The sequence below is a fragment of the Erythrolamprus reginae genome, chromosome 3 (assembly GCF_031021105.1).
Source record: "Erythrolamprus reginae isolate rEryReg1 chromosome 3, rEryReg1.hap1, whole genome shotgun sequence".
NCBI classification, from domain to species: domain Eukaryota; kingdom Metazoa; phylum Chordata; class Lepidosauria; order Squamata; family Dipsadidae; genus Erythrolamprus; species Erythrolamprus reginae.
Window position 1 is genome coordinate 132,047,617 of NC_091952.1, and position 144,179 is coordinate 132,191,795.

General features: G+C 39.9%; 1 protein-coding gene across 1 annotated transcript; it reads right to left on the minus strand.

The window, feature by feature from the left end:
* Positions 1–44,334: 44,334 nt before the first annotated feature.
* BRINP2 (BMP/retinoic acid inducible neural specific 2) lies at positions 44,335–120,466 on the minus strand. The gene is made up of 7 exons (XM_070749040.1): positions 120,153–120,466; positions 81,767–81,957; positions 71,154–71,353; positions 66,523–66,628; positions 61,119–61,355; positions 57,127–57,349; positions 44,335–46,434 (listed from the first exon to the last, which is right to left on the minus strand). The coding sequence occupies exons 1-7, from the start codon at positions 120,416–120,418 to the stop codon at positions 45,321–45,323; spliced, it is 2,337 nt and encodes a 778-aa protein (XP_070605141.1). The 5' UTR covers positions 120,419–120,466; the 3' UTR covers positions 44,335–45,320.
* Positions 120,467–144,179: the final 23,713 nt, after the last annotated feature.

Genomic DNA, 144,179 nt, shown 5'->3' on the forward strand with positions numbered 1-144,179 from the left:
TCGGTCATTCAGGTTTTAAACTCTCTTTTTGCAACCCATGGTTACCCGGATTTGGTAGTATCTGACAATGGGCCTCAATTCACGTCATCCCAATTTGAAGGGTTCTTAGCGGGGGCAGGTATTCGCCACGCCCTTATAGCCCCTTGGCACCCCGCGTCTAACGGGCAAGCGGAGCGCATGGTCCGAACCACTAAAGATGCGCTAAAGAAAATGTCCCGGGGCACTTGGCAGGAAAAACTTGTAGAATTCCTGTTCTCTCAGCATTCCACTCCAACTACCCCAACGAACAAGTCCCCGGCCGAGCTTCTCATGGGCCGGAAACTGCGAATTACATTAGATAGATTGAACCCGGTCTACTCTCATGGTCCCTCTTGGCCTGACCCTGGCCGCTCTTTTAGTTTAGATGCACCTGTGTTTGCCCGCTCTTATGATGGGGGCCCTCCTGGGTTGCGGCAAAGGTCGCTGGTATTAAAGGACCACGGTCTTATGTGGTAGGACTTAGTGACGGGCGTGTATGGCACCGCCATGTAGATCAACTTAGATGTCGTAGTTGCCTGGATCCTCCATGTAACCTGGATGTAAACACAAGCCCAAGTGGGCAGAGCAATGATCTCCCTCTTTCCCCTGGAGGAGTGACCCCCCTAACTAGGGTTGATCCTATGGAGAATAGTCATTCTAGCCCCAAGGACCGGAAAGAGACCCCCGACAAACTACGTCATTCAGAAGGGGAACCACCCCTGCGCCGATCCGAGCGTGAGCGACGTCCCCCCGCTTATTTACGAGATTACGAAGTTTCCAATGTAAGGGGGAAGGAGTGTAATGTATTTGCCTAGGAATATAGCCGCTGTCTTTCCATTGGTTGTTCTGGTTGGCGGGAGGAATACTGATTCCTTATTGGTTATGCAAGAATTGTGCCGGGTATAAATATCTTGTCAGTTGTCAAGTGCCTGTTCCTGTTATGTATTGCTTCCGACTAATAAAGACTGTCTTGTTATGCCCTCCGCTCTGGTCTCGACTTAATAATCGACATTGCAATCCCAGGAGACAGCTGAATTGAGGAGAAGCAGCTAGAGAAATTTGCAAAATACGAGCTGCAACGACTCTGGCATAAGCCAGTGAAAGTAGTCCCAGTTGTCCTTGGCACACTGGGTGCAGTGCCAAAGGATCTCAGTGGAATTTGAAAACCATCGGGATTGACAAAATCTCCACCTGTCAATTGCAAAAGGCCGCTTTACAGGGATCGGCACACATAATTCACTGCTACATCATGCAGTCCTAGGTGCCTGGGAAGCGCCCGACTGGTGATGAAATATGAAATCCAGCATAGTGATCTCGTTTGCTGTGTTGTATTGTTAATAATAATAATAATGTTGGAGGTCTTCTCCACTGCATCTGGAAGGAGAGTCCAACATGGGTAATGTACCAATCCTATTGGTAGAGACTGAGTTATAATTAGCATAATAATAGCTACCGCCCCCTTACTGCTCCCATGAGCCCCAGTTTTAAAAACTCAGTCCAAGAGTAGAGACATACTGAGTTTTCCTCTAAGGTTTAGAGTTAAAGTAAAAGAATAAAATGTGAAAATAAATGGTTTTTCTGTTTTTGACCTGTTTAATTCTGTTCTTTGTTTTTCAGATGGAAGATCAAAGAGGAACAGAGGAACGGGGTCTCTGCCCTCTGCGGGAAACACCCCCAACGAATCTCCTCAGGGGTTTTGTATTCCCTCCGAGGGAACACCCTGTAGAGGAGCAGCCAGCCAGCGGTCCCTGACCTCCGTGGCCAGACCGGGCTGTGAGCTGAAGGTGGGGGGGGGGTCCGACCCCCCCACTGGGAAGCTCAGAGGCGTGATCGATCGGGCTCCAGAAGACAGGAGAGCGGAGCCGCGCCTCTCAGCTGTTCGGCAGCCGCCGAACAAGCCGCTGCCACCACTGGCGGCGGCATGAAAGCCACTGGGCGAGCCGCTACCGCCGGGAAAGCTGATGGCTCCAGCGATGCAGGGGAAGCCGCGGGAGGACCGCTGGTCTCGGAGCGGCAAGGGGCTGCAACCCCCCCCCACGGGGAGAGAAAAAAGCCGCGAAACGGCATGGGGCCGCCATGTTGGGTTGCTGTGTCCACAACCCCCAAAGGCGCGAAACGGAAGCCCTTCCTACAGCTGATAGGCGCGAAGAGGTCACCAAGCCTCAGTGCGCAGGTGCAAGTGAGCCACAAAACGGCAGCCATTTTTCGCTGAGTAACGAGGCTCTCAGGGCTGGAATTTCGAGACTCCTCAAATTCTCAATCAAGTGTGAGTACTATGGAGGAGCAAGCGAGCAATGAGAGGGCAACCTCCCCTGCCTTGGCCAAGGACAAACCTAAGGGGAAGGCCAATGAGAAGTCCAAGACTTCACAATCCCCAGCCTCAGCCTCATCTCTGAAAGAGGCTGAAAAGCGCATTAAGGCCCTAGAAAAAAAGCTAGAGGTGGCCTTACAAGCCTCCCCATCAGCCATGCCACTGACCCAGAAGCTGCCCTCAACACCTGACCCAGTCACCCCACTCCACTTTGGGCTGCCTGGAACTATACATGAAGGGGACTGGTCACCTGACAGGCAATCCCCTGCAGGGCCTCTCATCATGCCTTCACCAGGTCCCTCATGGAACAGACCTGGGTCAGCTAGCTACCCTAGAAGGGGTTCCCAGGGTCCCTCAGCCACGTTCACGCCCACAGCGGCAGGACTGAGAGCGCAGGCAAGCACTTGGCAGGATATGCCACCTGACCTGCAAAACCTAATTGCAAATGTTTATTCGCAAGGCATGTCAGCTGGGGCCCATCAATATGGCCAGCAACCATCACAAGCAGCAACACAAGTTTGGTCAGCACCGCCCCCATCGGGTTTGGGGTCCCTATCAGAGGAACCAATCACTGGAGAGGATAGCGATAGGGAGTATGACCTCTCGGAGGATGAAACCACCCCTGAAATGCCTCAACCAGTGGGCCTGTTTAAGCCAACGCTGTTCAGGACTCTGTTGTTTAAGGCTAAACAGGTGATGAATCTGCCTGGAGCAACTAAGGCAGCAGAAGAAACAACTCAGGCTCCAGACGCCTTACTTCAGGAATCCCAGCCCGAATCAGAACATTTTCCAGCATACAACATATTTCTGCAGGGAGCCAAACGTCCCTGGCAATACCCAGCGGCTGCTCAAGGCCCGTCTAACCTGGAACGTAGGTTCGACGAGGAGGTGGAGAAAACTCTTGAGTTTCCACCCATAGACCAACCGGTCGTGACATTGGTCTCCAGCGCCCTGGTGCCTTCAGAAACAGGGGAAAGCCTGAAACCGGAGGACCGGAAGGCAGAGATACTTCTGAAAAAGGCACACCAGATGTCAAGCTGGGGATTCAGAGCGGCAGCTGCTGCATCCTTCATAAATAGAACTTCTCTCCGGTGGTTGCAAGAGATGCAGTCCTGTCTAGGGCCGGAGGATGGCAGACTACGTCAGGACTTGGCCAAGTTGCGGGCTGCGGTGGAATTTTCTGCAGATGCCACATTACATGCGGCAAAATTCTCCAGCAGAAGTATGGCTACCACTATTGCAGCACGCCGACTCCTGTGGCTCCGACACTGGCCTGCGGATCTGAAATCCAAATGGCGATTGGCATCTGCCCCGTTCCAAGGATCTATGCTGTTTGGGGATATATTGGACAAGGTCCTCATTGAGGACAAGGACAAGAGAAAGGTCCTCCCCAGAACTGGCAGACGCCAGGACCGCAGAGCGACGCCATTTACGAGGCGCCAGACTTCCCGCTGGGACAACTCCACAGGGGCAGGACAGAGCCACAGGCCATACTCGCAGGGTCAGTTCTCACACCAGACCTTCCGGAGCGACCGGGGGTCATTTCAGGACAGACCCAAGGGATACCAGACCTCAAGGCGGCCCTTTCGGGGGAACAACCAGAGAGGTTTCCGCCGCTCCAAGTGACTCTGCCAAACAGCTTCCAATCGGGGGGAAGCTTCAACACTTCAGCAATGCCTGGCACACCTCGTCTTCAGACCTATGGGTCCTAGCTACGGTGTCGGGAGGGCTTCGCCTGGAGTTTGTGGGACAACCCCCCAACCGGTTCATACACTGCCCGAGGACTCAGGAACCACAAAAGAAGCTACAGCTACAGCAAGAGATCTGGCATTTGCTGGAAATACAAGCCATAGAGCCGGTACCACCTCAGGAAGAGGGCAAGGGATTTTATTCCAGGATTTTCATTGTCCCCAAGTCCTCAGGGGGTTGCAGGTTGATCCTCAACCTGAAACAACTAAACATCTTTATAAAGTACCGGAGATTTCACATGCACTCTCTACAAACTATCTTGGCCTCAATCAGATCACAGGACCTGTTAACATCCATCGATCTGAAAGAGGCATACCTGCACGTTCCCATACACCAGTCGCACCGGAAATACCTCCGTTTCTGTTCAGAGGGAACCCACTACCAATACAGGGCCATGCCATTCGGCCTTTTGTCGGCTCCACGGACGTTTACCAAGCTCCTGGATGCTCTGACTGCCCACCTACGTTCTCAATCCATCAGGCTAATGGCGTACCTGGACGACATCATTATACTGTCCAGGTCGCCAACGCAGGCAGGGCACGACTTAAACCGAACTATACAGACATTAGAAGATCATGGCTTCACCATCAATGTGGAGAAGAGTCAACTGACTCCCAGAACCAGACTTTTGCACCTAGGAGCGATCATAGACACCTCATCAAGCTCAGTTTCTCTCTCCCCGGAGAGAATAACAAACATTCAATGTTTAGTAGCCAGCCTCAGTCAACACAGGCAAGTACCAATGTCCCTATTATCCAAGGTCTTGGGGACACTGGTCTCGGCTATAGGAATTGTGCCCTGGGCCAGGCACCACATCCGGGATCTACAGTAGCTTTTACTACCGGCACAAAGAGCCAAGGTGAGCCACTCACACCAACGGATCCGCATACCGCGAAACGTCAGAAAGTCCTTGAGATGGTGGACATCACCGGCAATACTCAAGGGCTCTCCCTTTCAGATTCAAGACAAAATGATTCTAACTACAGACGCCAGCCTCTATGGTTGGGGAGCTCACATCGGCCCCCACATGGTGCAGGGCACATGGTCTGCAGAGGAATTAACACCTATAAACATAAACTTCCTCGAAGAGTGGTCTTTCTAGCCCTTCAGACTTTCCACTCTATTGTCTGGGACAAACACATACTAGTGCTTACAGACAATGTGGCAACCAGAGCCCACTTGAACCACCAAGGGGGCACGAGGTCGCATCGCCTCATGGAGGAGATGGCAAATCTATTCGATTGGGCTGAGCTTCACCTAGCATCCTTATCCGCAGAGCACATTGCCGGGACCAACAACACCCAGACAGATTGGCTCAGCAGGACTACCTTAGACCCATCGGAGTGGAGGCTGGACCCAGTGCTGTTTCAGCAGATATCGCACAAGTTTGGGACTCCATCCGTAGACCTGTTTGCCATACACCGGAATGCGCAGACCTGAAGGTTCTATTCACGTTTTCTGGAACCGAGGACAGAGGGGGTCAACGCCTTGCTGTCAGCTTGGCCGACAGGACTGTTGTACGCATTTCCCCCAGTAAACTTGATACCAAGAGTCATAGAGAAAATTCTCCAAGAAAAGGCAGAGGTTCTGATGGTGGCACCACACTGGCCATGCCGGCCGTGGTTCGCCGACCTGATGGCTCTGTCAGTAACCCCACCATGGAGGATGCCAGACCACATCATTTTCCTCAGCCAGGGGAACCTGCAATACCCGGATCCCCAGTGGCTACAACTAACCGTCTGGCACTTGAAAGACACAGATTAAAGCATCAAGATCTGACAGAGAAGGTCATTAATACAATTCAGGCTGCTCGACGTCCCTCAACTTCCAGGATATACCAGGCCACGTGGGCTGCCTTTTGCACATTTTGTAGCAAGGAGGGAAAAGACCCCAGGGAGGCATCGGTGATTACGGTGCTGGAGTTCCTACAGGCAGGAATAGACCGGGGACTGGCTCCTAACACGTTAAGGAGACAGGTGGCAGCACTTTCCACCATGATCCAGATACCGGAGTCTCGTTCGCTAGCCCATCACTTGTGGGTAAGAGACTTTATACGTGGAGCCTCAAATTCACATACACCACCTGTACGGAGGTTCCCCTCATGGGATCTCTCGATAGTACTTAAGGCCTTGACAAAACCACCATTTGAGCCTTTGAGATCAATCCCACTTAGGCTCCTTTCCTTGAAAACAGCCTTCTTAGTAGCGGTCACTTCTGCACGCAGAGTGTCAGAGATCTCAGCCCTCTCTGTGAGACCAGATTTATGTATCTTTTACCCAGATAGAGTGGTACTCCGCTTAGACCCGACATTCATTCCCAAGGTGAACACCTTGTTCCACAGGAAACAGGAACTTATATTGCCTGACTTCTGCACGCATGGAGACCATCCTTCAGAGTTAAGATGGCATAAGGTCGATGTAAGACATGCTCTAAAGATTTATATCAGGAGGACTGAAACGTTCAGGAAGTCTGAGACATTGTTTATTTCATTCTCTCCACACAGAATGGGACTTGGACTATCTTCTAAATCGATAAGTTGTTGGCTAAAGGACTGCATCCTGGAAGCTTACAGAGCGGGAGGACTCGATCCCCCGGCGGGCTTAACAGCTCATTCAACCAGGAGTGTGGCCACATCGGCAGCCTGGACAACACAGGCCTCGATAGAAGATATTTGCAGAGCTGCCACTTGGGCGGCACCTATGACATTTATTAAGCACTACAAGTTGGACTCATTTGCGTCCGCTGAGGCAGCATTTGGTAGACGTGTGCTACAGAAAGTGTGTGCATCTCCAACGTCCCAATCAAGACCTTCTCCCTCCCATGGGCAGTAAATCTTTGGTATATCCCATGTTGGACTCTCCTTCCAGATGCAGTGGAGAAGACCCGTTGTACCTACCTGAACGGTCTTCTCGATGCACTGGAAGGAGAGTCCAAACCCACCCGACTAGTTGAAGTTCAGAGACGTCGGAGATGGGGAGTTGAAGTTACTTGTTATAATAAAAGTTGGTTATCCTCTTACATTGGTTTTTCGTTTTTAAAACTGGGGCTCATGGGAGCAGTAAGGGGGCGGTAGCTATTATTATGCTAATTATAACTCAGTCTCTACCAATAGGATTGGTACATTACCCATGTTGGACTCTCCTTCCAGTGCATCGAGAAGACCGTTCAGGTAGGTACAACGGGTCTTCCAGTCCAATGCCTGCTTAGGCAGGAAACCCTACACTACTTCAGACAAATGGTTATCCAACATCTTCTTTAAAACTTCCAGTGTTGGAGCATTCATAACTTCTGGAGGCAAGCTGTTCCACAGATTAATTGTTCTAACTGTCAGGAAATTTCTAAATTGCTTCTCTCCTTGTTTAGTTTCCACGAATTGCTTCTCGGGTGCTTTGGAGAATAGCCTGACTCTCTCTTTGTGGCAATCCCTGAGATATTGGAACACTGCTGTCATGTCTCCCCTAGTCCTTCTTTTCATTAAGCTAGACCTACCCAGTTCCTGCAACCGTTCTTCATATGTTTTAGCCCTCCAATCCCCTAATCATCTGTTGCTTATCTCTGCACTCTTTCTAGAGTCTCAACATTCTTTTTACATCATGGCGACCAAAACTGAATGCAGTATTCTAAGTGTGGTCTTACCAACACATTATAAGGTGGTGTTAACACTTTAATTTTAATCAGATTGCACTCAAAAGTGATAGAAAGCTCAGGATGGATGCTGTGCTGTGCGACTCAGATTGCCCCTGTAATAGCTCTATTTATCTGAATCCTTTTCTTCCAAAGCTAATGGCAACAACATGATATGTGATTTCCCACACTGGAGAAGTTAACAAAATACACTGTGATTTATCATACTGTACATAAATTTATTATGCAGTTATAAAAAGGGAGTTATTTCAATCCAGCACATAATGGATATCCCCATGGCTTGATGTCACTGCCACAGTTCTTGAAGTTGCCTTCCAACAGCAGCTGGAATCACAGGTGTACCCTTGCATGAATCTTGTGGAGAACACATTGTCCCTGCTGCAGGATTTAAAAGGAAATATTTTTCCCAGAGGAAAGAGAAATTCTGTTTAAAAATCTGAATGATCTTCAAAAAACATGTGTTAGTATTCTACACTGGGCTTATAACCAATGTTAGAATCCTAAATTGAAAAAAAAAACAGAATATATGTGACAGTGGTGGTTGTTCAGCCAATAACCAAGACTAATAAGTAGAATATAAATATTATTTAAATATATTCAATAGTAGTAAGTAAACAGTCCACTTCATACAAAAACAAGTCAAGCAATCATATACAAACCAGATATCAGAATATACAGTTCTATACATACAGCAGCTAGCCAATAATATTTCCCTTCAGAACACAGTTCTATATACATATATACTGTAATTCTACAACATTTCTCTTCTACATAACACACAGTTCTATATAAATGCACGACCGGCGGCTTAAAACCGCCGGTCGAAATTGCCCCTGGAGCCGGGGGACGCTGCGGGCGGCTCTTTAGAGTCCTGAACTTCTGGGCAGTGTTCCCTTTAATTTTTTTTGGGGGGGGGCAGAAAAGTATAGTGTCTGAGCGGCATTCCCTTCGGGACTGGGCGGCACATAAATAAATAAATAAATAAATAAACAAACAAACAAACAAACAAACAAACAAACAAACAAACAAACAAACAAAAAACCCACCCTGTTTTGCCTCAGAGAATTTCAAAATAAAATACTGTACTGTGTGTCTATAACAGTGAACTCATAATAGGGCAACTCTATCAATATTTTAATGCCACTTAAATAGTTGAGCTAGTTTCAAACTAGATTTTGATTTTCTTTCTCTCTTCCTTACTCCCATTCTTTTTCTTTCTCTTTTCCTTCCTCTCTTTCTTCTATCTGTTTCTCTCTCTTCCTCTCTTCCTCTCTCTCTCCTTCCCTCTCACTCTTTCCCTCTCGTCTTCTGGGCAGGTTTGGAAAACTCTGAGTTGATGATGATTTTCAAGTGAGCGATTGCTCACTGCTCAGCTTAGAGGGAACTATGCTTCCGGGTTCCTGAAAACCCGGAAGTTTGGCTTTTGGCAGCGCACCAGGTCGGCGCGCCGCCTGCTGGTCGCTGGGGGAGGTCCTGGATCACCCTATTTAAGGGCGATCCAAACAAGACCTCCCCCTTGTTTCTTTCATTTGGAAGCGAACACCCGCCCACCCTCCGCTATTAACAGTGTGTCCTGAGGAGGTCGCCTTGGGGCCGAATAGGAATTTTTTGCGGCCTCCCCTTTAGAGGCGGCCGTTTTTTCACCTATTCCACACTGACTGTTCAGACTGGATTGGTTAGGGGGTGCGGCGCACTTAGATGTTAGTATAGGCCTCCCTTTGGTCAGTGGGGTTTGGCAGGTTAGGGGCGGAAATGGGCAATTAGAAGCGACTGCGCATGCTCCTGTGGGCATCCTTTAAAGGGTGATGGACCACCTCTCTCCAGGAACTAGAGGTTGGAACAACTTCGGGGATTGGAGAGAGGATGTCCATGGGAATCAGCGGATCCAATTTCCCACGGGGATTGGAGGGTGAACTCCTCTCACACGGCGAAGGGGCGTGGCTTGGATCCAGGTGAAGGTGGCTACCTTCACCTGGTTCAGCAAGGAGTTTTTGCCCAATGTTGACAAGGAATTTTCTGGTAGGAATTTCCGCCCCGTTAGTTTTGGCCTCTGCAGGTCCTTAGTTATGTTGAATTTAAATATTTAAATTTACGTATTTAAAGTTACGTTATTTAAATTTATGTTAATTTAATAAAATGACCCTTATTTAATCCACAATATATCTCAGCGTCTTTACTCCGCTTCCGGGGCAATACCATAAGTATTATTTACATACATAATACATAGACCAACATTTAGCACACAGCACGTCTATAGTATTGTCACACAGACAAAAGTAGCAGAGAGTGAGATCAGGGAGTTAGCGTGTTAGCAAGAGCAATAGAGCAATAGCAAATATTAGCAACAATAGCAGAGAGAAACACAACTGACTCCCCTTTTATAGCCCTTAAAACAACATTATTTGGGGAAATGAACTCAATGAGTCTTCCTGTTCAGGAGGCTTTTTGATGCTGTGCTGCTACCAAAGCAAGGGCAGGTTTGGAGAGGCAGAAGATAGGGATGGAGCTAAGTTCAGTCGAGGTCTTTCACTGATGGGGGTGAAAGTGGTACCACCCAATCCTTGAGCAGCCATAAAACAATGCCAGCATCACATTTCCTGTCCTTACAGTACTGCCAATCTCTATTCTACCTCTGTTAAATTTCTTTTGTGACACAGCCAAATGCTACTATCCTATTTTGTGAATGATCCAACTTCTACCGGCAAGGTGGTTGCTTCTGGGGTTTTTTTTTCTGTCCCCTTTCAGCATATCACCAGCTAGCAGGGGAAATGTCCACCACTCTGGGCCCTTCAATCCAGGAATGTGTCCAATTTCGGGACTTGGCTATGGATGTGAATATGCGTCGTACCTGCCAATTGTACTTTATTCCATATAAATAATTTGGTTATCCATAACATGGCAAAAGCTAATTTCATTGTGAATTACAGTTTGTCGGCAGAAGCACTCAACCAGTTTCTGGGACTGCATAAAAACCTATCTGCTTTTTTTCCCTCACCTAGCTGAAATAATCACTACCATGCTGCCTTCAAGCCAACTACATCTGATGACAGCTACACTTAATTCAAAGGATGCCTCCCGTTCCTGGAATATCTCTATGGTTACATCTAGAATCTAATCTTTCTACATGCATCTATAAAACTGATAGCTGAAAACTCCTTCATACCTGCAACTCTCAATGTCAGAAAAAGGTGGGGTTTTTTAAAAGTAACTGTCACTGCAGTACTGTCCTAGAGTTGATTTGGAGGACTATGTTTCACCATTCACAATTTCCTGAGGACCGAAACAATGTTGTTTACCTGAGAAGCTAATCTCTTCTCTTCTTTTCCTGAGAAGCAAGGTTGTGAAATTCTCTGACTGAACTTCAGATTTTATTTATATTTATTTTAGATCAATATCTGGTATAGATATTATCCAATATCCAACTATGCAGTGTGGAAGGAAGGCCCCTCCATTCACTGTTTTTCATGGATGGCTGCTTCTGCTTCTACAAATTTACCAATAGAACCAGAAGAGATGGACCCTTCTCTTTCTTTTTAACCAAGTGGAACCACCTTCTGCCACTTTCTCTTCTAACCCAAGTAAGAGGAATTTAAAAATAGTAAAAAAAATATGTTTCCTTCCTTTCTTTTATCAATCTACTGATTAACACAACAAATGGGAAGGTGCCAAGTACCAAGAGTTTCCTATAAATGGAAACAATTTGCCCTCAAAGATACATCCATTAAAAAAATTGTAAGAAATAAAGAAATTAGAGAACCCACCAATTGGAGTCTATGGTAAATAAGGTCTGGTTAGAACTCCCAACTACTCACTGTGGCTGAAATGGAGCAAGATTTAAAAATCAGAAAAAGATTTCTACAGCAGCTTCATTTCCAGCCTGTCTATGACAGAAGTATGGGGTGCTCAGGGAGGGGTAGTACCTCTGGTGTAGGAATAGGTCATGTCCTTTTACGGCAGCTCATTTAGGGCAGCTTTTAGGGCAGCTCATTCACCTTTGGTCCCTACCTGTCACAAAGCTCTCACCTGTGGCTCTTAGTAGCTGTAGCATGCACAGCTGTAGCATGCAACTGCTTCGACAGGTTGATCAAACCAGGTTGAGAGTAGCCAATGACCTTTGGCGAGATAAGGACTTGTCTATCTCGAGCATGTGAGACAGATTCCTGTGTACTGAGCGGATGAAATCTACTAGAATAGGTCATGAAGGCAGTCTCTAAAAGCAGCGTGGAGCACAATAAGAAATGAAATACCTCCTAGTCAACCACTAGGAGAGGGAAACTGACTGCAAACCTCCACTGCCTTGTGGCTATATCCATCATTGGAAAAGGCTTCAGGAGTAAACCTTGAGGCAAAATCCGGAGCCCCAGAAACAGTTCGTGACTTGTACAGCCACATTCTGATGACTCCTGCAACGTAGCTGGAACCAATCATATTGGCCTTTGCCATTCCATTGGATTATTTCAGAGACATGGAGAGGGGGGGGATCTGCTGCTTGGGTAACAGTCTATCCTTCATACTAAACTACCCAGACTTTGTGTTCTGGGGAGTCCAGAGCATGATACCATGGTCTTTTGAGACCAAAGGGTGCCAATGCAAATGACAGAATTTGCTTAAGGCTGCAATGGAAAAAACTCTACACTACAGCTCTTATATCTGCTTCTTAAAAAATAAAATAAAGCAGGCAATTGCCTGCCATTGGTTTCCAGAAGTTAAGATCACAGAGTGCTCTGCAGGCAATGAAAAAGTGCTTTGAGGTCTACAAGCTGCCCATCTCTGCTCTAAAGAAGTCCCAACCAATCACCCGAATCTATCTACTGAATATGGGTAAAAGAACAGCACTAAAATTATATAATTATATCCTGTGGTGCAAAAATGTAAGATGATTAGCTGACAACCTCTTTTTTTTTACTGCTGCTTGAACTCTTCTTTTTCTTCTTCATTGTTTAAATTCAAAGTATACAGCTTCCAGCCTTCCCTACACTTTATTTGGGTGCTAAACTAAGAACAGCACCTGCCCATTTTATTGACAACAAACATTCCTTGAGTCAAGATGAATTGATTAAGCCAGGATATAAAGCCTGGTCTAGATCAAAGAACTGGCACCTAAACATATCCTTAATAAGGATTACCCCATGAGGTAAAGCTTTTATAAATCCCTTTGCCGTCTAAATGATAAGAACCCGTATTAACATAATTATGAAATAAAGACTTGAAGGGGTAAATTCAACCTCACTCACTTAGCAGAACATAAAGATTAGATTTCATCTTGCTCCTAGGGAGAAAGCAACTTTCACTGATTGGTATTCATTGAATGGTGATGATAAAAGCAGAGGACTTGGTGAGTATCCTCTGGCTAAAAACCTCATCTTTATATGAAGGTTTGTAGTTCATTGCTAGAACACATATTTGCCTGCTGGTCAAAGAGGGAAAAATCCTGCCTGAAACTCTGCAGAGCTGCTGCTGCTACTAAACAATGTCAGGAGCCCTAGGCTTGGGGAGGAACCACTGGAAAGACTCCTTACAAAGGATTCTCATTACAAGGTCATTGGGCAGATAATTATTTTTGCAAGTCAATAAGTAAGTGAATGCTTCTCTCAGCTAGCATATATGCTGTAAGCATTCTTCATTGAGGTACTAGGTTTGCATACTTAACATACTTTGGAGTACATATTTATGTGTAACTATGCCTAACTATCATTGTCTGCAATGAACCAGGATCTTAATACTGCTGTTCTGCTTGGGCCTCGGGGCAAATTGCTTTTTATAGGCCACGATCCTTGGTATTTATTGCTTTTCTACTCTTATCTATCATTCCACTATAGTTTTTATTCTTTTGCTCTTTTGATTCCCTTCCCCTCCAATAATTTTATTAAAAATTATATTCGGCAGATAAAATCTAATTCAAAAATATATATTAAAAAGTGTGGAATAAAAGAATCCAATTACATCAAAAGTAGTAGGAAAAGGAAAGTTCTCCATTAATCCCCAGAAAACATATTCAACATTAACAACTTATCATTGTCTCTTACAATACAACCAGATGCATCATTTCATACCTCACTCCATTTTCTATAAATTTATCTCTAAATCTTCAGCTCTCCATATTCGATCAGCAAAGAACCCAGTAAGAAATACCGTACCTAAAATCTAAGTATATATTCCCCCTTTCCATTTAGTCTAAATTCCCCTCATCTCTATTTTAACAAGTAAATATTGCAAATAAAATAAAATAAAACAAATAAATAAACCATAATTGATACACCCTTATTTAAATATCAAAAACAATGACATAAATATTACAATCTAATCTATTACACCATTAGCATTTTAAAATAAAAACTATCCAATACAGGTAGTTATTAAACTTCACCAAAGATAGCAGCACATTATTTAACTATATCAAATAAACCAATTTTATATTTTTTCCTTCTTCCTTCTAGTCATCCTTAATTCCCATAAATAAAATTCTAACTCCAGTTTTCTTCTACTCTTTGCCTCTTTTCTTGAAGTTTTTTCAAGTCCATTTGTAATTTCTATTAAATTCCAAAAAATATTTTATATTTCAGTTTAAAAAGGCGGTTGCTGTCTCTGTTTTGCTACATTACTTGTATGTCCTTTTTAAAAAAATGTTGAATGATCATTAAGTTCAGTGGAGGGTTCTATATTAGATTGCCACCGATTTGCACACACTCATGCAGGGAATGCTTCTGTAAATACATGTATACACCTTTTCACATGCACAGTGGATCACTTAATCAGGAACCTTGCTTCTTGTTCTGAATGTGAGTGGGGTATACATAAAAGGAATGTTTGATTATGAGGCCTACCAGCTGCTTGTAGTTTAAAATGCTGTAATTCAATAAAGATTGCTTAACATGATTTCTAATATTTAAAATGCTGCTTGTAGTCTACATGGGAGGGGGGGGATCCAAGGAGGTTTTATCACCTGAGGGGCAGCAGAAGAAAGAACAGATTTATGTCAGCCACAGGTTAAAGTGCACCATCAAGATCAAGAAAATTCTTAATGCATTAAAGTGTGGATCTCTAAGTACGTTTCCCAACATAACATTTAACTAAGAAAAGAACATGAAATTGCTGGTCCTTTTTGGTTTTATTTTGTTTTGTTAATAAAGCAAGAATAATTGGCAACTTGGCTTCAAATTAATAGCATGTTTTTGCTTCCTTGTGAACAAAGTCATAGATATGAGAGCTCCAGGTATTTCTTTTCACAGCATGGGAGGCTGTTTATTTTCCAAGCCACTCCCTAGATCCTCCTTTCTCTATATTAAAATAAGGCAGAGACTTGGACAAATTTAATGTTTTTTAATTAGAGGAGACAGGCCAAAAAATGACAAGTCCAACCTACTATTAGCAAAGTAATAGCAGAACCTACTATTTTTCCAGCCAAAATGTCTTTCATTTTGAAGAGAGCTGTTTCCAAACATATGGTAGGATTGTATTTGTAGGATGCAGAACATACACAGTTCATTTTGACTGCCTATGCTCAAAATACATTTTTGAAATGTTGTCATTCTTTGAGGATTCTGCAGATGAAATTAGGGCCGTTTATCAAATCCACAACAGAGCAAATTAATTTGAGAAGGAAAGCGTATCACGCTAGCCTTTGCATTGATTCTGTGACTTGTTTTGGATTGTTGTCTACTGTTGTGACATCCACATCTCAAAATACATAGTGGAAAGCTAGAAAATGTGCAAAGAGGTCATCCAACTAACTTTGGCATGTCTTCCTCATAAGGAATAAATAAAATAACAAATAAAATATTTATTTAACTTTTCAGGGGTTTTAAGATCACCTGGAAGAGTTATCTGATGTATGCATGGAAAGAATTTTTTTCTTTCCTTATGCCAGGATTTGAGATACTAAGTGCAAACATAATTGGGGCAGAGGAAGCATATTTTTTTCCATGCAATGCATAAGACATTTGTAGAATGTGCTGCTTCTGGGGGAAATGATGGCCATTAACTTGAATTACCTTAAAAGTGGATTAATAGATAAATTAGTAGGGAAAGATAGATCTATAAAAGACTAGCAGCTCTAGCAGCAGTATGGATCTTAATGTAATTAGTATGTTAGCAGGAGAGGGGGCTACTAGTTAAATTTGTTCCAGCTTCCAGCCTTCAGCATTTATCTAGGAAATTGTCCATGGATCCATTGGGCTATGGCTACAGATTTTAACTGTGAGGACTTAATTGTGCATATGACAGTGTATAGGTGTATATATTTGAGACTTCAAGGGGATGAGGCTCTCCTCTCAGAGATATGCCCACCTGAATTTCCATTCTACCAATAGTAATATCTCCAAGAAAGGGGGACCAGGATAACAAGTTTTCATCCAGGAGGACTCTCCAGTTGAATCTGAGTTACATGTAGCAATTGGGGTGTATTTGTTGCTATTGTACCTCCCTGTAATTACATCCATGCCTTAGTTGCTAGACCTCATTGCTGACTTGGTGGTAGAGTCCCCAAAATGTATTGTCAGATCAGGAATTCCTGTTCATATTGATGACCTGATCCAAGAAATTGAGAATTCCTCATGTGGAAACCATACAGATCTGGATTTTTATTTTATTTAGGGGTATTTGCAATGAGACTTGAGCATGGAAGAGATTACTATCAGTCTATTGCCACTGAATTCTCTAAACGATTTATGCCTTTTTAATGTCACTCCTTCCTTACAGAAATAGGACCTATTATATTGGTCTTCAGGGTTCCAGAGGAAGCTTGCTTTCTTCCACTCCGAGGATTCAATGGGCAGTTTAGTTGAAACCCTGATTTATGATCTTATTGCATTTGCAGACAACCATCTAGTGATCTGGGAAGGAATGACTTAAAGAATCATCTACAAAGCAGAATAAAGAATGTTCAAGGCATCTGGAAAATAAGTTGTTTAGATTTGCTGGGTATTGACTCTGATTGGGCAGATCCTAGTGTGGGAATGGAATCAAGGTCTTGTGTGATTAACTGGCATATGGTTATATAATATAACCATAACTTTTGAGGGAATGGGCAGTATGTTTTGGTCTGTTAGCCTAGCTACCTATTAGATAACTATTTCTTTTAGTTGGTGAAAGGAAGTGATAGTTACAATAGTTGACCCATGCTGCCTGTTGGCAAGGGAATGGAAGGGAGATTTCTGATGTTCACCTATTTCGCACAAGGAAATTCAAGTGGTCAGGAAATCAGATGTTGTTCCCACCCCACTAAAATCTTTCAAACCTGTGATCATTTTGTTTGTCTGTTTATGAAATATGTCTGGCGCAATGACACAGGATCCCCATTTATATTGTGCTCTGACTGATTTCCAGAAACCTGGGAAGAGTTGAATGGGAAAGCCTGGGAACTTGCAAGGAGAAAGCCACTGAGAAAGTCAGTGGGGATCATGTAACTAAGATTGACCATGAGAGCACAGCGACAGATCTGGACTTGAATTTTTTTTCCTGGGAACCTTGCAGAGAAACAGTCAATGGGGAACCTTGCAGAAAAGGTCACATGTTGCTCAGGTATATTTTTCCAACCAATGCACTCTCCTCAAGTCTCCTTGATTTTGTCACCTGATCAGCCTTGACCCAACAGGTCTCAGGTTGTTTTGTCTCACATAACACCCACCCACCCCATCTTGGCCTTGCTTTGAAAATATCCCAGTGGAAATATCCCATGTGCTAAACATTTGAGTTTTAAAAATTAATTTTTATGATTATTTTTGCACTAGTCTATTTACATTTTGTAGTTGCAGTTTCCTACATTTTATTTCCAAATGAATCTGTCCATCAACATTTTATAAGACAAAGTTCATAAAAATATGGGCAGTTAGTAAAGGATAAGAAGTCCCTTACTAGATTCCAAAATTGGTCTCACAGAAGTAAGACAATTCCTATTTGTGCTCAGGAGAGTATTTTTGCTTTGGTTTCCATTTGATGTTTCAGACCCAGCTTACTTCTAAATAAGCTTGTATGATATTATCATGTGCCTTCTTTAATGTATGCATTTTATACGTTGTCAGCAAGCATATATATTAAACATAAACCATTACAACTACTTTTTTGCAGCACAAATTGATTTTACTATTAAGAACAATGTATAATTCATAAGAGAAACTAATACTTGGATTCATTTCAGAAAAATCTCAAAACCATAGAACAGGAAAAATTATATGATTGAATGTTTTTCTATTTATTTATTTAAACTCTTTCCAAAGTTATACAGCTTAAATGCAAATTTGGGACTTAAATCTTTTTGCCAAAAACCTTTAAAATAGGCTGTTAAATTTTGAAAGTACAATTAAGCACTTTGAATATAATGGATGAGATTTTCCATCAGACATTCCTCCAGAATACCAGGCAAGGCTCTTACATTCAAAGTAGTCCAGGTTTGGCATTTATGTTATCTAATTTTGACATCATCCACAGTAATTTACATCAGTTGTGTAATCATGCCATTAGCATCCATTTATGTTATTGAAACCAATGATGTGCTTACTTAAGGAACATTTGGAATAACAGAATCCCTCTCCCCTTAATAAGTCTGTTATACATGGACTCTCTGTCTTGATTATAGGGTAATGGATCACTCATATAATAACAGTTTCCAGCTAGTCAAATTTTTTTGCTCATAAAATCAGTTGCTAAGCTTGTGACCACTACTATTAGTTTTTAAGGTAATCTTGGCATCTTCTCCTTCAATGGAGAAATAACTATCAGCCAATTATATTCTGCTGTGAGTAGTCCATCACCAGCTCAGTTAGCCACAGATTCTGAGGAAGATGAACCGGGTCAGTCTTGGTACCCTAGGCCAGTGCTCTTGACAGCTGAGTCAGAGAATGAGAGTGAGGGAGAATTGGAACCTGAGAAACCTGGGGAACCACCAGAGACTGTAGAAACCCCAAATATGGCAATGTCTGACTCATAGGAGGAGGGGGATATTGGGGACCAGGAGCTCCCATTAGATGCCAGAATCAGAAGGTCACGAAGCAGACAGGAATATCTTTAAGGAAATGTTCTAGAAGGTGAGTGCATGGAAGAAAGTCTTGACAGTGAATATCTATAGGAAACAGTTGACCACACCAAGACAATATATAAGTGAGGATTTATGGGTAAAGAGGCATGGAGATTCATCATTTTTAATGGTGGAAATCCTAGATCCGGGGTTCCAGAAATGCTTAGCTGGCAAACTGCTGTTATCCCTTTAAGTTCATCATGCAGAAATGCAGATGCATGAGGAAAACATGAAGATTTGTGAGTATGTGAGATGCTCCGAGTCCTCGGAGAGGGGCAGCATACAAATCTAATAAATTATTATTATTATTATTATTATTATTATTATTATTATTATTATTATGTGTTTAAAAGACATTAGAACACTGAAGAATGTCTAAACTGGATTTGGCTCCCTGCCGCAGCCACTTCTTATTTATTAGACAATTTGACTGGGAACGCTGCCAACATGGACTAAAAGCCTGACCTTGTTTTGTACAAATCATTTTTAAATATAGATGTGTTTTGGTTTGAATTTTCTATGAGTGGGTGCTTCTTTGTTCCAATCCGAATAAGCCCAAGCAGAACAAATTCCATCTTAATTTATTATCAAAAGGCCATCTAGATTTTATTTTATTTATTTATTCAATTTCTATGTATTTATTTATTCAATTCACCTATGTCAATTAACTTGATATGGTGGCCACCTTATCCTCAGTTTAGTTACTATATGTTATAGGTTTTCTGTATGTTGATCATGTTAGTACTATGTACAAACAATTGGGTTGGCAATATATAAACAAGCTAACAATGAATGTTTGTATATATTGAAGTACTATAGCTTTAAGAGGTAGTAGTTGCAAATTGCCATAAGAGGGAGCCAGAAAGCATGATTTTCTCTCTCTCTGCTCTCTCTGTTCTTTCTGCTGATTCACTGTGATTGATGTACTAAGCTCTGATAGTTTGATGTATTTGTAACCTGTAATGTATGTCTAATATGTAAGACAAAGACAGGCTTATAATATTATTATTGTATTGAGAGATATTGACTGATTTGATTTGAATGTGTAAGATTGGACAGTTTAACTTGACTGTGCTGAAAGTAAACACTGTTTTAATGTATCTGTTTTGCATGATTGAATAATTACTCATAACTTCTGGATATCTTCAGGAATCCCACATTTTCCTCTGTGCATGTCCTTGATAACTCAAGGGTCATTCTGCACACTCCTTAACAGATCACACACAAAAAGAAATGAAATCCAGAGGTGGGTTCCTGCCAATTTGGACTTCTATAGAACTGGTAGTAGGAATCCCCTGCCCTGTCACTGAATCGGCAGCAATAGGCAGCTGGATATGCCCCTGAATCAGCTCTCTTGGCAGCTGCATAGGCACCACCATCTTGTCTTTTCCTCTGCGCATGTACCAGAAATGTTTTTTTCCTTCTGAGCATGTGCAGAAGCTTGGATTTCAGCACTGTGCATGCACACCTGCACTGCACGACTGTACAGTGTGCAATGTGCACATGGCCATGCGGTGCAGGAGGAAGCGAACCAGCAGCGAGACAAGTTAGAACTTAGAACCCACCCCTGATGAAATCTGATGGCTACTTTCGACTATTCCATCTGCTGTTAAGAAGAAGAAAGTAAAGAATGAGAACAAAGTTACAGATTTGATTACAATTCCTGTTTCTCAATTGCTCCAAAACCATGTTCCTATCACAGTTAGAAAAAAAGAGGCTTAGGTAGAGAGGTTGAGTGACACATTATTTTAGTCAGAATCAAATCCAATAGATAAACACTTTCATGGGGAAAACAGGCAGATTATCTCTCCCTTCCAAGTTGCTGAGGATTGTGGCTATGACTCTGTTTAAAGGGTCTTAAAATAAGCCAATTGTGGAGATGTACATTGGCAGTGGAAGATACAGACACTTGCAGCATATCATAATCTGGAAGCCTCTGCTTTGTTTATCTATAACTTATTCCCTACCAATACTTAAACAATGAATGCGGATTTATACTGGCTCACTGAAATGCCCCATCTTCTTCCATAACAGAACATTTTGTGTCTGGAATATCATTGTCTCTGCACGAGGTTAGCACAGAATATCATTCATGGAACTTTTTGAAAGTTTTTAGAGCAGATTAAAACTCCCTTCCCCCTTTGGGAAAAGATTTCTGGCAAACAAAACAAAACATATGTTATCAATTTGCAGTCCATTTTTTTGTCCCAGTGTTACATAGAAGGTAGTTAAATTTGGTTCAATTACTATGTACATTTGGCAATCATTGCTCAAGGTACCAGAAGGCAATGTTTTCCCCTCTGGTTTTATTTAGATTATAATGAATAATATGATTTTGTTATTTTATGAGTTTGTCTGTATTGTTATTTATTAGTTAGTGACCATAAATAAACACACAGAATTAATCATTTTTAAAGCTCCCATGTGAAACTTCTTTTTAACTCAAGTTTTCTGTCTAGCCATCTTAACCAAACATCATTATCTTGGATTCCAATAATTTAGCTGCTTTGTCTTAGACTTATTGAATATAAATTGAAGATAACAGTCACTTATCTTTCCCTTGTTGTTTAATATCTAAATGAAACCACTGGATGAGATCATCTGTCGGCATGGAGTGAGTTTCCATGATGATACTCAGCTGTACGTTTCCACCCTATGACAATTCAGTGAGGCAGTTGAAGTGATGTGCTGATGCCTGGAGGCTGTGAGGGTCTGGAGAGGTGTCAACAGGCTCAAGCTCAACCCTGACATGACTGAATGGCTGTGGGTTTTGCCTCCCAAGGACAATTCCATCTGTCCATCCATCACTCGGGGAGGGGGGAGATCTTGACCCCCTGAGAGAAAATCTGCAACTTGGGAGTACTCCTAGATCTACAGCTGAGGCTAGAGCAACATCTCTTGGCTGTGGCTAGGGGGACTTAGGCACAGGTTTGCCTGGTACACCAATTTCAGCCCTATTTGGATAGGAAATTCTTCACAGTCACTCATGCCCTCACCACCTTGAGGTTCGATTACTGCAATGAACTCTACTTGGGTCTACCTTGAAGAATGTTCAGAGACTGCAACATGTCCAGTACGCAGCCATGCGAGCCCTGATGGGTGTTCCTAGATACACCCATATCAGTCCAATACTGTTAGCTGCACTGGCTTTCAATTGGTCTCCAAATGCAATTCAAAGTGTTGGTTATTTCCTCTAAAGCCCTACATGGCTTAGGACCAGATTATTTATGGGACGTCTTCTGCCTCATATGTCCCAGTGACTGATTAGGTCGCACAGAGTCGGCCTCCTCCAAGTCCCATTGGCCAAACAATGCTAGCTGCAGGTCAATGGGGGAGAGCCTTCTCTGTTGTGGCCCTGGTCCCCTGGAATCAACTCTCCCCAGAGATTCGTACTGCCCCCACTCACCTCGCCTTTCAAATAGTGCTAAAAACATACCTATGTCGGCAGGCCTGGGGTCATTAAGCGATTGTCTTCCACCCCGGCCACTAATACATATGAGTGATGATTGTGTTGGTTTTATTGGATTAACTTTTTTTTACTGTTGCTATTTATGTATTGGGGTATTTTAAAATGTTTTTATTATGTTTTATTGTTATAAGCCACCCTGAGTCTGCTAGGAGAAGGGCAGCCTATAAATTTAATAAACAAACAAACAAACAAACAAATAAATAAAGTTTATATGATATAGTAAAAACCTTTGTGCAGGGGATAAAAAAAATAGTACTGTAAATGCTCTTGTTGCCCAAGGGTTCCTAGTCAGTACATAATGTGTTCTAAAACCATTCTTTAGAGAAATAAATTAGGAAGGAAGGGACTTGTTAATTTTCTTCCATTCCAATTACTAATCATTTCTTATAAATATAGATGTTTAGTATCCCAGGAATCCTCATGTTTTTCTTCTTTTTGTTAAACAAAATTGGCTAATTCTTCTAAAGGCTTAAAGATTTTTTTTTTGTTTTGAAAATGCCATCTGCTTAAAATGTGAAAATTGAATGTGAAATGTTCAAATCAATTGAATTCTTCTACTTGTGGTGTGTATTTCAAGTTTATACAGATTAGCTGCTGCTTTTCTTAACAGACAATCCTTGCTGCCTTGCACGTCACACAATTATTCTGAACTAACAAGGGTTAGCACTGTCCATTCAGCATCAGTGGAGGAGCTCTTTTATTTTTTTATTAACAGAGCCAGGGTGTTATTTTCTTGCTAGAGTGTGAATTAGTTTCAAATATGTCTTTTAGTAAAGAAGTGTGAAACTGAAATGGTAAATCCCAATAGTCTCCACACCCAGCATGGGTACCCCCATTAGTATGATATAAATAGAATTGAAAGCAAAATTGTTTATATATACTATATCTTACACCTTTTGAAAAAAAGTATTCTATGTATGAATATTGGTGTCAAGATTGAACTGCTTTGCCTCTTTCAAACCTTAACGCTTTTCAACTTGTCATTGAACAGGGGGGAGGGAAAATTAAAATAGAATTCTGAGAATGTGTGGACAGATTATGAGAGTCTGGCAACCATCAAGGTCATCACTGCATGTGCTTGAGAAAGAGATGGACTGTTCCCATAACAAAAGGATTTCTCATAATTGGAAAATGTGATCACCCAGGAGTGGGGAGAAAGGGAAACTATTGTTTAACTAAGCAAGCCTTTGCATGGGAAAACCAGAGCTGGTTTTGATTCTTCAATACCAAAATGGTCTACCCAATAAAGTTTTACTTTTGGGAATTCAAAACTCCCAAGAGTATTTCCTTATTTTGGGTTCACTTAGCTGGATAATTGACAATTGGATGTTCATCTCAGCATTTTATACACAATACTTTTTCAGTAATATCTGAGAAGTGATCTGCATTGAGAATGATTGTTTTTCATTCATTCATATTTGTAATTCTGTAGTTTTAGCTCAATAGCACTTACATCCACATAAAGTTCTGTCTTTGCTATTTTTTAACTACTTTTTTCATTGTTTACAGAGGTATCAGATCTAAGCTGCAAAAGTCCAGATAGTCACTAAATGGGGGGGGGGGGGGGGTTCCCTAGAAAATTATGTCTTTTTCTATCTAGTAGTCATCTGGTGTTTGTCATCCAGACCCAAATGAGATATGAATTAAGAATCTAAATTTATGAATTACTATTTAAACAAAACAAAGTTGTTTTATATTTTGATGACTAAATAGAAATTATTCTAATAAGGTTGAATAATACGAGGGTGGCCCAGAAAGTAACGCACCCGATTTTTTTCTTCAACAATTATTTATTGAACACAATGAAACTTATGCACAAGAAGGAAGGATGTTTCTTCTACACTCCCTATTTTTCCACATAATCTCCGTCCCGGAGATTACGTGGCCTTCCTCCAGCGAGACACAAGGGCGTATATGCCCTATCGATACCACTCCTTGTAGGCCTGCTTGTCTTGTAGCCACAACACCAGCATATTGCTCGGCCTCCTGTTCTATTGCGGCCATGAGCAAGCAGAAGAGTGGGTGGGCAGCTACATGGGCTCCTGCTGTATATGGCTATTGATGCTGCTATTGTAAGGCAGTTGTTAGGATGTGGATGGCCTGGTTATGATGCAAGCCAGAGTGGAGCATGACATGGTGGGATTAATTTTTTTTACTATCTGTTCTGTGGGCACGGTTTAGTCGAGTGGGTGGGTGTGGTTGCGTAGTCATGTGAGTGGTGGGCATGGCTAGATCAATATGACTCCCACCCAGTCACATGACCCCCCTCCAGCCACATCTATCCAGGTTTTGTGGCTCATGGTGTTTTTTGTGGGAAATGGGTCATGTGACTGGGTATGGCCAACTTCATTGGTCTCACCCCTAGGAAATTTTTTCCTTAGTCCAACTGACAATAAAATAGCACTGTTTCAATATTTAGAGCAGAATAGAATAACAGAGTTGGAAAGGACCTTGGAGTTCTTTTAGTCCATACCCCTGCTTAGAAAGGAATCCCTAAGCCACTTCAGACAAATTATTATCCAATCTCGTCTTAAATCAGTTCCACTGATTAATTGTTCTGTCAGAAATTTGAGGGGCTCCTGCAAAAATGAGGGTGTTAATATATTTTTCAAAGCAAAAAAGGCACAAAAAGAAACAATGGATAGATAATAACCAGAGAGAAGAAACCCAGGACTCAGGAGAAATTTCCTAAGGGTGAGGCCAATCAACCAATGGAATATCTTGCCTTCAGAAGTTGTGGGTGCTCCATCAGTAGAGGCTTTCAGAAAAAGTGAGGGAAATACACCCCAAAAGGACAGTGCCAGGAATCACTAAAATAATGCAAAAAACGTAAATCAGCCATTCCCACTTTTTAAAAAGTCAACCCCAAAGCAAACACAACAACTGAGTGGGGAACTAAGAGTAGCTGCTCGGGATAATTGAAAGCTTGGGCAGGCTGCCAAAAGCCATTAATCCTATTATTCTATGTTCTCTATGTTCTAAATTGAGTGCTTCACAGCAGAAGCAATACAGCTGAGTGGACCACACATGCATTAAATATGCAGCCTGTATGATTAAGATGCATTATTGCCCACTCCTGTATCTCCCCCAGGGAGAAACAAGAAGTAGCCAACACTACAGCAGCTATAAAAGGTCTTGGAAAACTCCAGGGAGTCTCAGCTGATCACAGAGATGTTTCTTAATACTCTTTATAATGAAAATGGTTGTAACTGTGTTCTTTTACCTGAAGGGAAGAAGTTAATCCCATCCCTATATGGGTGATTAATGGGTTTCTCTGCCCCAAACATTTCAGTTTATGTTGTTTATTGACTTGATTCTGCATGTATGGCTACATTCTAGATGAAACTATTAAGTGGAGCTATTAACTGAAGAGAGAGAAAGAGAAAAAGGCCTCCCTTTCAGTTTATTTTTAACCAGTTCTCCGAACTGCATGAGCAACTTACTAACAGTTCGGGAAAACCGGTTGAGTCCCACATGATGTGGGGCAATTCCACACCACCCACTTTGCCTTGTGGCTGTGGCACCATGAGCAATCAGATGGAATGGTGGGCAGCAAGCTGTGCAGGCTCTTAAATATGGCTATATTTATTTATTATATTTTATTTTATTAGATTTTTAAATTAGATATTAAGCTCACATGAAGAAACCCCCAAAATGCTAGAGTTTATTTTCAGGATAGGGCTTATCAGGGGTAATAGGCGTAGCTATTACCATCAGGGCCACCAATAGGCCAGTATTACTGCTACTGGTGTCAGGGGCCCGGCCAAACTGAAAAATGGGGGGGGGGTTTGGCCTGCCACCGTGTGCTGGCCCCCTGGTGCCTGCAGCAGTCATTGTGCCACCGTTCCCTGTAGGCTGCGCACGCTTGCGCCAGCGCACCCCAAAATGCCCCCCGCGCACCCTTTTCCAAGGGCGCGCACAGAGCCACGGCCACCCCCCCTCTAGCCCCGTTGCCCACCCGCCCGATCCACCTCTTTTTCTCCTCCGCTTCCCACCTTGGAGTGCGGCTCCTCCCACAGTGGGAATGCCCGCCCCGCCGCTCTTGCAGTCCCTTCACTGACAGCGCTTTTGTCCTGGGCTCTCAGCGAGGGGGCTGCAGGAGAGGCGGGGCAGGCGTTCTCACAGTGGGGGCCGGTGAAGGTGATTTTCAATGTCGCGCTCTCCCCATCCCCCTGCCAGCCCGCCAGAACATTCAAAGTAAGAAAAACCTTCGCCGGCCTCCGGAGAATGAGAGAGAGTGAGAGAGACAGAGCAAGATAGAGAGAAAGTGAGAAAGAGAGAGAGAGGGGGGGAGAAAGAGATAGCAAGAGAGAGAGAGAACAAGAGAGAGAAAGAGTGAGAGAAAGAAAACAAGAGAGAAAGAGTGTGAGAGAGAAAGCAAGAGAGAGAGAAAGAAAAGAAGAGAGGGAAAGTGAGAAAGAGAGAGAGAGCAAGAGGGGGAGAGATAGAGAAAGAGAGAGAAAGAAAGAAAGAGAGAGATGAGAGAGGAAGGAAGAGTGTGTGAGAGAGGAAGAAAGCAAGATAGAGAAAGAGAAAGAAAGAAAGAGATGAGAGAGGAAGGAAGAGAGTGAGAGAGAAGAAGAAAGCAAGATAGAGAAAGAGAGAGAAAGAAAGAAAGAAAGAAAAAAAGAAAGAAAGAGAGAGAGAGATGAGAGAGGAAGGAAGAGAGGGAGAGAGAGGAAGAAAGAGAGAGAGAAAAGAGTGGAAGGAAGAGAGAGAGAGAAATTATAGAAAAAAGGGGAGAAAAAAGAGAAATGATAAAATGATTGGGGCAGAGAATGACAGGAAAGAGAGAGAAACAGAGAGAGAAGTGATTCTTGATTTAAAGCATATGGTAAAAGCACTTAAATAATAACAGGGGAAAAAACCAGCCCTCACCTGTTTGTATTAATAGTTTTGCTGGTTGTTTTAGTTTTTTTAAATTATTAATTTCTTTTAATAAAAAAGAAGGGATTTATTTATTTATTTATTTATGCCGCCCAGTCCCAAGTTTTTCCTTATTTCCAGATTGCATTTCTTCTTGGTGAGGTTCCGCCCATTGCTTCTTGTACTACCTTCAGGTGGCATGGAGAATAAATAGATGCCATCTGCTCTGTGGCAGCCCTTTAAGGATTGGGAAACTACTATTATATTCCCCCTCATTTTTCTATTTGTTGAGCTAAACATACTCGTTCTCTTAGCCCTTGGTCATAGGATTTAGCCTCTAGGCCAGGGGTGTCAAACTCAATTTCATTGAGGGCCACATCAGGGCTGTGTTTGACCTCAGAGGGCCATGGGAGGGCTTGCCCAGGGTGTGTGGCCATGGTGGCATGGCACGGGATTTGGGGGGGAGGAGTTTTAAAATGGCGGGGGGGCAAACACTTAGGCTGTATGGGGCCCTAAAATTCCTGATGGCGGCCCTGATTACCATATAAATTTGATTGTAGAATTTAGATTTCAAATTTCAACTGGCAGAATTTTAAAACCAACCTTACTTGACAAAGTTTGGCATCTTTTTCACCAGCCCAAGCTATGAGAAATTATGTCTGTCCTTTGATCAGAATGGGAGCTGCAAACTGATCTAGCAGCCAATTCTATTCATTCTACCCTCACCAATCTCTTATTGCCAGGCTATTCTTTCTGGACAAATCTCATGAATGGCACTCCCTGAATGGTATCCAAAATTGACGTCCCTTAGTTACATGCCACTGCAAAACTTGTTTTTTTTTTAGCAGCAATGCTAAAGGCTCTGACATTATCAAGAGATGTAGCCTATCAGCTTTTAGCAGATGCTAATACTGTGACTGGCTTAACTTCTTCAGCATGTTAACTCATAAGACACAAGAGCTGGGTTAAATGGATGAATAATAATTTCCCCTGGTCAAATCTCACAGGCAATGTTCCACAGCTCAAAAGCAGATTAAAAAGGGTCTCCTGGATTGACTGGCTCAGATAATGCATGGGGAAGAAAAATTTTATGGGTCAATAAACAATTTCAGAGTTCAAACTGATTTTCTCTGCACACATTTACAGTGTTGCCTTAACTAGAAGAGGCTGTCATTGGATTCTTTGGCATCAGGGGTTCTCCATCTCAAACAGTTCCATTTTCCCTAGTGCCAAATAGAGGACTGAGATTTTTTAAAAATAAAACTTGTTGATATTTTTTCTTAGCTCGGATTAGGGTATTCTCATAGCAAAATTATTGTTATTGTTACTGTTACTGTTACTGTTAATGTTAATGTTAATGTTTAGATTTAGAGCAGCTCACAACAACAATAAATGTAATAGAGTACAAATCCAATATAAACTATATTAAAAACTAGCAATTCTAAAACAATCACACCAATCTCATGTTAAGTCAGAAAAGGTGAGGGGAGAAGTTAATCCCGCCATGCCTGGTGGTATAGATTGGTCTTCAACATCTTACGGAAGGCAAGGAGGGTGGGGGCAATTCGAATCTTAGGGGGGAGTTGATTCCAGAGGCCAGGGCCACCACAGAGAAAGCTCTTCCCCTAGGTCCCACCTGACGACATTGTTTAGTCGATGGGGCCTGGAGAAAGCTGACTCTGTGGGACCTAATTGGCCAGGATTTGTGCGGCAGAAGGCAGTCCCATAGGTATTCTGGTCAGATGCCATGTAGGGCTTTATAGGTCATTACCAACATTTTGAATTGTTACCGGAAACTGATCAACAGCCAATGCAAGCTGTGGAGTGTTGGTGAGACATGGGTGTACCTAGGGAGGCCCATGATAGCTCGTGCGGCCGCATTCTGCATGATCTGAAGTTTACAAACACTTTTCGAAGGTAGTCCCATGTAGAGAGCGTTGCAGTAGTTGAACCTTGAGGTGATGAGGGCATGTGTGATTGTGAGCAAAGACTCCCTGTCCAAATAGGGCTACAACTGGGGCATCAGGCGAACCTGGGAAAACGCCCTCCCTGCCACAGCCAAAAGGTGATATTCTAATGTCAGCTGTGGATCGAGGAGGACGCCCAAGTTGCAGACCTTCTCCAAGGGGGTCAATAATTCCCCTCTCCAGGGTAATGGACGGACAGATGGGATTGTCCTTGGGAGGCAAAACCCACAGCCTCTCTGTCTTGTCAGGGTTGAGTTTGAGTCTGTTGACACCCATCCAGACCCTAACAGCCTCCAGGCACCGGCACATCACTTCCACTGCTTAGCCGACTGGACATGTTGCTATAGGACTGCTCATTGTTTTTTTTAACCCTGCTGTTCTGCTCAAAAACACACACTAAAGTTCTGTTCCCGGTTCTATTTGACCTGGACTGCAAATTGTTCATTTTAGGTACTTATGTTTGGTCTTTTTGAAAGCTTTTTTCACTTGGAAACAAGTTTGAACATTTCTGTACACAATGGAATGAAAATTGAAATGAAAAAATTAATGCTTATTGGTTTATTTTGCTGATAAAATTCACCCACCCCCCCTTTTTGTGAATTTGTTTTCAATTTATAGATAGTTTTGCCTGCAAAATGCATTCTATTTTACTAAAGTTGGTGTGGGATTGATAGCTTGTATATTTCTGAACATAATGATATAAAAATTGAACTGAAAAAATTGGTGCTTATTGGTTTATTTTGCTCATAAAAGGGCTCCCATGCTTATACTCAAATAGGCTTATACATACTCGAATAGGCTTATACTCAAGTATAAGACCATATGATCTTATATTCGAAAATAAACTGATAAGCATCAATTTTTTCAGTTCATTTATATTTTTCTTATGATCAGGAATGTTCAATTTTGTATATCAAACCTTTTGAGGGAAAATCCCTTGGAGATTTGTAGCCTAAAAAAAATATAAACTGACACAAAATGCTCAAAAATTGGGGGGGGGGTCTTTTTGATCAAAATAAGCCAATAAGCATCAATTTGTTCAGTTCGATTTTCATATCATTTTGTTCAGAAATGGTCAAACTAGTTTCCCAGTGAAAAGAGTTTTCAAAAAGACCAAATTTAAGTACCTAAAAGAATTTTTTTGTGTCGGGTCAAATAGACCCGGGAACAGTACAAGTGTAGGTAAAATTTTGCCCAGAAAAAAGTTAGCTCCCCACTCCCCAAAAACTATTTTTATGATGATCAGCAATGTTAAATGTAGTAAATCAATGCCTAAGATATCAAAAATATTTCTGATTTGAAGCCTAAAAAAAAAATTAAAGTGAAAATGATTGCATGCATCTTATTTATTTTTTTTGGGGGGGGGGGAAGGCCTTATTTCTGATTTTAAAAAAACCCTAATAATCATCATTTTTTTCAGTTCATTTATACTTTTCTTATGTTCAGAAATGTTCAAACCACCAATCTCATACCAACTTTAGTAAAATTGAACACATTTTGCAGGCTAAACTATCTATAAATTGAAAAAATGTTCACAAAAAGGGGGGCTGCCTTTTATGATCAAAATAAACCAATAAGCCTTATTTCTTTCAGTTCAATTTTCATATCATTGTGTGCATAAATGTTCAGACTACTTTCCAAGTGAAAAAAACTTTCAAATTGACCAAACATAAGCACGGCAAATGAAGAACAGAACTTTAGGCTTATTTTTTTTTCAGCAAGAAAGAAGCCCCCCACCCCCTCAAAAAATTCTCATAGAAAGAACCCCTGAAATGATGCAGTCATGAAATTTCAAGTTTCAGATATGCAGGAATTTTTTTTTACAGGGTCTCAAACTTTGATTTTGGGTCTCACAGACCAGAACAGAACACCAGTTAAACCCAGTCTCCTGTAATATGGGTTTTGGAAGTTACTTTGATTTCCTATCCAATTGTAGGCCTAGAACTGACCTCCCCAACTCCTATTTCTTTGCCTTTCCCCTCAGTATAGCACCCAAACCTTTGCTGAGATAAATTACTGCCCTGAGGGAATTTTACTTGGAAATTTCCATGACATAAAGGTGGAAATGATGGGGAAAGTTTTCCTTGTGACATTTCTGTACGCTGCCTTTTCACAGTTAGGTAGTTCCTTTCTTTCTTTTTCTCCAAAATCAGAAATGCAAATAGCTAGGTTGATTGACCAGTGAAGGCAGCAAATGTTGGGTAGCCCCAAGGCTTGTTTCATCGGCAGATACAGTGGAAGCAGCCTGGCAGTATAAAGTGATAAATTCATGAATACAATTTAAGTGTATATCAGTTGTTCCTCATTTCCACATATCTGCAGAAAAACAGTAAAAGTTCTTAATCTAATAAAGTGTGTGTGTGGGGGGGGGGGATAGAATGGAGTAACTAACAGCCCCCCCCCCCCCCGTATTTATTTTGTTCACAATGGGTTCTGAAGGAGGCTAGGGGAGACTTTTTTTGTAAAGACTTATACACAAACTGTTTCTAGAATGGAGTGTGCATTCTACCTGAGCATCTTATAGTGTAATGACAAGTAAAGTTCGATTCACTTAATAATGTTAACTTAGTAATTTCATGCTGTCAAAACGACTGTTGAGGCAAACTGAATTAATTTTTCAAATCTGCATTTCTCTAAGTATAGTAGTACAATTCTGTGGAAAGAAAGTATTGGAAATATGCATATATCAGGCAGAAGAGTGACATCTATATTAGTAAAAATGGATTAAAATGCATTGTGTTGAGAAAAATTGCTTGCCAAAGTCCATATATTAGGCAAATATTAATAAAATGATGTATTGAAGAAAATATATTGGAACAGTGGTCTTCAAATGTGGCAGTACTGCTTATTCTCTAAAATGAGATGAATTTTTGTGTGTGTCCCTTCCTCCTATGAATAACAGTAATGATTTCATTGGTGTTTGAGGTAAGCAAGAAATAAATATCCTGTTTTTAATGATTAAATGTTAATCTTCATGTCACAGGATTTCTCAAATATTATAGTTCCATTTGCATGCACAATCCTGTTCAGGGTCTTGTTTGCTTTTGTTATGATTCTCCCCTTTGTAGATGTTTGAGATCTTCTACAGAACTCCAAGCTAAAGTTTAGGGATTTTATTATTACAAGATACATTAATATTTTCATTCTGCCTTCTTAAAAACACTAAAAGATTCCAATTCCAATCCTTAATACCTTATAAAAGTAATATGTCATCTGTTGTGTTGGCTTCCAAGTTCACATCAAGACTCTGGAATTTTGAAAAACTTAAATCAGCCTCCCAAATTTTATTTCCTCTGAACATAATGAGCCTGTAATTTCCAGGCAGGAATCCTGCTTAAATTGAAATTGCATAGGTTTATCCTCCCACGTTTAAAATAATAATAAACCTCACAATTTGGCTGTTTCTTATTATCTCAATAAGAGCTTTAGGGTAAATTGAGTGTGTTCAAGCTTTAACACAATCAGTCACCCATTGGTATCCCTGCAGTAGACCTGTGGGTGATATCCATGGTGGCACAGTGGTTAGAATGCAGTACTGCAGGCTACTTCTGCCCACTGCCAGTAGTTTGATCCTGACCGGCTCCTGATTGACTCAGCCTTCCATCCTTCCGAGGTCAGTAAATGAAGATTTGGATTGTTGAGGGCAATATGCTGACTCTGTAAACTGCTTAGAGAGGGCTGAAAAGCACTATGAAGCAGTATATAAGTCTAAGTGCTATTGCTATCATGATGTCACGACCATTTTCCTACAATTGAGGATATATGCAGAAAAGATAGCATTTTTATTTATTTATTTATTTATTAGACTTGTATGCCTGCCCTCTCCGTAGACTCGGGGCAGCTCACAGCAACAATAAAACAATGTACAACAAATCTAATAATTTAAAAAACACTAAAACCCCCATTACTAAAAGCAAACCATACCATGCATAAACTGTATAGGGCCCGGGGAGATGTCTCAATCCCCCCATGCCTGATGGCAGAGATGGGTTCTAAGGAGTTTGCGAAAGGCAAGGAGGGTGGGGGAGGTACGTATCTCCTGTAATTCTTACAGTATTATGAAATTGCTTTAAGCACAAATTAATCAGATTTTCTAAATGTTTGTTGGAGGTTTAATTACCTGCTTTGATAGACAATGGCTCTAGGAAGGGTTGGGTTCTAACTTACCTCACCACCAGTTCACTTCCTCCCTTGCCACATGGCTGTGTGTGCATTGCGTGCTGCATGGCCTCATCATGCAGGGCTGCATGTATGAGCAGTGCTGAAAACTCAGCTTCTGAGCATGCACAGAAGCCAAAAACAATATGGCCATGTCCACAGACTGGCACCAACCTAACCAGCTCCATGACATCATCACTGGTTTACTAACAGTTCTAAAGAACCAGTTAGCGGTAGGAACCCACCTCTAACTCTAGGAAAATTGATCAAGTTCCTCTCTGTTCCCTATTTCTTGCTGTTCTGGTTTCAGGCTAAGGCAACTAATAGTTGAAATAAAGGATTGCTAAATGCATATATTTGTAAAACACAACAACAACTTTATTCTCTTTCCTCTTCTTCCCCTCAGTCATCATTGCATGCAGCGCCTTCTTTTCTCATCTCTAGTTTTAGCATTAAAGTAAAGTAACTTGAAAGTCATATAAAAACATTCCACAAGTCATTCTAAAATTTATGAGATAATCAGTGTTAATCCAGAGTCATAAAAGCAGGCAATAAATTCACACAATGTATAGCTTACCCTTGGAGCTGGTTAGGGAAGCCCCCATTTTGAAATGGCAAGATTGATGACTCAGCTTTCTCTTCCGCTCACACCCGGACATGAGGAAATTAATTAACCAGTTCCTCCCCTTCTAATATTTTTCCCTAACACTTGTTCTCTTCTCCTCTGCAAGCATCTGAAGTAAGGGTTAACTCACCTGACATCTTCTCTAGAAGTGGTATGCATCTGCACATCACCTGCCTCCTCCCTTTCTGTGTGTAAATCAGGCCCTTCTACCAATTCATAATCGCTTTCCACTTCAGAATCTGAAAAATCTGCAGCCTGAATGGGAGTATACACAACACTTACTAGAGAAAAAGATCAGAGTTAATACACCTATTCTTTAGTCTGATAACCTCACTCATAATGAGGACATTTGAGGTATTCTTATTGAATGACTAATATCCAGGTGTTTTGGAGGCAGCGGCAAATAGTTATTTTAGTTTTAGCTTATAGAAATCATATCTTAACTTTATAGTTTATTTCATGTATATATGTATGTATGTATGTATGTATGTACGTACGTACGTACGTACGTACGTACGTACTTACTTACTTACTTACTTACTTACTTACTTACTTATCAACTTTATAGGCCGCCCTTCTCCTAGCAGACTCAGGGTGGCTTACAGCAATAAAAAATTAAATAAATAAATAAAAATTAAAAACAAGTAAAAATTTAAACCCAATATTATAAATTAAAATACCCCAATCATACGGCCATCACTCGTTCATCCTACTGGCCAGAGCAGAGAACTATCCCTTAACGGCCCCAGGCCTGCCAGGATAAGTGTGTTTTCAATGCTTTTCGAAAGGCAGGGAGTGTGGGGGAGGTACGTATCTCCAAGGGGGGAGATTTGATTCCAGAGGACTGTTTCAGTATGTACTCTTTATAATTAGTTATGCAGGTATTAATGGTATATGGTATTTTTAAATAGTTTGACTTTGTCTTGCACTGTAAACTAATGAATCAAGGTTTATTTTGCAATAACTCCAAGATTCTATGGCTGTTTGTGCTTCTGGTTATAATTATCCTGTTTCTGTATACAGACCAGCCCTTCTGCTCTTCCATAGAATAAGGATAATTAAAGACATATCTGTCGTGATTTAACTACTTTTCAATATAAAGAGCCATTAAGCCTTCACTTTTTATAGTTCATCTGTTATGATGTCTTGTACAACTCAACCTTTTCCTGACATAGTGGGACAGTTATAGGAAATGCTTAATCTGCCACTTTTATATATTCTGGGTTCAGAACACAGCCAATAAAATGCAAAGAAGAGGGATCTTTCTCCCTTATTCTCTGGCAAATTGCTTGTGTGCCAGTACCAGGAAGCTGTTTTCACCCTCCCCAGGCCTAGAATTATGGGTATGGGCACTTGCGCATGCACGATAGTGCATACCCATGCTCTTTCGGCACCCGAGAAAAAAAAGGTTCGCCATCACTGATATAAGGGATTTAACAGTGCATGAGCATTGTACACATACTAGTCACATACTAGTGGCAATTGAGTAAGCCATTTTACATGCATGTATGTATGTATGTATGTATGTATGTATGTATGTATGTATGTATGTATGCATCTAGGTATCTAGGTATCTAGGTATCTAGGTATCTATGTGTTTGTTTGTTTGTTTGTTTGTTTGTTTGTTTGTTTTTTGACAAAATGTGTACAAGATTACAGGTATGGTTTAAACATAAACAAAAGCATTCCGGATTATCCAACGTTGCAGCTGCTATAGGCATTTCCATGCCCCCCTGACATTCCCCCAAACATGGCAGCTGCGATGGGAAAGCAAACCTGGAGGAGGGAAGCAGGCAAGCAAGCGAGCCACATACAGTAGAGTCTGGATTATCTGACATTTTCAGCTATCCGACTATCAGCCCGCCCATTTATGTCGGATAACAGAGACTCTACTGTATAGGTAAATTTGGACAATAGGGCTGTAGGACAGGGAGGGTAGGCACAATAGTGCACTTATGCATGCCACTCACAGACTTCTTTAGGAATGGGGTGAGGTCGACTGTAGACAGTCTAAGGTTAAAGTTTTTGCAATTTGGGGAAGAAACCATAGAGTCAAGTAGTGCATTCCAGGCACTGATCACTCTGTTGCTGAAGTCGTATTTTATGCAGTCGAGTTTGGAGCAGTTTACATTGAGTTTGAATGTATTGTGTGTGCGTATGTTGTTGTGGTTGAGGCTGAAGTATTCATTGACTGGTAGGACACTGTGGTAGATGATTTTATGAACTACATTTAGATCAGATCGAAGGCGATGTAGCTCTAAGTTATCTAAGCCTAAAATTTCAGGTCTGGTGGAATAAGGTATTCTGTTGTGAGCAGAGGAGTGGAGGACTCTTTTTGTGAAATATTTCTGGACTCTCTCAATTGTAATAATGTCCAATATGAAGTGCGGGTTCCACAGATTTCCAAGGAAATCAGAAATAAGGAATGGTCTAGTTCCATCTTGCAGAATTAAAGTTCTGCAGAGCTCAGATTAAAGCTGTTTTTTATATGCAGGAAACCATAGTCCCAGTGGTGCCCCCACTCTGCTCTCCACCTGCACTTCATTGATCTTTAGAGAAGTACAGGTCTTTAAAGATGCAGCGAACAGGAGCAGGATGCAGTGTCATTTTATCATTTCTCATGTTCGTACTAGTAGCAGCCAGGATGATTTGTTTTAGGAAGCATCCAGAAACCCTGAATGCAGCAGAAAAAGGAACAAAAGCTGTTTTCTTGCTTTGAGATTCTCAATGTTTTGAGGTTGGATGAAATTAGAACTCTTGCAGGTCACCCTTATGATTTCAGTGGGATAGAGGGTGAAATTGGTGATGGTGTTATTCATCTACTATAATAATAGTGATAGCATTCCTCTCTTAAAAATATTGACAAGCTGTGAATGCAGTGATGCTGAAACAAGACAAAACAAACGAATATTGTGTGCCATGAAAAATTCACCTGCCAAAAAGACTACACGTCCAGTCTTATCTACAATACTTGTAAATATATAGCCAATGTCTTCTGAAGCATTTGAGAGAGAGAGGGATATCTTCATGAGATTTCTCATGAATGTGAACTAAATTTCAGTTAATGTTGAACTCCTTGCCTCTCTATTAAATGAGAGAGTGGGAGAGGGAGACAGAGAGAAAGAGAGTGATTTTGTTAAGAGAGAGATTTTGTTAGGATGCTCAGTTGGCACAATTTATACTGATGTAGTGCTCTTTAAGCAAAACAAAAAAAATGGCTCCATTATAAAATGTTAGCATTTGCTAGTATTTTGAAATTTATTTTATATAAAATAATATAGGCATTGCTGAGCTTCATAAACTGGTTTAATTTTGTAACTTTATTGGAGGAAGGAAGGAGAAAGTCAATATAAAAAGAATTAATAGAACTGAGTGGTAGGTCATGTTTGATAACAAAACTTTCATTTCTTGAGAAAAGTTACTCTAAACTCTCTAGTGCATAAAATGAAAAGCAATTTCCTTTGATAGAAAAGTCCAGCAGGGAAATTGCAACAGTGAGTAGCCAAAGTTTATGATTAAACATTTGGATCTCCAAAATGTTGTTAAATTTTCTGCTCTTGTTGAATAGTGATGAATGCTGGGAATTATAATTTCAAGAACTTCTAGAAATAAGAGAACTAAACTTTATTCTGAAGAAAACAGGTTTGCCATTTTTTCCAGTATAGCACTAAGCCCATGTTCAAAATCAGATAGAATAGTAGCTGACCAGTGGAAGTAGGTTGAGTATTATGAAATGGCAGAGGGATAGCCCTGCTCCCATATCTGCCAGCTGTTTTTAGGTTGTTTGCTATTCAACTTCATCAGTCCCATGCTGGTTGGAGGGTTTCTTCATTTGGTGAAATTCAGAAAGTGGGGAGATAAGAACCTTTAATGAGGATTTGTCCTCTAACTGAGTCTATGGAGAGGGGCGGCATACAAATCTAATAAATTATTATTAATAATTATAAAAGAAAGAGCAAAAATGTGCTGGGTTACTTTTCTGTTGGCTCATAAATGCTAGGCCTGTCAGCAGTAATGTGAGAAAGTACTCCTTGAATACTGTATTTTTGGGAGTATAAGACGCACTGGAGTATAAGAAGCACCTTAGTTTTTGGGGAGGAAAATAGGAAAAAGAATCTGGACAGCTTCAACACAGTATTTTATCTCCTGGTTATGGCTTTTAAAAAATCCCTTATTTTGCAAGCGCTTGCAAGCCAGTAAGAACTGGGAAAATCATTAGCACCTGGTTAGGGCTAGAAAGAAACATTCAGAGTAAATAGAACAATGAAAAAAACCCTGCAAAGACTTAGGGTTTGAAAAACATTTTTTGCAGAGAGTAACAATGAAAGAATCTGTAAGCCAAGAGCTGGGAAAATCGTTAGCACCTAGTTATGGCTGGGAAAAAATTCTTCGAAAAAAGCGACATTCAGAGTATACGACACACCTGAATTTTCAGCCTCTTTTAGGGAGGAAAAAGGTGCATCTTATACTCTGAAAAATAGGTATGTATACAGGTGAAAACTGAGTCAGGAAAGTGTGACATGAGCCATGTATCCATTGGCTTCAATTTCTTTTCCATAGAGAAAATTATCATGATGTAGAATGAAAATGAAACAAGCAGTCTTTCCTCTCCACCTGGCTCCTTTTGATACTTTTGGGGGTGAATGAGTATAAACAATCTTCTTTTGACCTTTTACAGATATGTTAGGATACAATCCCTATTTCCCCACAAGCTTAAATTGTGTAGTTACAAGGTTCAAAACATTAAGTTGGGGTTGACCATGGAATTTTTCAATAATTGACCTGTGTAATAGCCAATGTATTATTCTAGTTGGAACTCAAACATATTTTTTCCTTAGTGAAAGCATTACATCTTAAGATGGAAATTTGAGGAACAAATTAATTCACTGTTTTTTTTCCAAAAATAATATTTGGTATTTCCTAATTCAGATCTTGATTTTGTTTCGAAACCAACACCAAAGCAATAAAGGCTCAATATTATTCTCTTCTACCAAAAAGAAGAATGTGTGTTATTGCAATCATACATGAAACTGTCAATTCAAGATCCAGCTTTGCTCAATGAAATGGCTGGTACAATATTTAGATGCTATAATCTAAGATAAAATATAAGCACTTAAAATTAAGCATTTTTTTTACTATCAAAGTACTATAGTTGTGATGGAGAACCTATGGCACTTGTGCCACATATGACATGTAGAGCCATATCTGCTGGCATGCCAGCCATTGCCCTAGCTCAGCTCCAGTGTGCATGTGTGCACTGGCCAGCTGATTTTTGGCTCACACGGAGGCTCTGGAAGGCATTTACGGCCTCCAGAGGGCCTCCAAGGTGTGGGGAGGCCATTTTTGCTCTTCCCAGGTTGCATGGAAGCCTCTGGAGCTTGGGAATAGTGAAAAATGGGCTTACTGAGCCCACTGGAAGTCAGGAAATGGGGGAACAGGGGGGTCATGTATGGGGAAGGGGCAGCAGGGGGGTCACATACACGGGGGGCATGCAGCATAGGGGGCATTGAATTATGTAATTTTCTATAGTACAGTGATGGCGAGACTTTTTTTCCTCGTGGCTACCCAAGGGAAAAAAGGTTCGCCCGCACTGTACTATAGAAAATTACAGTGAAACATTAAAAATCAAGAAATAACTATGGAACACAAAATAGTCTCACTGGGAGAAAAATGAGTTGTAGTAATTTCTATCAGGTACAGAGGATGACAATTATAAGTGAATTTTTAATTCCAGTGGAAGGGGGGCATTTGTATGCCGCCCCGAGTCTACGGAGAGGGGCGACATATAAATCTAATAAATAATAATAATAATTCATACTGAACCTATTCAAAATTGAATTCATGGGAAATCAAATCTAATTAATGTCATCTCTTGTAGAAACTTGATCTTCATCATCTGCAATTTTTACTTCACTTTGTAGATAGTACTTTATAGCCTCTATATTATATTATTCACAACGCTCATAATTTCCATTTCATCATTTCTATAGCACATCTAAGAACAACAGAGTACTTGTATCTGCTCTTGAATTTCTGCTTCAGGTCAATTTTTCTGTCTCTCAAAAACTTGTTTGTTGCTATTTGTATTCACAGGATTTGGCAAAAACAGAATGGTCATAACCCCTGGCAGGTTGTGGTACAGCTGCTTTTCCACCACATAACAAATGACTGCAACTTGATAAAAGCTCTTGCTACTGAAATTTCCTGAAGGGAGTTTTGCATTCAATGAAAGAGAAAGACTGTTGCATTCAGAACAACTCATTTGCAGTTGAAGGACAACTTCACAAGGCAAATCCTCTTGGCCTTTCTAAAAAGAAGATCTAAAGGCTTCTTTTCCTGATTTTGAATGAAATATTTTGGACTTTTGAATCCATTACCTTACAGTTAAACCACATCTGCTTTTCTGATGGCTTATCATAGATACAGTATGTTACAGTATATTAATTTAATGTTTGATCTACAGAAGAATGAGACAACTCGCCTTAGCCAACTCACCATGGTCAACTCACTGTGGGACAACTTGCCATAGGACAACTTGCTGTGGGACAATAATTCAGTTTAATTATTTAAAATAGTTTTTAAAATATTGTAATTTTTGTCATTCACATTTCAGGTTGTCCCTCCTTTGGCATCCATTAAAGATTCTATTCCAGGATTTTTCAATATTAGTGTAACTCTTGTCCTGTGGCAAGTTGTTCCATGTCAAGTTGGCCATGGTAAATTGTTTCATGGCAAGTTGGCCTTGGCGAGTTGGCTATTGAGACTTGGCTGTGGTGAGTTATTGCAGATTTTATCTACAGGTAGTCTTTGACTTATGACCACAGTTGGGACCAGAATTTCATTTGCTAAAGAATGCAGTTGTTAAGTGAGTTGTACCCAATATTATGACCTTTTTGCCATAGTGGTTAAACAAAACACTGAAGTGAATCACATGATTGTTAAGCAAATTTGACTTGTCTCATTGACTTTGCTTGTTGGAAGCCAGTTGGAAAACTTGCAAATGGCATTCATATGTTCCTGCAATGCTGTAAATATATATTGGTTGTCAAGCATATGAATTTTGACCATGTAACTATTGGGATGCTGCAACTCTCATAACTGTGAGGACCAGTTGTAAAACCCTTTTTCCCGGTGTCATCATAACTTCAAGTAGTATTAAATGAATGATTGTAAGTTAGGACTATCTGTATTATCAAGCTGCTTATTAACTCTGATTAAAATAAATGTGGCAATAAATATTAAAAGAAATCAAATCCTGTTTCAGTGGAGCAGAAACCACAGACAGTTACCCATAAACAACCTTAAGATTTAATATGAGACAGAAGGGACATCTCAAAATACAGATTTACATAGATTATTAAGTCTTTGTTTCTAAAACATAGCTGTGCTTGTGAGACCATCCAAAACATATTTTTGTCTATTTTCAGATTGTCCTTGTAGGCAGATAGATCCATAACATATTTTCCTCTATTATCAGATTGTCCTTGCAGGCAGATGCAGACCTGACCTGAAAGCTTTTAGAAGGGTTCTTTTGACCCATTCTGCCCAATGTATATGAGGTTTGATATGGCTGGTCTCCTGACAATTTCTCCTCGTCCTTTGCCCAGAGATGGATGGTAGGGCACACAATCTAAATCTCTGCCTGAACCTTTCAAGTAAAGACCAGTTGCTGGCTAATTGAACCTTGCACAGTTCTGAGGTCATGACTACTGCTACCTAATTCACACAGGAAAAAACCCTTTCTATTATTTATTTATTTATTTATTTATTTATTTATTTATTGGATTTCTATGTTGTCATTGGGATCCAATCAGGTTACTCAGCTGACATGGTATCTATTTCAGCATGTTTCCTGGAAACAATGATTTCAGAACCCAGAGGTACTTGAGAACTTATGCTATCTGGCAGGAAAGACTTGAGGATAATCCCTGGCTTCCTGCTTAGAAGGAGACTTTGTGCTTTCAAGATGAAACAGGTGGTAGAAAGCCAGATTGCTTTGAGATAGGAATGCAAGAATCCCATAGATTGTCACTTCAGTATCTCTAATCTAAAAGATCAGAAGACCAATTAAGCTATTAGTATCTCTAATCTAAAAGATCAGAAGAGCAAGGAAGCTATTAAAAGAAACTGTCCAATCATTTATATGAGTTTTCCAAAGAAAGGCAAAGTAGCTGCCAACTGAGTTTTAATTATGAAGACTTTATGTACTGAAGAAAATGTATTGGCTGTGTTATTCTCCTAGATTCCTTATGATTCCACTGGATTGTTAACTAAAGCATATTCTATTAACATCATACCTGGGACTTTCCCCCCAAGTGCAGCTGAGCAGTGTTGTGTATTCAATTTCATGGCAGGGAGGTGAGTTCTCTTGGGTTGCAGCTGGAACAAGCAGTAAGTATGTATTACAAGAATATAACCCGAGTGTGCAGCTACCTGGCAGAGTCAGACTAACGGTTGTTCTTGGCATGCAAACCTGGTAGCAGATGTAAAACAGAGGGGGGAATTGCTGGGATTTACAGCAAAATTATAGGTACCCTTTTCAATAAAATGTCTAGAAACTCTTAACATCCTTCAAGAGGGCAGCTTAACTGCTAATTTCAGCATCTCTCAAAAATCTCAAATTTCAGATCAAAGAAGAGGGTTGGTTTCAAATCTGCCTAATGCTGCATAGTGCGATCTTTAGGCAGACTAGGATAAGGAAGAGCAGCTCATCACATAAAGTTACTGTATATTCCAAATATCACAACATTAGGACACGTTCTGTTCTAAGACAGACAGTCTCCTGGCGCTGCTGGGAAAATTACAGGTGAGGCATGCAAGCAGTTAGCCAGCTCTTTTCTTGCTTACCTCTTCTAGCCAACATTCAGACAATGCTATTGATGCTTCCAGACAGACAGCTCTTAGTGCTACCAATCAAAAGACTTCCTGCAGCTATTTTGTTTTCCCCTCCTTGTTGCTTTTAATTAGAAAAAAAGATGCGAGAAAACTCAATGGAAAAATGTCCATGTGTGTGTTACAAAAGGGACAATACAGTATTACGGATTCCTTTGTCATATTTTATGAATGAAGCAGGGCAATTGATAAGAAAAGCTTTATCTACAAGTATCCAGGCTCTGGACTTTAAAGTTCCACCATCGATACTTCTGTGATTGCAAAGGATCAGCTATCCCAAAGATCCTAGGAAGTGTGGAGGGGTGAAGGGAGGGAAACAAGAATGAGATGGTATTGCGGCAGCAGCAATCAGATTTTTCTGTTTTCATTTGGCACATTATTCTCTTGAGAAAATGTATCAGGGATTAAAGGAAGGGCATTAAGCATGAGGGGGTCAATATGGCTATCCTGTGTAATGAATCCAGTATTGGGGAACATACTGAGGTCAAGTGAACTTTACCGTTGATTAGAAGCCAGTTAGCTAAACTGTCCATAGGAAGCCAGATTATTGCAACTGGCAAGGAAATAGAGTGAAAATAAAGGAGAAATAGCACCCCCTTTGTGAATGATAAGAAGATAACGAAAGGAGCCTTTCACAGCAGTTTCAGTGCCCAACCCTGGATAATTAAATCCTATAATTAATGACCCTGATATGACCCGTACCTTTAGGATGAGTGATACCATTAAAATAAGGCAGGTGGCTCAGACAATAACACCCTTGATTTGGTACAAGGTTGTTGGATGGCTATGGAAAAGTCAGCTGCCCTATTGACTAGTGCCACAGAAATTGAAGAAAGAGAGGGACAGGGATTTACACAAGAAAAAGGTATTTATCCGAGTTCCTTCTTGGCATCTTTCATTCTGTTCACAAAATTATTTTTCAATTTCCTGACCTCAGTAGGGACATGTTCATACTCTCCAACAGCAGTAATTTATTGCAGCAATAACTTCACTTCTATCGTGTCTGCTTTGCAGGTTCAGGAGAAATTAAGTACACAAATGGGGAGTTTAATCACTGAAGTTATTGCTGAAGTGAATTTAGCTGTTACTCTGGATTCAAAGGTCTTATTCCTTGCATTTACAAATGGAGAACACATTCACACATTGCACAAATTGCAGACTATTGAAGAAATAATGTCAAGTATTTTGATTGTTTACTGCTTTCCTTTTTTCTTTGAGAGAGAGAGAGGGGGGGGAGAGAGGGCGGAGGGAGGGAGGGAGAGAGGGGAGAGAGAGAGGGGAGAGAGAGAGAGAGAGAGAGAGAATGTCTCTCCTTGCCCATTATAAAATATGATAAAACATACATTTGGCTAAGATGTGTGCAGTAGTATACACAAGGAAATGGAACGTTGTATTCCAATTTGTTTTTAAATTACAAAAATCAAATGCTTTTTTAAAAAAAAACCAAACATTTTAAACAAATACATAGGTAAATTTCTAAATATATATATTTCCAAATATATACTGTTTTTAACAATTTAGAAATATGTATTTGGAAACAATATATTGTTATATATTTGGACACAATATACTGTTTGCCTAACCAAACAAGTTCCAAATATATATTTAACAACAATTCCATATATATATTTGGAAACAAAATATATTATTAATATATTTGGACACAATATATTGTTTGCCAAACCAAACAGATTCCAAACATACTGTATATTTAAGAACAATTGCCTCTGCGTCACTTTTCCTGGATGGAAATATTGTAATTTCCTATGAAATTAATCACATATTAGAAAACCAGGTGATTAAGAAGGACAGAAGAGTGTGATGTGTAAGGAGAGAGAAAAAAGATAATTTAGGCATACTTTTCATATTCCAAATGATATTAGCCAGTTAAATGCTTACACCCTAAAATAATGGCTCCAGGAATCAAATGAAAAAGTGAAGCAGAGACATGGTTAGTCAGTTGAATCTGGATTCCTAAACTTCTATCTTTGAAAGGCATTTTCCCAAATGACAGAGATGGAGCTACCTTCCAGGAAAGATGTGCTTCGGGATGGTGGTTTTAGAAGGGAATGTAGAGAATATCAAGCCCATGCCATTGTTAGAAACACCCATAAAAATAATACAAAAGTAAACAGTGTCAAGGAAAGCAAAGACTAAAGAGGGTTTTTCAAACTAGGCTTTCTTGAAACACCTGCAAGAATCATGTCTAACTCTTCTCCGCCATCTTTTTAAGGGCTTACTAGCCAAAACTGCCAGACACAGAGCAAAAAAGCTTGATTGCCGATCCTGTCATGCTGCTTTCAGTCACTTTATTTTCCTCAGTCTCCAGGTTCCTTCATAGTTCCTTGATGTATTCGGCAGGAAAGGGAAAATGACAATGTGTTCAGTGTTTGAGTGGTACATTTGCAGCGGCACTGCCTTGTGGCCTCTTCTTAGGTAAACTATTCCAAATGTGCCATTACGTATTCCCAAAGTTCACAGAGCCTGCAATCATCTGAGGCAGGTTGTTGGCTGTCTCGTGGAATTTAAGGGCTGGCATGAAAGTAAGGCCTTTGATTGTTGCAGTTTCTTTTCCAGGGTTACCGGAGTAGCCCTACCCACTCCTAAGGCTAGCTGCAGAGTTTTCCAGTCTCATACTCCACTGGGTTTGGCAGCTTGGCATTGAAGGCCTGCAGGGTGGACTGGATCCGACTCACTTCATTGTTGGCCAGTTTGAGCCTATGCCGAAGCAAGCAGGAGAAAAGATCAATGCGGCTTTTCCCGGGGGGAGAGAGACGGTTCACTCGATCCCTGATCTCAATCAGTTGCAATATAGCAGAGTCCTGCGAGCCTTGTGTATAAGGGTAATCTAGCTGAAGGACAAGGTCCCGAATTGCATCAGACTCAAATGGGAGGCTGTAGCCAAAGACCTGTAAGCTATTGATTCTCATATACCCTAAGTTCTTAGAAGGATCTGTTTCCAAAGGCTCATAGAAGATAGTTTCATTAGAGCTGTCGTTAAGAGACTTAATGCGGCTCCGCAAATAGACATGGACTGTTTCAAAAAAGGTCTTCCACTTGCTGCCTAAAGTGAGAGTCCAGTTTTGGCATTGGCCAGAGGCATCTACATTAGTCCTTTCCCAGTCAGGGAAGCCAGTCTCATTGGTAGGCATAAACCAGCTCTCGGAATGGCTACCCCCAAAGGGGTTGACGTAGATGGCCATGACTGGTTCCAAGGTGCTATTCTTGGTGAGGCAGATCTGGAGGGAGAGGGCCAGCATGAGGTGGACCAAATTTGGTTTATACTTGTTGCTTTTCAGTGTCACCAGCATCCTCTTCCTCCAGGAAGGGTCAAACCAAGTCCCAAGGCGCATATCGTTGCTAATGAAGATTGATTGTACTTCAATGCGGCTGTCCCGCTTTTGCAGAAGATATTTGAGCTCCAAGTCCTGTAGGTCTGTTTCTAGCCCTAGGTAATGCTCAAGAGACTCTGCAACCTCTGGGCGGCACAACCCTAAAGTGAGGATATAGCCAGGATTGCAGGATCCACACTGAGTGATGTTATCTTCCGCACAGGCAGCACATTCTGGCCCTTCTCCCGTAGCACAAGGGATGGTGACCTGACAAGAAGGGTGGTCATTGGGGCAGATGCAGCTGCGGCTTTCTTCAACAAATGTCCCTAGCACAGAGGCCTCACCGCAGTAAAGGAGGGACTGAACGTGGCTCCACCAGTAGGTCAAAGGCCTAGAGGAATAAGGTAAACAGAGAAATGTCAGCTCTGGAATTATACTTCAGAAGCGCACCACTTGATCTAGCCAGATTTTATGCTTCACCAACTCACTCCCCAAAGAAAAAGGAAATGCTTATTTTTCTCCCTAAAGGAAAATCTTATATCGCAATATCCTTCATGGAATTGTAATTATTCATTCAAGTTGAAATAAAAATAAATGAGCAATATCTGAAATCTGTCTAAATGCACACTGTTTTTATGCTTATAACATTCTAATTGTTTTACATTGTTATTTTATGATGCCCAGAGTCATTTTGATGGCGTATAGATTTAGATACCGTATATATTTAATAAAGAAATGGGGAAATTCTAGACCAGAAGTTTCAGTCCATAAGCTAAACAGAAATATTTTCCTTTACATTACAAGGGATGAATCCAACTAACTTGAGGTGGGAATTCAAAGCCAGAGGAAGACTTCAGACAATTTGGGATGCAGTTAAGATTAAGACCGCTCCCCAAGAGAGGAGACTAAGATTCCCAGCAAATGTCTTCCTCATGTTCTAGCAACTAAGACTATATGGGAGAAAGTGAAGGGGAGTATTGCATGGTCACTTTTATGCAAATACCAAAGGGTCCATTTTCACTTCCTCAGTTGCCTAAAATATACCTGTCATATTCAACTGTCATATTCTGGGAGGGGGATGTATTTTCCCTGCCCATTCAGACAATAGGTGAGCATGTGTCAGGGTTCCAAATAGCATCCAAAACTAAATCAGAGTCCGAGGCAAAGCATTCTTCAAAGTTCCAATTTATTAACAGAGCCACATTGGCACATCTGGGAGAAATCCATATCTGAAATCCCAGGGGTTTCTCCACCCAATTGAAAGTTCAAACCCTTGTCTTCACCCACCCACCCCCCAGGTCCATCATATTGACCAATCTTCATCTGCAAACTTGGCAGAAACTCCCATCTCCTTCCTTGTAGGTGTAGGAGGGCAAAGACAAAGGATGACCATGACAGTCTAGAAGGAATTTGTTATGGATACATGCAGACAGCCCTCATGCAACTACTCCTCCCAAATTGCCACAGTAAAGAATACATTTTAAAATAGCATCAAGTGTGGCAGACCAAAGACCCCAAGTAAAATGGTTTCGGCCTGACAACATGTACATCAGACTGTACAGCACTTCTACCTCCCCCAGTCACAGGAATCCTCCTCATTCTGTTTCCTGAAAGTCCTTCTCTCTAAGGCAAAACATATCTGGGTTGCAAACATTTAGATGACCAATAAATGGTTATATTTTTTTTAAATGTTTCATTGCCATCTAATGATCATGTCAACCTAGATATAAATAGTATTCTCTCTCTCTCTCTCTCTCTCTCTCTCCTCTCTTTTCTCATCTCATTCCTTTGCAAGAAAGAGGAAGAGGATCATCTAGCAACAATAAATGGGGAAATCACCAAGGCCTCTGAGGTCACAACAACCAGTCTGTTGTTGCTAAGGTGACAAGAGCTTTTGGACCAGCAGTGACAGCAGCAGGTATTTGTTCTGATTCTGCATCATTTTTCTGCTATGGCTCCAGATTTGGGCTCCCATATCTGACATGCAAAAAACTGGAGGATCACTAGAGGTGGGAGCACAGGGACTCAGAAAACTCTAATTGCTGCCATCTAGTAGCAGATCAGTTTTGCGGCCCAGATATGATAGCTCTATCCAACATGACCACATTTGTTGTAGGTGTGGGATAAGGAATGGAGTGCCTTATAGACTCCTTGTGCTTGCCTTTACTATATTTACTCCACCACAATCAACTAAAGCTCTATTTTTCATTTTACATATTTGGCTGTTTGCTATATTTCTCAATTTGCAATTTTCATTTTCTTAAGGTTACTAATATACTGATTAGCATGCACTTTAGGTTTCAATTTTTTTAAAAATCATACAATCACATCGTTGCATCAAGAGTCATTTATGAGCTATGATTTAATTAAAAAGACAATGTGAACGGTGTAGCAGACTGTGAATCAATTGCAACATTTCAGTTCTCTAAGTTAAACCAAGAAATGAACAAAAGACAAGACAGAAAACATTTTTGTGACTCCTCACAAAAATCACAGATGCATACCCCTAAGCATCTAAAGATTAGGCATGAAAAATAGAGTAGGAATTTTTTTTAGCCATTTTTGGAATGAAGATTTTTTTAAACAGAGTTTTCCACCTCCCAAGTACAAAAGAAGCATTCTCCAAGATCTCTCCATCTCTCTGAAACGCTTTTCTACCCCCATGGAGAAATGGAGGACAAATAAAGACTCAGTGAGCTACTCCAAATATTGATGATCTTTCAATATCTATTAAAAAGTGGCAAAGAAGGATGGAAATACCACTGCCACAAATTTTAGTGGGAGCAAAATGGTATAGCTTCCAAGCAGATTCATCATTGTGGTGATAAACAGCCAGCCAAACAGGGTGTTAGCAGTCATCATATTCCATGTGCACACATAGATATATCCTTCCCGTCTGTAACAGAAGCACTTTTAAGAAAGATGCACTCAAAACTAGAATACAGTGTGTGTGTGTGTGTGTGTGTGTGTGTGTGTGTGTGTGTGTATCGGTCTTTGCAACAGCTGCATGCAAAAAAAGAAGAAGCATTTATTAAATATAATTGTATTTTAAAAAGTATATTAGAAGAGCTGATGACAAAATTCAATATGTATATTAAGAAAAATTGCAAACAACAACATGGGTTTTCCAGCTTTAAAGATAATTTCAGTAAATAATGTATTTGCATGATATATAAGAGCCTGCAATACAGTCGGGAGACCCAGTTAGTGAATAAGTCATCTAGACTAGAACCAGGAGACTGTGAGTTCTAGTCCAACTTGGATTCAAAGCCAGCTGGGTGACCTTGAGCCAGTCCTCTCTCTAGTAGTCATAGAAAAGAAGCAATGGCAAATCGCTTCTGAAATCTTGCCAAGAAAACTGCAGGGATTTGCCTAGGCAGTTGCCAGAAGTGAAAAACTGATTCAAAATCATAGATATATAATAAAAAAATAAGTGTGTGTGTGTTAGTCCAGATCACTAGTCAGACTGATGAAGGATGTGCATGAGTATGTCATTATTGCAGCAGGAGATAGAAGAACTGTGCCCTCAGCCTTGATTGTCTTAGTACTTTCTACATCAATCATTACCAGGGAATATTCTTCCTGACTCTTAACCCTCTTACCCCCACCTCTATTTAATGAAAGCTGAAGAGCCAGTCAACAATTATATGTCAAATAAATTGGTAGAGATGACGGGTTCCCATACTTTTTTAAAAAAAAATAATAAAGCATTAAAAATAACAGTCATGTAAAATTAGTTGGGAATTCTTATGGTAGGATTAGCTGGAAGACAACATCCCGCCAACTTGTCGTGACCTTGGTTCCAAAACTATTCTGATCTCTACAGATTTGTTAGAGAAAGTAGCTTCAGTATGGAACAGATCTGCTAATCTGGCTATGTAAATTAAAATACAAACATACAACCACATTTTTGGAAATCATTGAATAAAAGTGAGTAAAAATAAATCATGCATTTATTTGCACATCTACTTACTGTAAATGGTTAATCACATTTAGGCTCCAATTATTTAATTCCTCTCCTGTTATTCATCCTATTTGTATCCTAATGCAAACAAGCGGCAGGTCGGTTTTAGCCAGCCTGGCCCCAAATATTTTAGTTTCTAAGGTTGGGAATTGTTCAAAATACGTACATTCCTGGGCTCCTTTTGCCCCTGTGCTTGGGCCAAAGCCCAGGGAATTCTCAATTATCCTTCATCCTATTTGCTTTTTCTAATAGGATGTGGAAGTGTTCTGCAACTACAGTAGAAGAGAATGAACTATCATGTATAAGACGCACTGGAGTATAAAATGCACCTTACTTTTGGGGGAGGAAAATAGGGAGAAAAATCTACCTACCAGGTATTCATTTGGCTAGCGTCCTTAGTCTGTTCAGCTTGAGCACATTGTTTTATCACCTGGATAGGGCTGAAAAAAAATCTTCAAAGGGAGTAAGAATGAAAAAATTCTGCAAGCCGGAAAGATCATTAGCACCTTGTTTAGGGAAGAAAAAGGTGTATAACTTTTTCAGGTTATAACTCTAAAATGCCTTGCTGGAACATTTTAAGTAACTTTTAAATGACTAAAGAACAATCATAAATCTTTTTTTTCAGATGAAGCATTGGAATTTTATCTATTTGAATAATAAAAATTATGCTTTCCGTGGCTTCTTGGGTGCAAAAATTTGAAAGCCTTCTGAAAGTCTACAGTATGGGCAATTTATGCTTTCAAGTAGTCCTCAATTTATGACCACAATTTAGTCCAAAATATCTTTTGCTAAGCAAGACAGTTCTTAAGTGAGGTTTGCCCCATTTTATGACCTTTTATGACATAGTTGTTAAATGAACCACTGCAGTTGTTAAATTAGTAGCATGGCTATTAAGTGGCTTCCCCATTGACTTTGTTTGCCAAAACATTGCAAAAGCTGGTCACATGACGCTGGAACACTGCAACTGTCATAAAAACATGCCAGTTGCCAAGCATCCAAATTTTGATCATGTGACTACAGGGATGCTGCAATAGTCGTAAGTTGGAAATAGTGTCATAAGTCACTTTTTTCCAGTATGTTGTAACTTTCAACGGTCACTAAACGAATTGCTGTAAGTCAAGGAGATGAATACAAGCCTATCCTGAGTCTTTTACTGAATCTCTGTAATTATGGGGTGTTTTGTTTAACTTTACTTGGAGATGTTGCATTCTTTCCTGAGCAACTTTAAAAGTTTGGGCAGAGGAAAAGCATTTGGAAAGATAAAAACTCCAGAACATTGGTACTTTGGTGGTTGTATTAATTCAGAAAGGTTCATTGCCCAAAGCAACAATACCATTTGGTATTTGTAGTGTCTAAAGTCCAAGTATACTTATACAGTACCGACTATAAGGGTTTTTCTACATTTTCATCACTATAACTCATAGATGGTCGCCCTTGTGAGTATCTAAAGTTGTAGTTCCACTAACATGTATTTCCCACCCATTGTCTTCTATGTGTAAAACATGGCACACAAATTTATACTTTAATTTTTATGTCACTTTGATGATAACATTAATATTGGTTCTATAGTGAATGTTTATACTTTGGATTTGGTTTCTAAATGGAATTCTTAATATTTGCCTTTCCATAATTTGCATAATTGTTACTCAAAGTTTCTGTGATTTCAATCTTTTGAGGTTCCACATTAAACAGCTATGGCTCATTTCTCATAGTACTATGGCACTCTGCTTCTGCTTTGGCATTTTTCATTTTTTGAAGGACTGGCTTTATGCTTTTTTTGCTAAGCAAAAAAAAAGGCAACTAAAGGAAGTCAGGAAAACCCCAGGTCCAGGAAAACAGCCAGCTCTTAAAAGCTTTCTAAAAGGCCAGGAGGGTTGGAGCCAATCTGGGATGGTGGTCTAAAAGGCAATGTTGCCTGAAACTTGGTTAAAATACGTCCATTTTCTCCAAGTTTCTGTATAGCTGCAATGAAACTTCCATTTCAACAATCTTCCTTAAAAAGGGAAGGTTGGAAACAGAATTAAAATTATCCAAAATAGTTGGGTTCGATGATGGCTTCTTGAGAAAACAATAGACTACTATTTAAGCATTAGTGGACCAATCCATCTGTCACAGACCTATGCCTAGACCAAACCATAAGTCCCTCTTTGAGGGACATGGGTGGTTCTGAAATGTGAAAAATAGATCAGATCAGATCAGAGTAGAGTAGAGTAGAATAATGGCTGAGATCCCTACCCACCTCCTTGGGTCTTCCTCTGGGAACCTGATGTTCACAAAGTCATTGCAAACCTGAAGAGTTTACTTTCTTGACATCAATATTGATATCTTCATCTTCCCAGTTAAGTGTTCTGAAACTTTTTCCAGGAGCTAATGGCTAATTGACTAATGGCTGATAACACTATCTGGAGAGATAGTGTTGTTATCTTGCCAAAAAACTTCATAGTGCAATGTTGGACACCTCAGCATACATGGATGGTGAATGAGCAATAAAAGAGGGTGATGACATTGATCAAGCATCCTTTATTTATTGATTCAATCTTGAAAATGCTTTCAATTTATCTCCCAAATCACTTTCATCAATATTGAACATGTCATGTCTCAATATTGTTAATAATGTCCCTTGCATTGTTTATGTGTGTTTTTTTCAGATACCAAGAGGAATTTTAGAGTGTCATTTATCATCTCAAATATGTTGTTATACACTTTGAGCCACAGGAAATGTTTTTCAGCTGACTGCATCATACAATCTAGTAAGTAGTTAAGTCTTTCTACTTGTGTTTAGGGATTTTAATTTTAATTATTAGGGATTTTAATTGAATTATCCCATGTCTCATGACTTTTTTTTCTTCTTCTGGTGATTGTTGTATACTTAAGCGAATGGGAACTTCTATGCAGTCATCATCTGACTGGTAAATTTATTGGTATGACTATATTTTTACCAGTTGCCCCATCTTTTCCTTTCTTTCAGAGTTAGAATATTAGAATCTGTTACTCACATTTATTTCAATTGTTATGCCATAAAGAAATACAAAGTTAGATGTTTCTTCTGATTCCCACTGTTTCCCCACAAATATTTATTATTAAAGATTATTCTCCTTAATTGAAACTCTGGCATCATCTGTCTTCCTAACCTGCTGTTTGATAAGTTTCATCAACTCAATTTTCCTATTATATGGCATTCTGTGCTTTTAGTGTTACAGAGGAAGTTCCAAAATATTATTTCAAAATCTCCTATAGAGAAGTTTATGCATAAAACACATAGATGTGTTCTATTATTTTTTTAAATTCAGCTTGATAAAAGCTGATGCAGCATCACTGACAAGCAAATTCAGTGAAAGAAAATTACAAAGGATTTTTTTTTAAAAATGAAGAGTTTAATGCTGCTCCTGCTTTCTTATATTGGTATCTTAACCATATTCCTGATTTCTTATGCCAGCTAGTGTAATTCCTTTCTTCCAGCTTTTTAAGAAGTGCATTTGCCATATTAGTGGTTTCTGTAGTACCAGAAGTATCAATAGATTCTAAAAAATGTTCTATAACAGCCCTATAGCAGGGATATGTTCATGAGCTTCTGTTGTTGTTACAAAATAAATGATTCAATTCTCATGTACCATATGACTGATGTCAAATCTACAATTCAGAATCATAATAATATATTGTCAATTTTATATTTGCCAAAATCTTCTCTTTGACTTTTGCTGCCATAACTTTATGGCTTTATTTCATTTTTTAAAATGTGTACAGCTGTGTAGAATTTGTGAGATGATAACTTCTTCTTATATACATTTGGAATATAGCATAAATCCAGCTGTGAATTTTGAATTTTAAGAAAATGTCCACTATTTGGAGCATACCACTGAACTGAAAAGTCACACAGTGCTAGCTTTGAGAAAGCAAGCATTTACACAACTGTAACGAAACTTTACAATTGTGTAAATGCTTGCTCTCTCAAAGCTAGCACTGTGAATGAATGAATCTTTAAGGGACCTGGTAAGTCAGTGACTAAGATGCTGAGCTTGTCGGTAAGAAGATCGGCAGTTCAGTGGTTCAAATCCTTAGTGCCACATAATGGAGTGAGCTCCTGTTATTTGCCCCAGTTTCTTCCAATCTAGCAGTTTGAAAGCACGTAAAAATGCAAGAAAAGGGACCACTTTCTTGGGAAGGTAACAGCACTCCCTGTGCCTTCAGCGTTTAGTCATGCTGGCCACAGGACCAAAGAGACATCTTCGGACAGCGCTGGCTCTTCAGCTTAGAAATAGAGATGAGCACCACCCCTAGAGCCGGAAACAACTAGCACGCATGCAGAAGAACCTTTACCTTAATGAATATTTTCAGAGCATTTTTCAGAGTATGAAGTACTAATACCAATCTATAAAGCCTTGGTAAAAGTATAAAGCACCTAGAATACTGCATCCAGTTTTGATGACCACACTATAAAAAAGATGTTGAGACTCTAGAGAGAGTGCAGAGAAGAGCAACCAAGGTGATTAGGGGACTCGAGGCTAAAACATATGATGAACAGTTCCAGGAACTAGTCTAGTGAAGAGAAGGACCAGGGGAGACATGATAGCAGTTTTTTCAGTTTTTGAGAGGCTGCCACAGAGAGGAGGGGGTCAAACTATTTTCCAAAGCACCTGAAGGTCAGACAAGGAAACTGAACAAGGAGAGATTCAACCTGGAAATAAAGATAAATTTTCTGACAGTGAGAACAATCAACCAATGGAACAGCTTGCCTTCAGAAGTTATGGGAGCTTCATCACTTGGGTGGGGGGTGGACTAAGTGACCTTCAACATCCCTTCCATCTTTGTTAATCTGTTAATTTTGTCTTTGAACAGACTGATGAAATTTTCTCTTGATGCTGATAACCGATGGCGATCTTTAATCTTAATGTCTACTTAAATTGTTTCCACCTATGGAAAACTCTTTGGTGATTTAATGACCTTTCATGGCACATCAAATTTGTAATCCATATTTTTCCAATCCTTTGTGGCTGTTGCATTTATAACAAATGCCACAGCATCTACGCTTTGCCAATGCAAGGAATTTCATATTAAGACAAACTTAAACATCTTATTTTTATTGTTTTGGAGGAGCATGAAATTTTTCATTTGTTCTAACCTAGTGCTTCTCAATTATTTTCCGTTATGCCTCCCCTAGGAAGAAGTAAACATTTAGTGCCCCCCCACTCTCCACTGACACACATTTCACGGCCCATCCCACCTGACCTGCCCCCCAAATTGTACCCCACCACGAGATGCGCATCCTACCAGACACTTGTACTGGTACCTCCATTGCATCCCTTGGTGTTGTGTCCAGGGCAGCCCATTCTAAAAGAAAAAGTATTGCGCGTTCAAGAAATTTGACTGAATTCGCAAGACATTTTCTTTTAGAATGAGCTGCTCTGGAGACAATGCCGAGGAACACGATGGCGTCACCAGTACAAGTGTCACGTAGGATGCACATCATACTCCCTGCAGAACAAAAAGCACATTCCCTGGGGTTATGCACCCCCTGGCATTGTTCCATGCCCCCCGGGGGGGATGCGCCTTGGTATTTGAGAAGCACTGTTCTAACCCATGAAATACATGGTGAGTGCTCAGATGAGCCTACAGTCCTGGCTAATCTACTGTAGATTTAAAAATAATAATTTAACAGTAGCTGTTTCTTGTGTCCTCACCAACTTTTCTTCAGAAACATGCTTAGTTATATCCGTTTGAAAGCACTTGTTAGGTCAACTGCACTTGGACTAACTAGAAAGGTCATGATCATTGCTGCCTCTGTATTTCAAGAATTCTGCAGAGTTAAAGGGCTTCCTTTGCTTTTTGCCTCTTTTTGAACACTATCTCAGATGTCCCCCCCCCTTTCATTCATGGTTGTTGTTCTGTGCCAACTATGATGCCTCTCAATACTAAAAAAAAAAATAAGCAGGGTGATATCAGGGCTAAAATAATGTTAGTGTCTTAAAGACAAGTGCCTTCTACCAGTAATTCCTACTGTATCCCTGAACAATTGACTATCCATTATAGACCCTCGGTGGTGCAGTGGTTAGAGTGCAGTACTGCTAGCTACCTCTGCTGATCACCGGCTGCCAGCAGTTTGGGTGATTGAATCTCAGCAGGCTCATGGTTGACTCAGCCTTTCATCCTTCCAAGGTCAGTAAAATGAGGACCCAGATTGTTGGGGGCAATAAACTTCTTAGGGCTGTAAAGAGGTATATAAATGCTATAATGCTATTATCTCAAGATTCAAAGAAGCAACTTTGTGAGAAGCTTTTATTCATCAGTCTATGATCCTGGGAAAATTGGAGAAATATATGAGAGGGGCTTCCTCCTTCCTCTCTCCCTAGGTTTATCCTTTTTGTTATTTGTTCTCACTTTTTCTTGTTATAAGAACAAGTTCTTGTTATAAGAAGTTACTTTTTTTAGCATCATACTTTCTTATACCTCTTTGCATCTAGAGCAGAATACATTTGTTCCAGCAACAATTTTCTACAATTTAAGGACCAGCCTCCTCCACCTCAGTTTGCCTTCTAGTAAAACACTCCAATGCTATGTCTTACCATGTATGTGATATAAAAAGCCGGGAGAAAGATAGAGGTTTTTTTAAAAATTTCATACTTTAATTGGTTTTTCCTATCATAATATACAGATCACTGGCTTCCCTAGAGCAAATAAAAACAGTTGTCTATGTGCTGGTGTAATGTATAAGGAAATATTTACTTTTTATCTTGGGCAGTTTCATAAATACCTGCACAGATATGTAGGTAATACACTTGATATTCTATTGCTAGAGACTGAAGGTAGGAAATTGTTGACTATAATTCTATTGCTTTTCATTCTGAGATAATTGACTAATATTCTAAAGCATATTTGAAATTCCATGGTTGATTGCAGCAATCATGCAGAAATTATATCCAGAAATATTTCCAAACCTAAGTCCACCTAAATTTCAAAACATTTCATGAATGGGTTTAGTATAGCATACCTCCAAATGAATCATTCACTAATTTTCACTTACAACTATCTTTTCCCTGAATTTTCTCCCTGACTAGAATTGTGTAGGTCTGGAGGATTAAATTTACAATGCAATTATCACATTTGTTCCATAATTTAACTAACCTCTCTTTTAGGAGTTTGAAGCGAGGTTGCCTGGGACAGCGTTTAGCCAGATTGAAGAGGCGTCGGACAATCCGATGGCTTTTCTTAGATAGCATCTTCAAAGTCATGCCCAATTTTTGATAGCGGTGCTGAATATCAACATCCACTGCCCAATATTGAGAGATGGCAGTTATGTTCAAGAAGCGATCCACTGGCAGCTTCTTCACAAGAGACTGTAGTTCCTCTGGGGAAACAAAACAAAATGTCAGCTACAAGAAAACACCACAAAGTTGCTATTGTTTGTTTCAATAATTAAAGGGCCATGGAATTAATTGAGCCTTGGACCATGCTACTTATTATTTATTTATATTTTGCCTTTATTTTGGTTACAAAAAAACTCAAGCTGATAAACTTATCCAATGCAACTTCCACCTCCTATTTTAAGTACTATGAGGTAAGTTGGGTTGTATGGTGCTTGGGTCTTGAACCTGGATTGCCAACTTTCCAGACAACAAGCCCATGTCTTAATTACTGAGCCGCCATCATCATCATCATGTATTAGATTTGTATGCCGCTCTTCTCCAAAGACTTGGGGCGGCTCACATTTCATGGCTAAGGTGGGCCTAGCATTCATGGGCTCCTACTTTCTAGGCTTGTACCTTAGACACTGAACAAACTGGCTCTCTACTTGAGGTTGATAATAATGCAAAGTAAGACTAGTGGCTCCTCAGTTTAAAAAAGAAATAAAGACTTTGAACTGACCATAACAATGAGCCTTGGAAAACACAACAAACAATATTCAGATCCTCTGATAATTCCACACTAAGATGAAATGTATTGAATTCTATTGAAATGATAGTACATAGCCTTCTTCTTAAATGATGTCCAATAACTTTGTGTAATTTATCTGGACTATTCTAACTTTCAAACAAACTGGGGAATGACTAATTAATTTACATTTGTGTCTAACAGGATTTAGCTATTGTGTTTCTCTCTAATGGGTACATAACACTTATAAGAGAGGTAGGGGACCAAATAATAGAGAACAACATTGAAAAAATATTTATTCTGAACCCACTGAGCTAATAGTATCTTCCTTCCTTCATATTTTTGGGACAGAAGTGCTGAAATTTCCTGGAGAGCTCGCACGATTCCAATCAGCAGAAATTCCTTCAGACCATCCTATTTTATAGGTATCAAATTGTTAGAATTCTGATAGTGTTTCACTGAAATCTATTCTCCAAATGAAGTGTACATCCTACAAATAATGTTCCAAGTCTATCCTTTCAATTTTGTAATTTGAGAATGAGGCTATAAATTAAAATGGGTAGCCACCTGCTACCTGTCCATACAATAAGCTCATGCTCATTGTATGGACCTTTGTCAGGATCCGTTGTATGTAAAATTCTTACAACGACCAGCTGCAATTCACACATTTTGGGAGGGGTGTGTGTATTAATATGTGTGGGTATACTTGGAACCTGTCTCCATCTTAAAGTCACTCGAGTAACACAACTCAAGAAAAAGCATTAATAAGGATGAAAATACAAGGGTTGCCCAGAAAGTAATGCACCACATTTTTTTTCTCAGCCTACAGTAATGGTACAAATGCGAAACTTTAGATATACATTATTTGAATTGTCAATGACAATTTGAGTTGAGTGCATGTGTAAATTTTGTGTTTCTTCAGACAGATAGCATAGCTGCAGCAATGTTTTGAAATGGCGTCTGTAAGTGATGTATGTTCTAAATGACTGTGTACAAGTCCCATTCCTTGCCATCTTACTCAACTACAGGTTGTTTCAGCTCTGGTTAGTAGCTTAGAAATCTTGAAGTCAATGATAGGAGAAGGATTCCAGACCCTAATCTCAAGCCTCCATTGCTCACTTGTTAAATAAGTGCTGGCTTATCACAGATTTATTGAAGCGGACATGCTATATTCGATTTAGAGAGGGAAGATTTCAATATATATATTTTTAAAACCTCCACCTTGACATTCTTGGGAAATTCATACAGTACTGGGAAATAAATTATAGGAAAAGCAATTTTAGCTGGATAAAGGTTATTGAAGCTGAATCCAATACTTGTCTTGTTTTAAGAGCTATGATGTTCGTATACATTGTATAAACCCAGTAAGTATCCTGTATGTGATGTAATTGTATTGACCACCTTTCTTGTTATATAAACTCATATTTTAAACTGAATAAAAATATCTTTATTCTCTGCTGGATATAAGCTAAACAACATTCAACTGAGCAGAACACATACATATCCTTCCTTCTATCTTTCTCTTTATCCTCCACTTATCTTCAGTTATACTTCAGAGCACAGTCTTCAGACTGTCACTCTGCAAAAAAAGTGCCATGCACATTAGTGGAACTATATAAACATGTATATAAAGAATCCCTTTGTGAGGGATATGGGCTGTTAAACAGTTTGATAAATAAACATGATTATTTATGAGTAAATTAAAAAGATTTTTAACTGAAATATAAAATTCAAAATTTTCAGTTTAACAACTATTATGTACACATTATTTTTCTAAATGTTTAAGACACTAATGAAATCTTCTGGAAACCTTCATCTATTTCAACTGCTATTTATGTATAAATTTAAACTGTATTACTTCATTTTAAAAAAATCTCCAATCAATAGCTGCTTTGAGTACTGCATCCCAAGGGTGGGAATGTAAGACACAAATTTAAATTATAAATTTACAAATGTACCAGAGAATGTCAAATGATTTGCTGAAAGTTTGATAATAATCATATCTTTAAAATAGGTTTGAGTAAGATGGAAAATTATCTAATGCATGGATGATTGTAGATAATTCTTATGCAGAGAATATCAATTGCTCATCCTTGAGAAAGCATTCTAAAAACTCAATCCATTGAATAATATTCTTCTAAGTGTATATAAATGTTAACTCACATAGTTGGTTATCTTCTGTTTTAATTCAGCAAATGAGATTGCTTGAATATTGTAAATTTGAAAGTGAATCATATTTTTATTCATGTTCCAAACACAGAGTATCTAAAAATATCTAGGCTTACCCATATATGTCAAAACTCAATTTCATTTTTCCCTCAGTCATGTGGAACGGGATTCAGATTTCAATTTGTGAATGAATGAAAGTAATCACACCCTCAACTTGATGCTTTATGGGTAATTCTTAATGCTCTTACAAACCTGATTCTGCTGCTGGTCCCATCAACTATAAAAACTCTCACAATCCCTTTCCTCCTAAGTTTATTATTACTGATTATATGACCGTGCTCTCCATCTATGTAGATAATAATAATAATAATAATAATAATAATAATAATAATAATAATAATAACAACAACAACACCAAAAATAATTTATTAGATTTGTATGCCGGAGCTTAGGCTGTTATAAACTCTTGCAATTGGAGATATATTTCTAGAGTATCTAGCAGAGAAATTGGTAATCAAATGTCCTTCAAAAATATTGCATTTTAATTAATTAATTTAATTATTTAATTCATAGGCAAGAATGTAGTCACATTACATTACAGCCATGTAATCTCAGTGATTACACAGCAGACTTATATGGCTATTCCTTCCAGAGACAATCAGTAACAAAAATTAGTCGTTCTCACACACAAAAAATCACACTGATATCTGCTTCAAAGAAGTATTAGAACTGGTGATGCAACTTATTTCTTCAAATAACAATGAGGGCATTGATTAATCACAGTCACAATAGGCTTCTAATTTGTGTAAGATCAGTTTTATCAATGACAGAACACCTTAAGTACCAAAGAAGATGTCGAAAAGCTTAACCATGAGATGGCCTACCCAACCAATATTTTCTCATTTCAAACTAAATATGCTGGAAACAAACACTTTTCTGAAACAGGAAAAAGCTATGGTTGTTGCTGAATATGTTGCTGAATATATTGCTGGCATAATTAATGGCAGAGTACAAAAAATGTGATATCTATCATTTCCTAAAGTCGATGTTTGAAAATACATTTCCCCCCATCTCACCTGATTCCCGAAACTGTTGGTTGTGACTCTCCCAGATTTCCTGGATCTGGAGAAGGCTGTCTTCCATGCTCTGGATGTCAGTCTCGGGACAATTGCATTGTGGGTAATTAAACCCACATTGGCACCAGCAGTCATTATCTCGGCACAGTAGCTCTCCCTCTGAATTGCAGGTGATGTAACTTAAGGCAGCAACAACAAAGCGTTCTCGCAGGTACTCAGGTAATACTGCCTGAAGACCTATCAAATGATTACAGAGTAGTCACAACTTTAGTACAGTGATATCCATATGGTGAATAAATGAGTATTTTGGAAATCAGACTGCTGCCCTCATAGTTCTTTTCAGGAGAGTAAACATTTAAATATTGCCAATTCATTTTTCAAAATTTTAAATGTAAAAAGAGAAAAAAAAATGAGGAAAAAAAGATAAGTTTAGCTAATTGTTGACAAAGTTGTATTTCAAAGATAACACTGATATATGCAGAGGGTCATTTTTAGATAAAAACATACTTCACATCAATTTTGTTTTGGATGGCTAACTGGTTACTTAGAGATGTTCAATTCTTAAAATTATATACTGATCTTCTGGAAATTAATAGGTAGCCTGTAGATATGAATACAGTATATCTTTATGATAGCAAAAAAATGATACAATGTTGGAAAACTACCCTTTCTCAATTAAGTATGCAGCAGGATGAAGATGTTAGCTTTCTCTCTACAGCTAAACAATCATTTACTGCTATGAATTCCAATTAGGATTTATTTAGAAATCTAAACTGCATATATTGGTTGATACTTTTATGTTTAACTTTTCATTTGTTTCTCATTAAGTAAAATGTCTTCAGTGTTAATAACTTTATTGTATGAGACATAGTATATGCACACATTTTATTTGACACATTGAAAATATCTGTTTTACGTTTTTCCTATTTTTTCTTCTTTTTGTTTCTCTTTTTGAACATAAAATAATAAACAAACAAAGCAATGAAATTGCGCCCTGAGTCCCATGGGATTGGGCGACATAGAAAATAAATAAATAAATATTGTGGTAGGCTCTGAAAATCTATCTTCTTGCTGATTAAAACATTTCTAGAGGAAAACACATTCTTCCAATATTGATCCTCAAACTTAGAATGCATTACCATGAATAGATATGCAGTACAACCAAAGCTATAATCACATATTGATGAAAAACTGGATAGCTAGAGATAGATTGATAAGAAAAGCTTAAAACACAACTTTTAGCTCACCACAGCTGAAACACAAATATGTTCAGCATAATAAATGACTCTGTAGCAGGGATCTTGATGCAGAATTGGTCTGAAAATCCATTGATTGGTCTGAATTGGTCTGATGATCCATTGATTGCTGAATGTGAATACCAAATGTATTGAATGTACTGAATGCGCTGAATGTAGTGTTTTGATAATTTCTGAATTATTTGCACCAGAGAAGAAAGTTTCCAATGATTATGATTATCACACTAGAGCTACAGGATTCAGCTCCCTACTACAAGGTCCCAGTGAAGCATGCTATAGTTATACCAGATGCAATATTCTTAAGGATGGTGGAATTTATTTTTGAAACCAGTTTCTTCATAAGCAGACCATAGAGTAAATCTTGCCCGCATAGGAAAAGCCTAAAGTTAGATCATTCCTTTGCAAATTAGCTCAGGAGACATTTTTGGCTTTTACTATTCTTTTGAGTTGATTTCAGAAAACAATGCTAGTGAATCAAGTGAAAATTGGACTGATAGAACAGGACTGAAACTGAAAATAGGATTGGTGGAATAGGCCAGTTAGATTCTCTACAGTAATACATTTATTTTGACTTGGTTATTTCCATCAATTGTGGAAAAAGAGAAAATAGTATTTGCTGCCTGCAAATTGAGGAAAAAACTGAAACATCTCATAGCACTGGAAGGTAAAACATGTTTCAGTATAATTCCTTGTTCATTTAGCTGTGATTGGGTTCATCAGGTTGGCTTTCTTATTGACTTAATCTTTTCTTCAGTGAAGAAAATTGCTTGGGAATTACCAGAACAATTTTTTCTCATAATCTGAATATACTGTCTTTCTGGTCATATCTATCCTCCTCCATTTAAAAACAAGACAAATTCATATCCAATAATAATATTGGATAAATTCATATCCAATAATATGTGATGGCAATTGAACACAACATTCTAAATTATATTGGCAATATTGAGAATATCACTTAAGTGATGCTCACATTTTCAAAGCACATTGTCTTCATTTGCACATCATGTATTTGCCATCAACAAAAGTATAGCCATATCAAGATATTTTAAGCAGACGCTGTAAATAACACCTCTCTAATCAATTCACACTCTACTGTATCAAATGGGTAATATTAGAATTCAATATTTGCTAATTTGTGAACATCTCTGCAAGGGAGTATACACAATTCCCAGGACTCTGCATCTGTGCATTTCAATTTTAGTAATTCTAATTTATAATCTGTAATATATATATAAAAGCCAAAAGTTGTAATTGGGCAATATGTTGTTTGTTTGTTTGTTTGTTTGTTTGTTTGTTTGTTTGTTTGTTTGTTTGTTTATTTATTTATTTATTTATTTATTTATTTATTTATTTATTTATTTATTTATTTATTTATTTATTTATTTATTTATTTATTTATTTATTTATTTATTTATTTATTTATTTATTTATTTATTTATTTATTTATTTATTTATTTATTGCCTTTGTGTCAGCGTTGGCCTCTGGCAACTGCTTAGAAAAGTTAATTAGGACCAGCCAAAACACCATTACCCAATTTCTTCAACTGACTTTTTGTCTCATTATTTATAATTAGGTTCTATTTTTGCTAATATAAGGGCAATTAAATTTATTTTATTTGTGTTCTATATTAATACAGGCCCGTGCTTTTTGTTCAGAGCACAGCCTTTAGATTTTCTAAGGAATGGGGTGAGATGGGGAAGCCATTGCTAAAATTTACTATTGATCTGTGATGTAGTCTTTAAGCATTTTGAGCCTAAACTGCAATTTATGCCCATAATTTCTAATCTAGGGGAACAGGAGGATCTACTTATTCTTTATCTCATAATCTAAAGAAAATTCTAAGAACCTAAAATTTTAAATTATTTCCTCTGATGGATTAACGTAGTTATTCTTATGTATGTATATTTGTTTGTGAATGTATTACATGCTAATGAAATATTATACAGTGTATGTATATATGTGTATATATGTATATCCATATATGTGTGTATATGCATGCACATACAAACACACTGTTTTGAGATAGCTCTCCAAACACAACAAACCCTCTGAAGTTAACTCAAAGATTCCCTTATTAGGAGCGCAGAAACCTAGCAAAAAATTGATCTCTCAATGCAGGTTAACAAGTCCATCCATCTGGAAGATGAATAGTTGTCTGCCACATGCCATGTCCCCCACCTTTTATCCCCAGAGCTAAGGTGGGGCTTCACTAGCAGTGATGGCTCTTCCTTCTCAAGGACCGGCCCATAGATTTCTTGCTGCTCTCCTTTTCTCTGCCTTTTGCGTATCTGCATGTCAGGCCCTGGACCCAACTGTTCCTCCTCTTCCTCAACAACCACATCTAGAACTGGGCGCTGTTGACTCACAATCTGAAGTCTGATGGATGGCCCAGAATCCACCTCTGTCTCTCTCTCTCTCTCTGCCAGCTCCATTCCCTCTCCCCCCTCTGAGTTCTCAGATTACTTTGATGTTATCCCTGACTGACACACCTCGTCTTCCTCCCCTGATTCAGCTGCTGAATTCTGGGAGTTGAAGTCAAATATCTTCAAGTTGCCAAGGTTGGGAAACACTGGACAAGATAGTCAAGTCTCCTAGCTAATTTATATGAACAGCATCTTCACACTCTAAGTGAGATCAGTGAAGCTCCAAAATCTTCATTTCCCTTGAGAAAAGAACGGGTTTGTCCCTGGTGGCCATTCATAGTGCCTTAAAAACTTTGCTTTGTACTTGAGCCTGGGTGCCAAGACATGGATTAGAGCCTGATGTCTGGATGAAAGATTAGATCCTACCTGACTGCTGGGTGGGGGTGGGAGTGTTGGTCTTGGTTTGTTTGTTTCTTTTATATCATGTTTGGTATTATGACTTGTTTTATTGTAAGCCACATAGAGTCACATAAAAGTGAGAAGGGTGGCTACATAAATCAAATAAATAAATAAATAAATAAATAATGGGATGATAGAATGCACCAGGGAGGTTTCTGTGGGGAAATTAACTTGGGACAGTAAACTTTATAATCATAGAAGCCATAATTTAAATTGCATTGAGGGAAAAGATGCTGGTATGGCAGAGGTGGGTTCCTCCCAGTTCGAACCAGTTTGTCTGAACCAGTAGCAACCTGCTGATGATGGCACAATAATGTCACAAAACCGGTTCCGTCAGTGCTGGTCTGTGGATGCCATTGTCAGCGAACCAGCTAGCACCTGAGAAATAAATCCCAAACCACTGCTGTGTAAACACAGAAAAGTTCCATTTATTATCAGAACCATGTCTGGATTCTTGCCGTGAAATACCAACAGTGGAATTCACTTCCGTAATTATTTAGGTTAAAGTTCATTTCCACAACCCCACACCCACAAGTGAATCCCATGTACCAATCCGGGGAAGGGAATGCTGGCTTCTTCCTTGTTCAGTCGATCTAGGGTCCTGCACAAAGAATGTGCCATGGTGCCAATCTCTCTCTCTCACTCCTCCCATATCCCTATCACTGTTACTGTGTCAGGTGGCCTGACAGCCATCATCTTTTATTTATTTTGGGGGAGGGGATTTGTTTTTGAATTTTTTTAAAAAAATGTGGTGTTTTTTTCCTTCTGAAAAAAGCCAAATTTCCGGCACTACACATGCATCATCATCTTGTTTTGGGATTTTTTTTTGGCACTGCACATGCATGTGTGCACAAAGTGAGCATACCTATGCGGTGCACCCAGGGGTGGGCTACTGCCCGGATGAGGGGAGATAAACGCAGTGGGGTAGCAAAAATGGAGCTCCACCCCAGAACACCCTATTTGCACTGAAAGATGTTGAAAGAAAATGCAGGGCATCCTGCATAAGCCACAGTGTGGTAGTAAAAATTTTGGTAGCCTTTCACTGAGTGCACCCATTCAATGCGGGAGGAAGCGAACTGGCAGCGAGGTAAGTTACAACCCACCCCTGTGGTAAGGTACTGCATATTCCATTTTTAAGCACATTGCCACATAATTTCCTAAAAAAAAGCAAAGTTGTTTCAGACAGAAGAACAATACTTTGCATTAAATGCATTTTAGTATTCTTTATAGCAGTATATTACAATGACAAACAAACATCACAAACTGAGCGTCCAGTGACTAATGCGGATAAATAGAGCAGGTGAAAAGGAAAATACCCTTACCAAGTAGCTGAACTTTGTTTTCTGGGCTTTGCACAAGAACTGAACTCACAGAGTCAAGGTTATCATAATTACTGCAACCGAGTGGGCCCGTCCTGGTTTCAGTAACCTAAAGATGGGAAGCATATAGCTTTAATGAAAGTAAGCAAAACCTAAGTAAAACAAATAGGAGGTAATCCATGTGGTGTTTTACATTTCCAACATTTGCTGTTTAGATTATTGCAATTTTTTATTGCAAAAGTCTTGCCGGGGTATAGTGCCGGCAAGACTTTTGCATAATTTGCCATAATATCTATACCTTATAAAGATTTTCTTTATAAGGTATAGATATTGTCAGTTTGAAATTTAATTTCCAAAGTTGCTCCCAATCTTCTAGTTGTATTCTGTAACCAAAGTTGGTCATCCATGCTATTATGTTTTCTTTCCCAGATTCTTCTACATTCTCAAAGTTTAATAAATACAGTAATTATACATTCTGGTAATAATTTTTTTTCTGGACCTATTTTGTCTATTGTATTTATTTTTTTACATATTCCATATTCTATTAAATCCCTCTTATATTTGCTTCATATTTGGTGGTACAGTAACCAGTCTAATCCTTTTCCTTCCTTTTCCAATTCTCTACTCTTCAATGAGCCTTTTGCATCCAGAAGTTCTTTGTATGTTATTATTCAAGCTTTATCAATTACGTTGGGATATACTTGAGCTTCTATGGTCGATAACCATATTGGTATTTTTGTATAATGTTTATTCTTCATCTTTCTTGTCAGGAGGTACTTTTGATTGATGAAAAAGCTGGCAACGGGAGGCAGAAAAATGGTGCAGACTTGGTTAAACCATTTGGTTAAATCACATTTCGGTGATTTAACCAAATGCTGCATATACCTGAAGGGCACTAGTCAAAGGCTGAAGGGCACCACCAAAGGGTGCTTATTAAAAGATTATGGGTAATGAAGTATAGCACACCACAGAATTGGTGCTGTCATGACATTGTCTCCTCTCTTCCACTTACACCATCCTGCCAAGATGGTTCCCTCAGGTATACACGTACACCCTCTGCTTCAGAAGAGTCAATTCAGATCCTATTTCTGAATTCCATCTTCTTCCCCTGGACTATGCTATGTGCAAAATCAACAACTCCCCTACTAACATATGTTGTCTACAAAAGTTTAAATGGGCTTGTATAAGTGTAGTCCTAACTGGTACCTAGCTGGATCAAGTTGTAACTGGATCTTGAGAGTCTCTTGTCTTATTTCAGTATGCATCCTCCCATTCATTATTGAAAATTGGTAATTGCAAAAAAGTTAGAGAAACATTCCTTTCTCAATGAAGCCATTCCTTTCTGAAGAGCAAGATCTTCCTTCCTTCCTATTTTCACTGCCATCATGGAACAACATTGCCATTTCTTCAAATGTCATTCTTCTTTTCTATCTTTGAATACATCAGTCTATCAACATCACTTGTAAAATTCCACATCCCATTGCAATAAGTTATATATATTAAGTACATGAATATAAAATTGACCAGATAACATAATTTATTCCTAGTAGAAACTATGAATTATGAAGTAGTATAGGAATCACACTGGATATATTAAAGGCAATATATAAAGTGCACTACAATTAAAATATCAATAGCAGCAAGGGAGGAAGTCTATGGATTTATCCTAAGCAATGCTCAAAGAAGGGTAGGAGCTGGATTTTTTTTCCCAAGATGTCAGAATTGCTCCAAAACTATTTTTGTCGGGAACCTAGGAATGTATTTGAGAGTGAAGGAGAGATCATCATCATCATCATTATTTAAAAAGGGGTTTGCAAGAAAAAAGATTTACTATTCTAGATTGCTTTGGTCAGATTCAGATCTTACCCTAGCCCCAGGGGTGGGCTGCTGCCCGGATTGGGGGGGGGATGCAGTGGGGTAGCAAAAATGGAACTCCACCCCAGAGTACCCAATTTGCACTGAAAGATGTTAAAAGAAAATGAAAGGCAACCTGCATAAGCCACGCCCACAGTGCGGTAGTAAAAAAATTGGTAGCCCTTTACTGCCTAGACCTAAACAAACACAACTAATATGAAATTTCCACATATTTCAGGAATTACTCCTGTTTTGACTTTAAGAGGCTAGTATCCCGAGGTACCTCCAGAAGAGTCTCAAAATTAAAGCAAAATCTGTAAGATATATTTTTAAAAAATATAAAATTGTCACAAAATCACCATATTGTGAGACATTTGTGCAAGGACATCCCAAAACTGACTGATTAATTTCAATTTTAAAAATGAAGAGATAATTGAAAAAATAGTCATTCATTGGTGTAGAACAGGGGTGTCAAACTCAAGGGGCCGGATCTGGTCTGCAAGGGCTACCCTGGACACAGCAAGGGATTGGCCCGCTGTGCTTCTGCTGGTGAAAATGGAGCTCAGGAGGGCTGTATGCACAACCTTCATGAGTTCTGTTTTCAGTGGCAGAGGATTGCAGGAGGATGCCATTGCAGCCAGAAACAGAGCTCTCCCTATCTATTGATTCAAAAGAATATTGTGACTGATAGCATCAAAAACTAGTAAAAGTCCTGGTCATCTGATATGATTGCCTTTCATCAATCCCAACCATCCATGATAGAAAGTAAAACACCTGATTCAAAATAGTTTCGATAATAAGATATGATAATAAGATATATATGGAGCTAGAAATCACTCTAAATTAGAGTAAGTGTGAAAATGAATGAAATAGACATTTCTTTTGTAGCTGATATGCTGTAGAATCATGTTGAAATATAATTAAACATAATAACATTTGAAGTTTTTCTACTTTTACTTTTTATATTTATTATAGTTCTCTGACTGGTTTTTATGGTGTTAATGTGGCCTATTTTGTTTTTATTTCTTATTTATTTTGCCCATAAATTTGGGTACCATCTCAAAGTGATTCTGGGAAGCTTACAACATATAAACCATCATGTCTGCTTTATACAGGAAGACAGTATGAAAATAAAGGTATATTAATAAAGTCAGCCATAAAAATAGAACAGAATATAGTACTTATACTCTAATTGGTTGAAATAATTTTAAACCTTTAAAAGTGTCTTCAAATGTTTATTGAGGTTACTCTCTATTAAAGCTATAAGTGGCATAATTTCAATATATTTCAGTGTCTTTCGACAAAACAAATTGATATATTTTATACCCAGAAAAATGTCAGTATAAAATAAAGATAGCATCATGCTTTGGAAGCCATTAAAGGCACACAGGAGAAAGACAGATTCTATCTTTGGCAAGATTGAATCTGTTTTTTCCTTCCTAACAAGAAAGTTGCACAAGAATATAAGCCCTTTCTGCCCAACCTAGAATTCTTTTAGTGAAGCTTGTGCAGAAATACCTTCCAGGAGAATATTCCCCATGTTAGCACTTCCAGAACAGGAAGAGAACATTTTCACAAATATATCTATCAACTCCACAACTTAAAAGTGGCAGTAAAAATGAGAAACCCTATCACAACCACTTCATGCATATGAAATTAAATATAAAATTACTTTGAAACAGCAAGGCTGGAAAATTGGTTGTATAAGCAAGAGTGAAATACATCAAGTTTGTGACAGTGCAAGAGGCAGCACTGCTTCTAAAAAAAGAAAATAAATGTATAGTAATTGGCTTGTTGAGAGAGAAGATCCCTCACCTGTACTTCCTTCTCCAAAATTCAGCATAATTAACAAAACCAATTTCCCATAAATAGCATACAGTCAACAGTTAAGGCCTGACTTGTTTGATATTCCTCCCAATTCTTTGGGAGGGTGGAAGAATAGAAATAGTTTATAATTGTGGAAATCTCAGGGATGGGAGCTCTGATTAAGCAACCTGAAAATTATAGTCCAGGCACACAGAGAAGTTGATTGGGGGAGTGGGGTAAATTGAGATGTGTTCTGTCAAATGCAGAAGAAAAAGTAAAGTACTCTGGGAGAAATTGCAGGGTTCCATTCAAAAATAAAACTGTCTCCTTCCTAGCACATTGGGTTGAAAAGGAGATTAGGTGGCAAGGCTGAAAAAATGGGGAACGGATGGACCAGGAGTCTAACTCAGCTTAAGTAGCTTTTTATATATAGTGATTGCTATAAGCTTATCCAATGAATGGAATTAGTCCGCTGTACCAAATCCAAATCCATTTCTTTGTCTGTGGTTCACACAGAGAGCAACTTACAGTACATCCCTGGGGCAGCACCTTCACCTCTCTCCCCCTTATTTTGCAGTAAAGCTGCAACAGGAAAGTGGCATTTTAGGTCTCTGTGTATTCGTGTTTTGACATTACAGTACTCTGTTTTGGAATTCTTGAGTATCCATTTGAGTTTAAATTCTTTTTATTTGTCATGGTCACACCAACTTTTCTAACATGCCTGAAGGCACTCAGTACCAGGAAAAACAAAACAAAAGGCTAAGTGTGGCCAAGTGTAAAAGGTTACTCACCTTTTTAACAGCTTCATCTGGGGTAAAGCTAGAGTTGCTTTTCTACAGTTCTAATGCTTTTTTTAACCATTATTCCCAATTTTGAAACTGCAAGGTCTCAGTTGTTGTTCAGAAAAATGTATTTGCACAGTTCTTTCTCAAAGGCACGCTAAATAAACCTTACTTATGTGCTTCTAGATTTACCTTGATTGCAGCAGTTGCTATCTGGATATGGTGGAGACGTCTCAGGGTGCTCTCCCGATCAATGAAGTATGAGGCTGCCAACTGATGCAGTGTTTCCAAGGAAACGGTGGTGTTACTTCCACCACTCCCTGAGAGGCTACTAACTTCTGCCTTCCGACTGAGCTTCCGTTTGTCCACGAAAATGGTCAAGGATTCTTCCCCTGTGAAGACATGAGGCTTTATGTTGAATTGGTTCAACCCCAGGAGTCAGAAGTATTGAGGAATGGATAAATTTAGCCACAAAAAAGAATAATGCAAAAAAGAAAAAAAATACAACTTAGAACATTTTGACTCACAACAGTTCATTTAGTGACCTTCAAGATACTTATGACATCATTTTAAAAAGTGACTTATGACCATTTTTCACCCTTAGGGCTGTTAAAGGCATCCCCATGGTCATGTGATGAAAATTCAGAAAGTTGACAACTGACTATTATTTATGACAGTTGAAATGTCACAGGATTATGTGATCACCTTTTGCAACCTTTTGACAATCAAAATCAATGGATAAATCTGATTGTCAAGGCTGCCAGTCAGAATTCAGAAGGTCGACACTGATTCATTATTATTATTATTATTATTATTATTATTATTATTATTATTATTATTATTATTATTATTATATTTGTATGCCACCCCTCTCCACGGACTCGGAGCGGCTCACAACTACCATGTTACTAACTGAACGACAATAATTCACTTAACAACGGTGACAAAATGGATTATAAAATGGGACAAAACTCACTTAACAAAAGTGTCACTTACCATCTTAAATTTTGAGCTCAATTGTGGTCATGTAGCTTGTAGAATAGCTTTTGCCAAGATTAATTATTTACTACCATCACCATCATCTCCATCAGTCATAAGTCACCATTTATTAAGATTCATAGCACAGCTTCCTGTAGGCATACTTCACACCCCATACTTAACAGCACATTATTTGTAAAATAATCTGACCAAAGAATAAACAGAGATCAAAGAACACACTGTGACCAAGAAGTTGCTATTGGGAGGGACTGGAAGTTGTTTGGAGAAGATTGGTCTACCTATGATTATTGCCTCTAGGATCAAATCGATAATTCAATAAAAAATATCTTGGAATCTCCTGGCCATGATGTTGATTCTTGAGATTCAGCTTCCAAGTGTTACTAGATGTTGATATCTTTCTCTTTAATTATTTAATTTATCCCTTATCTAATGGCCCAGTCCCTATCATTAGATTAATCTGAACTTGCTATGTTTATTTCACATTAATTAATTAATTCATTTATCATTCGTTATCTGATTATTACATAATGTTATGATTAAGGATATCTTTGAAAACAGTCAATTGTGTTGGAACCTGGCACTTATTTCAATGAGGGGAAATGAAAGAGCTGAAGAGCCTTGAGTTCCCTTATGGAGGAAGAGGCTGAAGGATGAGATCCTTCCTAAAACTTTGAAGTATTTACAGTATGTACTAGTTAACCAGTGTATGCTTTATCCTAGTAATATTCCTAGCTATTGCCAAGCAACAATGAAGATACCATAAGATCAGCTCATTTGTCATTGTACCTGATATTATAAACTCAAGGACCCAAAATGTTATAGTCTATCTTCTAGGAGATTAAAAGAAATGCAAATTGGAACAACTTGTTTAGCATCATTGCCTTAATTGCCCATTCACTTTCAGATTAGGTTTACCAGATTGGACTAGAAAAACCCAGATAATTTCTAGAGAACTAATTGTTTTGAGTATTCTTCTTGCCATCTAACAATTGCCAAGATTTTTGTAGTCCAAATCTGATAGGCACACTTCAAATGCAATTTGATTTAAAGCTTTCCAAACCTGGAAATACATATTTTAATGAATATGTTGTCCTGAACAAGTCAAAGATCTAATAAAAGTAAAGGTTTTCCCTATTCAGTTGTGTCCGACTCTAGAGAGTGGTGCTCACCTCCATTTCTTAACTGAGGGAGCCAGTGTTGTCTGAAGATGTTTCATGTGGCCAGCATAACATCATGCCGCAGTGTAGAGCATGTGGCGAAACACAGAACGCTGTTATTCTGTCAATGAAGTGGAAGCTATTTACTGTATGTACTTGCATTTGCAGGATTACAAACTGCTAGTTGGGCAGGAGCAGGGGCAAAAATGGGAGCTCACCACATTGCACAGGGCTTGGATTTCAAACCCAGGCTGTCAGCTTTCAAGTTCACAAGCTCAGTTTCTTAACCCAGGGGTGGTAAGCTCCCATTTTGCTCGTGCCTACGAGTCGTCACAGAGCCAGTCATGAAGGGAGCACAAAACTCCACTGACCCACCCGGACACCGCCATTTGGGTTCTTTTACCCTCTGCACATGCACAAAATGCTTTGCTAATGCAAAGAAGGTAAAATAATCCAAATGGTGGTATCTGGGAGGGTGGGCAAAGTCTCACACTCCCTTCGAGATTGGATCTTCGACAACTCACAGGCATGAGTGAACTAGGGGCGTTTCATCCCTGCACTGAGCCATTGAACCTCCAAAAGATCTAACAGTCTATTCTACATTTGCAACAAATCTTAAGAATTGGGAGCCAACTCTGATTGTCCCCATCATATAGGATTTCTTCTCTGAGGAAGTAAAACATAAGAAAGGGATCTCTATATTGTCTTTTCACATATATTTTAAATTGGGAAATTAACATTTTTCTGTTTGTTTAAATAACAGATTTTAATTTATACAGGGTTGGTTAAGTTAGATTCAGTTTTTAATTATATTTCAAACAAGAAAGATATAAATGTAAGATTACTTTATATTGAACCTGGTGTCTACTCTCAGCAATACAGGTTACCTTGATCTGAAATTTTCCTATCAGACAATAGCATCTAATGGGCCTTTGAATATCAACAGCATTTGTGTGGGTGGAAAATTCTGACTCTTCTGCAATTATCACACTCAATCACATTGCAGTTTCTTTCTTTGACCCAAATCCTTGGAGTTACAAATAAAAATGGATCAACTTTTAATCCACAGGAAGCCTCTTTGAGGGACAGAATACCTGGTGTGGCTTTTAGCATTACCAAAATGCCTCTATTAGAATGTCTATTGCAATCATTTTTGATTGAGAAGTAAACTAAAGTGTAACTAAAGTTACACCTAGGCAGGAAAAACTAAAGATACAAGTAGAGATTAGGCTCAAAAACAGTAACTGTGAGAGGGACCTTGGAGTCCTAGCAGATGGTCACTTAAACATGAACCTTAAATATGAACAGCTTGCCTTCAGAACTTGTGAATGCTTCACCACTTGAAGTTTTTAAGAAGAGACTGGATAGATGATATAGGGGAGTGATAGTGAACCTTTTTTGTTTTGTGTGCCAAAAGTGTGTAGGTGTGCTAACATGTGTGCCCCTGCCCACACCACTTCCCTCCCCCCTGCATGCACACACACCAGGCTACCCCCTTCTCATGCACAAAGCCCTTTCCGAAGACTGGTAGGTAAAAAATATCACCCAACAACGCACTTCCAGTTTGCTATTGTGCTGTTTTTTACCCTTCGGAGGGTTCAGGGAAACTTCCTAAATAGTGTTGGGCGAACCAAACCTGCAAGGTTCGGGCTCGTGCCAAACTTCATAGTGCTCGGCATGTCGAACCCGAACTTTTTAAAAAGTTCGAGTAAAGTTCGGGTTCAGGTTCAGGATCAGGATTGAACACTGCGAAACGCCGCCACCCAGGAGGAGAGTGGGGAATCCCATCGTGGGATTTCCCACCTCCTTTTTCTTGCAGCGCTGCAAGCAAAAGGAGGTGGGAAATCCCACAAAGGGATTCTGGGGGCGGGGCTTTGATGCCACGAAGAGTACTTCCTGGCTGGCCAAAATTTCCACCTCCTTTTGCTTGCAGCACCACTGCGGCATCCTTTTCTGTAAAAATAAAAGGAAGCAAAAGGAGGTTGGGAATTCCCCACTTCCTTGTTTATTTTTACACAAAATGACGCCACAGCAGCTTGCCGCAAGCAAAAGTTCGGGTTCGGGTTCGGCGAACTCACCTGAACTTCACGGCAAAGTTTGGGTGAGTTCGCCAAACCCGAACTTCGTTAGGTTTGCTCAACACTATTCCTAAAGCCTCCGGAGAGCAAAAAAGGGCAAAGGGGAGAATCTGAACAGGCAGAAGCTGCTGGGCAAAGAGCAACCAGAATTTAGGGAATCCTCTCCCACAAGAGCCGAAGAGCAGGAGTTCAGGGAAAGGATGCATCTGCTTTTGACTGCATGAAAGGAAAGCAGCAAAAGTCTTTCTTTCTTTTCCCCAAACTCTGGCTCTTCAACTTCCAAACCCAGCCAGGGCAACAGAAATATACATTCTGCTGTTCCTCCTGATACAGCAAAAACAAACAAACAAACAAAAAACCCAGTAACTAATTATCAGCAATCTGCAGATTACTAAAACAACATTTGGCTGTTACAGCCAACTCAGTAATATCCAAGCAGATTAATGAAAATAAATAGTTTAGAAATTGATCAAAATTATTGAGTATCATTTACCTCCATTGAACGATTTACAGTAATGAAAGTTTGTGAACCCATGAGAACCAATTGTAATTCTGCAATACTATGATCAAAGCATTAAGAAATACAGTTGCTTAAACCAGTGTTTTTCAACCAGTGTGCCACGGCACACTAGTGTGCCGTGAGACATGGTCAAGTGTGCCGCGAAGCTCAGAGAGAGAAAGAAAGGAAGAGAGAGAAAGAAAAAAAGCAAGAGAGAGAAAGAGAACAAGAGAAAGAGAAAGAGAACAAGAGAGAGAGAAAGAGAACAAGAGAAAGAAAGCAAGAGAGAGAGAGAGAGAGAGAAAGAAAGCATTACAGAGAGAGAAAGAGGGAGGGAAGGAGAGAGAGAGAAAGACATAGAGGGAGGTAGGGAGGGAGAGAGAAAGAGAGCAAAAAAGGGAGGAAGGAAGGAAGAGAAAGAAAGAGATGGAGAGAGAAAGAAGAAAGGGAGAGAAAGAGGGAGGTAGGGAGAGAGAAATAGAGCAATAGAGAGGAAGAGAGAGAGAGAGAATTTTTTTGTCCAAACTTTTTTTAGCCCCCACCTTCCCCCCACTCAATGTGCCCCAGGGTTTCGTAAATGTAAAAAATGTGCCGCGGCTCAAAAAAGGTTGAAAATCACTGGCTTAAACAAATGGTATCCCCAAACAATTCACTACATAATATCTTCAGTGTTGTGTCCAGCTGCCCTGGACACAAGACCGAGGAATCCGATGGATCTACAAGTGTCAGATAAAATGCCCATCTCACAGCCCGCCCAGCCCCTGCTCCACTTGTCCCACCCAACCTGCATCCCAAACCCCAAATTGCGTCCCACCGCAAGATGTGCATCCTACCTGACACTTGTAGCTCCATTGCATTCCTCAGTGTTGTGTCAGGGACAGCCCATTCTAAAAGGAAAACCACTCGCAAGTTCGAGAAGTTTGATTGAACTCATGAGACATTTTCTTTTATAATGGCCTTCTTTGGACACAATGCCAAGGAATATGACAGAGCTACAAGTGTTAAGTAGGACGCCTATCTTGCCACCCACCCAGCCCCACCCTGCTCCATTCCACTTGACTCCATCTGACCTGTCACCCCCAAACTGTGTCTCACTGCAAGATGGGCACCTTACTGGAGTTTAACAGCTCTGTGTGTCTGTCAGCTGGTCCCTTTAGGGGGAAAAAAGCTTGCACACTCTTCTCATTGTGAGAAGTTGTTAATTGCTCACCCTTGCAAGAAGAATAGCTGTATTTTGCAAGCTTTTTCCCCTAAAGACACCAGCCGACAGACACACAGAGCTGTTAAACTCTAGTAAGATGCCCATCTCATGGCCTCCCAGCCCTCGCCAGGAAAAGAGTGATGGGAAAAGAGTGGCAGGAAAAGAGGTGAGTCCTAGGCATCATAGGCATCTTCACACATTCAGAGCTTCTTGGGCTTCTGAGGGTGTGTGTGAGTGGAGGGAATGGAGATAGCTCCTGGCACCCTTTCCCTTCCTACCTCAGCAGCCCAAGAAGTCTAGAACATGCAAAGATGCCTGGAAAGTTTGCTGCACATTTGTAGCTTCTCAGGCTGCTGGAGGGGAAGGGGGGAATAGATAGCAGGAGCCATCTTCCTTCCCCCTCCTCAACAGCCCGAAACATGCAAAGATGCCTGTGATTATTGCTGCATGTTTGGGGCTGCTGAGGGGAGAAGAATGCCACCGGAGCTTCAGAGAAGCTTCTTTGAGGTATCCAGAGGGTGAAACGACCTTTCCCAAGGCTGAAAATCAGCTAGCCAGCATGTGCATGCGTACTGGAGCTGACATAGAGCAACGCCTTGTGTGCCCTCCCATAAGGCTCTAAGTGCCACCTGTGGTGTGTATGCCATAGGTTCACCATCACAGATATCGGGTCTTCTGTTTGAACAGGGGTTGGACTAGAAGACTTCCAAGGTCCCTTCCAACTGTATTCTGATTCTAAGATCTCTTGTTTCTGTGAAATGTCTAGAGTCAATAGTAGAGTCAATAATAATAGAGATAATTACTTCATAGAGCGTGGCACACAAAAACACAGCTGCCCCTGTGCTTGGAATCTTTAGCACATCACAGCATTAAAAAGGGTGGTTAATGTGAGTAAAAGAGGAAGAATGATGTTAATCTGGCAGTGGAAAAGGCATTATTTAAACCAAATAATCACTCACATAGTGAAATATCACTAATTGTCTTTAGTCTCTTGGCAAGCTTGTTCTGTTGCTAATACTAGATGTGACTTATGGATTTTTAAAAATCCATACTGCTGCTTTAAGTCCTTCTTTGAACTATGGCTTTAATCAATAACAAATCCTCCACACCAATGAATCCTAGTATAATAAATCCTTAGAGAAAGGTGTGAACTGCTTCGCCTGCTGCTTTCTACAGCAGTTCCCTTGACCACCATGCTTTACACAGCCTGGAGCTAGAATTAATTCTTTTTCTTTTGAGGAAGTGGTCATGTATCTTCGCACTCTCCTCAAAGCTATTTTTGGATAGAAAACTTCATCTTGTCAAAAATTACAACTCTCTTTTTAGCTTTGAGGGTGGATGGGAAGCGGGAGAAAAATTTATGGAAATCCTCCCAGAGGCCAGAAAAATTATTGAGAGGAGTGAATGTTATATGGATAAAGCATTGGATCATCCATCCATCCATCCATCCACTCACTCACTCACTCACTCACTCACTCACTCACTCACTCACTCACTCACTCACTCAAGTGCCTTCCATTTAGTATTGAGAAATACCTGCAGTTTTTGTGACAAGATTTCAGAAGTGGTTTGCCATTCCCAGAGAGCCCTGACTGTGCAGTAGTTGGAATGCAGTATTGAAGGAAAATTCTGCCCACTGTCTGGAGTTGGATCCTGATGGGGTTCAAAGTTGACTTAGTCTCCAATTTCTCTGAGGTCAGTAAAATGAGGACCAAGATTGTTGTAGGGCAATATGTTGACATAGCAAACCACTAAGAGAATATGTGCTATTGCCTGCCTAGTATGGCTGAGAATGAGTGACTGACTCAATTATTTATTTATTGGATTTCTATGTCGCCCCTTTCTGAAGACTTGGGGTGGCTTACAACATATAAAAAACAGTAAGTTACAATGAAAATCAATCCAATTAATTTAAAAATTGCATGACTAAAATTCTTAGCTATATTAAAATCAATTGCACCCATTCGTACAGCAACCATACAATCATTCGTTGACCAGGAGCTAAAATCTAATTGGCCCAAGCCTGGCGACATAAATGAGTCTTAAGACTGTTACAAAAGGTGAGGAGGGGGGACAGTACAAATCTCCGGGGGGAGCTGGTTCCAGAGGGCCAGAGCCCCCACAGAGAAGGCTCTTCCCCTAGGTCCCACCAAGCGACATTGTCTAGTTGACAGGACCTGGAGAAGGCCGACAATTACAGTCTATACAAGGTGGCTCAATGTTTTAAACTCCTTGTCCCCCAACCAAACAGTTTTAATACATTAAAAAATAAAGTTTTCATTTATATTGGGCAACATTACTTATTTGTCATGCACATTCCAATTCGACCCATGAAGTGGTCATTCCGAGGGGCGAAGAACAAATGGGGGGAATCCTTTGGATCAATTGCAAGTGCTATTTTAAATTCTAGAACTCTAACTTGCCTGAAAACCAAACAATTAAATGTCCTTCTCCTCAGATTATTGGGGGTGAGAATGTAGAAAAGTAGTATGGGTAACAGAAGAAAGAATTTCTGAAGTACCGCTTATGCAAACAACAGCTTTGGAACATGTTTATTCATAATTGTAAGGCTGACTATGGAATTATCATTCTTAAAATGGAAAGAGGGACCTGTCAGTTGAAGTGGGAGGAGCATTGTTCAGGCCAGAGCAATAGTGGCTTGCTAGCAGTATGCTAGAGCAGTGTTTCCAAACCTTGGCTACTTGAAGATATTTGGACTTCAACTCCCAGAATTCCCCAGCCAGCATTCGCTGGCTGGGGAATTCTGGGAGTTGCAGTCCAAATACCTTCAAGTGGCCAAGGTTGGGAAACACTGTGCTAGAGGACAGTGCACCTGTAGAGCACACCATTCTCTACCAGCGCACCGTCCTCTACCATACTGCTAGCAACCCACTCCCGCTCTGGGCTCAAGAATGCTCCTCCCACTTCAGCTGACAGGTCCCTCTTTCTAGCTTAAGAATGACAATTCCATAGACAGCCTTGGTTGTCTTTTGTGTGTGTGCGTGCACACAGCTTTGATTGTCTTTTGTGTGTGTGCGTCCCAGTGTGCATGTACAGAAGCAAAATCCTGTGAGCAGACAGACATGCATGAGATATTTTGGTGATTTTTTTTGCTTCTGCGCATGCACATAAGCAAAAAAAACCCTCCACCAAAATCTCGCGCGCGTGCGTCCCCTCGCAAGATTTCAGCATGCTTTTGCTTCCTGTGCATGCACAGAAGCAAAATCATGCTGGGATGCACATGCGCACATGCAAGAAAACCGAAGCTACACACCCAATGCATTACCGGTAGTGGCGGCAATGGCAATCCGCCCTGGCACAGAGCATTGTGGTGCCAGTTGGAAGCTGCCTGAAAAGAGTGTTGTAATGTTGCGTATCCTTATGCCTCTAATTCCAAAGGGATGACAATAATAGAAATTGGAGTTGCCTTAGACTGTTCTAATGTTTCATATTCCTCCTGCCTCTAACTGACTCTAAAGAGATGACAGTGATGGAAATCTTTGCCAACATGGATGTGAGGCTGCAGATTTGTGGCTCACAGAGGGAGGTTGTAAGAAAATGTTATGAAGACACAGAGCCGTGACATATCTTTCCTGGAGACAAGTGCCGTTCCCTCATGGGTAAAGCAGTTGTGTGATCATGACAGATATTGTCAGGATGTGACACTGCAATAGGTAGAGGAGAAGCACTATTTCTATGGGCAATTGCTATGAACTACGGTTTCTATACGATCCTCATATATTCTGGCCATTTAAACAACCGAAATTTCTGATTGTGCCCTGGGTCTCTTCATATCTGTGCTTTAACATGGCATAACAATTATTAAAACTGGATTGAGCTGTGTGGTTGCAACCCTGTGCATAATTACTTGAGAATAAACCCCACCTAAGGCAGTGACTGCTTCCAAACGCATAGTACGAAGATCCACATGTTATGCACCAATGCTGCCAAATAATTCCATGCAACTTACTGTTGAGTCTTTTTGTCTCACCTGAGCTTATTTAAAAAGAAGTAAATGATATTCATCTTAATAAATAATTTGAACTGCCAGAGCTGTTACAGTTAGGCTTTGCCTACTGTAAATGCTTCAGGAGATATATTTCATATAATATTATTATTATTATTATTATTATTATTATTATTATTATTATTATTATTATTATTAAATAGATTTGTATGCCGCCCCTCTCCAAAGACTCGGGGCAGTTCTCAGCAACAGAACAATACAAATCCAATAGTTTAAAAAACAATTTAAAACCCTTAATATAAAAAACAATCATACATATCAAACAAATCATACGTAAAGCGGGAATGGCCCAGGGGAATCAATTTCCCCATGCCTGACGTCAGAGGTGGGTTTTAAGGAGTTTGTAAAAGGCAAGGATGGTGGGGGCAATCCTAATCTCTGGGAGGGAGTTGGTTCCAGAGGGTCGGGGCCGCAACAGAGAAGGCTCTTCTCCTGGGTCCTGCCAGACGACATTGTTTCGTCGACGGGACCCGGAGAAGGCCAACTCTGTGTGACCTAACCAGTCACTGGGATTCATGCGGCAGAAGGCGGTCCTGTAGATATTCTGGTCCGATGCCATGAAGGGCTTAATAGGTCATAACCAACACTGTGACCAGAAACTGATCGGCAACCAATGCAGACTGCGGAGTGTTGATGTGACATGGGCATTCCTAGGGAAGCCCATGATTGCTCTCGCAGCTGCATTCTGCATGATCTGAAGTTTCTGAACACTCTTCAGAGGTAGCCCCATGTAGAGAGCATTACAGTAGTCAAACCTCAAGGTGATTTTGCACCTCTCTTTGCTGATACAGTTCAAATCTATTGTTTATGAGTTTAATGTATGAACGGAAAGCTAAATATTTACCTCCAAGAGTTGCTGAGAGTAGAAAATGGGTCCCGTATTTTTTAATCAGGTTCTCTGTGATCTGTTGAAGGCTGGGTCGACGCCCCAGAAGACGAATGTTGCGGGTGAATTCTGGAGCCAGAGGCAAAGGCAAACTGAAGAAATCTTTTCTTTCCAATGCCAAGTTATTGACTTTCCAACGAGCAAATTCTCTGGAAGAAAATAGCAAGACAAGAATGTAAGGAAAGATAGCAATAAACAAAGCAGATTACACTCAAGAAGCTCTAGAACAGTGTTTCTCAACCTTGGCAGTTTGAAGATGTGTGGACTTCAACTCCCAGAATTCAGCAGCTGAATCAGGGGAGGAAGAGGAGGTGTGTCAGTCAGGGATAACATCAAAGTAATCTGAGAACTCAGAGTGGGGAGAGGGAATGGAGCTGGCAGAGAGAGAGAGACAGAGGTGAAGCCTGGGCCATCCATCAGACCTCAGATTGTGAGTCAATAGCGCCCAGTTCTGGATGTGGTTGTTGAGGAAGAGGAGTTCAGGAATTGAGGAATTCTGGGAGTTGAAGTCCACACATCTTCAAACTGATAAGGTTGAGAAACAATGCTCTAGAATTTATGTAAATCCAAAACAAAGAGCAAATTCCTAGTCTTCAGGAATAAAAGGTGGTGGTGTAAAAAAATAATTTCCTCAATCCTGGAGGGAATTTAGATTTTTTTAAAAAACACAACTGTTTTTAAGTAGACCTTAACTGCTATATGACATCGAAGGAAGATAAAACTGGAAACATATTTAATCTATTGAATATTTTTCTAATGGAAATGTTCAGCAGATTGACTTCACTGCTGAACTGAGTGCTTGATTTCTATTTTCCTCGTACAGGAAGAATGAATCCAATGTAGTAAAACTTTATTACCGTCAAAGACCAGAATAAGAAGAATGGTGTACTGTACAGGAAATTTTAAAAAGCATAACAGATACAACAGAATAAAGATTGCACACAAAAAGTTAAAAAGTATAAAAACAAAACTCTAAAAATAATATAAAAGGAGTAGTTGGAACATTAAATGGATATAGATGAGCATGTCAAACGAAACCTATTATAAATACAGAGCATCCTAGGTGCTCATTAAAACTGGTTGGCAGCACAGATCATCCATCATCGGATGGATTTTAAGTGTTAATGTACAGAATATGGCAACACTGAATGTTGTAGAATGGTTGGTAAATGAGAGCAGCAGGGAGGTGCAAAATTGTCCTGCGCTCCCTGGGTATTTATACAGTAATGGTGAGATGAGGCTAATACAAATATGTCTGTAATGCAGAAACTGGAAAGCTACATGTTCTATTGTTTCTATGTGTCCAGAGCCATAGAGGCATTATCTTTCCAGGTAAGAAATCTTGCTGTATCAGCCTTGAATGACAGCTAAGAAAAGAATGTGTCATCATGCCAGAGGAAAGCCCTCGGCTAGTTAGGTACTTCAAGATTAGTTAAGTATGCCACAGAGAGACAGAATATCTCTTGGGTTCACTGGCAGTAAAGGTTGAAGACCTGGCCAGGTCCAGTTGGCACTCTGTGTCCGCTACTCACTGTTTAATGAGTGCTAAGGCCTGAACATATTGCATATTAAATAGAAGGCCTGGAAAAAAGCCCAAGGCTGAAATTGTAGTTTGATTTTATTTATTTATTTATTTATTTGTCAAACAAGTATAGTATTATAGTACATATTAACATAACATAAGTAGAACGTAGTAATAGAAAGAATAATAAAACAGTAGGACAGGGACACCAGGCACAAAAGTGCACTTATGCGCGCCTCTTACAGACCTCTTAGAAAAGGGGAGAGGTTGATTGTAGATAATGTAAGGTTGAAGATTTGGGGGTTGAGGGAAGCAACAACAGAGTCAGGTAATGAGTTCCAGGCGCTGACCACTCTATTGCTGAAATTGTATTTTCTGCAGTCAAGTTTGGAACGATTTACATTCAGTTTGTATCTATTACGTGCTCTTGTGTTGTTGTTGTTGTTGTTGTTGTTGTTGTTAAAGGTGAAGTAGTCACTGATAGGGAGTACATTATGATGTATGATTTTATGAACAACAGTTAAGTCAATTCGGAGACGACGTAGTTGTAAATTTTCTAGATGTAGTATTTGAAGTCTGGAGGAGTAGGGTAATTTGTTACGTGAGGAGGAATGGAGGACTCTTTTTGTGAAGTATTTCTGGACTCCTTCTATTGTATTAATGTCTGATATGCAGTGTGGATTCCATACAGGTGACCTGTATTCTAGAATAAGTCTGATGAATGTTTGGTATGCGCTGGTTAATAAATCAATGTTTCTAGAGAAGAAGCTACGTAAGATTAGGTTTACAATTCTTAATGCTTTTTTGGCACTGTCTTTTTCCATGTTAATTGAGAATCACCTTTCATAGTGGGGCAAGGCCAAGGTGAACAAAGGGTAGTTGAGTCTCATCACCCATAGTCTATCTTTTACTTTCATGAGGTCTATGTTAGTCTCATTGTGGCATTAAAGATACAGTTTGGGGTTTGAAGGGTTAATCTTTGAAATCTGGGCAAAATTGGAAAAGGGGATCAGCTGGGCACCATAAAGAAGTTGTGGTATTAGCTTGGCTTCAAATAATTGGAATCCTGCTGGTATATAGTGGCATCTCTTTCCTTGAGGAATTAAGGATTGCAAATGAGCTCATCTATGCATTTTCAGTGACTTGTCTTCATGGGATTTTCTACTGTTGGAAGCATGCAGGACTATTTCCCAAATATTTGAAACAGTACACCTGCTCACTCTTAGGGCCATGTATCCTCCACTGATTCTGAGACCTTTGGCAAGCACTTTTTGCAAATCTTGTTTTTCTCATACTTCACTTCTAGTTGCTCATCCTTGTAATACTGCCCTAGTGCTCTCAGTGCTCTCTTAAGCCAACAAGTATTCTTGAGAGTGTTGCTACATCGTCTGCTTAGACTAAAACAGAAAGGTGTCTTCCAGATAGTTTGGGGGAGTGAAATTTCAGATGGAGGAAATGGTCCAATATGTAATTGATATAAAAATAGAATTAAGAATGGGGCCAATGTGCAGCCTTGCTTCATGCCTTTCTTCTTTCTGATAGCCTTAATGAGGCAGCCACCTTGAAGCAGTTGATGTCATGGTGAGAGAGGAAGTCAGTAAAACAGGAATCTCTGGTAGATATATGTAAACCACCCAGCCACATTCCAGGTTGAAAGGATGACATTATGCTAGTGAATAAATGCTTAAATGTCAAACAGAGATATTGTGCACTTGGGCCTGGGTGGGTGATTTTTGCAAGGGTAGAAGGTTCATATTAGTTGACAGTTGAGGCTACAATAGTTATGTCTGGTGTAAAATCCAATTTTTTTACTATCTGTTCTGTGGGCATGGCTTGGTGGGTGTGGCAGGGAAAGGATATTGCAAAATATTCATTCCCACCCCACTCTGGGGCCAGACAGAGGTGGCATTTGCTGGTTCTCTGAACTGCTCAAAATTTCTGCTACTCTCAGAACCTGTCAGATTCTGCTGGATTTCACAACCTGCTGGTTGTGTCTCCTTCTGTGGGGGAGGAGTGGCACAACAGGCTTCACATTGTTCTCTTCCAAATGTATGTCCATTGGGAGAATGAGTGCAGCATGGGTAGTGAAATGTAGATCACCGGCAAGAAAGGATCCCAAGCTTTCTTTATGGGTTGTCCAGTGTCAAGTGAAAATGAAAGAAATGTTTCTTCTAAGAGTTAGGTTCCTATGGGCCAGGGGAGGTGCCTACGTTTTGGAGGTGGATAAGGTTAAATCTCCAGATTGGATTTCTGTATTGTTTGGCTGAGCTTTGTTATATTTACAAGCTCTTTCTTTTCTTTCTTTTGGGTAACCACTGCTTGGGATCGCATGGGTTTCTTGAGAATTGCTGGTGTAAAACTTCCAGAGGAGTCACTGTCAGTGCCACTTTCCCTGCTATTGATGAACCAGTGCAATGTGCTGACAGCTTTCTATGTGTCTTGGTCATAGAAGAGGCAATAACATGAGATAGTTTAGAGGTTGAGCAACTCAAAGGGGCAGATGAATTAAATTGTGCTGGACTTCCATATCACTACCAGCCCTGAGAGGGCACATCAAGATTGTTTTGATGTCAGCAAGTTTTTTTTTCTCCCCCAGATTAATGAGTTCTGAGTTTATAGCTTCTTCCTTTGAAGTTTGCTTAACCTCTTTGCTGCTGCCAAGTCTGGCAGATTTATTGCTTTTGGGAGTGTGTGTTTTTATGGATCTTATCTGCAAGTTCACAACCTTTTGTCACTTTTCTAGTGATGAGGTTGCTGACTGAGTCTCCTTAAAAACTCTGATGGTTCAGAAGTGGTAAGTCCACAATAGGAATTTGCTCATTTGAATGACTCTGTAACGAAGAAAAGTCTGATAAAAAAACTTTAAAAGATACGTTTGGTGTTTCTTTTTTTAATTAAAAAAGTTTTCTTTATTTAAATATAAACACACATAAACAAACTTTTTTTTTAAAAAAAGGACACTTGGTGACTGTCTTATATCTCATTTCATATTATAATAATTCCATATGTGGTTTTTTTAACTTATTAGATTTGTTTTGTACGCTTTGTTTTACATTGTATCCTGTGAGCAACCCCGAATTTTCGGAGAAGGGCGGCATACAAATCTAATAAGTAAGTAAGTAAGTAAGTAAGTAAGTAAGTAAGTAAGTAAATAAACTGGTGCTTCTTAAACTGGGTAGATAGTGAAAATAAAGTGAAAGCCAATTGTTCTGCTTTGACAGTTTAGGATCTAAGATAGGGAGATCACAATAAGCTTGAGGTTGTTCCATCTGTGGGCATTCCCATGGATTTCTAGGAGAAGTCACTTCTTTCCTGTAGTAAATGGCATGGTTGGCTAAATTAAGTATGGTACTTCTGGATACCTAGAGAGCAGACTGCCAGAATGCTGGCTGTGACCAGCTTCTGCTGCAGTATTAATTCCCAGGTTTCTATGGGGGATTTGTAGATCAAGGGCTTGTTGGAAGCTGCTCACCTTGGCTGCAAATTCATTTAGCTGTTACAATATAAGGGTCCACATTTCTGCAGACAGAAGGCAGGTTCCAAGGGAAAGGTTTAGTGATATAGTTGGAGGGAGATGCAGGATGCCTGTCTAAAGGGGTTATCTCTCTGCTGGGGGGAATGAGACAAATTGGCCCAGCCAACTTGCTATGGCCAACTCGCTGTGGCCAACTCACCATGGCCAACATGGGACAACTTGCCACAGGACAATTTAACAATTCTATTTAATTATTTAAAAATAAAAAAAAAACAATTTTTGCCAATCACATTTCATACTGTTCCTCCTTTTGCAGCCTTTCTTTAATGATTCTATTCCACCATTTCTTTGATATTAGTGTAACACTAGTCCTGCAGCAATTCATCCTGAAAGGAGTTGGCCATGATGAATTGGCTGAATTTTATTTGCATCTTTCACCTACCCGAGAATGCAGAAAAATGTTACATACAAATCAGTTTTAAAAACTCATGCCATATGTGGAATTCACATCAGAGCAGTATAATTAAAGTTAAATTTCTAAATAGACTGATTAGTAGACTGATTATGGGGGGAAGTCTCGTTCAGCTGAGTAATGCTTCCTTTTAATTAGGCTAGGCCTGCCTGAAAATCCACTCCACATTTGTTTTTATTTTTTTTTTAAAAAATAGATTTTATCCCAAAGGTGTGTGCAGTGGTGGCCTACGAGCCGGAACACTAAATTGCATTCACCACCGCGGCTCGTAAGTTCTTGCGGGACCAGCGTGATTTTGTTGCTGCACCTGTGGGTGCGCCCGTGTTTTGGCGAGGTTTTATCTGCGGCTCCGTGCGCAATTTTGCTACTTCCACAGGTGCAGCAGCAAAATCATGCTGGTCCCGCAAGAATTTACGAGCCACAGCAGCGAGCGCAATTTAGCGTTCCGGCTCGTAGTCCACCACTGGGTGAATGTACAATTTGTCTGCTACATAAGGACTTCATAAGCCTTAGACTCCAGCAGGACATGAAATGTGACTGACAGACTAAAGATGACATCAAAAATATGACTTGATTGCTGCATAGAAACAGTGTTTATTAAATAGACCTGGTGGAAACAGCAATTACAAGCAAAGGAATTTTCAAAGTTATAAAATGAGTGGGAATTTGTGGCCAGTAATGTTAGCATTCACTTCCTCTTTTCATTCATGCTTTATACAGGCTCAATGCAAACAGTGACCTTGAATGATGGGGGTAGGGGAAAAGCTTATTAAGTTTGTAGCAGACCTTGGATGGACAACCACTAAAGAATACAGGCATTCATATCCTTGCTAATTATAGGGAACTGGGAAGTTAAAAATCATTGCTAGTGATCGATGATTTCTGATTATTCATAAGAAACATTCTGAATAGACAGCCTGCCAATGAGAGCTTATCTTTCCTATTTAGCAAGGAGGAGCAAAATGGGAGGGACCTGAAACACGCCATTAAATTGCCCTCGTATGTGAAGTAGAAAAGGATAGTTTGATTTCCACAATACCTAAGAGTTAGGAAAATGACTTTTTAGAGATGGAACATATTTGTATATGGGAAAAATGATACTTTAAAAATAAATTATTATGGTAAAAACCTTTGTGGCTTTACAACCATCCTTAAACGCATCTATAGGTAAAAGTAAATGAAATATATTAAGGTGATTTGGGTAATTTTGATTAAGTAATTTGATTGTTTAAGGTTTGGTTTAGATTATTAAGAAGGGTTAATAAATATGATCTATATTAATATTAAAAGCAACTTTTGTGACTTTACAACCATCTATAGTTGTTAAGAACGATTGTTAATGGATGATTATTAGATTTGTTTTGCATATATTTTGTCTTTAACTAAATAATACATAAAGTGAATAGTTAAGCTTTAACTAACCATTAAATAGTCTTTAATTATTCAGCCTAAGGACATTATTTCTCATGCTATCAAAACTTATGCCAGAACAAATGCTGTCAAACAGATCAACACAATTAATGTTCCTAAAACATGTTTAAAAGTAGCTGATGAAGAACATATAATTTAAGATTTTAAATTTATTTCTGGAGTTAATCACAACCTATCCTCTCACATTTATTTTTAACTGTTATAGATATACTTACAAAAAATAACTTATTTTTAAGTTTTGGTCAACATATTAATTATTCAGAAATAATTCAGCTTTTCTTTTTCTATAAAATAACTAGCAGTTACAGCATAGTTGAAGAACAAGATGTGATCCCAGAATAGATTATCATAAATTGGAGTGGTAAAAGTAGTTTTATTAAATATATATCTAAGGGGAAAAGGATAATAAGCAGAGAGAGAGAGAGAGAGAGATCAAAACTAGTACTTCTAAAGCTTTTAGATAAAAAAAAATATCAGATAGCAAGATTTTTAAAAAGCATACCTTGGAGAAAGACATTTCTGAATAGATCAGGGTACACTGAATTGAATGGAAAGGTGATCTTACCAGTGTAAAGTAACTTCATAGAGTCTGATTTAAAATCTTTTATCAATGAAATAGAAAGTAACTTTTGAACTTTCTGGAAAAAAAATACCTGAAACACCTGCTGTATGTGGGATATGCCAACCAAATGATCAAAATCTGGATCAAAGTAAGCATTGAACAGTGAAAATTATACTTACTCATTTAGCTGTTGCAATACAAGGGTCAACATTTCTGCAGACAGAAGGCAGGCTTCAAGGGAAGCCTTTAGTGATGTAGTTAGAGGGAGATGCAGGATGCCTGTCTCAAGGGGTTATGTTCCTGCTGGGGGGAATGACATAATTTGCCACAGCCAACTTGCTATGGCCAATTTGCTGTGGCCAACTAAACACAGCCAACTTTCTGTGGGACAGCTTGCCACAGGACAATTTAACCATTCTATTTAATTATTTTTTAAAAAATAATAATATTTGCCATTCACATTTCATTCTGTCCCTTCTTTTGCACCCTTTCTTTAATGATTCTATTCCACTATTTTTTTTATATATTAGCCTAGCACTATTTCTGCAGCAATTCATCCTGAAAGGAGTTGGCCATGATGAGTTGGCTGAAGCAAATTATCATAGATCCCAGCTGGAAGTTGGGACAAATTTGGGCTGAGCCTTTAAAGTCAGGAAGATGGCTTGTCTTATGACTTGGTTCTGTGCTGTCATAATCTTTAGAGGTGAATGGGTCCCAAGGCAGATTTTTATGTTGCTAGTGCAATGGGGGAATTAGGCGTTAAACCTGGGTTCTGTCTTTCTTTGTTTGCGGCGCAGGCGGAGTAACAGTCGGACACAAGGTATGGGTATAAATAGGGTCACTTTTATTAAATCAACTTGAATTAACTATTTAACCAAATAAGCCCACGTGACCTGCAGTGGTGCATAAATCAAATGGGGGCGGAGTTAACTTTCCAACAAAACTCAACTGAGCAACTTCTAGGGCGAAAGCTCCTTGCCTGGGTGCAGGGTCATGGTAAAATTACGCCTGCCCCCTGCCACGCCCCCACGGCGTGTGGGATGGCTCGCCACTGGTCTCTGATAATCTCCATGCAGCGAGCCACAGGAGCGACCCCCCTCACCGAACCCAGGCCGGTCGAGCCCTGTAATCCGAGAAGGAGATCCCCCCACACCTCAGTAGAGGTGCCCCTAAAGGAGATCACACAGTTGCTGCTTACGCCCATTTCCGCCCCCTATCGGCCCTCCCCCCCCAGTGACCTTGGGGGGGGCACTAGTCGGTGAGTCGACCCCCTAACCACACTCCCACGCACAGAGTAGAGCAGGAGAAAAAACAACCACAGCTCGGCCAATTTACTGTGGTTGCAAAAAATTCCTACTCGGCCCCACCGAGGGCGACCCATCATATGTACCCTGTAACAGAGGGAGGGTGGGCGGGTGTCTCACTATGCCGGGCGAGAGAAACTGCGCCACGAGGCAGCCCCTTTTATAGGGCTGCCTCTCCCCCGCCCGGCCAATGGATGCCCAGCGCACACCAGCCACGTCACTGCAGCCCCCGGGGATGATGTGGGGCCGCAGGCTCCGCCTACACAATGGCGGCCTCCTTCCCCGGCCCACGCCGCAACCCCGCGCCGGCTGGTAAGTCGCCGGCAGCATTCTCTGCTTGGTTAGATTTATGGGTCCCAATGTCATTTATGGGGCTGGTCTGAATTATTTTCTCTAGATGACATTTTGGGGGTGTAGGGTTAAGCCAGATGGATATGGCCTGTCACAAGCCCAAAGTTTATTACAGGAGCTCTTTGTGTTTCAGTAACTGGGCTCCCTCTCCCAGGTAGAATGAAATCTGTCTACAGTGTTGAAAGCTGATAAACATATCAGTTGGCACCAGGTTAAATGGACCAGTGACCTATTTCTGAATGAAATAGTTTTTAATATTGCTCCTCATTGTCCTTTAAGCTGTTGATGTTTCCAGAATTTTGTTCGCATCTTTCACCTGTCTGAGAATGCAGAAAAATGTTATATGCAAACCAGTTTAAAAAACTCATGCCATATGTGGAATTCTCATCAGAGCAGTATAATTAAAGTTAAATTTCTAAGTAGACTGATTGGGTGTGGGGGAGCCTCCTTCAGCTGAGTAAGACTTCCTTTTAATTAGACTAGGTCTGCCTGAAATTCCATTCCATATTTGTCTTTATTTTTTTTAAAAAAAAATAGATGTTATCCCAAAGTGTACAACTTGTCTGCTGCATAAGGACCTCATAAGTCTGAGACTCCAGCAGGACATGAAATGTGACTGACAAAAGATGACATCATAAATATGACTTGTTTTCCACATAGAAAAAGTGTTTATTAAATAGACCTGGTGGAAACAGCAATTAGAAGCAAAGGGATTTTCAAAATTATAAAATAAGTGGGAATTTGCAGCCAATAATCTTAGTATTCACTCCCTCTTTTCATTCTAGGTTTATACAGGCTCAAATAAAACAGTGACCTTGAATGATGGGGTGCAGGGGAAAATCTAAACAGGTTTGTAACAGATCTTGGATGGACAACCACTAAAGAATATGGGCATTCATATTCTTGCTAATTATGGAGAACTGGGAAGTTAAAAATCATTGCTAATTATGTGCCACTTCAGACTGTATAGTAGTGAATGATAATGAGGGAACTTCTTTCAAATAAATGATTTCTGATTATTCATAGGAAAAGTGCTGAATAGACAGCCTGCCAATGAGAGCTTATCATTTCTATTTAGGAAGGAGGGGCAAAATGGGAGAGACTTGAAACATGCCATCAAACTGCCCTCATATGTGAAGTAGAAAAGGATAATTTGATTTCTGCAATACATAAGTTAGGAAAATGATTTTTTATAGCTGGAACATATTTATATAGGGGAAAAATGATACTAATACATTTTTTATGGTATAAACCTTTTGTGACTTTATGAGGAGTGTGGTCAGTGCCGCTGCAACATGGCATTCCTTGCGCTCCTGCTGGGAAACGCTGAATCCCTGCTGTTTACAGATGCCGATTCAGTCTGAATTGGCCCAAATCCTCCCTGAAGGGGAGGGGTAGAAAGGGACTTAGTCTGGTTCTGTTTTGGGGTCAGCACACACCATGGAGACGGGACCTGGAGCCTCCACTGGCAGTGTTGCGAAGGCGGCTGGCCGCCATTAGCTGCAGCAACTACATGTTGGGAGGATTGTATTGAAGAGATGGAAGTCAGCTGGGAAGAAAAGGGAATTGTGCTGGTGGTCGAGGAGACAGAGAATTGACTGTTATGGTGAGCATTTTTGCCTGAAGGAAAATCTTGTTTGAACTGCTTGTCTTTGGATTATTGGAAAACACACAGAGAAGCTGGGGAGAGCGGCTAACTGAATATTGGAACTGTTTAATTTGCATTGAATGGAAGTAAAAAGCTTATGACTAAAATCCATTTAGGAAAAGCACTGTTGGATTATAAGGCAGTGATAAAAGAATTTTTAAAATTGAAAGTTTTAACTTCAACCTTGTTTAACTTTATTTGGAGTTAAAAGTGAAACACTAGTGGAAAAAAAGTAACAAAAAATTTGACGACTGTATGATGCTGCAATCTATTGGTGGAGGTTTTATTCGTGAGAAAGTCTTTGAGTTGTAATTTCATGTTTATCCAGATGTGACCTTCCTGAAACAAGTTAATTGGACTAAGTAAACCTGTTATTGTCTTCTGTACAAAAAAAGAAGAAGAAAAGATTGACTTTGATATAAGGAAAACGGGAAAGCTATTTTTTAGGCTTTTCTTAGGTTGTTCGAAAATTTACAAACACCTAGACAATAAAAGCTATTTTGTATACAGAAGAGATAGAGGAAATAAGAGATCTGTTTAATGAGATTTGTAAAAACATTAAGGAATTCTATGAAGAAATAAGATCAACAACTGAAACTGGAATTGGAAGAGGATTACAGGAAGCTTGGGATGGCAAGGAGGACATTGACAAGTACTATAATAAAACTGATGAACATGGAGTTGGAGTAGAAGACGTAGGACAATAGGATGAACAAGAAGCACAGAAACAGAAGGTTTTTGGATACGGAAATAAAACCAATTTTGAAATTAAAAATGAATTAACTAAGGGACAAACTACATAATTCCTTGATGCTTTATGGTTAAATAGTGAGGTGAATCAGGAGAAAATTGTGAGTAAAAAACCATGTTTTTGAAAAGGGCTTGGTTAATAAAGGTTTTAATGCTCACATCCCATAAAATGATCATATTAAGATAAGCACCAATAAAAGATGGAAAAGATATGAGCAAAGACATTGGATTTGGCTGATCCTAAAAAGAAAAGAAATTGAAGGAAGGAGATTTGCAAAGATTGAATATTTAAAGAGGAGAAGGGGGAGGAAGAAGAAGAAAAAAGTGAAAATAAAAAGTGGTATAAAAATGAGAAAGAAAGTTATTGAGCTTAGACAAGAAAAATTTCTTTCTTTTTTGGTTGCTGTTGTTCTTGAATTTATATTTAGAAAAAGTAGTAGATGTTGTGAGTGTTCCTTGCCAGCCTCAGGAAGCATCAGACTCTGAGGATTAGGAAACAGAGGTTTTACCTTATCCTGGGTTAAGAAGGTTATCAGAAGGCAGTGGGGATGAGAGTGTAGGAGAAAATGATTTAGAAGTTAGCATGGAAAGTGGTTCATCTTCAGATAATGGGGGAGTATCTGACAACCCATAGGTAAATCCTAGGTTCAGGAGATTCGCAAAACTAAGAAAAGAAATTCTTGGGAAAAAGTTCTGAATCTGCAGTTGTTAGAATTGTGTAAATAGGTAACATGTCACTTCCTGATCATAAAACAGAAAAGAAGTGCTTTTGGACAACCTGCGTGATTGAAATATGGCGTGATTCATAGCTTTTGATAAAACATGACAGACTGTGCTAATTTAGATTAACAAGAACATTGAGCAATACTGATAAACTCCTTCACCTTAAGAGAGATTTATAGCTTTGCCTCTCCAGCTTTTGAGCTTGGAATATGAAATTGCATCGTAAAGTATTCATTGTGCCTGATCTTGCAATCCTGCTTGTATTGTTGCCATTTATATTCTGTGTAAGAGAAAATAAAAGATTTTTTTTTTTTTTTGAAGATCACAGCCTTGGGAAAAGATTTGTAGATTTGCCTTAGTTGGACCAGAACAGTAGATATATTAATTCTGATAATTTTATAGGTAAAAATAAATGAAATATATTAAGGTGATTTGGGTAATTTTGATTAAGTAATTTGATTGTTTATGGTTTGGTTTAGATTATTAAGAGGGGTTAATAAATATGATTTATATTAAGATTAAAAGCAACATTTGTAACTTTACAACCATCTATAGTTGTTAAGAATGATTGTTAATGGATGATTATTAGATTTGTTTTGCATATATCTTTACACAAAGTGAATAGTTAGGCTTTAACTAACAATTTAATTGTCTTTAATTATTCAGCCTAAGGACATTATTTCTCATGCTATCAAAACTTATGCCAGAACAAATGCTGTCAAACAGATCAACACAATTAATGCTCCTAAAACATGTTTACAAGTAGCTGATGAAGAATATATAATTTAAGATTTTAAATTTATTTCTGGAGTTAATCACAACCTATACTCTCACATTTATTTTTAGCTGATATAGATATACTTATAAAAATAACTTATTTTTAAGTTTTGATCAACATATTAATTATTCAGAAATAATTCAGGTTTTATCTCTTTTTCTATAAAATAACTAGCAGTTACAGCATAGTTGAAGAACTAGACATGATCCCAGAATAAATTATCATAAATTGGAGTGATAAAAGTAATTTTATTACATAGCTACTGCATCGGACCAGAATACATCTGGGACTGTCTTCTGCTGCACGAATCCCAGCGGCCGATAAGGTCTCACAGAGTTGGCCTTCTCTGGGTCCCATCAACTAAACAATGTCATCTGGTGGGCCCCAAGGGAAGAGCCTTCTCTGTGGTGGCTCCGGCCCTCTGGAATCCCCCCAGAGATCAGAACTGTCCCCACCCTCCTTGTCTTCCGTAAATTGCTTAAGACCCACCTATATCACCAGGCATGGAGGAATTGAGACATATCCCCCAGGCTTATATAGTTTTATATATGGTATGCTTGTGTTGCATGGTTTTAAATGACGGGTTTTTAGATACTTTCTTTTAAATATTAGATTTGTTACATTGCACATTGTTATTATTATTGTTGTAAGCCGCCCCAAGTCTGCTGAGAGGGCGGCACACAAATCTAATAAATAATAATAATAATAATAATAATAATAATAATAATAATAACAACAACAACAACAAGAATTATTATTATTGTTAATATTAATATTATATTAAAAGTAATTATTATTATTATCATCATCATCATCATCATCATCATCATCTAAGGGGAAAAGGATAACAAGCATTATATACTCTCTCACACACACATACACAGATGAAAACTAGTACATCTAAAACTTTTAGATAAAAAATTATCAGATAGCAAGATTTTAAAAAGCACACCTTGGAGAAAGACATTTCTGAATAGATCAGGGTGCACTGAATTGAATGGAAAGGTGATCTTACCAGTGTAAAGTAACTTCATAGAGTCAGATTTAAAATCTTTTATCAATGAAATTGAAAGTACTTTTTCAACTTTCTGGAAAAATTACTTGAAACACCTATTGTATGTAGTACATATCAGCCAAATGATCAAAATTGTGTCAAAGCAAGCATTGGAGAGTGAAAATTATACTTATTTGTTCTGTTTTTAATGTTTAAATATATTTTCAAGAGAATGCATACATCATGTTGCAGATGCCATAAATTAATTAAATTAAGACAATGTGCAGCCTTTTATCTCAATTAGCATAATTCATTTTTAAAATAATCAGTTTTGCATTCTTCCTTTTGGACCCAGAGAGAAGAATGTGTTGCTCTACAAAGCAGGGCAGCTCTAGTTCTTGTACTGCATCTGAAGTCAAATGCCTGTTCTACAAACAATAGATCCAATTATTTACTCCCAACATTTTCAGTTTAAAATGATAATCAAATGTCAGCTTGGATGCATAGAAATTTTCTCGAGGAAAGTTGGGGACAAAGCTGCAGATGAAATGAACATATAATTTGCTACTGCACACTCTGCTGCAGTTATGAATGTTCTTGTAGTTCACTTTGCTATTTTGACATTTTGGAGTGAAATAGTAGTAAAGTAGCAGAGCATTGCATCAAAATTTCACACAGTATGATCACAAATTCCAATGCATCTTTATTTAGAGTGAGGGGTCTTAAAGGAACTCAGAATTTGCCACGGACCTTCTGCTCAACCTTATCTCAGCAGTCACATCCACAATGGAATCTGAGGTAGAAAGAGGAAAAGTTCCAGGGAATTTTCTAGCCCCCATGATTTTCATGAAGGAAAAAAATGTGTTTAGCAGAAATTTAGACAAGCATCAACTATCAGAAGCTTGAAAAACAATATAACCATCTCACAATTCTGTAATTGTCCTTTGAGGTCAGCTTTTGTGTCTCTACAGATATTGACCTCAATTTACAACCATTTGTTTAGCGACTGTTCAAAGTTACAATGGCACTGGGGGGAAAAATGATCTGTCCTCACACATATGACTGAAATTTCCAATCTTCCCAGCTAATTTCTGATAAGCAGACAATGAGGGAAGCCAGATTCATTTAAGAACTTTATAGAGCAGCAGCCATTTGGAAAAAAAATAATTGAAAAATAGAGTGCAATTCACTTAGCAACCACTTTGCATAGAAATGGAAATTTTGGTCCCAGTTGTGATCGTAACTTGAGGACTGCCTATATTTCACATCATGCTAAATATGGCTTAAAAGCTATATTGGTAGTTATATGATTAGTGTTTACACATTCATCTTGGAACTCTATATTATTTCTGGCTTTGCCAATCATCCCTTACTCCCTTGCTCCCCTTCCATCTTCCCCAATCAGACTTAATTAAAGTGTTTGCAAGCCATTGCCTGGCTTTAATTACCCTGAAATTTTCAAAATTAGAATGAAATTGGCTGATCATTGTTTACAGAGGCATTGTTTGGAGAACACAGCAGGCAGCTGAAATCATCTTCATGCCAGTCACCAGTGTGAAGAGTATATGCCACCTCTGAAGCTGAGGCCTGGTTGGCACATACCATAAGAGTTCCTTCACAGGCGGCAGATGTTAAGTTGATATATGTGAAATTACTGAGTGTCAACATGTTTATCTTTGGCAGAGGCCTCAGTTCACAGAATCCCTGTTCTGATTCATTGCTTTCTTCTAATTCAGTCAGGCTGTCATACTGAAGAGAGCGATATGTCTATCCATCTTCATGTTTGTCGGATGGAGAAAGAAGGGTTGTATAATTATAAAAAACTTAAACTTTAGCCTATCAAGTTGTATGAACCCAGCAAACCTGATTAACTGGTGATTCAACATGTCTTGCAAACTCAGACAAGAAGAAAAATGGGATTATTATAGCCATGTGCTATACTTGTGTGAACACAAGTAACGCCTTTTCCAAAGACATATGTGTATCTTTTTTGCACCGCCAAAAAAAGAAAAAAGAATCAAGAATAACATATGTTTGAGATAATTTATCTCCAATCCCCCAGACAGAAACCAAGCAGTTGATAGACTACAATAACTGTCAAGACATACAGTGGTTGGAAAGACAGCTGTGCTATCTCATTTTTCATTTTCCTGAATGTCTCCAGATACTGTAATGAACATTGTCTTCTAGCAATGTTACACCACCTGACTCAGAAGAGGTTCATGTACCGGTAATATAGTAAATCATGTTTACCTAATAAATCATCATTGGCCATATTTACCCAATATGCTATATACAAACAAATTATGTTATGGTTTGGAGGGCAATGACTAAACAGTTTTTATTTGGGCCCTTTGGGTCTTACATTTATTCCCTAGCTATTGTTGAGCTATTTGATCCACATTTTCAGTTGTCCTGGTTTTTGAAATAGCTTAAATACAGTACAACTACAATAAATTGCTTTGCATGTTCACATCCACTTTCACCTATTAAGATCTATCAGACAGACCATCCCAAAAGATGCCAGACCCCAACAGGCTGAATCTACTGTTTCCTTGACAATACTGTACTAGGATCCCTAAAGCTGACCTAACTACTTTTCTAGGACTTTTCAGATGTGAGCTAACTCTCCTCCTTTCTACAGAATTCTGCATCAAAATTTGCAGACAGTTTCCCCCAGCTTAACTGCCTTGAAAAATTCCTGAATTTTGAAACTAAGTCAATTCACATCATTTTATTTACTATAATGTTAATCCATGCTATCCCTTCAGGATAGTATACATACTTTAACATACAAACCTAAATATCTAGAATATGTGGTGGAGAACCCAGCATAATTCTGAGCACTAGCAACTGCCTTCATGCCTTCCTTCATACATCGGGTTCTAACATGAAAATGCTGGCATCCAAAGAAAATGCATGGCAAAGTTGAGTGGCAAAGTCCACTGTAAAAATCTCACCAGAGAAAAAAGAGGAATATCTTAATTGTATAAAAATAACAAACACTGCTCTATTATAAAGGTCACAAAGCATCTTGCCCTATCCAACATTTTTTCCAATTTTTAAATTAGCATGCAGTGGGATTGGTCGCCTTATCTTACACGGACTCTCTCAGAGAATCCGCAAAGGATTAGACTGGAAAGACTGAGGCAAACATAGTCCCAGGGTGTTTTCTGTCTCCCCCCACTCCCCATCTCGGTCACAATGTTTCCTCAGGAGAAGTTGTAGCCCCCAGAGGAAAGAGAGAATGAGTAAGCAGGTGGAGAGGGAACTACTACTCTTCCTGTCCTACCTTTATCAAGCAGGAAATCAGCTCTCCTTAGAGATTAATAATAATAATAATAAGAGTCAAGCTCTGGTTCTGATGGCAGGGATGCTGCACTGGTTAGGCATTGCCTTGCAGAAGCTGCTTCTTTGCTGTCTTATCTTTTCCCAACCAAGTCTTCCCTGTTAGAGAACTTATAATGGTAGAGAATACGTAACACAATTCTTCTAGGAATAATTAGATGGGCTTTGATAATGCTCATTAGAGAGAGAAATTGACTGCATCACTTTATGACTTTTTATGAGAAGGACACACTAGAGAGGCCCCTATGCACTAGAGAATTTAAGGATTTAAAATCTAATTGGGCAAGATTATGTGTTAGGCAGATGTTTGGAGCTGTGCATACTGGATGATTCCCAAGGTGGGAATCATCCAGCAGAAAGGGGGAGGGGGCAGGAAGAAAACAATTGATTACTAGATCTCATTACATGATCTCCTAAATGTTCAACAATATACTAGTATAGATTCATGGTTACAGAGTGATCACCATCCCCTACTACCAACCATGATGCCCCTCTGAGAATCAATAAAAACAGAAGCACCCATACCCTGGAATCCTGGAAATCAACAACACACAGTACAAATTAAACAGAATGAAGGTTACGCAAAAGCATCTGTTAGAAATATGTGCATGCCTGTTAGATATCAAGTCTCAAAAACCATACTGATTTGCATGATGTTTTGATTTTAACCTGAAATCTGCTTTGGTCAAGGAAACAAAGCAACATTCTATTGACTGGGATATAAAACGTTAAAAAAATGTTTTGATCACGACTATGAACAACTGTAAAGATCATATCATTAAGCATTTTTCTTCTGAAGACCAACTACTTTCCCTATGAAATTTAAAGGCATAATACAAGGCCCTCCTAGAACAAAATAAAAGATAGGCAATGAAAGTTCCTGACAGAAACATACAATCAATCAGGAAGAAGGATTCTTCCCTCTTCTGACAAACTCTCAGAGGATTAAGAAAATTCTTAGCCCACATCTCCTCAGTCAATTGTCAGTTCAACCCTGGGAGGAATATTTCAGAGGATTATACACGGACCATGCTAGTAACTTAAATGAGAGTGAGATTGACCTGGATCAGATTCAGAATCAGGCCACCTGTTTCCATGCGAGCAGGGGTGGGTTCCAACTTACCCCGCTGCTGGTTCGATTCCTCCTGCATCATGTGGCCACGCCTCATGGGCTTGTGCACACTTTTCGTGTGTGTGCATGCCCAATGCAAAAAAAACCCATTTTTTTTAAAGGAGAAAAAAATGGCAAGGCACATGCAGTGCTGGAAAGTCGGCTTCTACGCATTCGCAGAAGGTGAAAAAATTAAATACCCCCCAATTTTTTAAAAAAATATTCAAAAACAATTTTAAAAAATATGGCAGCACCCATGGACCGGTTTGATCTGGTTTGGTAACATCATTGTGATGTCACCAGTGCGTCACCACCGGTTCGGGCAAACCAGTTTGAACTGGGAGGTCACCACCTCTGCATGAGAGGGATGATCTGATTGATTGACTCCCTTAAGGTAAACAAGGTGTTGATTATGTTTTGCCTGAAATAATTAAAAAGAAATCCAGCTGGTGGACACCTCTGCTTAGCATCCCTATTTACATTCATAGATCAGACCGGTTATGTTCCAAAAGATTGGGGGATGGCAATAATAATCCCAAATATATATTTTTTAAAGGACAAAGAATGATCCATATTATTACAGGCCTATCAGCTTTTGGAGTGTAGTTAACATTATAACTCACTAACTCCAAGACTGGATAGAGATAGAGGGCTTAATCCAAGATGACCAGGCAGGACTCAGAGAGAGATCAACAGCAGGCTAGATTCTGGAGTTCCACTGTCTTGAAGAAATCCTCCCTCCATTTCTAGATTTTAAGAATACCTTTGAATGCTCTTTTGAGACAAAAAACCCTCACAACTACTAATAGATTCCTCCTCTTTCTGATGCATAAATTATAGGTAAGAGTGAGGTACAATTTCCAACCATTTCTCTATGGCACAGTAAGTATTCAGAAAGGATTGAGAGAGGAATGTATTTTGCCCCCTCTCTTTTCAGTTTATACATCAATTCAATGGTGGATCTTTGTCATAATCCACATTTCTATGCATCTAAACTAGCAGGGAACAGAATTCAGATGCCCTTCTATGCTGATAATGGTGCTGTAATTTCTCAATTAAAAATTATAGCGAACCTATGACATGGGTACCATTGGTGACACATGGAGCCATACAGTGAAGGGCGACCAAAATTTTTACTACCACATGTGGCTTATGCATTTTCTTTCAACATCTTTCAGTGCAAATTGGGTGCTCTGGGGTGGAGCTCCATTTTCGCTACCCCACTGTGTTCCCTCTGTCCGGGCAGTAGCCCACTCCTGGAGCCATATCTCTTGGCATGTGGAGCCATTGCCCTAGCTCAGTTCCAACAGAGTTGGCCTTCTCCGGGTCCCGTCGACTAAGCAATGTCATTTGGCGGGACCCAGGAGAAGAGCCTTCTCTGTGGCAGGCCCAACCCTCTGGAACCAGCTCCCCCCAGATATCAGAGTTGCCCCCACCCTCCTTGCCTTTCACAAACTCCTTAAAACCCACCTCTGTCGTCAGGCATGGGGGAATTGAAATTTCCCTTCCCCCTAGGTTTATAGAATTTATACATGGTATGCTTGTATGTATGAGTGGTTATTTAAATTGGGGGGTTTTAGATTATTTTTAATATTAGATTTGTTTACATTGTCTTTTTATATTGTTGTTAGCTGCCCCGAGTCTTTGGGGAGGGGCGGCATACAAATCTAATAAATACAAATACAAACATGCATGTTTGTACCGGCCATCTGATTTTTGCCTCCAGGGGGATGGGGGAGGGCATTTTTATCCTACCCCCGGCTCTAGGGAAGCCTTTGGAGCTTGGGAAGGGCAAAACACGATCATACTGGGCCAATCAGAAGTTGGGAAACAGGCCATTTCCAACCTCCAGAGGGCCTCCGGGGGATGGGGGAAGCTGTTTTTGCCCTCCCCAGTCATTGAATTATGGGTGTGGGCACTCGTGCATGTGCAATAGTGCATCCATATGCTCTTTTGGCACCCAAGGAAAGAAAAGGTTCGCCATCACTGCTATAGGGCTAAAAAGACCAATAGCAGCAATATTTTGGTACTACAGCCAAAATCCCCTGGTTTTTTAAATTTTGATGAATCTAAATTTCTAAATCCACCTAACAATTCTGGAGAGAGAGAGAGAGGAACAAACGTTAGACGAAACAACTTTATTTACATACCTGGGAGTAGTTTTTCTCTGTAAAGGCACCTTGAATGTGCACCAGTATCACATATTGCAGCTAGCTCCTATTTGTACAAGTACTATTAAGCCCTTAATACCATTAATTCCTGTAGCACTAACTTTTTTTCAGGCTAAACCACTGGCCTATATCCTATATGGGGCACAAAAATTTATGCAAAGAAGGATGAACTGGAAACAGTGCAAACAAAAATTTTGAGATCCTTGCTGAGCCCAAAGGATCAGCAAACATCCAGTTAAGGCTTGAGGCAGGAATGTCTGCAATTCAGGTAAGGGCTTGGAGGAGGATGATAAACTACTGGGTAAAAATCCAATTCAGACTGACCCCTTTAGTTTTAATAGACAATTTTGCTTTTCCCTGGAAACAGGCCATAGAGCAGAACAGATATTATATGGACTTTCTGCACCATTACTAATTTCTTTAGGATGTGACAAGTCAAACAATTGTTCACTCAAAGAATAAGGGAAACAGAATGTAAGACTTGTCATGATGGAATGTAAGACTAAAGTTAATTGCTGCCCCAACATAGCACAAATTGGATGAATAAGGGCACTTGGGAACTAACAAGGTATCTTCAAAATCTAACTTTTCCCAAACTGAGAAAAACATTTTGCAAAGCCAGTCACAACATCGTACCGTCTGCACTGCTACAAGAAAGATACTCCAAAACCCCATTAACCGAACATACCTGCCAATGTGGCAACAATGAGATTAAAACCATTTCACATGTATTACTACATTGTGAACTCTTTCGGGATATCAAGTCTGCTTATCTTCTATCCCTAATATGTAATTTCTACAAGACCAGACAATTTCTATGTGAAACACCTTTTAGAAGATTTGAAACCATTTATCACTTGTGCAGTTGCAAAATTCTATGTTGTTGCAATAAAAATAAAGCATAACGGGTTGCAAAAAATAATTGCTTTTTTTATTCATTACTTTAGGGTTCACATATTAATTAACTTTTTAGGTGATATATATTTTACTTCATAATATTTCATATTTATACTTGCACAGGTAATTAATGCATCATTATATAAAACACATTTTGTGTGTTAGTTTATCTTTGTTAACCTATTTTATCTCATCTATTTCATTTGAATTTTTAATCATCATCATCATCATCATCATCATCATCATCCTGAAAAAGTGGTTGAAAATGAGCAAGCAAAACTACTGTGGGACTTCCGACTTCAGACTGACCAAATTCTGAAGCATAACACACAAGACATCCTGATTGTGGAGAAAAAGAAAGTATGGATCATCGACATCGCAATCCCAGGGGACAGCAGAACTGAGGAGAAGCAGCTAGAGAAATTAGTGAAATACGAAGATCTAAAAATCGAGCTGCAACGACTCTGGCATAAGCCAGTGAAAGTGGTCCCAATGGTACTTAGCAGGCTGGGCGCAGTGCCAAAGGATCTCAGCAGACATTTGAAAACTCCATCTCTATCTGTCAATTGCAAAAGACCGCTTTACTGGGATCGGCAAACATAATTTGCCGCTACATCACAGAGTCCTAGGTGCTTGGGAAGCGCCCGACTGGTGATGAAATACAAAATCCAGCATAGTGATCTCGTTTGCTGTGTTGTAGACATAATAATAATAATAATAATAATAATAATAATAATAATAATAATAATAATAATTATTATTATTATTATTATTATTATTATTATTATTATTATTATTATTATTATTATTATTATTATTATTATACGACTCTGGCATAAGCTAGTGAAAGTGGTCCCAGTGGTCCTTGGCATGCTGGGCGCAGTGCCAAAGGATCTCAGCGGACATTTGAAAGCCATCGGAATTGACTAAATCTCCATCTGTCAATTGCAAAAGGCCACTTTTCTGGGTTCAGCAAACATAATTCACCGCTACATCACGCAGTCCTAGGTGCTTGGGAAATGCCTGACTGGTGATGAAATACGAAATCCAGCATAGTGATCTTGTTTGCTGTGTTGTACTGACATAATAATAATAATAATAATAATAATAATAATAATAATAATAATAATAATAATAAAAATTAGATTTGTACGCTGCCCCTCTCCGAGGACTCGGAGCGGCTCACAACAGGACAATACACAATATACAATTCCAATAGTTTTTTTAAAAAGATTATTGTTTTGTTTTTGTTATTATTGAATTTGTTATTATTGTTTTTAATTTTTGTTAATCATTGACCACCTCAATTATTATACAGAGAGCACTATTAGAACTACACAGCTTATAAGCAAGTACAGGTAGTCCTTGACTTACAACTATTTGTTTAGTTTAAAGTTACAACAGTAATGAAAAAAAGTAATGTAAGATCATTTTTCACACTCAGAGTGACACCCTCACGGTCACATGATGAAAATGTTCACATAATTGATGACACTTATCTGCTGGTTCATATTTATGACAGTGGCAGTGTCCTGGAGTGATGTCAGGGCTGGGTTGCTACCAATATGCCTTGGAGCTCCATTCCGGTAGCAGCCCGCAGATTGTGCAATTTGCCCATGACAGCTCCGGTGCGATCTTCACAGTTCTATTTCATGGTGCAAACGTTTTAAAAAACAATTGCTTAATTTTGCTTTCTGCACATGTGTGGAATCAAACTCTTGTGAGGGGACGTGTGCCAGTGAGATTTTAGCTTCCAAGCATGCGCAGAAGGAAACATTTACCAAAATCTTGCTCACATGCGCATCCCCTCATGAGATTTTAGCACTTTTTTGCTTCCTATGCATGCACAGAAGCAAAATCCTGTGACCGGATGCATGCACGCAAGTGAACATGCATACACCAGATTTGTCATGATGGTATCATGACAGATTTTAAGAGTAAAGTGACCAGATTTTAAGATTGGGAAAGAGGGACACCATTGTGTGTGTGCGGGGGGAGGGGGGCTAAAAAAATCACAAAAAAGTTATTTCTCTCTCTCTCTCTCTCTCTCTCTCTCTCCCTCCCTCCCTCTTTCTTACTCTCTTCATCCCTTCCTCTCTTTTTCCTCTCTTTCTCTCTCTTCCTTCCTCCTTGTCTCTTTCTTTCTCCCTCCTTCCCTCCCTCTCAGTCTCTTTCTCTCTTCCTTCCTCTCCTTTTTTTCTCTTTTCCTTCCTCCCTTTCTCCCTTTCTCTCTCCCCCTCTCTTATTTGCTCTCTCCCTCTTGCTCTTTCTCTCTTGCTTTCTCTTGCTATCTCTCTCTCTCTTGCTATCTCTCTTCCTTCCACTCCTTTTCTCTCTCTCTCTTCATTCCTTTCTCTCTTTCTCTCTCCCCTGCTCTTTCTCTCTCTTTCTCTTTTTTCTCTCTCTCTTCCTTCCTCTCCTTTTTTCTCTCCCTTCCTCTCGTTCTCTCTTTCTCTCTCCCCTCTCTTGCTCTCTCTCTTGCTCTCTCTCTTTCACTCTCTCTCTTTCTCTCTCTCTTTTTTCTCTCTCTCTTGCTCTTTCTTCCTTCCCCTCCTTTTTTCTCTCTCTCTCTTCCTTCCTCCCATTCTCTCTTTCTCTCTCCCTCTCTCTTTCTCTCTCTTGCTATCTCTCTCTTTCTCTCTCTATATATATCTTGTTATCTCTTTCTCTCTCTCTCTCTCGCTCTCTTGCTATCTTTATCTCTCTCTCTTTCCCTCTTTCTCTCTCTCTTCCTTCCTCCCTTTCTCTCTTTCTCTCTCCCACTCTCTCTTTCTCTCTCTCTCTTCTGTCACTCTCTCTCTCTTTCTCTCTCTCTCTCTTTTTCTCTCTCATACACCAAGCCAGCAACAGCAGCACCGTAGCTGCAGGGCAGTGGTGGGACAGTCAGCTGCTATTGGGAGCTCCAGGGTGGAGACACCGACGATGGTGTCTGGAAGTGTTGCTGGACACCATACATGTTGGCGCTGCACTAAGAATGGGCACGGGGCTGGCACTGGCCCACTGGCTGTGCCAGAATGGAGGTGCCAGCCCTGCACCCATGCCCAGCACAGCGCCAGCATGTACGGCATCCAGCAACACATCCAGCCATTGCTATCAGTGCTTCTGCCCTGGAGCTCCCAATTGCAGTCGACCGCCCTGCCATCGCCCTGTGGCTACTGCCCAGTGCTGCTGCTGCGGTGCCCTCTCGCTCCTAGTTCAATCCCTGCTTGGCGGCGGTGCCTTCACTGCCTGCCCTGCTGCCCTGCTGCCCTGCTGCCCTGCTGCCCTGCTGCCCTGCTGCCCTGCTGCCCTGCTGCCCTGCTGCCCTGCTGCCCTGCTGCCCTGCTGCCCTGCTGCCCTGCTGCCCTGCTGCCCTGCTGCCCTGCTGCCCTGCTGCCCTGCTGCCCTGCTGCCCTGCTGCCCTGCTGCCCTGCTGCCCTGCTGCCCTGCTGCCCTGCTGCCCTGCTGCCCTGCTGCCCTGCTGCCCTGCTGCCCTGCGCCTGCCAGAACTTCTCAGCCCCGCTGCCCCTGCAAGCCCACCTTGGGCCCAAGCCCTTCCTGCCATACAAGAGCTGCAAAGTTGACCTGCTGCTGCCAAGCCCCAACGCTCACCCACCCCCACCACCAGGGAAGCTCCAACTGGGTGGGGTGCTGCAGCTACGGGAGAGGCCACCTCCAAAGCCAAAGGCTGAAGCTCAGCACCTCCCTGGAAGGGCTGTGCATGCGTTTGCTCCAAACGTTTTGCAAACTTTGCCAGACTTTGGGACTGGGGGGGGGGGGGGGGAACCAGCTCCAAAATCGGGACATTTTTGAATCACTGTGGGACACAGGAAAAATCATTCAAAAGTGGGACTGTCCTGCTGAAGGCGGGACATCTGGTCACCTTAGGTAAGAGCAACCCGCCCATGGGTGTTGTGATCACCTGTTTGTGACCTTCTGACAAGCAAAGTCAATGGGGAAGCCAGATTCACTTAGCAATCATGTTACTAACTTAACCACTGCAATGGTTCACTTATTAAGCATGGCAGGAAAGGTTGTAAACTGTGGCAAAACAGATTTACCGCAACTGCCTTGCTTTTGTAGAAATTTTGTGCTCAGTTTTGGTCTTAAGTTAACTTAAGTAAAAACTTTCTGGCTTAAATTGGTTCATCCTGTCTATTTCCATCTTGGTTCCCACTAGCTAAAAATCAATAAATGATGTCAAATCACATCAATCTACAGAAAAAAATGATAGGGAAGAAGCAGATTTATTTGACAAAAAATAAATAAATATCCATTGGTGTTACATTCTCAGGCTGAAGCACATAGGCTTCAGCTAGACTTTGGCTAGACCAGTGATGGCGAACCTATGGCATGGGTGCCACAGGTGGTACGCTGATCTGTATCCATAGCAATTTTTGGCTTCCAGAGGGCCTCCAGGAGCATGGTGGAGGGTGTTTTTATCCTTCCCCATCTCTAGGGAAGACTTTGGAGACTCTGCAGGGTGAAACACGAGCCTACTGGGCCCACCAGAAGTTGGGAAACAGACCGTTTCCACCCTCCAGAGGGCCTCTAGGGGTGGGGGAAGCTGCTTTCATCCTTCCCAGGCATTAAATTATGGGTATCGGCGCTTGTGCATGTGCGATAGCACACATGCATGCTCTTTCAGCACCCAAGGGGAAAAAAGATTTGCCATCATTGGGCTAGACTGTCTGGCAGTGCCCTATAAAAGTACTAGCTGTCAGAGAAGAGCCTTTGCTGGGTTGTCAATAGTTGCCAAATATACAGCTGTTGTTTTGAAGCCACTTTAGTCTGCCTCTTTCATTCACTCTATCTAATTGGGATGTTGCAGAAAGAGAAATATCAGGGCTGGCCTCTTTTCTAACCACTGCATGGAATTGTATGCATACTACGATCCATTTAGAAACCTTCAGTGTAATGAGTCTTAGCTCATGAGAAAGAAGTAGAGCCCAGCACAGAACAACAGGATAGCAGTATTTGTTTAAAAAAGAACAAGAAATGTGATAGTGAACACAACCTGCTCACTTTCAATTCATATTGAACTAGGAAACTGATCCTAGACAATGGAAACTAAGAAATTGTTCCAGACCAATGCTGTTGTCTGGTACAAGCCAGGTTTCCCGGTTCAGTTGGAACTGGGAATCCTGGCTTGTACCAGACAATAGCATTTTTCCACCTCAGATATGCAGAGTCCATTAGCTGGAGAAGTAAGCATAATGCTAACTCCTCTACATCATTGAGAGACCAACCTGGAACAATTCCCAGTCTAAACTGGTTGCAAGGTGATTCTCTCTTCTCCCCATCCTCGCTCCATTTTCTATGCCCAGAAGCTGACTATACCAGCAGTTGCTAAGTCTTTATTTTATTGATTTTTATTTATTTTATTTGTCATACAAATATAGCATTGTATTGTAGTATGTTTAACATAATATGAGTGTAAAGTAGAGATAGAAAAGATTAAAAAAAGACATTAGGATAGGAATGGTAAGCATGAAGGTGCACTTATGCACGCCACTTACAGACCTCTTACAAAAGGGGAGAGGTCTATTGCAGATAATGTAAGGTTGAAGATTTTGGGATTGGGGGATGAAACAACAGAGTCCGGTAGTGAATTCCAGGTGTTGACCACTCTATTGCTGAAATCGTATTTTCTGCAGTCTAGTTTGGAGCAATTTACATTTAGTTTGTATCTATTGCATCTATTGCATGCTCTTGTGTTGTTGTGAGCTGCCCCGAGTCTTCGGAGAGGGGTGGCATACAAATCTAATAAATTGAATTGAATTGAATTGTTGTTAAAGGTGAAGTAGTTGCTAACAGGGAGTGCATTGTGATGTATGATTTTATGAACAACAGTTAAATCAGATCGGAGGCGGCGTAGCTGTAAATTTTCTAAACATAGTAATTGAAGTCTGGAGGAGTAAGGTAATTTGTTGCATGGGGAACTAGAAGTCTTACCTCTATTCCCTCACACCTAAATTCCACCAATTATTTTAGGCAAGGTAGAAGAGGTGAAAGTGATTTAGCTCCCTATAACTACCATGGCTGTCTAACCAGAGGACAAGCTGCACCCAGCCTTGAGGTAAGAGTTACATGAGAGGCATCTGCTGAGATGGTGGTCATGACAATTCAACCACCATCTTGATTGTTGGTTTTACTACCCTGCATTCACTGGCATCTAAACTTTGCAGTAACATTTGACCTGGAGGGAATGGCTGAAACAAGAACTTCAAAGCAACAATCCCAGGATAGATAACATTATTAATAACAGCCTTGTGAACTATGTAGCCAGTGTTTCTATTTATGACACAACAGCTGTAATATAACCCTTTCTATGCCCTTCCCAGACAAATTACTGTACTGAGTCTAATCCAGTTCAGCCAATTGTCTATTTATTTACTGTTAAAAAAATTTTTTGCTTTAAAAACCAATTTTCAAATTTAAAGACACAGACAAAGAGAACACCACACCCCAATGGACTAAATGGTATAATCCCCTGGATAATCCTGTGCACTAGCATACATATAGCTGTATATACATATAGCTGTAATTCAGGTTTGATAAGCTCATGCCAGAAGTTATTGTTAATTTTTAAATGAAAAAGGATTGATTTTGGAAAACCACCTATAATTAAAACGTTTCATTGTGCCTAATTAAGCACAACCTTTTTTACTTTCCATTCTAAGGGCCATATTTTTTCTGCCATATTTTTTTCTCAGTGAAGCCATGACAAAGTCTGACTCATAAATAGCTATTCATGGCAGACAGCACCAGTTTTTCCAGATGCCGAGAGCAATCATTTTAATTGCCTTCAAAGAATAGTGCATTAATTTTTTTTTCTCCCCTTGTAATCTTTATTTTTTTTATTGGCCCTGGCTTCCTTAAAGATAGTATTTGGTGTTGAAAAAGGCTTCATTTCATCAGGAGCATCAGCTTTCTATACCTTGAGTGAGTAATACAGAGTATGTCCTAACTTCTTAGCTACTACTTTTAAAATTCTTGTGAAAACTGTTATCCTTTCTGCCTGCATATATAAAATCCCAAGAATTATATTAACTCCAACCCCACCTGCCCCAAGGGATGATCCATGCTTTATCCACAGATATTGCTGAATAATATATCTAATTTTTGTGAACAGATAGCTAGTCCTGAGAAGATTCTATAAAAATGAGCTTATTTTTATTTTATAATCTTAGTTTGTAGGTCAGTCTCTGGAAAGTGCAAATACCTTCAACACATTTTATGCTTTATGGTCATATGAATTGTACAGTTTTGCAACATGTATAGCAGCAATAAATATTGAATATGCATTGCCATGAAATAATAAAACTGTACATGAAGCACCTTTCACAAACCCAACCATATTTCTTTGTATCATGTTAGTTTTGCAGACTAGATAAATTTTTAGTTTGATCCAGCAAGACTGCTTTCACATAGTTTTGTATTACAACCTCACAATACTGTTCAATCAATCAATCGATCAATTTTATTATGATCACAAACCAGAATTCATAACACTGTTTAGTAGAATTTCTCTATATATTATGTTGCCAGAACTTCTTCTCATTCATGTGTGTACAGTGCCAGCATACCAGCTCTACTGTGCTTTTTTTTATTATTTGGGGAAGTGTTCCCCAAGTAGAGGTGATGATGATGGTTGTGATGAAAAAAAAGGGTTTCCTGTTTAGTAACAAATATGATCTGTGACCAACAAACAGAAAAACAAAAGCCTCAAAGTAAAATAAAATGCAAATGTGATAAAAAGATTAAAATATGTTTCAAAGTCTAAAAACAAAAAAAGTGGATAAAGCTAGAGAGTAAAAGAGAATTGGCAATAAATTATCAGGATCAAAACAGTACTTTCCTTCTCATTCAGACAGTAACTAACAAAACTTTAGCCCCTCTATTTATAACAGTTGAGTTCTGATCCTTCAAAAGGAATTTTTCATCCTTTCCCACCCAGTTAGTACTTGGACTGCATGTTGTGGATCCTTAAAACTTTTTGTCTGACAGGATCTAGGAAGAGAGCCTTTTCTGCCATTTCCCCCACCCTTTGAAACATTACCTCCCCTTCCCCAAAGGAGAGGTGGGTCACCACATTTCTGGTCTTCAGAAAGAGTATTATTAAGACCTGCTTCTGCCAATTGGCATAGGGGTCAAAGAGTATTAGGCAACAAATTATATATCAACTTATTGTTGATATAATGAGTTTGTTCTCTCTCTCTTTTAAACTTTTAAACTATTAATACTGTGACCTCATCTTTTAATTCTGTTTTTCACTTTGTTGTTATCTATGTTTTTATATTTTCAGACATGTTTTCTTTGTAAGATGCTGTTGTGATTCAGCCTGAGGCTCCTCAGGGACCGGCTGGATCTCTGCCGGATCCATGCCCAGAGGAGGAGGACAGTGAACAGGAGGGGGAGGACCAGGCAGACAGGGGAGAGGAACATCAGGAAGAGGAGGAGGGAGAGCAGCCTGAGACCCCCGGGGTGGGGGGGCTCTCCCCAGCTAGTAGCCTGGATTCATTGGATGAAGACGCACAGGCTATAATAGACATGAGGCAGCGACGTGCAGCTCAAAGACGGGGCCAATTAGAAAGGTATTTCCATCCCTGAATTGGCAACAGCTGGGTTTGGGTGTGGTTCTCCTCAGCAGGATTGAAAAGGCAGGCCCGCCCTTACAGTCTTGTGGAGAGTTATCAACTAGGAGTCCTGTGACCTTGCTTCGATTCTCGGCGTCTCTGATCTTGGCCTGTGGCCTAGAAGTCTGGAAGACTTGGGGGAGGCGTGGGTTTTATTATCTCCAGCGTTGTTTTTGCCAGCAAGAATCCTGTTTTATTGCCTGGCCTTCGTGAAACCTCTGTGAAGCTTCATAGTATTCCTGTCTGTAAGAACAGTTTTTGTTACCTGTGTTTGCTTTGAATTATATAAACTGCCTTTGCTTTTTACCAGTGTGTCTGGATACTCTTTTTGGTTGGTGTTGGCGTCTGGGGGGACCCAGACAGAACAGATGCCTAGAGTTACTTAGGTGAGATAGTTGATATCGAAACGTAATGAATGGATGAATAAATAAATATTCCTCAAAGATAGATTATTTTTTCCTGAAAAGGAGAATTAAAAAGATAGCCTGGTATGCAGTTGTACAAAGATCTGTACAACTTGTGTGGTGGAAGAAAATGTGGACAAGGGTTTTAGGCTCATTTGAATTGCAGGGAATCACTCTAAAAGGGATTGTCCTGTATTGACTCTCCAATATTGATGTTGAAGCAAACCAGGCCAAATGTCTATGATACAAGCAAGCTCCAAACCAGAACCTGCCAGTAGCTCCCAAATGCATCTTCATCAAAAAGTCACTGGTGGATTTCTACTCTCTCTCTCTAATTCTAGATCTCTAGAGCAGAAAAGCAGGTTGCCCATGACTTTTTATCAAGAAGAGTTGCCAGAATGAAATAACAGTGAACAATTGCTGATAAAGAAGTTCTATCAGAAATACAGGCAGCAAATTGAGGAGTGGGATTGGGTGCAGACTCCAAAGAGGAACCATTCCTGATTCAGCATGGATCAGATCATTTGAGGCACAATATAGGATTAATGGAGAGAGAACATGCAAAACCAATCACCAAACAATCTCTAGGAGTTTAAGGGTGTTATATTTACAAACTGTGAATGGTAAAGCATCTGTAATACAAGTTACAGGGAACCAGACAGCATCTACCAAAGGCTCAATATTGCCTTGGCAACACTATTCCCTTTGTCAAAGACACTTTTAATATATAGAGTCCTGAAATACAACGTTCCACTTAAAGGCAGAAGTGTATATTTTGTTTTCACTCTACCAGTGGAATTTATGGCATCCCAGTACTTCTGAAAATACCATAATTTTAATTTTAAAGTAAATTGTTGTAGCCTTTCATCTCTGAGCCCTAGAGACTTCTCCTTAGACTGATCTGAGAAAGAAAAGGAATTAGCATAAGTGCACCAGCATGCCTTCCGTCCCCTGTGCTAATGTTTCTTTATATTTTTTACTAGTATCATGTATATGAATATTATTATATCTAATGTTTTTTCTTATTTTTCTTTTTACTAATATCATGTATAAAAATATTATTATAGCTTTACATATTATTATTATTATTATTATTATTATTATTATTATTATTATTTAGATTTGTATGCCGCCCCTCTCCGTAGACTCGGGGCGGCTCACAACAATAACAAAGACAATGTAAGAACAAATCTAATAATTTAAAAAACACTAAAAACCCCATTATTAAAAGCAAGCATACACACAAACATACCATGTATAAACTGTATATGTATGTATTTGTTGAAACAAACAAATAAAAATAAATAAATAAATAAATAATAAAAAAACATTGCTTTGTTGTCAACGATGCAAAATATATATTTGAGTTTGTTTGTGTGTGTGTGTGTGTGTGTGTGTGTGTGTGTGTGTGTGTGTGTTAAAATTCCCTTTTAGTTATGGCTGCTACAATTTCAAATACATATTAAACAAAGATGATGGGGGAACAAAACACAGCCCTGTTTCACCTCTTTGCTTATTAGGATATTTACAATAAACTGCCTGACATTCTCATGTCTAATTTGGGCAACAGTATGTTTAGTGGTGGGCTCCTGCTGGTATGGCTAATTGCATGTAGTTCTGTGGCTCTGGCAAGCGAAAGTGGGATCCAGCACAATTTTTCTTCCTCACCTGTGCAGATAGCAAAATCTCACATGGGGATGCATAAGCGGGGAAGCAAAAAAAAAACCTCACCAAAATGTGCACGCACATACATCCCCATGCCAGATTTTGCTACCTGCCCAGGTGCAGGAAGCAAAATTGCACTCGATCCTGTGCTCACGCCCCAAAGCCGTGGAGCTGCATGTAATTATCCATACCGGCAGGAGCCCACCACTGGGTATGTCCATGTAGTCTCCTGATTAAACAAAGAAGCCACATCTCTTTACAGGTAGTGTGATAAACTCCCCTCAGAAGAATGAAATATTTTTGGGAATATTAGAAAGGGGTGATAGAATATTTCCCCTAAAGAAGAAATGGGAAAAAGAGAGGCCGAAACCAGTCCCAGTTTTCCTGCCACAAGCAGAAACTGAAAAGGCCAGCTTTTAGAAATGAAGATTTGGTAATCCATTCAGAAAGACTGAGTTAGGCAGAAACTCAGATAGCAACAAAGGTTGACAAATTAGCTCAGACAAACACTTAGGATTTACATTTCCCCTTTTGCCTATAAAGTAAAGTGATCAGATTTTAAGATTGGAAAAGAGGGACACCATTGTGTGTGAGGGGGGAGGGGGCTAAAAAAAAAAGAATCGCAAAAAAAATATTGCAAAAAATTATTTTTCTCTTTCTCTCTCCCTCCCTCTTTCTTACTCTCTTCATCCCTTTCTCTCTATTTTTTCTCTCTTTCTCTCTCTTCCTTCCTCCTTGTCCCTTTCTTTCTCTCTCCCTTATTTCCTCTCTCTCGGTCTCTTTCTCTTTCTCTTTCTTCCTCCCTTTCTCCCTTTCCCTCCCACTCTCTCTTGTATCTCTCTATTTCTCTCTCCCCGCTCTCTCTTTTTTCTCTCTCTCTTTATCTCTCTCTCTCTTGCTATCTCTCTTTCTCTCTCTCTTCCTTCCTCTTTTTTCTCTCTCCCTTCCTCCCTTTCTCTCTTTCTCTCTCCCCCGCTCTTTTTTCTCTCTCTCTTTCTTGCTCTCTTTCTCTCTTGCTATCTCTCTCTTGCTATCTCTCTCTTTTTCTCTCTTCCTTCCTCTCCTTTTTTCTCTCTCTTCCTTCCTCCCTTTCTCTCCTACTCTCTCCCCTCTCTCTTTCTCTCTCTCTTTCTCTCTTTCTTGCTCTCTCTCATATACATACCACATACAGGGGTCGAAGTAGTAGCGGGAGGGCACCAGCAGCAATGGCACCGGGCAGTAGCCACAGGATGGCGGTGGGGCAGTTGGCTGTGAGTGGGAGCTCCAGGGTTGAGGCGCCGATGGTGGTGGCTGGATGTGTTGCTGGACACCATACAAGCTGGCGCTGCACTGGGCATGGGCGCAGGGCTGGCACTGGCTTGATGGCTGGGCTGGGATGGAGCTCCGGCTTGCAGCCAACTGCCTACCACCAGCGCTGCTACTGCTGCCCTCCCGCTCTTACTTTGACCTCTGGTTGGTGGCCCACCTTGGCTGCCCTCCCACTGACCTGCGCCTGCCAGAGCTGCCTGGCCCCGCTGCCCCTGCAGGCCCACCTCAGGCCCAAGCCCTTCCTGCCACCCGAGAGCTGCAAAGCTCACCTGCCAGGTCCCAAACTCAACTGCTGCCGCTGCCAGGGAAGCTCCAGCCAGGCAGGGTGCTGCAACTGTGGGAGAGGCCACCTCCAAAGCCGAAGGACGGAAGCTCAGTGCCTCCATGGAAGGGCTGTATGAGCATTTGCTTCAAACTTTTTGCAAACTTTGCCAGGCTTCGGGACTGGGATGGGGAAACCAGCTCCAAAATCAGGACATTTTTGAACTGCCGCAGGACATGGGAAAAATCATCCAAAAGCGGGACTGTCCCACTGAAGGCAGGGCATCTGGTCATCTTACTATAGATCCAGTCATGACCCCTACATGACCTCATAGGACTCCAGAATGTATAAAAGCCACCCACTCTCAACTCCATTTTATTAGCTGTCACAGAACCACATGTGGTTGCTCATTCTGTTTCATCAATAATGGGAATATTTCTTTCCAATTAGTCTCCAGCCTCCATTTTATTTCCAGTGTCTTCTCTTGGAACTGGATCAGGTGGATATTTCTTCCAACAGTAGCTTCCAGCAGAGTCTGGTGAAAGGCAGGCCAAACTAGGGCCCCACCTAATTTGTCTTCTCTAACTCAAATGGAATTGTCATTATCCAGATTTTCCCACATTTTAATTGGTTGATTAATTTAATAACTTTCAAATGGGAGTCCAGGGGAATAGTGTGATAATTAACCAATAGGAAGTGCACAATAGGATTATATAGGGAATCAAAAGTTGCATCCCAAGTGATAGTAGAAATTGCAGTTTCTGAACAGAACTTTCCTTTCAATGACAGCCTTTGGAATAAACCATGTAATTGATCTTTGAAATGACACAGCTCAGTACTAGAAAAACCTATTAGTAGTTGCAAACAAAAGAGAAAAATCTCTATACCCACAGAAACACTTGGTAACTCTCCAAAACATAGGTATTGAAAAAGAAATCTAAAAACAAATTTTTATGAGTGCTTATAAAACTTCAAATTTTAAAAACTTTTTCAATGATATTTCAGATTATTAGTCACTCAGACCCTTTAGAAATGAGTGGCATACCATTATGGCAAGTAAAACAAGGTTTTTTGCTTCAGTTTCTCTTTTTCTTTCTACTTCAATTACAATTGAACCTATTATAGCTGTGTTTTATCTTTTAGATTGGAATGTTCTCTCTATTTACAAGGAATCAGTTATAAACAAAATAAACTGGAAAGTTCCTTATATAGCTAATCCAATTCTGAAGGCAAGATACAGAATTCTGGCAAAGCTGACATTGGTTCCGCTTACAGCTTTACTGTAATTTGCTAATGTTTTGATTGTATCTAATTTAAAATACTGATTTTGTTACTGCATTAATTTATATTTACACACACAGAAAGAGTGCAGACAGACTGCCTTAAAACAAGTCAGGACACTGCTCCATTTGTTGCTTTCTCTGGCAGGCAGTTGCTGTCATAAAAAATATTAAATTGTCTACTTGGAAATCCAAAAGTTTTATCTGATTAGGATTATGTTCCCAAAATGGCCAATCAAATTCTAACAGGGAATCAGTCAATGAGGACAATGGAAACAATTGACGTGCAGAGATATTTTGTTTTGAATATAGAAGTTCTCATACATAACTTTCATGGCTTGCAAACATGGATTATTTTCCTTTATTTGTCTGATCCACTTTAAAGCTATCCTAGTAAACCTCCAGGGTTATCAGGCAGTATAGATTTTCTTCATCTTGCTTCCTAATTGGTAATAACATGAACTGAATCATATCTCTTGTGCTCTGTAGCTGACCTAGAGTTCTTCATCAGCTGCTACACCAGGGCCACTGGGAGATAACACTTACCAGACCCATTTTGTAGTCTTGTATTTAACTGTTTTATACACAAGGAAAAAAGTTATTTATAATTCTCTAACACTGTATTTAATTGCAAGTAGGAAACCTTTCTGTCCATAAATAAGTTGCATATCATGGCGATAAACATCACCCATAGTATATTATATTTTCAAGCTAAAAGATTATATTTCTCTCTCCCTCTCAAACATATTCAGTGCAGTTCATATTGCCTTCCCTTAAATAAATCATCAGAGCAAAAATACATGCTCTATTCATTATTAGTAACCTGCACTCTTAACTTGACGAAGCAAGCAAGAAAGAGAGGAAATTTAGAAAAACATAAAGGAAAGGAGAAATGTCAGCCAATTTTCCTTATCTGTAGTTTAGCTCCACTTACGTATCAATTTACCACAGAGTAAATTGATAGCCTTAGGCTACCAAAAGCAAACTTTTGGTGCCCCAAGGCAGCATATAAGCAGTGGGGGTATCAAGTGATAGCTGTAGTAAATGGAGCGATGAGATTGCATTAGGCCATGTCAAATACATGGCAGGACAAAAATTTGGGAGGCTATTTTCCCCAGATTAAAGAGAGAAGGAATATGAACGTTCTGTTGGTTTTTTTGTCCTTTTTGTTCTTTCTTTTTTATTCTTTTATGATTAATTTGTATTTATATTACACTTAGTTTGTATCTCAAAATAACAAGAAATTACACAGAACTGAACTATGATAATGTATTGCTGCAGACTGAGTGGGCTCAGATGCCACAAAAACAGGAGTCAGCTGCCCTATGAAGCCTAGGCCAGAGGTTACCGGCATGGGTAAGAAATATCTAATTATTTAGCAAAGTATCCCCAGACTAGGAATGAGGAAGCAAGGACAATTAGTTGTTTAAGGGGAGAAGGTTGCTAAGTAGAGCAGAAAAGGTAATTGGTTCCAGCTTGCTTTGCCTACAATCCCCTCTGGATGCTCCCGTAATGCTGGCTGGAGAATTCTGGGAGTTAAAGTCCACAAGTCTTAAAGTTGCCAAGTTTGAAGACCTCTGCTGTACATAATACCGTATTTAACTTAAGCAGTTTCTCTCTTCTCAGGAAGGTTTGGCAAGCAGAAACGTTCACATATCAAGCTGCATTTGAATCATTTTTTCTACTCTCAATATACTTTAAGAGCTGAGTGGAAACCAAAGGGGGTGGGGTGTGTGGACCCATCTTAGTTAATAGAGCTGTGTATCTAAAAGGCGTTACAGGTGTTATTTTTTTTCTTGAAAACACAGTTGCTTTGAGGAGTTGCATACCAATCCTACTTTTTGAAAAACTGTTTTGGAATTAAACCCAAAGCATAACACACGACTAGCTATTCCTAATGATGCTACAATATTTCTAGCACAGAAGTAATGAGTAACTTTAAGAATCTTCTTGGATAGTGATGATTTTGAGGAAGCGATGGAATTGACAGTTTTAAATAGTTGTTTTTCCAATCTAATTTAATGCCTGACAGCTTTTCTGCAGCTTGCCAAAGTTAGAAAGCCAGGGAGCAAGCATACAAAAAACCACAACGTAATAAAAATAGTACAACGCAAGCAGTGATCCTGCCCCATAGAACAGAGTTTGCTTATTAAGACTATTGAACTATCTACTACACTGTTTTATAGTTAAATTTAATGTTCTAACTATTAAAATGAGTTCTTTTATATTGGTTTATAAAAATCAAGCTAGATTCCAAAAGCTTCTTACTTACATCAATTTAGTATTAGCAGACACAATTGATATTATGTGTTAAACAAGTTCTGCAAAAATGCATTTTGCTTTTTTAAAAAAATTGTAATATTGTCCCTTTTGCCTCTGATCTTATAGAAGAATATGAATGCACATTTTGGAAAATGTTGTGTCATTCAAATAACCCAGTATCTCTCATATTTGATAAGTTTAAGATGTGTGGACTTCAACTCCTAAAATTTCTCATGCTGGTTAGGCACTTTCAGGAGTTTATGTCTACAGGTCTTATACTTGCTAAGTTTGAGAAGTATTATGTTAATGTTAGACATACTCCCATTATCTTTCAGTCAATGCAGTTATCCTTAGAACAACTTTCTGTATGAGTGCCATTTGTATAATAATAATTCCCCCCCCCCCCCTATTTTGTTGCTGTCGTAAGGGAAGAACTCAAGTGGATTTGGAAGCAGTCATTATTTTAAATGTTTGGAAATGTTTATTTGCAGACATGAGAAAAAATCAATGGTCAGTCAAAAAGGTAAATCTGATTTGAAGATGACTAAGTTCCATTGAATAAATGTGGAGAATTTCTGTTCAGGGCTTACTGAAGTTTTCATACTAGCCAAAAATCTCTGTTCCAAAACATTTGGAAAATGTCAAATTGGCAAAGACTGTTGAATAAAGAGAGGCAGCATGCTATAATGATCATGGCTTCCATTTTTTGGGGTGGTCCTTCTACAGATCTTTCTATTGAATTGGTATCCATGGGTTTTATTTGATTGCTTCTATTGTTCCACCTTTAATGAATGTCCCAAATATTCCACTTGAGTTAACAGCTACCACACACTGCCCCTTACTGTAGGCCCTTATGGATATAAAAGCCTGGCATATGCTAATGTAGAATACAGAATATTATACTATATTCTGTACTGGTTTACATCACTATTCCATGAAAGCTTGATATAAAGAATATTAGATGGCGTTAAAGTTTGGGCAAAATTTTGTTTCATCTGTATGGCTTACCGGTAGATCCTGTATCTAGTGGTGAAACCCTGACGATAGCGCTCTATGAAGTCAACGTAATCTGGGGCTCGGTGGAATGGTCCTCGATCAGTAAGCAACCAGTCCAATGGTACTTGGCTGGAGAAAGCAGTTGAGGCATGCTGATCGTGTGGTGTTGCAACAGCTGTAGCCGGGCCCCAGAATCCCAGAATCAGAACCAAGACTGATGACAACCATGGGACCATCAGCTGGAGACCATTAAATCGAGAGCCGCGCTGCCACCTCATGCTTCTCCTGCTCGGTTGGCTTCTTCATTCTCTCACCACTCTTTCCTTCTCGGTACTCCTTCAGGATTTCCTGCATTAGGAAGAAACAAGGATAAAGAAATAAATTATACATGAAGCACTGAGAAATACAGTGGATAGAGCTGCACATGTGTGGTTCATCAAACCAAACTCTTAGGTTAGGTTTATTGGATTTATATGCCGCCCCTCTCCGCAAACTCGGGGCGGCTCACAACAATAATAAAAAACAGTACAGTACACAATACCAAATCCAATGCCCACCCATCCAGTTCCAATTTAAATTAATAATCTCATAAAAAACAGTATATATAAAAAACAGGCACACAGTCAATCAATTGAAGTGTAGACATGTCCCTGTACATGATTTCCAACTGAAACATTCCAAAACACTGACATTTGAGGTTCACGGTAACAAATGTATAGCAAAGCAAGTAATTAACAGGTTTGCAACTTTAAGATTATTATTATTATTATTATTATTGTTATTATTATTATTATTTATTACATTTGTATGCTGCCCCTCTCTGAAGACTCGGGGCGGCTCACAACAACAAAACAGTACAAATCCAATAATTAAAACAATTTAAAATCCTTAATATAAAAAACAATCATACATCTCATACAAACAATACATAAAACGAAAACAGCCCACGGGAATCAATTTCCCCATGTCTGATGATAGAGATGAGTTTTAAGGAGTTTACGAAAGGCAAGGAGGTGGGGGAAATCTCCGGGGGGAGTTGACTCCAGAGGGTCGGGGCCGCCACAGAGAAGGCTCTTCCCCTGGGTCCCGCCAGACGACATTGTTTCATTGACGGGACCCAGAGAAGGCAAACTCTGTGGGACCTAACCGGTCGCTGGGATTTGTGTGGCAGAAGGCGGTCCCAAAGATATTCTGGTCCAATGTCATGAAGGGCTTTATAGGTCATAACCAACACTTTGAATTGTGACCAGAAACTGATCAGCAATCAATGCAGACTGTGAAGTGTTGGTGTAACATGGGCATACCTGGGGAAACCATGATTGCTCTCCCAGCTGCATTCTGCAAGATCTGAAGTTTCTAAACACTCTTCAAAGGTAGCCCCATGTAGAGAGCATTACAGTAGTCAAACCTCGAGGTGATGAGGGCATGAGTGACTGTGAGCAGTGACTCCCGGTCCAGGTAGGGCCGCAACTGGTACACCAGGTGAACCTGGGCAAACGCCCCCCTCGCCAAAGCTGAAAGATGGTTCTCTAATGTAAGCTTATACCAAGATTTGTCCATTTATTATGGCATGACCAGTCTGGGGTTAAAGCATAGAGGGCAAGACAAATGGCAGTGATCTGAAATGTGTCGATACTTTAATACAACTGAGTAACTGAAAGAAAGCTGCAGAGAATAAGTAAGATTGTGAACAACTTTCTTCTGCAACATAAAGTACAGCTAGTCCTTGACTTACAACCACAACTGAGCCCAAGATTTCTGTTATTAAATGTGACTTTGGTTAAGTGAGTTTTGCCCCCTTTTGCAAACTTTCTTGCCATCATTGTTAAGTGAATCACTGCAGTTGATAAGTTAGTAATCTGGTTGTTAAGTGAATCTAATTTCCCCATTGACTTTGCTTGTCAGAAAGTGATAAAAGCTGATCCAGATGATCTTGGGACACAGCGCTGGTCATAAGTATGAACCAGTTGTTAAGCATCTGAATTTTGATCATGGGGATGCTTCAAAAGTCGTAACCAAGGAGAATTGTCATAACTCTTTTTTTTTCAGTACTGTCGTAACTTTGAATGATCACTAAATGGACTAATTTAACAATTGTCTAACCTAGCAACATAAATTTTGAGCTCAATTGCTATTGTAAGTCAAGGACTGCCTGTAGAAATCACCTGGAATGCTCATCATTCAGATTTATCATTCAACAATTTTATCTTATTCATATTGCATATCTCGCCTAAATTTATGTAACAATTAATTCCCTATCATAAGTTATGTCATCTTACACGGACCATCTTCTGTATTCCTATCTGCTGTCATTGAAACATATACCATTTATTCAGAAAGGCTATTATCTGCCCTGTCCCTTGTCCCTCTCTAAAAAATTTAAAATAAAATATTGTCAGCTCAGTTCCAGCATTATACAGTACATCCTATTTCATTTGTAAGTATCTGTTGCTGAATAAATGAAATGCTGAATGACAAGAGTGGGAATAATTTGTCAAAATGGACAGTGCTTTTCGCCAAACCACCTAAGCAACCAAAATAAATTAAATCCAAGACAGGCAGTTTAAACATGTTCCTAAAAATGTACCACATATTTCCAAATTCGAAACTAGAAAAAAAAAATCTTTCTGCACCAACTCAGAAAGCTCAAACTGCCCAAGGAGCTGCTGATACAGTTCTACAGAGGAACCATTGAGTCTGTCATCTGCACCTCTATAATTGTCTGGTTTGGTTCTGCAACCCAACAAGACCAATACAGACTTCAGAGGAGAATCAGAACTGCAGAAAAAACAATTGCTGAGGACCTGTATATTGTACAAGTCAAAAAGAGGGCTGTGAAAATATTACAGACCCCTCGCATCCTGGACACAAACTATTTCAACTCCTACCCTCAAAACGTCGCTACAGAATATGCACACCAAGACAACTAGACAAAAGAACAGTTTTTTCCCGAACGCCATCACTCTGCTAAACAAATAATTCCCTCAACACTGTCAAACTGTTTACTAAGTCTATACTGCTATACTACTATTAATTATTAAATCCCAGTGGCCAATCAGGTCCCACAGAGTTGGCCTTCTCCAATTCCCGTTGACCAGACAATGGGTTTTAGCCATAGTTTTAATTATTAGATTTGTACGTATATTGTGTTATTGTTGTCTCCGGAGATGGGCGGCACACAAGTCTAATAAATTATTATTATTATTATTGTTGTTGTTGTTATTATTATTATTATTATTATTATTGTAGTTCCAGTGGATGATGATGATGATGATAATAATAATAATAATAATAATAATCATAATAATCATCATCATCATCATCATCATCTTCTAATCAGTCCCATCACTCACCTCCTCCCACAAATGATTAACTTTGTTGCTTGTATCTTTACAGTTTATATGGACTGGTTCCTAATATGGTTTAATTGCTTATTTGTACCCTATGACAATCATTAAGTGCTGTGCTTTATGATTCTTGATGAATGTATCTTTTCTTGGCCAATAAAATTCTACTCTATTCTAAATTAAAATAAATAGATAAATTACTTAAAAGATTTAAATAATGTCTCAGGGCAGTTCTGTATTTGAAAAACTACAATATTTTTCAGACTATAAGACACACTGATGTATAAGACACTCCAAGATTTCAAATAGGTATGTAAGAAAAAAAACTTTTTGTCCTCCACAGCCTCCCAAATCCTCTGTGCATCCTGTTTTTTGCAAAAATGAGCCCATTTTTCATACATCTTTTGTAAAATTTGGGATGGGCAGAGGGTCTGGGAAACCTGCAGAGAGCTCATGGGAGCTGGGAGAAGGTAAAAATGTCCCGTTTTTGCCTTACCCCAGTCCCCAGGAGCTGTCTGCAGGCTTTCCAGACCCTCTGCCCACCCAATTTTTGCAAAAAAACGGGCCCATTTTTCACAAAAATGAAACACAGGAGTGGGGCTTCAGGGGGCGAAAAATGGCTGTATTCAGTGTATAAGGCGCACCAACATTTCCACTCCCTTTTATGAGGAAAAAGGTACACCTTATACTCTGAAAAATACGGTAGTTTCTGAGATCTTCATTTCCAAATCCAGGAAGGATTCATTTTTGTTCTAAAAGCACAAGTTTCTATTTGTGTCTCCCAGCCCACTCCTCTCGGAAGCTGTCCAATAAATACCATAAAACATTCATGTGTTTATTTCTTCCCTGGCAAAGAATTATAAGGTTGTCTCCCCTTTCTCTCATTCCTGAACACATTTCCCCAATCTGATGCCTTTTAAATAATTCCACAAGTCTTGCCAGGTTTAGAATTCTGAAAATTGCAAGTTAGAGAAGGCTCCAGGAACATAGTATTGCTTTCACTGATGACCTGCTGGGGTTTGGGATAAAATATGAAGTTTCAGCTCAGAGGAAAGGAAGAGAGGCTTGCTGAAATGCTTCCTGGAAACAGAGCAGTGAGGAACTTTGTCACAGAGATGTCTGTGGGCTGGACTCTCTGGTAGGATACAAATTTCAGACACACACACGTTTGAAAATTCAAAACAATGTTCTTTATCACAAAATTCAAAATAAACTGAGCACTCTTTTTGTATTGCAAAGAGCACTCGTCCCAAAACAACCAGGTAGTCTGTACAATTTCACTTAATCCGTCTTTAAGTACTTAGCTAGCAGCTGTGAAGAAACTTCACACCCCTTCTTCCACGAAAGTGAAACACCCACACACTTTACTCTGCGTTGATTTCAAAGACGTGAAAAATCAACAAAGTCAACGCACGATTCCTGAAGAACTGCGATCAGATACTCTTCCACAACGGCCAAACCCACATGCTGCTATTTATAGCAGCAGCCCTAATTACTGGAGCCCCACCCAAACACAGGTGGCCTCTCTTATCTCCTGTAATATGTCCTTACTTGGTCTATTCTACGCATAATTCTGCGCTTGCGTGGGTCCAAGACATCTTCATCTGAATCAATGGAAGATAATGGAGATTGACTGTCTGGGCTGTGTGCTAAGCCCTCCTCTTCCAAGTCACTCCCACCTTTTTCTTCGTCTGAGGAAACTAAACTCTGAACTGACTCTGTCGGCAATAACACAGGCCTCTGATATCTTGAAGTTTCCCCTGCATCCACCTCCACATTCCCTGGGCCAGGAGCTGGGCCAGAGCCAACCACAACAGTGTCGGAGACCAATTAATCCATACAACACTTTCCCTGATTAGCTGAAATGTGCCTGTGAAAGAGTTTTGGTATTCCAACAACTAAAAAGGATCAAAAGGCAAAGGTATTATGTTGTGCCTGCACTTTGTCTGCTATTGTTGTTTAGTAGGCAGAAGTTCTACTATAGTGTACTATGGTTCCTACAATGTGGAATAAACTCCTGAAAGCATCTTCTTTTGTCACTGACAGCTTTCCTCAGTGGGCATATAGAGATCAGTAGATTTGAATTCCTACAGTATATTTCCTGTGATGGGGCTTGAACCTACATCCAATGTTTCTCAGTCTTCAGTTCTGATTAGCTGCTGTCCCTGGGCTCCCCCTTTCCTAGACTGGCTCAATAGTTTCCTCTCATGTAGTGGGGTAGTTTGATAGCTGTAAATGCAAATGAACTGCAAGATGAGGAATGAAAGTCAAGGAGTACACTGGGGAAAAGAAAGAGACTAAAAAATGATTCAGATTAAAAAGAACGAATACAGTAACCAGCCTTAAAACTGACAATGAAGATACTGAATTCTGCTACAGAGCTTCTGCCTTTTAAAATCAACCATCAAGAGTAATGAAACTAGCAGTGAAAAAATGCACTGCAGATTAGCACTTAGTACAGTAGCCGTGGTGATCTTGGAAAAGATATTCAGATGCAAGAATTACAGCTATACCGCCAGAAATCAGAATTGTGTAGGTAGTAATTTTTCCTATGGCACTGTGATATCATTCTGTAAGAAGTTACTCATTGCTCCTTGAAGGACACGTTTTCCTTTAAAACCAATAATCAGAATTGGTAAAAATGTACAATATATTATGTTTTATTGGTTATAAGATTTTTAAAAAGGAGTGTAGCATGCTGATTTTTAAAAATACTCTTTCAGAGGAAGTATTGATGTTACCAAACTTATTCATATTATAATTATAACTATGTTATAACATGGTGTATTTTTGTCTTTGCTCTGCAAAATATAATCACTTTAGGAATACGTAAAAATGTGATCTCCATCCACATATGTTCTTATCTGAGTCAAATTAAAGCAATGATTCTTATAAAGGCAGTCTTCAGGTTAAGAATGTCCAACTTAAGAACAACTGCTAGATACAGATAAAAAATGATAGCTGGCGCTTCTCCTTGCAAGCTGACAAACTGCTGAAGCTGTGCAATATCTTCAGGAACAGTTGGGTCTATTTTTAATATGATGTCTATTTTCAGTAGTTTTTAATAGTTTCTGAAAACACAACCTGGGCCCAGTGGCTTGCTGGCCCATGGTAGGTGAACACCATCTGCCACCTCTAGCAATAGGCAGCCTGTCCATAAGTACAGGTTCCAACTTATATACAGGATAGATTTGAAAACAAAGTTAGGAACATAACCGATCCTTAACCCAGGGACTACTCTATATTTAAAGCCTGGAATTGCTATGAGTTCAATTTGCTTTAACACAGGAGTGTAATCTAACTATTTCATGATAATAACTTTTCATATAGGATAGCTAAAGTCAAAACATAATCTTTTCCCAGTTTTGGCCAGATGGAAGAGGGTGTGTTTTTTTTTAAAGGCTGGAAAAGACAGGAATACACCTGTCACATTCTTGTCAGGATTTTCCAGATATTCAGAGTAGCAGAAATATGAAGCCCTGGTGGCACAATAACATGTTTCCCTGAAAATAAGCCCTATCCCCCCCAAAAAGCCTTAGCTTGATGTTTATGTGTGCAACAAATATAAATTCTGTCCCCCAAATAAGCCCTAATTAAGGCCACACCTATTCCACCCCACCGTCTGGTTGTTCGAGGGGTGGGGGCGAGACACATGCAGAAAAATCAAGGTAGGGTGGAAGTGGAGCTGCCTCATATACCCCACGTGCCCACAGTCGCTTAACTTAGGACCACCACAGCTGGGCCTCCCATGCCCTGTTGCACCACTGCCAAACTTCTTCTGTAGCAACTTGCAGCTGGATGCTACACGGTGCACCACACCGGTGCTGCCACTTGAAACAGGACACCACGTGGCACATTGCACCAGTTTAAAGTGACCAGATTTTAAGATTGGGAAAGAGGGAGTCCATGGGGGGGGGGGGTTGTAAAAAAATTTTGCATAAAAATATTTTTCTCTCTTTCTTGCTCTCTCTCTCTCTCTCTCTCTCTCTCTCTCTCTTTCTCTCTTTCTCTCTCGCTCTTTCTCTCTCTCTTCCTCCCTATTTCTCTTTCTTTCCCCCTTCCTTACTCTCTCTTTTTTCTTTTTCTTTCTGTTAGATATTTGCCTGGGTGACCTGCCCAGACAGGATAAAAGTCAAAAGTTCAGATTTGTTTATTGCATGTTGATTGGTTGCCTTCTTTTGGTGATTAAAATGTATCTTTGTAAAACTGCCCTGTTGCTGGGCTAGATTTTATAAATAGGAGAACTGTCATTGTATAGAGCTCTCAATACTCCATTGCTTCTTGACTGAATTGACTTCCTTGTCTTGTTAGCAAATAAACCTTGCTTGATTCAACCTTGCTTTGAGAGTTATTACATTGGCGACGAGGAAACCGACCCTCCGTGTGCTATCATGGCTACTCCATTGGTAGTCCAGCCACCTGAATTCTTTGACCCAGAAAGAATGACCTGGACAGCCTACATGGCGAAGTTTGAAATATTTTTGGAACGGCCAGCATGAAAGATGCCGACAGCGGCCGCAAGTGTGCCCTTTTCCTCAATCTCTTTCTTTCTCTCTCCCCCTCCTTCCCCACCTCTTGCTCTGTTTCTCTCACCGGAATCTCTCCCAACATGCGGTTCAATTCTCGCCAATTTAATTCTCAGCTAGTTCCAAGGAGGTGATTTAAATGCCCCAATTCCTGAGGCAAAACTCCGACCGGCCAACGCAGCCACCCCACATGTGAGGAGGAGCGACCCAAGCGTGCGTCCTCTTTCCCAAGACCAGCAACCAAGGAAGGTGCCCCAGGCACTACTTGAAGGCGCCACCCCCCAGCTGCAAATGGGCAAGTAGTGGTGCTCAGGAAAGACTTGGAGTTGGAGCTCCCTTCTGTCCCGGGGGGGAGAGGACGAGGACAAGGCTGGCGGCATTGGCATCACATGGACCCCACTCCCATCTTCTCTCCCTCACCTGCCTCCATCTCCCCCTCCATCTCCCCCTCCCTTCCCTTGTAGCCTGAGCAGTAGCAGCGGCGATGCCGGCAGCAGTAGTATTGACAGCAGGAGCAGCACACAAAAGGGAGCACGGGGAGGTGAAGAAAGAAGAGGAACTTCCCGAACTGCCAAGGCTTATCAAACACCGCTCTGCACCACTTCATTTTTTTCCTAAAACTTCTGGGTGTAGGTCTGTTAACACAAACCTCTGTTAAAATCGGGACATTTTGGAAACCCAGCAGGACACGGGACAAATGATTGAAAAGCGTGACTGTCCCGCTGAATGTGGGACATCTGGTCACTGTGTGACTTTTTACACCAGTGCTGCCACTTGCAACAGGACGCCACATGCTTCATTGTGCCCGTGCCACCACTTGTGGCATGCTGCACGGCCATTGTGCTGGTGCCACCACTCACATGTGCAACGCCAGCATATGCCATGCAGCCTCCTTCCGCGAGGAGCAGCATTGGCACCATGTGTCATTCAGTCTCCTGCCATGAGTGGTGGGACCAGTGCAATGCACCATATGGCATGTGAACACAAGTGGCTGCAAAAGTCAAGCAGCAGAGCAACAGGTGCCAGGGTGTGGGAGGCCTGGCTGCTATGATCTTTAGATAAGCAATTAAGACATCTACCAAAATAAGACCTAATGCTTATTTTGGGGGGAAACACAGTAGCTAGAATGCAATATTGCACTCTGCTTGCTGTCAGGAGTTTGATCCTGACTGTTTAAGGTTGACTCAGCCTTCCATCCTTTTGCAGTTGACAAAATAAGGACTCAGATTGTTGGGCAATATGCTGATATTGTAGACCACCCAGAGAGTGCTGTAAAACATTTTGGGGCAGTATATAAGTCTGACTAATGTTTTTGCTTAGCTCCACTTATATTGGAAACCCTATATTGGAGCTTAATGAAGAATTTAATTTCTATAGCATGTTTTTAATAGAACCTGAGGTGCATAACTGTGGTTTATGAGGAAAATTTTTCATTTTTTATGGGTACATGTACCTGTTCATATCAGTGGGAAGCAGCATAAGAGGGTATTGCAGTTTTAAGAAGCAGTAAGACCAGTGATCTTAGGATTGTAAGTGTTGTCTCTAATTAAAAATTGTTTTAATTATCTTACTGGGTATCATGTCAGCAATAGTAAAAGAAGGCAGAGGGGAAAATTTAAATGAAAAACAAATCTTTCTATGCATATTTTTACCATTTACACTAAAGAAGGAAATCAGTTCCTTATTATACCATATATTATATTATTATAGTTTCAGTTCAAATATGTTCTTGTGGTCTAACCATTAGTGCTCCCTCTATCAAACCATGTGATTTTGACCTTTCTCACTTTATCTGGCCAAAGCTGAACAGAATTATTTGGGGTACTGGAAGACCTGCCTCTGCCCTATGTCAGTGAGGATGGAAAAATTCCTCTTGTTGCAGCTGTGGTGCTGATATGCAATGTTCGCCCAGGTTCGCCTGGTGTACCAGTTGTGGCCCTATTTGGACTGGGAGTCGTTGCTCACAGTCATTCATGCCCTCATCACCTCGAGGTCCGACTACTGCAATGCTCTCTACATGGGGCTACCTTTGAAGAGTGTTCAGAAACTTCAGATCGTGCAGAATGCAGCCGCGAGAGCTATCGTGGGGTTTCCAAGATCTGCCCATGTTTCACCAACACTCCGCAGCCTGCACTGGTTGCCGATCAGTTTCCGGTCACAATTCAAAGTGTTGGTAATGACCTATAAAGCCCTACATGGCATCAGACCAGAATACCTCCAGGACTGCCTTCTGCTGCACAAATCCCAGCGGCCAATCAGGTCCCACAGAGTTGGCCTACTCCAGGTCCCATCGACTAAACAATGCCATCTGGCAGGACCCAGGGGAAGAGCCTTCTCTGTGGTGGCCCCGGCTTTCTGGAACCAACTCCCCCAGGAGATTCGAATTGCCCCTACTCTTCCCGCCTTCCACAAGATGTTGAGGACCTATCTATGTCACCAGGCATGGGGGGAATAACTATCTCTTCCCTCCCCACCACCACCTTTTTTCCTGACTGTAATACATGAGAATGGTGTGATTGTGCAGTAATGATTGTTTTTAATATCTATGGGTTTTAAATTTCGTTTTTAATTTTTATTGCATTTGTACTCTGCATATTGTATTGTTGTTGTTGTGAGCTGCCCCGAGTCTTCAGAGAGGGGTGGCATACAAATCTAATAAATAATAACAATAGCAAGAAGAAGAAGAAGAAGAAGAAGAAGAAGAAGAAGAAGAAGAAGAGGAGGAGGAGGAGGAGGAGGAGGAGGAGGAGGAGGAGGAGGAGGAGGAGGAGGCCATTAGAACAAATGCTGTCAAAGCCAGAATTGAAAAATCAACAGACGATCCAAAGTGCAGACTCTGTAAAGAAACAGATGAAACAATTGATCAGATACTCAGCTGCTGCAAAAAGATCGAACAGACTGACTACAAGCATAGACACGATGCTGTGGCCCAGATGATCCACTGGAACTTGTGCCAGAACTACCATTTCCCAGTGGCAAAGAACTGGTGGGATCATAAACCCGAAAAAGTGGTCAAAAATGCGCAAGCAAAACTACTGTGAGACTTCTGACTTCCGACTGACTGAATTCTGAAGCATAACACACCAGACATCCTGATTGTGGAGAAAAAGAAAGTATGGATCATCGACATCGCAATCCCAGGGGACAGCAGAACTGAGGAGAAGCAGCTAGAGAAATTAGTGAAATACGAAGATCTAAAAATCGAGCTGCAACGACTCTGGCATAAGCCAGTGAAAGTGGTCCCAGTGGTACTTAGCACGCTGGGCGCAGTGCCAAAGGATCTCAGCGGACATTTGAAAACCATCGAAATTGACAAAATCTCCATCTGTCAATTGCAAAAGGCTGCTTTACTGGGATCAGCAAACATAATTTGCCGCTACATCACGCAGTCCTAGATGCTTGGGAAGCGCCCGACTGGTGATGAAATACGAAATACAGCATAGTGATCTCATTTGCTGTGTTGTACTGAAATAATAATAATAATAATAATAATAATAATAATAATAATAATAATAATAATAATAATAATAATAATATTGGGCAAGATTGCCCACAACACACATTCTCTGGTTCCCTTCAAGATCTGCATGAAGCAAAGTGAGAGGCGATCTGGATAACTGAATTGGACATCCAGGTATGAGGTCACTGCCATGGCCCCATAGAAGTTTTATTTAGAATTATGTGGGCTGTGTATGTAAATTTACTTCTCTTCTGTCATGTTATCATCATATGGTAAATAATAAGTTCTCTGGAGTTTCTGAATCAGGAACAATATTTCAAATCTTTTATAACCCAGAAATGCTGTACAGGTTAAAAGAAATTCTCTATCTGGACAATCTTGTTTATTATCTTACATTCCCAAAGTCCTGCATTTCTCAAGAGGTCTAATTGAACTTTAGTTATTGAAAGCATATTCCTAAGTGACATAAAGTTGATGAGAAAATTCAAATGTTGTTTGAAATTCTAGGATGCCATGACACTGAAAGTCTGGGTTTTTTAAAAAAAATATTTGTTGACATAACACATCCTCTTAAAGATAGCATTTTCTAACTATTAATTACTTGGATATCTACTCATTTTGATGGACTAACATGACAATGATTTTCAGAACTGATTGTTTCCTATTCTAGGCAAGGGCATCTGTAGGGATTGGGATTAAAAACTAATATGATAGTTACACTATGTGAATGTAATCTCATCTTTTTTCATGCATAAAAAAATGGAGTTTTGATTACATGGTCTGGCTTTTGTCTTTATGCTTTTGACAAGTGTTCTGTTTTATTTGCAAAAATGGGGGGTTTGCCTCCAGGAACACTCTGCAGGCCTCCCAAACCCTCTCTGCACCCACTCTCTTTTTTGGGGGGGAGGTGGGTCTTATACTCCAAAATATATAGTAAGTATCTTAATATATTCTTAAATCCAAAGCAGAGATTAAACAATTCAAGAAAACATTTTCAAACTCAAGGATCTTAAACTGTGAAGAGAAGCAAGTTATCAGAAAATTGTTCCTAGGTGCTCAGGAAAGAAAGGATTTTAGTCTATTGTATTTCATTGCATATGACCTACATCCTGTACCATTCTATGGTAGAGTATGAACTATACCATCCTACATTCTCTACCATTCTATGGTAGAATATGAACTCTATAAAACATTTCAATTTGTTGAAAAAGGCCGACCTATCTTGATAATTATTCAACAGAGGACTGCTTTCTTACAATTAAAAAAGTGAGTTGAGCTTTTCAAATACTGTACTAAGTTTACTTTTTTCTGTGAGCCTGGTTTATATAAAAAAGATCTAGGTCTCTCAGATGGAGATCAAATGAAGCATTGCTACAAAAATAAGTTGTTAAGGATTGCAAAAAGAAATTAAAATAATTTGACGATGGTTTGTAATGCAAATGAAGCTTTATTAGAAACTACCTGATACAACAAAATTCTGAAACTAAGAGGAAGATGCAAGACAAAATACAAAATATTTCAGATGAAATAAAAAGAAAAGAATAATAATTAAAGAACTCCAAGGGAATACAAGTATTTCCCAGCAAATTAAGATTTTATAGAACATCTATGTTAACAATAAGAGAAATAGAAATAAAATTGAACAATAGAAAGCAAAGAAATTTTGATTGGTGAATAAATCAGGGAAATGGCTGTCTTATAAATTGCAAAGAGAAAGAAAAAAGAAAATGAGATTGAAAATGAAATTACAAGAGGGAGATACAATGTAACTAAAGAAAGAAGGAACTCTGCGTCCATGCGTATTGCAGGCTTAATGCTGTTTGCATCAAAAATGTTTACCACTACCATTCATGAAGAACAAGTTAGCCCACCTGGCATTGCTCATCTCTACCCTCTGCAAGCTTATTGCCTATTTTCTTCTCCACCCCTTCTCCTAACAATTTATGACCGGATGCCCAGCAAAGTGCTAAGCTGAAGATGACAGATCTGAAATTCTGCCTCCCTTTTCAGAGTGCTGTAGAGGAAAGAATAGTGGGGGGGGGGGGGGGGGACAGAGAAAAACAAACTCATGTGCCAAATTAATCGACGTTTAATCAAGCTTGTCTAAATATTGTTTGTGAAACCTTTTGAAGAATTTGGAGCTTCTTATGTGTTCTGAATTCACACATTCTATCATGAAAGATGGAAAGTCTTTCCCCGTCAACTAGGTATTGGATTTTTCCACAGTGTGTGTGTGAATCAAAAATCTAAACTGACTTCAAAAAAGTTACTTCCCCTCTATCATGATGGGATTGGGTGGTGGTTTAATTGCCAGGGGAAGAGGAGATGTGGTTGTCAGCTGTAGCAGAGTGCAATGGACTCTGCTACAGAGTACCATGTGAACATGTCTGAGAGTTTTAGGCACTTCAAGCTTAATGAGGTTGGTGACTCTGTCTGACTACAAGTATAAAGTGGATAGTTAGACTTTGTTACTAACAATTTATGACAGGATGCCAGCAAAGTGCTAAGCTGAAGATGGCAAATCTAACACTTACGAACAATGTGTCCATGAAAAAAAAGAATATTATTGTAAATTGTATAAAAGTTATGATATTCTATTGGAGAAATAAATTCATATATTAAAAACAAAATCTTCTGAGGATTATATATAAAGAAATTATGAATGGATCTATAGCAATAATGAAAGTCTTAAAAGCAATTGAAAAGTGTAAATCAGGAAAGAAGCCTGGCACTATTGAGTTTATATTATAAGTAGTTTAAGGATGAATTTTTACAATCATTATAAAATAAGATAAACTCTACAGGTAGAAACCAGGGGAGAAATACAGCATATTCTGACAAGTCCTAGAGAACCAGTAGAGGAAATTTTGAATAGTCTGGAGAATCGGTAGCACGAAACTTTGAGTAGTTCAGAGAACCTGCAAATACCACCTCTCAGTAGCACCAGAGCAACGTGGGAACAGAGGTTTTTCAATATCCTTCTCCCAGGAGTGGGGAGGGAATGGGAATTTTGCAATATTCCTCTTCTAGGAGTGGGGAGGGAATGAGAATTTTGCAGTATTTTTCCCCTGCCATGCCCATTAAGCCATGCTCACCAAGCCACACCACGCCCATCAAGCCACACCCACAGAACCAGTAGTAAAAAATGGATTTCACCAGATTTTAACATTGGTAAAATGGGACATCATTGATTGGGGGGGGGGGGGGGGGGTTGTCTATGAAATAAATAAATAAATAAATAAATAAATAATTTACCTAAAAAGAGGGCTTTTGTTCAGTGGTGAAATCCTTTTTTTTTTTACTATCTGTTCTGGCTTGATGGGCATGGAGTGACTTGGTGGGCATGGCAGGAGCAGCATACTTCAAAATCCTCATTTCCACCTCACTCTGGGGCCAGACAGAAGAGATATTTGGGGGTTCTATGAACTATTCAAAATTTCCACTATCAATTCTACAGAATCTATCAGAACTTGCTGGATTTCTGTTTTTGCTTTTGTTCCTTTTTTGCTCTCCAGTGAGAGCATAAATGGTCATTTATTTTATCTGTCCTGGTCTCACAACCAAGTAGGGTTAGGTTTAGTGGTTGATAAGTAGAAGTTTTGGCACCTGCGCTGTAGTTACAATAACATCATTCCAATTGTGCCCACTTCAACAATTACCTTATATAAGACATGATGTTCTGCTCTTCATTGGATATATTTAAGCAAAGGCCAATTGTCTGGGGTGCTTTAGGAATTTGGATTCCCAGACTAGTGGACATCATTTCTTAAACTGTCTTGCTTGTAAGATTCTAAGTTTCCTACTTTGTCTTATTAAAAATCCAGCAATTGTTGGAATAGTATATGAGTCACACTCCATCACCCAACCCACCCATTTCCCAGATAAATTTTAAAAACAAAACAACATCTTTTATTTGTCTTTTGGCCCTGTTGATGATTTGATTGTGTATTTCAATCTTCTCCTACCCAGTGTGTTCCAAATAGGCTGAGATAAAATCCCAGTCATTCCATTCAGCTTTTGGGATGGTTCATTGTGATCCAACATAATTATAAGGACTCTGACTAAGAAAAAACATGCAGAGTTAAAATTAAGTGCCTAGACCTTTAAGAAACAGACGCAACTTGACTTTCTCTATTATGGCTCTTTGAAGAGCATTCTGGTAGCTGCTCAAAACAATCGGTGCCTTGGGACATTCAAACTACAATTCCTAGAATGCTAGGAGCCCGAGGGACACTGGCTCCTTGCGAGGCCACTCTCTCTTGGCTGCAGGGTGGCTAGTTCAAGTTGCCATAGCAGTAGTGGGGCCAAGCAAGCATTTTTGTAGTATCTGGATGAAAGAAACTTTGCAATGGGTAACAGCTATGCAGCCCGATTATGTGCATCAAAAGTAAAGGTGATTCGTTCCAAAAATCAGGACTTTTTAAAAATGCAGCGGGACGTGGGACAAATAGTTAAAAATCGAGAATGTCCCACTGGTCACCTTATTAATACCTAAAGAGGAACAAGAGGCAATGTCAGGAAGAAATTCCAATATCATTATAGAATAATAGCTATAGGTTGTTTACCATGATTTTAGTGGAAAGATTGAAAATAATTTTGTTAGAATATGTTCATGAGGAGCAATGTGATTTTTTTATCCAAAAAGCCAGTTAAAAAAATAATATTAGAACTGCAGCTTCCATTGCTTTGACCATTTATCTAGTAAAGCTAAATCATTTACCATATTACAGACGCCTCCAGGAATATCAACCCTATTGCACACTTTAGAGTCATCGGCAAATAGGCAAACTTTCCCTACCAAACCTTCCCCTATGTCATTCACAAACATATTAAAAAGAATAGGACCCAAAACAGACCCTTGTGGCACACCGCTTGTAACCTGTCTCTGCTCAGAATACTCGCCATTAACAATACTAGCCATTAACAATAACTCTCTGATGTCTACGCTTCAGCCAGCTGCAAATAATAAACAGAAGATGAAAATGCTAACAAAAATTATGAAGTTACAAGACTAAAAAGCTATCAGAACTGATTAATAAAACATGTTTCAAGATTGAGCAGAAAATAAGATATTTGGGTATAACCCAGGGGTGGGTTCTAACTTATCTCGCTACTGGTTTGCTTCCTCCCACACCATGAGGGTGTGCAAGTGGGCACACATGTGGGTGCGTGTACTTTGCACATGCATAGTGCCAAAAAATAAAATTAAATTACATTTCTAAAAGCCAAAAGCAAGATGCCAACCCCATGCCCAATGCTGGAAACTTGGCTTCTGAACACACTCAGAAGAAAAAATAAATATTTTTTTTAAAAAATCAAAAAAATATGGTGTCACAGCAGGACTGGCACCGACCAGTTCTGTGATGCCATTGTAATATCATCAGCATGTTAGGTTAGGTTAGGTTTATTGGATTTATATGCCGCCCCTCTCCGCAAACTCGGGGCGGCTCACAACAATAATAAAAAACAGTACAGTACACAATACCAAATCCAATGCCCACCCATCCAGTTCCAATTTAAATTAATAATCTCATAAAAAACAGTATATATAAAAAACAGGCACACAGTCAATCAATCAACAAAACAAAATGGGCAAGGGGGAGGTGTTTTAGTTCTCCCATGCCTGACGGCAAAGGTGGGTCTTAAGGAGTTTACGAAAGGCAGGGAGGGTGGGGGCAATCCTAATCTCAGGGGGGAGCTGGTTCCAGAGGGTCGGGGCCCCCACAGAGAAGGCTCTTCCCCTGGGTCCCGCCAGACGACATTGTTTAGTCGACGGGACCCGGAGAAGGCCAACTCTGTGGGACCTAACCGGTCGCTGGGATTCGTGCGGCAGGAGGCGGTCCCGAAGATATTCTGGTCCGGTGCCATGAAGGGCTTTATAGGTCATAACCAACACTTTGAATTGTGACCGGAAACTGATCGGCAGCCAATGCAGACTGCGGAGTGTTGGAGTGATATGGGCATACTTGGAGAAGCCCATAATTGCTCTCGCAGCTGCATTCTGCACGATCTGAAGTTTCCGAACACTTTTCAAAGGTAGCCCCATGTAGAGAGCATTACAGTAGTCGAGCCTCGAGGTGATGAGGGCATGAGTGACTGTGAGCAATGACTCCCGGTCCAAATAGGGCCGCAACTGGCGCACCAGGCGAACCTGGGCAAACGCCCCCCTCGCCACAACTGAAAGGTGTTTTTCTAATGTGAGCTGTGGATCGAGGAGGACGCCCAAGTTGCGGACCCTCTCTGAGGGGATCAATAATTCCCCCCCAGGGTAATGGACGGACAGATAGAATTGTCCTGGGGAGGCAAAACCCACAGCCACTCCGTCTTGTCTGGGTTGAGTTTGAGTTTGTTGACACCCATCCAGGCCCCAACAGCCTCCAGGCACCGGCACATCACTTCCACTGCTTCGTTGACTGGACATGGGGTGGAGATGTACAACTGGGTATCATCGGCATATTGATGATACCTCACCCCATGCCCTTGGATGATCTCACCCAGCGGTTTCATGTAGATATTAAATAGCAGGGGGGAGAGGACCGACCCCTGAGTCACCCGACAAGGGAGAAACCTCTGGGTCGACCTCTGACCCCCCACTAACACCGACTGCGACCGACCGGAGAGGTAGGAGGAGAACCACTGAAGAACAGTGCCTCCCACTCCCAACCCCTCCAGCCGGCGCAGAAGGATACCATGGTCGATGGTATCGAAAGCCGCTGAGAGGTCAAGGAGCACCAGGACAGAGGACAAGCCCCTGTCCCGGGCCCGCCAGAGATCATCCATCAACGCGACCAAAGCAGTTTCCGTGCTGTAGCCGGGCCTGAATCCAGACTGCTGAGGACCTAGATAATCGGCTTCTTCCAAGGATCGCTGGAGTTGAAGTGCCACCACCTTCTCGACAACCTTCCCCATGAAGGGAAGGTTGGAGACTGGACGGTAGTTATTAAGCACGGCTGGGTCCAGGGAAGGTTTCTTGAGGAGGGGGCGCACAACCGCCTCCTTATAAAGTGGCGGAAAGGACCCCCTCCCCAAGGAGGCGTTGACAATCTCCTGGACTCAGCTCCGTGTCACCCCTCAACTGGCCAAAACCAGCCAAGAGGGACACGGATCCAGTAAACAGGTGGTGGAACTCACAGCTCCAATGGCCTTGTCCACTTCATCAGGTGTCACCAAGTCAAACTCCTCCCAGACAGATGGACAAAGACGTTTAGCCCCAGTCACCTCCACTGACTCATTGTCAGTCGACTCTGTTTCACAATTGGAGTCGAGGTCCGCTCGTTGCTACTGGTTTGGCCAAACTAATCCAATCTGGGAGTAACCCATCTCTGGTATAACCACAGAAGAAGAATAACAGAGTAGAAAGGGACCTTGGAGGTCTTCTAATCCAACTCCCTCATTGATCAGGAGATTGTGTATCATTGACCCCCCCTCATCTGCAATCTTTCTTCATAAGTTTTAACCTCCAGCCCCCAATCATCTTTCCAGAGTCTCAACATCTTTATATTGTAGTGATCAAAACTGGATGCAATATTCCAAGTGTGGTTTTATTAAGACTTTGTAAAGCACTACTAATACTTCATGTGATCCTGATTCTGTCCCTCTAGTAATGCAGCCTAGGATTGCATTGGATATTTTGGCTGCTGCTGTACTGTGGACTCATTTTTAAATGATTGTTTACTAGGATCCAAGATCCCTCAGTTACTAATAGTTTCACCTAGTATCAGGGGTGGGCTACTGCCCGGACAGGGGGGAACGTAGTGGGGTAGTGAAAATGGAGCTCCACCCCAGAGCACCCAATTGGCGCTGAAATATATTGAAAGAAAATGCAGGGCATCCTGCATAAGCCACCCCCACAGTGTGGTAGTAAAAATTTTGGTAGCCCTTCACTGCCTGGTATGTACCTATAAAATTGGTTTTTCTTGCCTAAGTGTAAAATCTTACTTTTATCTATACTGAGTTTCATTTTCATAGATAGGGCCCAGTGTTCAAGTCTGCTAAGGGCCATCTCGATTTTGAGCTTGGCCATTCCTGCCAGTGACATCTGCAGATATGTTGAGTTCCCGTTCTATTTCCACATCGAGGTCATTTATGAAGATATTGAAGAGTACTGAGCATAAAACACAGCCTTAGGGTCCCCCCACTACCTACTTCCCTCCATGTAGTTATAGTTCTGTTAAAGACTACATGTTGGGTATGGTTTGTCAGCTATGACAAATATGAATTGTATATTATTTCCAAAACTATGTTAGACATGGAATGACGTTAAAAAAAGATATGTTAGGACAGGACAAAGAACAAATGTCACTATTGAGGAGAATTTATGTGTTTAAAATGGCTGTTTTATCCAGAATGTTATTTTTAGAAACATAGAAACATAGAAGACTGACGGCAGAAAAATACCTCATGGTCCATCTAGTCTGCCCTTATACTATTTCCTGTGTTTAATCTTAGGATGGATATATGTTTATCCCAGACATGTTTAAATTCAGTTACTGTGGATTTACCAACCACATCTGCTGGAAGTTTGTTCCAAGGATCTACTACTCTTTCAGTGAAATAATATTTTCTCACGTTGCTTTTGATCTTTCCCCCAACTAACTTCAGATTGTGTCCCCTTGTTGTGTTCACTTTCCTATTAAAAACACTTCCCTCCTGAACCTAATTTAACCCTTTAACATATTTAAATGTTTCGATCATGTCCCCCCTTTTCCTTCTGTCCTCCAGACTATACAGATTGAGTTCATTAAGTCTTTCCTGATACGTTTTATGCTTAAGACCTTCCAACATTCTTGTAGCCCGTCTTTGGACCCGTTCAATTTTGTCAATATCTTTTTGTAGGTGAAGTCCCCAGAACTGAACACAGTATTCCAAACGTGGTCTCACCAGCGCTCTATATAAGGGGATCACAATCTCCCTCTTCCTGCTTGTTATACCTCTAGCTATGCAGCCAAGCATCCTACTTGCTTTTCCTACTGCCTGACCACACTGCTCACCCATTTTGAGGATGTCAGAAATCACTACCCCTAAATCCTTCTCTTCTGAAGTTTTTGCTAACACAGAACTGCCAATGCAATATTCAGATTGAGGATTCCTTTTCCCCAAGTGCATTATTTTACATTTGGAAACGTTAAACTGCAGTTGCCATTGCTTTGACCATTTATCTAGTAAAGCTAAATCATTTACCATATTACAGACCCCTCCAGGAATATCAACCCTATTGCACACTTTAAAGTCATTGGCAAATAGGCAAACCTTCCATACCAAACCTTCCTCTATGTCACTCACAAACATATTAAAAAGAATAGGACCCAGAACAGACCCTTGTGGCACACCACTTGTAACCTGTCTCTGCTCAGAATACTCGCCATTAACAATAACTCTCTGATGTCTATGCTTCAGCCAGCTGGAAATCCACTGAACTATCCAGGGATTAAGTCCAATCTTCACTAATTTATCTATCAGCTCTTTATGTGGAACCGTATCAAAGGCTTTGCTGAAGTCCAGATAGGCAATATCCACGGCACCACCTTGATCCAACACCTTTGTGACACAGTCAAAGAAATCAATGAGATTAGTCTGACATGATTTGCCTTCAGTAAAGCCATGCTGATTTGAGTCCAATAAGTTATTGTTTTTTAGGTACTGATTTATCCTCTTTTTGAGTAGAGTCTCCATCATTTTAACTATAACTGATGTCAAGCTAACTGGCCTGTAGTTACCAGCTTCTTCTCTACTGCCCTTCTTGTGGATAGGCACAACACTGGCCATTCTCCAATCCTCAGGAACATCTCCTGTTAACAGGGATTGGTTAAACAAATCAGTCAGGGGGGTAGCAAGGAAAGATCTGAGTTCTTTAAGAACTCTGGGGTGGATGCCATCTGGACCCATTGCCTTATTTATCTTTAATCGTTCAAGTTCTTCTAAGACATTGGCTTCTAAGATCACTGGAGCTGAATCCGTACAGCTGGAAGCAATGCTATATCCCTCTATAGTATTATTTTGTTTCAGACAATACCTGTTTTGACAAATGATGTAAAGTACTGAAAAAACCCAGAACAATTCAAATTTTAGATTTCCTCTGAAGCTAGGAGAAACATGAAATGAATCCACCTCTTGGGGTTAGCCATTTTGAAAATCCAGCCTAGCTGGCTAGAGAATTCTGGGAGTTGAAGTCTACAAGTCTTAAAGTTGTCAAGTTTGAGGACCCCTGATCTAGGCAAAAAGGGTAGAAATATTTTTTAAGTCCTGAGAAACAAAATAATATTCAGAAGTGCCTTAGGAAGGCAGCACATACACCTCCCATTCACAGAAGTAGAGGGCAGGGAAGAAGTGCTGCACATTGAGATTTGCAAGATTCTGTAATTATAGGCCATCCAGGGGTGGGTTCCGGTTTTCTTTACTGCTCAGGGATGCGCTTCATGCATGCACAGAAGCAAAAAACAGAAGCAAAAAACAAGAGTACCAGTTCGGGGGTGTGGCAGGCATGGATCGTTGCTGGTTCCAGAGGCCCAGGCCACCAAGTTACTACCAGTTCTATAGAACCAGTTCAAACTGGTAAGAACCCCACCCCTGAGCCCATCTCAATAAAAGACCCTTACTGCCAATTAAAATAAAGATGAGTATCCTAGAAATGTTTATGCAATACATATAAACAACATTACATCTTGCTGTGCAATTTAAGAGAATAAAGACATTGGTTTAAATTCTAATCTTAAGAGAACCAATTCTTCTAAAGTTATATAATGCAAGTCAACTTGACTTTTTATCCAAACATAATGAAAAGAAATAAAGGAGAAAAATTTAAAGCATTTCTAGATAAATTGGTGGTGATTTTTAAATACAGGCTTCCATGACTATAGGGTTATGTTCTTCAAAACATCACATGCAGCAAATTTCCATAAAAAGAGGCACTAAATAATTGAAGGGAGGGGAGTTTTGAAGAAATGGATTCAAATGTTGCAACTCAAGCACATTGGCCAATATGCTTATAAATTGTTAGAGCTTTATTCTTAACCACTGTGTTACTCAAACAAATATTCTTCCTTGTCTTGTGTTCCAAACATGGTGAAAACTCCCCCCCCCCTTTTTTTTTACAGCTTTTCCTACTGTGCATGGTTACCATGGCAGTCAAGGAGGTAAAATGAATCACATTGCTATGAATTTTATTAGCATTCTTCATCACGTTGTGCACAGTAGATTCACTCAGGTTAAAAGTTTGGCCTAGGGTTCAGAAACTTTGGTGTGATGTAACATGCTCAACTACAGGAATCCTTTTTTGGGGGGGGGTAAGAGCATTGGATAAGATGTTAATGGCTATTTTGATCTCAGGTTAATACAATACTGGATAACATAGTAATAGATGTTGCAGGTACTGAAGTAAGTGGAAAACAGAATACAAAAATAGAAGTGAACAACACAATGGTAGGGCAAATGGTTTGACAGAAAGGAGTTTTGATGGCAAGGAGTCATGACATATTTCCAGAACATTCATGCAAATTGACTCCGCTGATACAAATTGCATAACAGGAATTTTGTTTTTGTTTTTTTCCATAAATCAAATCTTTGGATGAAAAGACATCAATCCCATACTAGCAAACTAACGTGAAGGAAAAGAAAAGGGGGAGGGAAACACCTTTTTTCATTTGGAAATCTGATGATTGTTTGAAATAAACTTCAGGGGGCTTCTTAATATAGTGTAATTTACATTTGAATGAATGACAATTTCAGGAAGCTGGTAGACAGCTCTCACTCATTATTTTGACATATTTCTTGGTTAAAGCTTAAGGGAAAATTGTTCCACAGTTGCAAATACCGCTCTATCCCCATTTATTTATGTCTCATTCTGTTGGACTTAATCCTTCAGGGACTGAGAGACAGGTGTGCTCTGAGGGGAAGCATACATTAAGTTTAAAAATCCATACACAGCACAGTAGATAAATGTACATACTTATTTCTTAGCCTAACATTTGGGCAGGTATGCATGAGAATAGCACTGCTTAAACCAAGAACACAATAAAACCAAACCCATACAGGCCACTCTTCTATTCCAGATGCTTCTGGGGAGCCCCAGAGCAATAACACTGGCCTGCATGTGTTCCAGCAAGTGGTAATCAGGGCCATTCTATTTCTGCTACCGGATGTTCTGCAGTATATAATCATCACAATCACGGAGAAAAAGACAATCTGTTTTATATCCATCCAGTTTTGCACGAACTCAATTTTAATTCCATCCAATTTCTGCACCATTCTGCAATCAAAATGCAAGCATATGCACAGAAATCTGCACATAATTTTATTTAAATCCTTCACTAATATACACATGTTGACCACAATTTTCACAAAAATACATGTACCCATATATATTGTTATTTTTTTATTATGGTCTTTAGCTGAGCAAAATAGTGTATCAAAGGGCAACCATTTTTGAACCTAGTTATCTCAAATGAGCTAACTTACAGAATATCGCCGGCTGACTTACCGGCCCCACGGCGCTTTTGCGGAAGGGCCGGGCAGACTCGGACCCTTCCATGGCGGCCGCCATCTTGTTTTCGGCCGAAATCTCGCGAGGCGAGATTTCGGCCGGGAATGCCCTGCCCACGTGGCTGGGCATGACGTAGGGTCCGGGCGGGGCTTGCTGGCCCTATTTTAAGGGCAGCAGGCCTCGAAGCAGGCCTTTTCGCCCCGGACCCAGCTCACGAGCAGACACATG

Coding starts and splice junctions, on each gene's coding strand:
- BRINP2 (XM_070749040.1), bottom strand. CDS start 120,418: ATGAGGTGGCAGCGCGGCTCTCGATTTAATGGTCTCCAGCTGATGGTC. Junction 81,958..120,152: donor ACTAGATACAGGATCTACCG/GTAAGCCATACA, acceptor ATTTTCTTCCAG/AGAATTTGCTCGTTGGAAAG. Junction 71,354..81,766: donor ACTCTCAGCAACTCTTGGAG/GTAAATATTTAG, acceptor ATGTCTTCACAG/GGGAAGAATCCTTGACCATT.